Here is a 142,817-nt window from a genome sequence, read left to right as displayed (position 1 = left end):
CTGTAAAATCTATAATGTATGTTTATCACCATTAACTGAAATTCGGGGGGGGGCAGGGCGAAGTTCTTACCAGTGATGCCCTGCTTCAAAAAGGCTCTCTTTTCAGGAACATTTCTCATAAAAGCATTTCCACTTGGGCATGAAAGGCAGTATATTCTCCACAGGTACTTTCAGGTGGTTCCAAAAGGTGCTTTCACATCCTTCACACTTTAGCTTGCCTGTTTCCACTGAAAAAGTTGCTAAATAAAGCTGTGAAGTAAAGACAAAAAGGAAAAGAGGACAGTGTTGGTGTAAGTCACTATAGCATTTTCTATATATTCCTTTCTTTCCAGGGATACACAAGACAAAATAGTGATACTTTTCCCTTCTGTGAAGCTTGCAGCCTAAATTTCCTTCAAAATATTAGCACCAAATGGAAGTGCTTTCTTCTCCCTGTCTGAGCCTTTCTGAACTAGAAAAATACAATTCTTTAACTAATCACCGCTGTTCTGTCTACAGAAATGTTCATTCCTTGGCAGTTCTGGGAGGGTTCAGTACAACACTAAAACAGTGCAGAACTTGTTACTGCATTAGAAGTCACCCTCATCCACTTCTCACTCTAAACAGTCCCTAAAATAGCAACAGGAAGGTGCTTTCAGTTACTTCTAGATTTATTTATTTTCTAAGACGATGTCTTTGGTCTCTACAAACATTTTCAATAATCCTACACCAGAAAAATCCTACAACACTGATATCAGGAAAAAGAAATGGCTTCTGCTCTTTGTATATGTTTACTTATGTGTGGTTAGTTATGTGGCAAAAATATTTTCCAGAGTATTTGACTCCACTAAAGCTGTATGAGGCAATGGCAGAGAGTGAACTGGATTTCTTTTGTGTCTTGCACCTGTTCATGTATAGCTGTTCTAGCTATTTCTGTGCAAATCCAGTCTGGTAATTACTCATTAGCCATCAAAGAGAGACCCATCTTGACTCCTAGGACTTAACGTGACTTTTCACTGTGCACTTTGCACAATGATGAAAAAATTCTTATCTAACAGGCCTGAATCTACCGAAGAAAGTTCCAGTTGTATCAGACCTGTAGTACTGCCCAAGGGCAGAGTGAATTGGCAATCCTTTCCCTTGTTTATTTTTCAGAGGGGACATTGAGGACACCATTTTTCAAATGACAAAAAGCCTTCCTTTTGCTGATTTCCTTTACCAATATAGACATTGCAGGGAGACAAGGATGAATCCTGAGGTCTTGGTAAAACTGACCCAGGAAATATTTTGGTCGTATTGGGAACTATTACTGATCTTTCTCCAAAAACAATCTCATTTAAGATTCTTGGAAAAGCCTCTTGTATTTATATGCCCCAGCACAAACCACTTCTAGCATTCTTTTCCTGCGTGACAAAATGAGTCTATGTTGATCACGAATGCCTTGTTTGACAGCACTGACTGCAGTGAAACATATTCGAAAACACAGTAGGTATAATTCTGAGTGTATTACTTTCATAGGGACCATGAACTGGCAGTAATCTCCATTTTATTCTGCATTGTACAAACAAATATACTAAGCACCTAGGGAGAGCTTTTGATTCAATTTTTATGGAATAATAAGAAAAAAACACATGTAGGGATAAAGGCAACAACAGAGACAGGTGCACAGAACAGTAATCATAGTGGTGCTATCTTGGATAAATTAAAGGCAGTAAAAATTAAGAAGCCATTAATGATATAATACAGAGCACAGTCCAAATAAAACCTAGCTTATTTTCCTAAGAAAGAGTATGAATGTATTGCACTTTTATTCTACTTGTTTGGCGTAGTCCTTAATGCATATAAAACAATACAATGCAATGGAATAATCCCTTCCTTTTGCTGCTCAGCCCCATGTTTATTGTACCACAGCTAAGTCTGTGTCAGCCAGCTCCACCACTGGACTCCAATGAGAGCTGAAGTTTCCATTTGCTGTCACAGATGGGCCTGTGGGGCTTTGTTTCTGCTGCAGGCATCCAGCTGCCTCTCAGTGGGTTGGTACTTGAGTTTTATATAGACATATTTTCTGAAGAGACTCTTCTATCACTCCAGCATCAGTCAGAATGTTTTGGGGGAGATTTTTGTTTAGTGTTAGCATTAGCCTGTTCATCACAAGCCTAAATGGACCAAGGTTGAAACTGTGTGTGACTGGCTCTGCTCCACTAGCTCCAGTGGGGCTAAAAAGGGGCAGCAAGGACAAATTTCTCACAAAAAAGCATTTGTAACGGGTTACGAAACAGCAGCTTTGTTAGTTCATTTGCATTGTGTTGCTTAGCCTATAAATAGGCAGTTTGATAATGATCAAGAGTGAAAGAATATATCAGTTCTGTAATGTAATCTTCACACTCTGCTCTACCTGGGTTCTAAGGAACAGCCTGTGAGGTCTCTGTTTCTGCTAGGTGTGTGGTGGGTCTGTGCTGGATCTCCATCATAAACCAACCTAGGTGGTGCCACCAGCACTCCTCTGATCTCAGTGGCAGAAGGGCTGGAGCTGCCACTGATGGAGCACTCCTGCACACAGAACAGAGCCAGTTACACCCAAGTGAAATGGAGAGCAGTCTTACAGCTGCAGTTGTGATTTCTTCTGCAAACAAAGTCAGCAAAACATCAAACACCAGACTACAAAAGCAGTTGTGTGGGCTACAAATGAAAATTTTCAGCAACCTCTTTGTTGCAGAATTATCCTCACATGCAGCCACCTTTCCTTTATTGCAAGTGAAAAAAATTGCTTTCCTGCTTAAATGTAACTTGGGGATGGTTGCTCACCTTGTTGGAGTACACAAGGTAAGTCTTGTCCTATAGCTGTGCCTTACAATGACAGTATAAGTTTCCATATTATATGTCATTGCGCATCCTATGGAACAGGTTCAGGCTATGAAACTGTTCTGGATGGCCCAGCAGGCTGGAGATAAAAACAAAACAGGTAAACAAATAAACTCCAATTGCTCTCTGTTAAAAAGAGTCAGGAACATCAGAAATGGCACTAATGGAAATATTACTGGGCTATTACCTTGTGCTACCTCCCTGTCTAATCAGAAATACAAAACAACCTTATCTGACTATTATTTAATAAAAAATGAGCTATGAGAACCAGCCTGTGACTTTTAGCTCGTGTAATTATCACCTCTGTTTTGCTCATTCCTCTCATACAAACTCTAAGATCTTTTAGGGGCAAAGTTTATTATTTTTCATTTTAGCCACTTTGGCTACTGTGTATTGTTGAGTAGATAAGATATTCCTTGGAAACTCCGAAGAAGGAAAGAAACATCAACAAAGGCAGTCTTTGTTTCCATTCCTGTACCCATTTCTACCAGGCGCAGTGAGTGCTGCCTCACGGGATTTTTATGAGGTGCTTGTGCTGCCCCTTGGTTCCACCCACACAAGGAGAGGTTCCAGCAACAAAAGAGGTGACCAAACCTAGAGCTGCCCTGCTGCTATGAACAAGTCAGGTAAGCAGTTTGGGGCTGTTTTGGGGACAGCTTTTCAAGCATGTAATGCTTACAGAGAGCCTCCACATGTTCCGTATCAAGCTGTTTGCATCCCGACACCTGTACCTAAAATGTCCAGAGAGGTCAGCATCCAGCGTCTTAAACACTGTAAGAATTTCTTTTCTGATGTTGAAATTGGAACTGAGCCCCCTCAAAACTGACTGTGTACCAGCTACTGGTAAGCTCTTCAGAGCAGACTCTGCAAAGTACATGTGCTTCTGAGCCATAGTGGGCTCTGAAGTCAGTCAGGTGTTTTGTTTGTTTGTTTGTTTGTTTGTTTTAAAATTGTGTACCTTCCTCTCTAGTATTCATCTGCTTACATTATCTTAACAGTTGTTTCAAATTATCTGTTCAGTGGAATCCTATGGCAAATGCTAACAGCTTAAAAAAAAAAAAAAAAGGTGAAATCTCCAGATTGCTGGATCCTAACCACTAGGACCCCAAAAGTATGTTTTTTTGAGGCTGTTCCCAAACTTTTACTAAAGATCTGAAAAATCTACCCCTCATGCTGTTTGTGTTGTGACAATGAAGAAATACATAAGGCATTGGTGACATACTGACATGTGTCGTGACATATGCTGTGAAAGCATACATGCCACAGTACTCCCGTAAGGAGTGAGAAGGTGAAGGGGCATGCAGGACCCGCACCTCTCTGGGCATGAAGGATGCCACCTCTTACTTGACAGAGTTTGAGGCAGATGTTTGTGGCAGATGCTCACTTGATTCCGAGCCACCTTTTTGAGCTTTTCCAACCTCTTTTCCGCCCTTCCCCTCTCTTCTGATTCTCTTGTGAAGCAGCTTGCCAAGCCGCCGCCTTTGGCACAGGTTGGTGAACAAAGGCTGGCCTGTGAACTGCAGACTGCCAAAGCCCAAACAGGGCTTTCAGTACCGTGTTCTCCAGGTGTACACAAAACGATCTGCCATTTCTCACCAACACAGAGGTAAAAGATGAAAATGTTTAAGAAAACCTGGAAGGTGGAGCTAAAATATGAAACACAAAACAGCTGAAGTTTAAAAACTTAAAAGTGCTGCCTGCAGAATTTCCATGCCAGTACTATTTTCTGAAACAGGAACATGCTTTGTTCTTTTCTGTTTTGGCTAAGACTTTTTAATGCTGCAATTGTGATTTTTCCTGTTCTGTGTTTGGACTCCCTAGTGCTAAGAAATATACATATGTCACACATTTGACATTCAAGAGGTTGATTAATGACTCATTTTGTCTGGGGTAGAGTTAATTTTCTTCATTGCAACCTCTATAGTGTTGTGTTCTGGATTTGTGATAAAAACAGTGGCAGTAACACACCCATGTTTTTAGCTGCTGCAGAGCAGTGCTTGCACTGCAGCATGGTCTTTTCTGCTCCTTGTGCTGTCCTGCCAGTGAGGAGCCTGGGGGTGCACAAGATGTTGGGAGGGGACACACCAGCACAGCTGACCCAAACAGACCATAGGGAATGCTTGTACCATATGGCGTCATGCTCAGCAATAAAAGCTGGCAGAAAAAAAAAAAAGAGAAGGGAGGACATCTGGAGTTACAGTATTTCTCTTCTCAAGCAACAGTTATGCATTACGAGTAGTGCTTTCCTGGAAATGGCTGAGCATCTGCCTGCCAATGGAAAGTAGTGAATGAATTCCTTATTTTTGCTTTGCTCATTCCCACAGATTTTGCTTTACCTATTAAACTGTCTTAATCTTGGCCCATGAGTTTTCTCACTTTTACCCTTCTGAGTCTCTCCCCCATCCCAGTGCAGGGGACTGAGCAAGTGTCTGTGCGGTGCTAGCTGCCTTCTGGGGTCAAACTACAAAAGTCTTTTACGACACTCAGTGTGAGGCACAAGGGGTTCAAGATAATGATAACTTGACTGGAGTGTGCTAGACCAAATTTTATATCTGTTACAGCTCTGTAGCTACTAATTGGCAAGGTTCCTATGTCTGCCATTGGTCTTGCTTGCCTTGCTTTATATTAGAGTCTAGTTCTGGTTAGCAGCTGCTTTTTGCTTTTGCTGTTTGCTGATCTGCTTATCATCTTATTTTGCTGTGCCTAGGAACATTTTGATAGCAGTGCTGGCCACGCACTTGGGCTGGTAGACAGACAAGGCATTGCTGCTGTTCCTGTGCTCCTGTACTGGACAGGCTGGGTCTCCATAGTGAACACAAGTCAGAGATGTGGATGAGTCCACATGGGAGCATGGATACCCCAAAATGTCTGTGGCCATGAATAAGCCCACTCCAAAGCAGGTACACCCTTGAAGGGACAGTGTTCATGGATAATTACAGGCAGAAGCAGGTATACCTCTACGCATCTGTGGATTTGGACAGGCCCACAAGGCAGCAGGTATACCTCTGAAGGAACTGTGGCATGGGGATGGGCCATAGCAGAGCAGGTGCAACCCAAAGGGACTGTGAACAAGCAGGAGGGGCAAGAGGAGGAGTTCCTTGAAATGTTAAACCCTATAGCCTGGTCCAGATGGACCAGGGGTGGAGACTGTAATGGATATGCCTTTAAACTGTCTGAATTGTACGTTATAGGAAGTACTGTAGCAGGAACCACGTAATCCAATAAAGGATGAGCCTTACAAGAAGCAGTGCAAATGCAGCAATGACCTGACCTAAGCTGACTTTGTCACCCAGTAACTCCATGCAACACACTGGCTCTCCTGTCCTGAGGGACCACTGTAACAGACAGAAACCAGACATGGACTAAAAGAGCACAGTGGGCATTTTATTGTTATTTTATAGGCATTTAACAAGGGTGGCCACCATTGAGGGAATGATAGCTGTGTACATATCAAAGGATGAGAAGGGGCCGGGGTAGTTAATAAGGATATATTAGATAGCGTGGGACCTGAGCATGACAAAATTGCTGTGGCATAACTGGGGGAGATTGTACTAGTTTGGGCTGATAGAGAGCTAATTTTCTTCATTAAAAAAAAAAAAAAAAGAAAAAAGAAAAAAAAAGCTATGGTTTTATGTTTGGGATTTGTGATGAAAACAGTGTTGATAATACCCTGATGTTTTTGCTGTCGCAGAGCAGTGCTTGCACAGAGTCAAGCTCTCCTCTGTTTTTCACGCTGTTCCACCAGCGAGGAGGCTGGGGGTGCACACAAGTCTGGAAGGGGACACAGCCAGGGCAGCTGATCCAAATGGACCAACGGCACATCCCATACCATGTGATGCCATGCTCAGCAATAAAAGCTGAGAGGAAGAAGGAGGGTGGTGGTGGGCATTCAAGGTTACATTTTTTTTCCCAAGTAACAGCTATGTATGACGAGCAGTGCTTTCCTGCAAATAGCTAAACATCTACCTTCCAATGGGAGGTAGTGAATTAATTCCTTATTTCACTTTAATTTGTGTGCAAACTTTTGCTTTACATTGTCTTTTTCTTAACACATGAGTTTTATCACTTTTTACCTCTCCAGTTCTCTCTGCCATCCCATTTGGGACAGGGAGCAAGTGGCTCTGTGGGTCTCTGATGCCTCCTAGAGTTAAACCACAACAGTGACAACTGGCAATTTCAATTTATTGAAATAAAATTATGGCAACAGGAACAAAAGTTTGCATTTTAAAAATTAGCATTCAGACAATTTTTAATGGCATATACATCCAGAAAATGTGTAATAGTTCACATCAATGTTGAAAATTTGTTCCATCTCTCATTGTGAATCTATCGTGCTTGTATATATTTAATTTTGTTGTCTGATGTTTTCCCCAGTTCTAGTGTTCCGTAGTTTCCAAAAATATTACTACATGAAATACAGAGAGAGAAACTACTGGGAATGTTCTTCAGAGGTAGAATTAATCTTTCCTCTTTTAACACTACTACTTCACAGAATTTTCTTTTGGTCTACCACAGCAACGCACAGCTAGGCTTTATGTGCTGTTATGAGGAATGCTCCAGAAATGCTTGAGACTGGTTTGTATCTGTATGCCAGCATCAATGTCAGAGTGATCTCACTTTGTGCTTCCTGGTATTTCATTGTTAGTTTTCCAAGCTCAGACTTTCCAGTCATCAGAGAATTGAAAAATGCAACATCTGAGAGAAAATGATAGAATATTAAGTGCACTCATTTTTCATCAAGTAGGTTTCCCGCAGTAATCATTCGTGAACCCAGAGAGCTATTATTGAAAACACTCATCGCTAGAAAACCCTCAGCTTCAACAACAGCTAAATAGTCTTTCCAACTTGTCTAGACTCATAGAGGCTTGCTTGGCCTGTTGCTACCCTGGCTGATTTAATACTCATTTCCATACTCATCACTCTCTGAAAAGAAGGCAAAACTCATTTCCTTGAGAAACTCCTGCCACTTTCTGAAACTTCCTTCTTTTTTTTACCCATCTCCACCTGTTCCCCTTCCACAGTGAACTTCAAGCTGTTGTTCCACTTGTGTCCTCCTGACTCAGCTATGTACAGTTTGAATCCCTACTTTTTCTGAGCCCTGATTAACTGCCTTCTATTTTCTAGTCCCTTCTCACAAGTCCAGCGCACAGTTCAGCCTTTCAGACAACTAAGTACTCATTAGCCCTTCCTCGGCTAACATCCTTAACAGCCAGGTAGCCACACTTGTCTCTTGGTAGTGGTCCTTCCTCAGCTCACTAATGAATTTCCTCCTCCTCCTGTTTTCCTAGTGCCAACTTCTGAGTGCTGTTAAGTACGGAGTACTTGTTTACTTGTTTAGCTCCCCTGTAAAGATATGATTAAAAATCTATGCAACTAATACCTATCAACAATGGGGTGGCTGGGGGAGACGGGGAGCAGAGGGGGAAGGGGGGTGTCACCATGATGAACATTAGCAAGTTTTCCAGTCCACTGCCCCATCAAAGGGTCACAGAAATTTAGGGTTTGTTTCAAATGCAAGCAGAGTATGAAGGTGAAGTCCCACCAGTTCTTGTGATGTTTTGGATTAGACTCATAGTACCTGAGGTGCAATGCATCATTGTAAGATAATGAAGTAATAGATTTGTATACTTAGAATATTGATCAATTTATCTGTCGTTTATAATTTGTAATAACTTACATTTTTATTCTTTCTCCCTGGAGAATCTCAAAGAATTATATCAAGCTCTGAAAAACTAAGCTTTTCCTTTTTAATCTCCATTAGTTTTATTAAATTGCAACTTTTCAGCAGCTGATTGTGTTTTATTAAAAGAGAAAAATCTTTTCTGGGAGCTATAGCAATGCAAAAGCATATTGAGGATTTGATGATGTGGTAAGCAGAAGGGTGACTCTCAAGTGCCTTGCCACACCGAAATCTTGAGAGGCTGTCGGCATATAGCTAGCCTCACTGGTAGTGCAGTTCATGGGTTGGTGGCTTTTGTCATGTTTTAAGAAGACATGCTTGTCCCTCTTCCCTCTGGTGTGAGCTGTACATATGTTCTCTACAGGCCAGTTCAGTCTTGCTACTATAGTTTGTTTTTGCTCTTTCTGCTTTTACTTTCAATTCTGTTTGACAAGGAAGCTAAGGGACCTTTTTATGCAAAGATCATAAAAATGCAATATGAGATATGCATGGGGGTTTCGACTGTAGAAAAAGGATATTAACTGAATGTTAAACACTTGGTAAAAAGAAATATAAGAATATTGATACAAATAATTTTCTTCAAGCATCAGAGCTGACAAATTCATGAGACATAGTTTCTATTTCATGCTATCTGCTGGTGGTACAGGTTGATCTTGCTGCATTTGGCCAAATTCCGTAGGTATTTGTAAGGCTTTCTTCATAATCACCTAGATCATACTTTTTCAGTGTTCGTATAAGATGCATATTCTTAGGCACAAATATTCTGCAACCACTGAGTTAAGTTGCCACCTACCAGGCAGTCTCAAATATTTAGAAAGGTACAAGTATTATTAAAAAGAAAAACAGCTATAGGTAATATTAAAAGAAAAAAGTGTATTAAAGGTGTGTGAAACGTGGGTATTTGTCACTTGTAATTTTGCTTCTCTTGTAATACACTGATAACTAGAGGGGGAAAAAAGTAAAAAGAAAATGGAAACAAATGGATAACTACCATGAAGATTTATACCTCACCAAGGGAGAATAACATGGGAGTGTGTGACGAGAAGAGAAAACTGTGAGCTGAAGCACAAAGAAGTAAAGTTAGAGCCAGAGGACAGGAAAAGAAATAAAAGCAGAAGAGAGAAGTTAGGGGTCAAGAAAGAGATAATAGTGAGAGAGAGGAATGGAAGGGGATAAAAGAATTAGGGAAAAGACAATGAGCAGGAAGAAGAAACAGAAAAGAAAACAATCAAAGTGGTCAGAGCGACAGGAGGGTTGAAGAAAGAGTATGAGAATGAAATTGATAGAACTCATCTGATGGTGAAGTGAAAATGAAAATCATATAAGAAACTATCAGGATATTAAATAATTCAAAACCCAAGGAAAATAAAGTACAAGCTCCAATTACGCAAATGGATTTTTTTTTCCCCTCTGCATTAATCTCTTGTTGTGTTTATACTTCCCTGTGAGAGAAAAAAAAAAAAAAGGCAGACAGAGGTCCAGATTAAAAAAATCTTGGGATAATCTTGGTCTGCACAAAGTGCAAAGAAAATCTTCAGTCGCTTGCTATGGACCATCCATAGATCTCATTCTCAGTCCAAGGCCAGAAGGAGCTGATTGTCTCAGGGTATAAGGAACATCTTTGCAAACAGGTAACAGAGAAATATAGTGAAAGGATTTGGTCTGAGAGTCCTTCCCTCCAGTTGAAGAAAGAAATGTTTCACATCAGTTAGAGCATTTCTCTGATATGCTTGAACAATCTATGAAAACTGCTGCTATATCTATCTTGCATTTTGCACCCTAGTGAAAAAGACTTGCATTTTGCATTTTGGACAGCCTATATTGATGATTTTGAAACTTTTCCAAACATTTTTCAAGCACATGAATTTGTTGAAAGAAATGCTTTCCTAGCAGAGAGAGAGAGAGAGAGAAAGAGAGAAAGAGAGAGAAAGAAATAGCTTTTTAGGAGGGAAAAAGTGAGCTTTGACTAATTCCTGTCTCCCTGGTATTTAGAATCAATGTTTCCTTCAAAATACTAATGTGATTTGTTGCTCTAGATGTAGAGGCCTATTATCACTGCTTAAAAGCTAAGGAAACTAAATCCTTTTTATACTTCATGAGTAATGAACCTTCTGTTACTTTCTCTCATTAATATGATAAAGCCATAAATAAGTTATTAATAATCAAATAATCTCTGTTAACAAGATTATGATCATGATTTTCTGTAGCAGGAAATATAGGCTTAAGTCCTTTGGAAATGCCTTTGCAAAAAGATGAAAGGCTGTTGGATAAGTGCAGACTCAACAAGAATTCTGCCAAATGTCTTGGCTCTTCACCATGCTCAAAGTCCATGCTGAATGTTGCAAACAAAATGGATCCCCAAGTTCCTTTAAAGGCTTTATAGAATTTATTTGGGAAACCATCCAAGCCAGCTGTTTTTCCATTATTTAGAGAATTAATGGCCTCCTCAGTGAATGCTTTTTCTAAGACAACCCTTTGTGTATCTGGGCAAGTGGGCATTTGGAGGTTGTTAAGGCATCCATTAATGTTTTTATGTGCATCAGGGTAGTCATTTTCCAAGCATATACCTTCACAGAGCTGCCTACAGGCTTTATCTTTTTGTTTGTTTAAAGTTACTTTCCATTATCTTGAATTTAAATTGAAGTTATTTTATTATTTCTAAATGTACATTCCAGATATTTTTCCTTGCCTGTTCTCCATTTTCCAGTGTCGTTCCCTTAAATGGTAATGTACAACGTACTCTGTACTGTGGATCTTTTTATCTGTAAAAGCAGTGAAATAGAAGATTCATCACTTTACCAAAATAATGTGTCCTGAAGTTTGATTTTTCACAAATCACAATTTGAGATGGATCAATAATAGTTGCCATTTATATAACAACCTACATCTCAGGAAATAAAAGTACTTATAAACATTACCGGAGCTGGAGAATGTCCTGTAAAGTTTTACTAATTCTATAGTGTGTTATTTCTCCCACTTGTTGGGCTACATAAACACAATACTTTAAAAGAACAACAACAACAAAATAAACAAACAAACAAATAAATAAAATTGTGAGCTTCTCACACTTGGGCTGCAGTACTAGGAGGGAAGCAGAACATGCCGATGTTACTGTCAATTGTCCAACCAGAGCAGCTAAGAAGGGGGCTAGAGAGGTTCCCTAGTGGGCTTATCGGGATGAGGACATGTCAGGATCAGATGCAAGAGCTGAGGATTTTTAACAGGGATATTAACCAACAGCAGCAGAGTAAGGAAAAACAGTTGTAGACACACATAGCTAAGTCATTTGTTAGAACAATATTACTTTAGCAAAATCCTTCCATTAAGCCTTCCTCATTATTTTGTAGTATATCTGTGCCATATCTATGTTCTATTTTGAGGCCCAGCCCTTTTTGCGTATTTGCTTTAAATAAAACTTTAAGTTGTTGTACACTTTTACTCAGGGTCTTGAGCTCCAAAGTTTATTTTGACTTGCCATGGAACATCAAAAAGTTTCAGTAGGAGCTTCCAAACAAGAGCTGATCCACACCTCAGATAAAAAATGTTTTGGTTGAAAAAATATAGGGGTAGGGGGGAAAAAATAAATTGTTTATTTAGTTTAACTCCTTAATTTGAAAACATCTGCTGAAGGTACAAGAATCTGGATCCACAGAGTCCCCCCTTTCCTATCTCCCCCCCTCCCCCCCCCCCCAAAAAAAAAAAAAAAAAAAAAAAGGTGTGTTTTGTGAGGGGTTGAGATGCTTGGGAGATTCAGCTTATTTCTTTTTTTCATGGTCATATTTCTCTAGCCTGAATAAATTCACAGATCTGGAATAGAAAGTGTTGGTTGTGTAATGTAGCTCCTATGTTTGGCAAATGAAAAGAAAGACATGGCCTTAAGAATGGGAGTGATTACACCTTAAACTAGGTCTGTTGGTGACAAGTTAGTTCATTTGCATTGCTTTTAAATTATCATGTTTGTTGAGCTGAGCTTGGTGATGAGGTTCAGGAAATCCACACTTTTGCACCTGAACATTCTTGCTTCATCCTAACACAAACTTTCCATTAGCTTTATAGCTGCGGTTTCTTGAGCAATGATTTAAGTAGCCCTTATGCTGAACTCATTTTTTCCTGGTGAATTTACTTTCTTTTAGTACCCACGTGCTCCTGCAGAAAGACTGGAGGATGACCCTGCACAGATCAAAGAGCAAACCTCCGATTGTTTCCTGAGGGTCCAGTGTTTATAGATTTCCTCATTTCTGCTACTCCTGACACCACTGTAAACAGCCTCCAGTACCAATACTGACATTGCTCACACTGCGTTATGAAAACTGTAAGACGGATAGCTTGTCCTTTGTGTGTATGTTCTTTCGTCAAACAGCAGGAGCACTCTGGCTGAAGTTTAAACATTTTGAAGCAATCGTAGTGCAGGGGCAGCTCTTTTTAGTAAACTAATGAACTGAGGTGGGATTGGGAGACACAGAGATTATTCAACAAACAGCATTCACCCCAGACAAGGGCACCTCTTTAAAATACTCCACTGCCCAGGAAAATTCCTGCTTTTGATCACTCTTTGTGCAGTGAAATCCATTAAACGACAAGCTGGGCAAGCCTCTTTTTTGCATGTTGTGGCTGCCTGTTCCAAATGGCCGACTGCCAGCAGTTTTACTGAGTGGGAGCCATCCGATATTTCAGTGCAGAGAAAGAGAGAGAGAGCATCAGCAGGATGCAGGGGATCAGAGAACTGAATGGCACTCAGAGCACAGCCTGTATTTTCTGTATGGTTTGAGAGACAGCACAAGTTGTACAAAAACATGATTTGGCTGATAACCAGCTTATGTCCAACAGGCTCCTTTTAAGCTCTAAGCGTGTAATGGATGTGCTTATTGTTTACAGCTTGTTAAATAAGGGCTTGAACAGCTCCAGTTTAAGTCAAACTGTCCTCCAAGACAGGAGTGAAGGAGAAGAACCATACAGATCTTTCTCATGAGGAATGACAAAAAGCAGGAGCACTTTGTGTGATAGCCCCATGTTAGTACTTTTCCTAGTACTAGACTTTAACAAAACATGCTCACAATGCTTCACATTTACTGACTCAGATATACTTTCTGATTTCATATCTCTTCAGCTGACCTGGAAGAAAACTTCCCACATAATTGTATTCCTGCAATTACCTTTACCATAGAGTTAAACAGGGCATTTACTACACTGCTGACCTAAGTCCTCCCCTTCTTCCTGTTCCAGCTAAAACCTTCTCAGGCAGCTTCACTGTAGCTCTCAAGCTGTGGTATCTTGCTATCTAGGCAAGATTTTAAACCTTGAGAGGTTTTTGGCTGTTTTGTAAGTCATCTGCTTTGCAGTGAGGTTGCAGCCTGTGTCACTCAGCTGCAGGTAGGCCTCTGGTGCCTCCTGCTTCATGCCCAAAGAAGAAATGTGCTCTTGTATGAGTCAGCATGGAGGAATCACAGAACTCCTAAGTTTATGAAGGCTCCAGGATGTGTCAGTCTCTACTTCTCAGTAACACACACCAGCTACCACGATGCCACTGCTCACACCTGGGCTGGGCTGACTTGCATGCTCAAATTCAAGTAGAAACAATCTGACTTGACTGTGGTGATGACACACCACTTGACATTATCATCTAGAGCTTCCAAGTCTGGTCTCAGCTTAGGAACCTCCACACAGCTCTACATAGCAGACATGAGTTCTCAATCCTTTCTGTTGCCAGAGAAAACCTTTACAGAAGGAGTCATGTTCCTTGACTGTCCTGCAGTCATTACTTGAAAATTATCGCAGTCAACATCATTAAAATCTTTGAAAACAACACGCCACTCTTGTACACTCATATTGTAAGTATTTATGAGCAAGACTTGATGATTTCTATGTAATTAACATGAAAAAAAAGGCAGGATTTAAATAGAATCACTCAAGGTGAGTAATATCAGAGAGTTTAAAGTCTATATATTTCTCATAACTCATGGTGTTATTAGTGTACTCAGCTCAGCAATAACAGAATTTTCAGCTTTTTAATATCATATATTACTGAGTTTAACTGAATTATTATTATGTATGTTAACCCTAGTAGGCAGCTAAGCACCACACAGCCACTCACTCCACCTCCCCTACTGGGATGAGGGAATAGGAAAGAGTAAAAGCAAAAGAATATTGGGCTGAGACAAAAATCATTTAATACACAATGAAAAAGTGAAAGAAAAGAGTAAAACAAGAGATGCAAAGGCATTCATTCACCACTTGCCCTAGGAAGCCAAATGCTGAGCCAGCAAAAGATGGCTAACCCACCGAAACCTCATCCTCTCTGTTTCCTTGCTGAGCATGCTGTTTAATGGCATAGAATAATTCTTTGGTTTCTGCAAGTCATCTGTCTGGTTGTGCTCCCTCCCATACTCTTGCGCACCCCCTGATCTACCAACTGAGTCAACAGAGTGAGAAACAGGAAGCCTTGATGCTGCCCAAACACTGTTCAGCAGCAGATATAAGCACTGGTGTACTTTCAGCATTGTTTTGGTCACAAATCTAAAACACAGCACTGTACAGGCCGCTGCTAAGAAAATTAACTCCATCCTAGCCAGACACAGTACTAATGGTTTTGTCTTCTGTCTCTGGTGTGAATTTCCTTGACTTGGTTTCCATAGCCATGATCTCTATTTGAAAGGCAAGAACCATCACCCTCTCGATGACTAAGGGGAATGGACAGAAGCATAAAGCTGCTTTGGTCCCTCCAGAAGTCATGGTACAAGTTCTAGCGCAGTAGCCACATGACCAAGCTCCAACATTGTAAAATCCATACCATGCTCACATGGGACTGCCAGGGTAAGGGGTAGGCATGCATTGCATGAACCCAGCACAAACACCCTCAGATATTCTTGGTTCACCTCAAAAGAATTAAACTGAAACATGCTTGGACAAGGTGCATCTGCTGCTGATAGTTCCTCCAAATTTAGAAAGGTCTGAATGATCTTCCACTATGCCATTTCTTGGAGGAAAGAGAGTCTGACTTAAGGCAGGCGTTGCTGAATATTCTCCAAATAAGCTCTGGCTATAAATATATCTACTTTGTATTTAACAGTGTCTTTTTTGAGATGACCCCAAGCTGCCAATGTCAGCACATTTCATCAGTGTCATTGCTGTGGCTGTTTTAAAAACAAACAAACAAACAAAACAAACAAAAAAAAACCAGTCATGGGTGGAAGTGTATGCTGAAACCTGATAATAATTCCCTACTGGGACCAGTGGATAAGTAGGGCAGCAAGGAAGGACTATGGTGGCCTGGTGACCTGACTTTCTCAGATGTTGTGGAAGGGCATTCAAGGATGGAAATTTTTTTGTCAGGGTACTAGCGTGTATCTGCTCTGACCTTCTCATTATTTAGACTGATGATCCATAGCTTATACTCAGATGTGTCTACACCAGTTTCAGTTCATTTCTTTTTTGAGATTGGATTGACCAATGCTAAGCAATGAGTTTTCCTAAATTAATTTTCTTTTATTATGTTTTTATAGTTGACTTTATTATTTTCGGGAGGGGAAGGCACTCTTTTTTTTTCGTTTTTTTTTTTTTCAATGAAGTCAGAAATTACAGATAAAGAGTTAGCAATAATAATAAAACTGTGCCATCACTGGAGCAATGCAATACAGGAGAATGAAAGCTCTAGCAGGGGTTGCTGGGGTAACAAATAATAATAGTAGTAATAATTACAGTTCAAGAACTTTTAACTATATACATGTTAAGCCATAGTTTGATTTATCTGCCTGTGTGAGTTAACAGGAAACAAATCTGTAATAGCACGGCATAATTTTCTATTCAAATTATTCTATTTGTGTACTTACGTTGTGTTGAAAAAGACAGAGGTCAACAAAGGGACAAAAATATGCTTCAGCTTAAAGACCACTTTCAGAAACACTCAAATAATGCCTGGCCTTCCACTGTTTTATCTGACTGCCAGGCAGGTTCTTGTAGGTGCTTTTGGATTAGGTTTCTCCTCCTCCTTAATAAACAAAGAAGTTAAAGTAAGAAGAAGAAGACAATTTCAATGTTTCTGTTCATTGATAAAGCTAATAGTGAACAACAGGGGAAAAAAGGGAGTCTGATTTCTTGAGAACAACTAAACAAATACAAATCATTTAAGATAAGGCCTTCAGATGTCATATAAAGTGCCTGTATACTTTACACTTATGGCTTTTATGACCATCATTGGTAATTAGAATGATACGTGGCACATTTTCTAAAATCAAGTATTAGGGTAATAAGGGTGTTCTATTTTGCAAAACAAATTGACAACATTAACCGTGCCAAATGTACAAGTGGTTTCAGGTGTTGGAAATTACAAAGGGATTTGGGGCTTCAGAATGGCAAAGGGATTTAGCCACATAACTTCCATTGATTTCAATGTTAGATTAATGACTGGATGCCCTTGTTAAGTCTGTAAAACTTTTTGTCTTTTTAAATCAAAGCCCAATACTAAATAGTATTTTATCTCAGCTTAGTTTTTCCTGCAGATGTTTCATATCAACAAGCAAAAACATTAGTGTCTAGCCTTCTGTTCAATTACTTTACTTCTCCCCAGTTGCTTTTTCCTATTTATGCTAATACCAAAATACTAATAATAGCTTTTTAAACATTATTATGTTCTTAAGAACCACAGCAAGTCCTATTTGAGTTTACTTAGCAAGGCCCTTTTTATTTGGGAACACATGTACATGCTGCTTAATTGTGAAACACAGCTACAGAAAGAAAGATTCGGCAACCAAGCAAGTAAGGGGCTGAAATGGTCTGTAAACTCTGCTTAGTCCAAATTAGCAATGTGGGCAACAATATTGTGTTGTGTTTTCATCTTCAATTGCATATATTAACAGCTACACATGCAAAACAAATTCTCCTTTGTGGAGAATGAATTATGTAAATATAATTTGTAGCATTAATTTGGACTTGTATATTTAATCCACTCAAACATAAAAAGGTTTTCATGCACTGAATATTTCTGAGGTAGTTTAATATGCTTAAAATAAATGTGGAGCAGCTGACAGGAAAACATGCCCTCCATATCACAAAAGCTGTTTAAAAACAATAATTTAAGTGCCTAATTAATATTTACTACCCAGGGATTAAACTCCTAAGTAAATTTTCTCTCTAAAATATTCATTGTGCAATCTATACAGGTGGCAGGTATTGATGGGAATAGATCACAAATGGACAAGCCAAAGGCACATTATAAATGCTACTATATTGAAAAATCCTTCCATGAAATAAGAGTATCTGTTAAAAAAGACAGCTCGAGTTTCAGGTCTTCGTTTTATGAAGTGCATTTTCCACAAGCTCCCAATTTTTCTGAAAGTAAAGGTAGTATAATCTCCCCACAAAACTTTTGTTTAAAAGGCTATATGTTAGCAGTGCACCATCAACTGCTTGTTCACCAAAAGAGAAATGCAGTGAGCCCCAAACACAACAGCGAGGGTGTTGCATTGCACCAGCGAGCTAGGCTGAACTTGTGCCTTACTTCAACCATTAACTGCTTCAGCTTTTGAACTATTCTGGGCTAATCTCTCAACTTGTTAAAATCTCCCAGATGAAACTAGCTTGACTTTTCCTGCTGGTTCTAAAATTCAAAAATGAACTTTTACTGTGGGAAGTAAGGTAAATCTCCCAAAGTAAAATGGTACCAATTTTTTCCTTTGCTTGTCAAACTGAAAAGAAGGAAAAATATTTCTGTAACTGTGAGTTCTCTATGATTTCTCTCTGAAGTGCATCTTCAAGTATCTATCCTAGGGGATATAACATCTTTTACAAGCAATTTTATTTCCTTGCTACAGCCAAATCCTCCTTATCTTCACTAATGGATTAATTTATACTTAGAGTATAAACAAAAGCCTTAGGTTAGCTTTCTGAGCACTATCTTTATTAAAGATTGTGTTTTGCAACTTCACCATAATGTAAAGCTAGTAACTGAAAAACATTAAGCCCTGCTGCCTGTCCAGCCGACTGGTAGTAAGTCTGAGGAAATCAAACCACTCAATAGAAAAAATGAGATCTGGGCTGGCTGCAATTAAACACAGCTGGTTGTTGGAGGACCTTTGTAATCTGATACAGGAGTTTCTAAGGTTGAAGATAGTGGGAGTCTGCTCATAAAGAAAATTAATTTATATGAAATCATAGTTCTTTCATAACCAGCAAAGAAGGAAACACCTAAAGAGACAGGCTATAGTAGAAATATAAGGTCTGTAAGGTGTTTGATCACTGGCCATTAGCGCATATCCATGGCAGGGCTTGAAGTGGGTGAAGTGATACTTTGCAAACCGCTTTTGTTCTGAAGGAGTGGAGCCTAGGAACCCTGGTGTAGCAGTATCAGTTTATCTGCATTTCACAGAATCAAAGAATCACAGAATGGTTTAGGTTGTAAGGTAGCTCTGGAAGCCATCTGGTCCCACCCCTGCTCAAGCAGGGACACCTAGAGCAGATTGCCCAGGTGCATGTCAGACAGCTTTTTACTATCTCCAGGGAGGGAGATCCCACAACCTCCATGGGCAGCCTGTTGCCAGTGCTCGGTCACACTCACAGTAAAGAAATAGATAGAATAGTTCCTTTGGAAGGTACCTTCAAAGATCTTCTAATCCAACTTCCCAGAAGTGCTTCCTGATGTTCAGGAGGAGCCTCCCATGTTTCAGTTTGTGCCTGTTGTCTCTTGTCCTGTCAGTGGGCTCCGCTGGAAAGAGCCTGGCTCCATCCTCTGTGCGACCACCCTTCAGGTATTGATATTGATACATAGATGATACCCTCCCTGAGCCTCTTCTTCTCCGATGTGAGCAGTCCCAGCCCTTTCAGCCTCTCCTCACAAGAGAAGTACTTCTGTCCTTTAGTCGTCTTTGTGACCCTTCATTGGACTTTCTCCAGTAGCTCCATCTGTCCCCTGTACTGGGGAGCCCAGAACTGGATACAGTACTCCAGTGATATCCTCACCAGTGCTTAGCAGAGGGGAAGGCTCACCTCTCTTGACCTGCTGGCAGTACTTTGCCTAATGCAGCTAAGGATACCATTAGCCTCCTTTGCAGCAGGGACACACTGCTGAATCATGTTCAACTTGCTGTCCACCAGGATCCCCAGGGCCTTTCCTGCCAGGCCACTTGCCATCCAGGTTGCCCCCAGCATGAAGGGGGTCACCCAGATGGAAAGCATTATTGAACTGCATTAGGTTTCTGTCAGCCCACTTCTCCAGCCTGTCCAGGTCCTTCTGGATGGCAGCGTGACCCTCTGGTGTACCAACCACTGAACCCAGTTTTGTGTCACCTGCAAATTTGATGTGGGCCTCATCATCCAGATTATTAATGAAGGTGTTAAACAGGACTGGGCCTAGTATTAACTCCTTGGGGTACACTGCAAGTTACTGGCCTCCAACTAGACTTTGATCAGCACACTCTGGGCCTGGCTGTTCAGCCAGTTTTCAATTCATCACACTGTTTACCCATCCAATCCATATATCAAGAGCTTGTCTATGAGCATCTTATGGGGAACAGTGTCAAAGGCCTTACTGAAGTGCAGGAAGACTATACCCACTGCTCTCCCCTCATCCATCAGGCTGGTCATTTCATTGTAGAAGGTTGGTCAAGCGATGGCTTCCCCTTGGTGAATCTGTGCTGACTAGTCCTGATGATTTTCTTCTTCATGTGCCTGCAAAGAGTTTCAGGATTAGCTGTTCTATCACCTTCCCAGGGATCAAGGTGAGGCTGACCAGCCTGTAGTTCCCTGGGTCCTCCTTCTTGTCCTTCTTGAAGATAGGAGTGACAATTCCTTGTCTTCAGGCACTCTTCCCAGTTGCCCTAATCAGTCAAAGATTATTGAGAGTGGCCTTGCAATAACATCTGCCAGCTCCCTCAGCACACGTGGGTGCATCCCATCAGGGACCACAGACTTATGCATGTCCAATTTGCTTAAGTATTCCCTAGTCTTCCTTTTGTCATTTAGGTGTGTACATACACCTTTCTTGTTGCCCTGGACATCCCAGGCCAGATTCATTTGCATTTGGGCTTTAGCTTTCATAACTTCATCCCTGGATGCTCAGACAATGACTCTGTATTCCTTCCAGGTAACCTGTCCTTTCTTTCACTCTCTGTATGCTTCATTTTTGTGTTTGAGTTTTGTTTATCTGTTTGACTTTTCAAGCCAAGCTGTTGGAAAGGGGTGAGGCCTACACTGCCAAAAGAAAACAGGGGCCCCACACTCTCAGGGTCTTGATTAGCAGCCTGCCAGTCAATCATAAGCATAAAGTGGAGAAATAGGATGAAAGCAATCACTGATTTTTATATAAGTATGTAAATAGCTATATATACACAATATATTCACCCAAATATGAATTAATTTAAATTTTATATTGCACATTCAAATAAAGGCAGGTGCAGGTGATGAGTTCATCTGAAGGTGCAATCATTCATAGGCTCTTCATTTCTCTTCTGTAAAAAGAAAGACAAAAATTACCTGCAGATGATTATAGTACATTGGAGGCAGATTTGTATTTTTTTTTACATATACTGATGTCAGGATGTCAAAGTTGCTGTTTCACCAAGTATAATGAAGGTGAGACATCTTTTACTTCTTCAGATGCACTGAAGTTGAAAAAATAAACATTAATGACAAACACAGCCCTATGGATCTTTAATTTTCAATTTATGCAAATCCAAACCCAGGTGTTCTCTAATCTGTTAAAGAAAAAGAAAGGAAAGAAGAAAAAGATTCATTTTAACCCTCATGGTCCACTGAAATATCTCTACTTAAGGATCACTAAATTACTCTTCTTCTGAAATTAAAGCAGAACTTTTCCCAAATCATGTTAAGAGTTTGGACAAGAACTATAACTTGTCTTTAAGTGTTCCAGCAGCTAACTAATTCTGAAATAATTTTAGAATAGAGATCTATATTATGTTCCTGAATTGTCTTCTGAATCACTGTTAACCATTGTGTAAGTGGGATTCATATAGTTTTGTTTTACAGCTCATTTAGTATTTAGGAAAGCTTTGACAACTCTAGGGAAAAAAATAAATCCAAAGAATTCATAGAGTTTTAAAGTTTGATATCTAAAAACCTTTTTTTTTTTTTTCAATTACTGTTGTTATGATAGTTGTACTTTTCCTCAGTATAATCTGAAGCAGGACTGCATGGGAAAAATGAGAGAAATTAATTTTAGTAAAGTAGTTCTTTTTAGGATTATACAGTATGTTATTGCACTGATCCAAAAAGAACAATGGCAACAAAGCATATTCAAGCACAACACAACAAAATTTGACAGCTGGCTCTTGCAAGAGTTTCTAGAATATACATTTTCCCATATCTTTCCCATATCTTTCGCTGCTGTGACTTCTAAGCCAAGTTTTTACAAACAAGATTCTATCATGTAGCTCAGCCCCTTTCCTGTCTAAAGAACATATATAGGCTTTTGCCTGAGAATTAAGACTTTGATGTCCTCTGAGGCCCTTTCAGTAATTTGGGAGATAACAGGGGGTGATCTTAAGGATGGCTGGGATCTTCTAGATCCTTTTGAGAAAATTAATAGATGTGAAGAATGACCTTCCATGTGATTATACTCTGAAAATGATCCAGAGTTACTTATCTGGCACCACAGAGATCATCACAAGACAGAAAGCTGGAGCATCAGTTCTCTTGCATACCTGACATCTGAACCTGCTAGACTGTTTCTTTTGGTGCGGGACACAGGAGGACGAAGATCACCTAAGTCAATGGCAGCAGGGAAAAACCAGCAGCAGGAGTCACTGGAGGCAGAAGAACAGGATGCAGGGGCGGAAGCCAAAGAGCAGGAGCTCATGTCCCAGCTGTAACCTGTCATGGGAGAAGAGATGGCTGGACGTAGGACTAAGTGTGAATAATAGCTCAGGCGCAGAGACTAACTGGGGATCAGGAGACTTGTTGAGGCCGAGGTCCTGCACTATGGTCCAGAGAGAGTGGCATGTTCACAGCAGGAATGTATGAAGGGAGAAAGGAGGAGTTCTGATATTTCATCCAGTTTTTATAAAACTCAACATTTTATTTGTGTAAGAGAAGAGAGAGAGAGAGAGAGAGACAGAGAGAGAGAGAGAGAGAGATTCTTCACAGAATGTGAAGAATTAAAGAGGTGTAACCTAAGAATTAAAAGGTGTAATCAAGCAAATATTTGATGCATCAGTTCTGCCACAGACCTCATATTTCCTGCCAAAAGCCTGGCAAGAAATCCAGCATTATCCCAGTGAACCATCCTAATCCACTTTTCTATGGTAGGAATGACCTAGTAAATTTGTTATGCCCAGCAGTGAGTGGCATAATGCCACTTCAATGCACCTGCCAAGAAGAGCCTTTTCCTGTGAAGTTGCTGAGAAAAGACAGCATGCAATATCTTGCTTGACTATCTCTGTGTAACTCGTGCTTTTCTTCTCTTTTCTATTCTCCACAATGATTCTTGAGACTCTTTGGGTACAGAGAGCAGAAGGCTTTCTCCATCCCTAGCTTCACCCACCGGGCATGCCTAACCCTATGCAAACCACACTATGCAGCAGGGACACAGCTCAACCTCTAAAGAAAGGGAAAAAAAAAAAAAAGCTCCAGAAGCCCAAAGCTGCAACGGCGTTCTGTAGCAGGGACAATTTTGACATTGACTGTTTCCAGTTACTTTTTTGTATAATAGACTGCTTTGAAAAGTGAATGTTACAATCATTTCTTTCTTTAATTAAGGTCTTTAAACACAGGATTTGTAATTTAATTAGAACACCCTTACTTTATTACCATTCATGTGTCTGCCAGAATTAAACTATCTGCCTTGTCTTTTACCTAATATGTAAATTGTTCCTGGAATGTAATAAAAATTCCATCTTACTCTTAAAAATTCAAGCACAAGATAACCATTTTGTTTGTTTGCTTGTTTTGGTTTGGTTTTGTGTTCCAGGAGCTCCTCATTCATCCATGCAGGCCTCATGGCATTTTTGCCTGGCTTCTTCTTTGGGATGCATCCCTCGTGAGCTTCAAGAAGGTGATCCTTGAATATTAATTAATCAGCTTTCTTGAGCCCCTCTTCCCTCCACAAGTTTGTTCCATGGTACTCTACAAGCAGATCCCTGAATAGGCCAAAGTCTGCTCTCTCAAAATCCGGAGTAATGAGCTTGCTGTGCTCCCTCCTCACTGCCCTCTGGATCCCAAACTGCACCATTTCACGGTCACTGCAGCCAAGGCTGCCCTTCGAGCTTCATGTTTCCCACCAGCCCCTCCTTGTTGGTGAGAACTAGGTCCAGCACAGCACCTCCGCTCGTTGGCTCCTCTATCTCTTGTATAAGGACTTTATCATCAAAGCATTCCAGGAGTCCAGCAGTCCTCCTGGATTGCTGATGCCCTGCTGTCCCTCCGGCAGACATAGGGGTGGGTGGTTCAAGTCACCCATGAGGGCCAGGGCCTCTGAACACGAGGCTGTTCCTATCTGCCTGCAGAGAGCCTCATCTGTTCGGTCTTTCTGATGTGTATGTCCAGTTAGTTTAAGTGCTCCCTAACCTGATCTTCGTGCAACATGGGTGTATCTTCTTTGCTCCAGACTTCCCCATGGCCCAGGGGCTTGAGATTCCCAAAGACTAGTCCTACCAGCAGAAAACAAGGCAAAGTGGCAGCAGGCCCACATTTTTCCTAATTTTTATTTTTGCTGCTGATATACCCACAGAAATTCTTCACAGAATGACACAGAATCACAGAGTGGTTGATGCTGGAAGGGACATCTAGAGGTCATCTGGTCCGACCCAAGCAGGGCCACCTAGAGCAGGCTGCCCAGAGCCATGCCCAAGCGGCTCCATGAAGATCTCCATGGAGAGAGACTGCAAAAAAGAAGTGCTTCCTGATTAACAAGAGCTTCTTGTTGCCTTTCATGTCCCACTCTTGATTCAACTATAGGTGGGCTTTGGATTTCCTTACTCCACTCCTGCATGTTTGGATAGTGCCTTTCTGTTCAACCTGAATTACCTGATGCTGGTTTCATCTCTTGAATGCTTCTTTTATGCGCCTGAGTTTTGTTATGAGCTCTTTGTTCATTTGTGCAGGGCTCCTGCCACCTTTGCTTTAACTTCTGCATGTTGGGGTGGACTGTTCTTGAGCTTGGAGGAGGTAATCCTTGGAAATCAACCATCTTTTTTTAGTGGTACCTTGCAGACTGTTAGTCTTCAGTATAGAACTTAAGGTATTTTTTTTTAGTAAAGGAAACAAGAGGAAATGGTCATGTTATTTGAACACCAGCACAATTACTACCCATATCTTTGTAAAAAAAATAACAGCTTCAGATTACAGTTGGAAAATGTATTACAAATCCTTCATTTTCAGAGAAGGAGAAGAATGACTAAGGTATTTTGTACACAGAATTAATGACACAGTATGAGAAAAAAGATGGATGTCACCCTAAGACAGTGGAGACATGTGACTTGTCTGGGGGATGAAAGATAGAGATATTTAAGAATCAAACAAGATTTTCAGAAGTGCTGAAGACACTTGAAATCTGTAAATGTAGCTCCCTCTTTTTTCAAATCTTTAGGTCAAGAAATTGTAGTCCCTACGTTTGTGTTGACAACGAATCCTTTTTGGTACATGAGAAAAAGTGTTTATTAGCAAATAGATATCTAAGCATCTAATAGTGCAGTGGCCTACTGTTCTTTTTGGTAATCTATTCTGTTTGTATTTAATTACTTTTAAAAATTTAAAGATTAAATAAACTTTAAAGTTTGTGCAACATTTAGATCTTTGTATACTCACCATTTAACAGTAAAACAGGCCCATAAATAATCACAGAAGGGTTTGGGTTGGAGTGGACCTTAAAGACCATCCAGTTTCAACCCTCCTGCCATGGGCAGGGACACCTCCCACCAGACCAGGCTGGCCAAGGCTGCATCCAGCCTGGCCTTGAACACCTCCAGGGATGGGGCATCCACAGCTTCTCTTGGCAACCTGTTCCAGTGCCTCACCACCCTCTGAGAGAAGAATTTCCTCCTAACATCTAATCTTAATCTCCCCTCTTTTTGTTTAAAATCATTCCCCCTATTGCTATCACTATCTGCCCATGTAAAAAGTCTCTCTCCAATCATATAATCTTTCTTCATAACACAGTATTAAATAAAAACACATGAAATAGAAAGGTAGGGCAAGTGTCATGTTACTCTTAAGAGAATTTATTTTAAATGCTAGCCACGTCACAGTAACATTAAAAATTAGAATCAGGGGAATACAGTATGCATGTATCTCTGTTTAAACCAATATTTACTGATGTAACTTTGTTTTTGCATATGGTTTTAACTTTCAATTTACATTTTATTATGCAAGCATTACGTACAAGCTGTCACATTAAATTGATGTTATTGCCATTGGAAATGTTATTCTCTGATTATCTGAAAAACAACAATCCTTTTAAAAGGAACCTACATTTCACAGAAACAAAAATCATTATTTAACAGTTAGTTATCCATGAGCACAGATATACGTAAAGGCAACAACTGTAAAATCTGCTGTTGCATAAGTTTATATTACTCATTCTCACCTTCTGCTTTCAAGATCCTTTGCCAAATGTCTCTGCAGTCAGCCTTCATCCCTGAGACGAGCAGGAGTTACGAAGCATTGCTTCTGTAAGGGGTTTTCCTTCCAAAGATGGGGAAAGCAGTGTCAGCCCCCTCACATCTTGGTCTTCTTTATTTAATAGTGCTTTGCAGTTGCAGCTCTCTTTGAGTTCACTGATATTTTTGTGTAACTGGGACTTCTTAAATCCAGACTAGCTTTATTTAGTTTCTTTTTAGTGTTTTGTTTTGTTATTGTTTTTCCGGGACTGAAAAAACACCAGTTTAGAAACTTGCAGCACATTGTTAAAATGATCTAAAACTTTTTCAAGTCATAATAGCAGTAGCTAGCACAAATTACTTATTTTCAGCATTTAATCTATTGCCAGACAAGAATGTATCTGTATTTCCTCACACAGGTAGCCATAGCTCTGAAAAACAGTTTTGTTTCTCTTTGGGGGGAAAAAAAATCACATTTACTCATTTGTGGCTAACCCCTATATATATGAGAGCAAGACAAATCTACTTTCAGTGTTTGCACATTGCCTTTAATAAACTGCTATTTACGGGGCTCCCACTCCCACCACGAGGATGGACAGATTGTGTTAGGGCTACAGTGTGCTATTCTGCCCAGCAAAATACACTTTAGTGCTACCAGTTCCTGTTTTCACTGAAGTCAATATTATTTTGTCATGAACAGCAGCAATGGCAGTATTTTGCCCCTAGCAAATAAAATTCTTGCAAATCAAGGACGAAATATGATCCTGGAAGAGAGCCAAGAGGCAAAGTATCATGATCTAATCTTCAATTACTTAATCAGCTATGTAATATAACCATATAGGGCTTTTCCTGCCCTTTCCAGTAAATTATATTAATAAATAGGCTCCCTTAAATAAATACAGCTAAGATGCACTCCAAGACTAACCGGATCTAGTTAATGAAAGAGTATGTCATATAACATATGCATGAGGAGGTACTCTCTGCATCTTAGCACTGTTTTGAAATTGTCTGGTTCACCTGGATGTGTGTGTTTTTTGAATGTCATTGGCAAAAGAAAATTGATTAAATGTAGTGCTATAGAAAACAAGAGGCTGCTGTGAATGGGTTTGTAGTATAACAGCAGATGGCACAGCTTAAATCTATTTATTAGCAGCCATTTGTCAGGGAGATTGAAAAAAAAAAAAAAGAGAGAGAAAACAGACGACAGGTGTAACATGATACTTAGTATAACAGTTCCCCAGCTTAAAACCAAAATATGCTTCATCTTCCTGTTTCTCTCACTTAAACTTACCTCGTCCTTCTACCAGAAGTGTTTAAAACACACTGTTTCCCATTAGATTTAAAAAAAATAAATAAATCTGCACAACATGTGCTCAACAACATTGCTGGACAGCTGTTTTTCCACTGCTCGAAAACATGAATGCTATTATTCCTTCAGCAGAAAATCAAGGATCAGAAGTAATACAAACTCATCAAACGGTGATGGAGAGAGCTAGTTTGACATGGGAAATACATTCACCTGAAACAAGCAAGTAGGATGGGTAGCTTAACTGCCTGCCAAGTGTTTTCAGATTAAACTCCCTCCCCTCTTTGTTTAGTGCTCTGGTGTATTGTACCTCTTTAAGAAAGAGAATGCTGATTTTCATGGACATTATTCTTGTTTTCTCTGTGAAGTTTCTGAAGGGATTAAAAAAATACATATTTTTAGTCTCTTAACTTTGTTTTCAGCATTAAAAACTAATGGGCATTACAGTGGCCTGTGTGTTCAAAAGATAATTATCCTATTATTGCTCCTTAGATCTCATTAAAATGGCAATGCATTTTTTTTTTTTAAGGAGACAAGGCTGCTAACTCTGGTGATAATAATATGATAATCCCATTTGTTTTTCTTCTTTTTCTTCTTTCAGGGGTTTGGCATTCATAGCAAGAAAGGTAGCTTTGGTCACCATTAAGTCAATCTCACCTTACGTCCTTTCATAAGTGTGAAGTTAATTCTGAGTGATACTGATTATAGCAACTGTATCCTGGCCTTGGGCAAACCTAATTACTATTTCATGTGGTGTGGCACTCCATTATTGTTTTCAGGTAATGTGGCCTCTTTTTTGCTAGCAGCCTTTGCATGCAGCTCTCTGTTAATGAATAGGCAGAGCTGAAAAAACCTACACAGATTCTCAAATGACCTCTTTTGCATTGTAAAAAGATACGTGGATTGATAAATACACTAGGATGTGTTATTATCTATTATTCAGGTTTACAATTAATGAACACCTGGCATGGGGAAAGTGAGATGACTGTTTGCTTCCCATCAGTATTAATGCTGATTTCCAGCAGGCACCAAAGAGAACACAAATTTCACCCTTTCAGAGGAGACAAAAATGTGAAATAAAAAAAAAAATAAAATCCTAATGTTAAGAGATATAGACTTAAATGTTAACTTTAAAAATTATGGATTACAAGCCTTTTCTTAAAGCATCACTTATATGAGTCTTCTTTATGGAGTTGAAATAAGACTAAAAAGGATTGTGAAAAGTCAATCTATTTCAAGTCTACAAAATAACAGGGAGATAGGTCAAGAAGGTATAACAATGAAGTTGGGCGTAACCAGACAAAGAACATTTTGTTTTGTCTAGCTGATATTACCCAGTAGAGCTGAATCAACCTGATTTTCAAATAGCATTTTTAAAAAAGTCTTCAGTAAATTGCAGATATGAAAACTTGGTAATGTTTGATTGACCACTATTAGGTGTTGATTGGTCTGACGTCTCTAGTCTCCAAATGTATCATTTTCTATTTAAATGTGTAGGATAGAAACTTCGAACAAACACATGGATAGATCAGACTTGCCAATCAACAATATCTTCTCTAAAAGAAACATTGAACAAAGTTAAGAGGAATCATATATTTGCTTAAAGTCACCATTTGAACCTCCAGAAATTCACAGCTAAGACTTCAAGTACAACAAAGAAAACAGGTAAAAATATTAATTTTAACTTTGACTGTTCTTCATGGAATTAAGAAAGATTTGTGCACAAAAGTATGGATTATTTTTCTTTAATGTGTGCATGGGTCTTTTTTTTTTTTTTTGAGCACTGAATTAACTTTTCGATGGTTTATACTAAAAGCAACATGACCCTCAGATAACAAGTATAAGGAGACAAAAAATTAGTATACTTATTAAGAAACATTGATTTTTTGACCAGTATGTATCTCAGAGTAACCAAGGCTGCTTTTCCAGAGGGATCAGGCAGAGAAGGAAGGACGAAAAAATAAAGGCTTATTAAAGACTTACAATGAAGAAGAAAGAAAGAAGTGTTAATGGTGTACATCTTAGTTACAAAAACAGACTCACTCATTCACAGAGCCAGTCCAGATAAAGCCCAAATTGTCCAATGTGTTACTAATTTAGGAACAGTAAACCACTAAACACTAAGCCACAAAATCTTTTGCTTAATAAGCATCTTTTCAAATGACATTGTGAAAACATAGGCTGGAGTCTTCCAGTGCAACCTACAGACTTTTTCATACATGAGGATATTTCGGCTGACATCCATGGGCTGCTGTTCTATTGTCAGACTGAGATTGATTGTACTGAGTTTGTGGTTAAAGGACACTGGAGGCTAAAGGTGGGATAACAGAGACATCAGTGCTCACAAAATGTGCCAGCCCAAAAACACAGCACTGCATTTACACACCATCTCATAGGAGAGGGCATGCTTTCATTCACCTTTCCTGCTCTTGCCACCCACTCTACCCCATCTATAGGATCCATACGTTTTGAAAAACTTGATAATACTTTTTAAAGAGACTGTAGCAATAGGTGCTGTCATCAGATATACAGTTGTCTGGCCTGTATGGTTGGCTTGTCTGTTGTTTTAATGCTAAGATATAATAACTAATACAAACAAGCAAAGTTTTATTAGCCATGAAAGTCATAGCTCCCACTGACATCTCTAATGCATATGCATTGTCATCTTTATGGCTTTGGTATCAATGCAAGTTCATGAGATAATAACTTTTTAATAAACTCATTTTATTAACATCTGTTCCACAGATCAGCTGGAGCTAACATATGTTTAGCAGTGCCTCAGTATTTAAGTGGTGCTGAAGGTCTTGTAGACTGATATCCCCTGGCTGCGATTAGTTTTGGGGCACATACTGTCCCAGCAGCTTTTGCGGATGCTTACATGCTTTGCCGCATCTTAAAGCAGCATTAAAACTGGGAAACACAAAAAATAACACACTGAGAGGCTATTCCTGTGGAGCCAAGACAAGACTGGCAAGGATTAGTTCTGCAAAATACCTCTTCAGGATACAGCCATTAAAAATAAATGTAGTTTCCAGATACTTGGCAACTTACAGTAAGAAATTTGCTGTAGACTGAGATGCAAATTTGCAGGCACTGTCCTCCTAACCTTAAAGATGCTTGCTGGGTGCTAATAGCCTCAGATTCATCTAAGGACAGAGAGATGAAGACGGTTGTTTTGGATTATATCAATTAATAAGAATAAAGCCTTCGATAAGGCTTAGTGAACCAAATTCTGCCCGTGGTAAAATGTTTATGATTCTTCAGAAAGTCCCCCCAAGGAGCGACAAGTCAATGGACAACCATTTAGTGCAAGTTCTGACGATCCTACAAGCTGCAGGAAACAAACAGAAACACTTCTTTTCCAGCCTCTATAAATAACGCTGTCATATAATTGCTCTTTAAAGCTGTCAGATCCACTTGCAGTCATCTCTCTATACAACATCAGTTTCTGGGCATCTAGGTCAAATCTGGGTGTGTGCCTGCGAGGACCATACAAATGCAAAATGAAAAGCTGCAGGCTGAAAATTAGTGAATCTATTAGTTGAAGTACAGTCCACTAAAAAAAAATAAAAAAAAATAAAAATGACATTTGAATGATCAAATTTGCTAAATTTGTGCCTTTCCAGCATTGACTAGAAATAACAACATACTAATGAGACTGAACCTTTCCAAAATATGAATGCAGGACTTTCCAGAATTCTTGAAAATATCTCTGCAGAGTTGAGGTAAAGGTGTACAGTAACAGAGTACATTAGAATTTGTTCTAAAATATGTTTTCTGGTTTTGGGCAACAGGAAAACTAATACTGCATTTTTTAAAGCAGTTAAAAAAAACTTTTTAACCTTACCCTGACTACTACTTCATTAACAATTATAAGCATTCCTTGCTTGCTAAACAACATGCCAATGTTTTGCAAAGGCTTTTTAACCTCCTAGAGTCATCTAATTGGACAGAAGTTCTGTGTTAAGATGACATCACATGCTATAACTTAAAAAATATGTACGCATTAAGGCTTTAGATGATCTCCAGTTAATTATATTTAGTATTAATTCAAGAGCAGTAGTCCCCTTCTCTATGAGCAGTGAATATACGTAACAGCAAGAGATACGGACTGAGAGAAAAATGTACTAGCTTCTCTTATGTTTGGCTTAGCAAAAAGCCATCAGGCCAGTAGGCTAAATATCAGCATTTAAATCAGTGTAGATGCATGTAGAGTTTACTAGCTTATACAAATTGTCAAAGCAGAGAAGAAAAGGACTGCAACAGGGCTGAATCTGGCAGCAGAATGCTAGCCAGCAGTCATTTAATAAAAGCCAGGGAAAAGGGTATAAGCCAGACTTGCTACCAGCAGGTAACCAGAAATCATATAAGACTGCTGCAAAACAAACTTCTCAAAATTGATCAGGTGCTTTTATGTGAGAGATTCAAGCCAGGCAAATAAGAATTTCATTCTTACTGGTTCTACTGATTGCACTCAGAGCAATGGAGAGTCTAAGGGTTCCTAGACAAGGATGGCTCTCAGCAATAATGCTTAGATTGCGTGGCTGCTCTTCTGAGGGGAGGGAGCGCAGGGAGGGAGCGCCAACAGAGTAACTGAGCAAATTGTCTTGTCTGTCTGTCATTCAGGGTTGCAGATTCTGTGGAGGGGGAAAGGAAACCCAAAGTTGTTTTGCCATTTGTACAGCAGGCATACTGACATACCTGAATGTAGCCTTCCCAGTGCCATGGTAGGTGGGATAGGTGGAAAGGGCAGTTAGTGAGCAGAGGTTCAGATCATTCCAGTATGGAGAACATATTAAAGTCAGGCAGGGAAAAACTGGGATAGTATCCTTCCCCACTTACATACACAAATGCTTTTACTTACTGTCAGCAACGCAGTTTCTTGTTTCACGAAATGGCACTGCTGCCCAGGTCAGCTGCTGCTGGTTAACAGGAGAGGGGAAGAGAGTGCCCCAGTGGATAGATAGCAACTGTGCGCTTTTAAGTCATGTGAAAGTGCTGCACACACATGAGAGCACTGTTTGGTAAGGTGTGCTGCGACTGGCTGCTGTTCAAGGCCCTGATGCAAGCAGCTGCTCCGGCAGCTCCCCCTGTTTGTGCAGGAAGGCATGGTGCCCCCAGTGCAATGAACGTGGGAGCAGGGCTTTGTGGGGAGCAGGGTGCTCACTGGGCTGAGTCAGGACCTGCTTCTGCCCAGGCCTGCACTAAGACCTGTGCCTTGGGCTCCTGGTGCTGGCTGCCCTGTTGGGGCTGAGGCTTCTCCATGCTCTGTGGCCACTTTGGTAGAAAGGCAGGGCCACAAGGCCAAGTTCTCCGTAAGCAGCTGGAATGACCAGGTCACCAAGTAGGGTGTTCACAGTGTTGTGAGAATTGCAAAGCCAAGGCACTTATCAGGAAAGTATGTTTTGAAGGTGCTGCTGGTGTAACATTGGTGTTACTGCACAAAACCGAAATACACCCAGCAGGAGGAAGAAAAAAAAAAAAAGTGGTTTTTTTTTTTCACTGACAAAAGTGGAGACCAGCCTTTTCTTGTCAATCTTCTGATCATCAATGGATGACTCTTCCACCTTATTACACATGTATTTTTTAAGTGTCTTCTCAAAGCAAGTGTTTCCATTTAGAGCATTTACTACCCCTGAGAGATCTCTGCTTTTTCACCATCTATTAGCATTGCTTGCATTGTTTGCTAGTCTCTTTCATTCTTATTTTCTTTTGGTGCTTATATTATACAGTGAGATTTGTTTTCTTCTGAGTCACAATGCTTTTTACTTTTTTCAGCTGGGATCAAGAACTTCTTTATGATTTGTCACCAACCTTGTCACGTTTTTTTTTTTTTCATCTCAGGTGTATCCTTCAGGGTGTATCCAGTTCTAAGACAAATCTTATACTCCCAACATTTTATACTAATGTGCTTCTCATTCCATTTTTTTTCCCCCCAAATTCTCCTTTCAATGAGGCTTGAAAGATTGTCATTCTACTTACTAACAGGCTTGCTATGTCGTAAGCATTACCTACTTCTGTTGAAGCAAGTTGAGGATACTCCATTCATTTAAGGAGATATTCAGAAGCCTAAATTTTCTGTCCTCCGTAACACTGTATTGATCTGCTCTCTAGCAGGCAGACTACATAAAACAAGTACAACTACATGTTAGCACATCTGTTTGTCTGAGTCCAGGACATTTAAAACAAAACTCAAATTCAGCTGTATAACTGTTACAGTGCCACAAGTAAGACATGTTTGATTTCCAACAATTTATTTTTAATCTGATGCTAACATGGACAGAAGAATAGGATTTTATAACTGTTAGAGAAAAGGCTCAAAGCTTAACTGAAGGCATCTTCTCTACCTTAGATACATTACATGTAGCACTTCCAGTCCCAGAGTCTCAATATCCTTGTATTAATGACATGAACAGATACTCAGATCTTCATTTAATGAAGGAGGAAGCTGAAATGCAGAATATCATCAGATTAATGACAGAACTGTGATCAGAACTGAGGACTTTCAGTTTCAAGTCCCAAACCTTATCCACCTTCTCTGGCAATAAGACTGTGAAATAAAAAGTGTTTGCTGGTTACAATAGCATCCCCATCTCACCTACATCAGTTGGCAAAAACAAACAAACAAACAAAGTAAAACAAAAACAAAACAAAATCCAACAGAAATAAATGGATCTTATCCACCTCTACTTTGAGCAGCAAAAAAAATTGTCAAGTGTTACTTACAACTTGCAGATGAAGTTCTGTTATTCACTACTAAGATAGTGACATGGTGTGTTTTGGTATGTGACATATTTAGCTTTAGAAAAAAAAAAAAAATATATATATATATGTTTAGAAAGGCCGTAAGATTTACAGAGCATTGTTATGATTATCACTGGTACTTATTTGTGTTTAAGAAATATTTTAGTCAGAATAAAAAATTTTAGTCACTGATAAGGGAACAGATTAGACAATATATATAAACCAGTTGCACTGGAAGATAATTCAGAATCTTCATTCTAGTAAATGGTGTGTGGATGTGTGTGTGTGTGTGTGTAAATTGGGATGTAGTAGTTCGATACTATTGTCCTTAAAATACATTTTGCTGAAACGCTGTATAGGAAGCATCACTCCTCCTTCTACTTAATTTCCTTGCCTATCATACAGTATAAAGCAATTAAGAAAAGACTCATTAAAATGTTTGCTATAATTTAAAGCTAGCTCAATTTGGAAAACATTTGACTCTTTGTCTTGCATATAGCGTTGTGATTCATCTGTTCGCAATTCCTTCTTGTTTGTTTCAGTGTTGCCATAGCAATCCTTGCCTTTCAAGTACCAAGTAAATTGTTGAAAAGTACATCTTTTCTTGATTATGTAAACAGCATGCTCCTATAGAAGGAAATACTTTACTATTGTGTGCACTAACATTTCATCTATTGTAGCTACACTCCCCCTTTTCAATAGAAGTATATCCATTAAGGTCCTAGTTTTTAAAATTCTTTTCTTATCGTGACTTCAAAAGATTTTCTCCTCACAATGACATTCAAAAGATTTGCTCCTCAAAAAGGGCATGGTAATCAAATTATAAATGTTAATATATTTCCTTTTTCATAACAGTTCTGTAATATCCTTGTGCAAGCAAAGCACTTAACAACAAAAAGTCTGCTACACATACGCTAGAATTCCAGTCCAGTATCTCTCTGTAAATGGAATTACTTTCAGGCATCTGAGCAACCCCCATAACAAAAAGAGATGCATTAGAAGATACAAAGCTCACAAATGGTTTGGCTTTTTCCTGCTTATTAAAGCAATGTCTTGTCAGAACTGCAAGTAAATGTAAAGGGAAAAGGAGAACAGATATTGAACAGAGTGGTGTTGGTCCATTGGGGAGGAGCGGAGTGATGCAGTTTTATGTTTTTAAGAGCATAGGATAATCTATGTTGGAAGGGACAAAGTCCAACCTCCTGCTCAAAGCAGGGCTGGGTTTGGCATCGTATAAGATTGCTGAGGCCTTTATCCAGTCAGGGAATTTCACGCTGGGAAAAGCAGTGAATGCTTGTTTTGCTTCACTGGTTCATATAGATTTGCTTTATCTAGTAAACCATCTTTATCTTGACCCACAAGTTTTTACCTTTTACCTTTCTCATTCTCCTCTGGACCATGTTCCTTACCTGGACCAGGCAGTCTGTAACTCGCTGCCACTCTGCTGTCAGCTTTACTGGGCTCTCTCCTGAACCTGGCCCACAAACTCTACCCTGCCTGTCATCTGTCCCACGACTCCTCCTTCACGTAGATGGCATCTCCCCTCTTCTCTTCCCTGCCTGTGCCTCATGAAGGGCTTTGTCTGTCCATCACAGCACTCCAGATATGTGAGCTTTGCCACCTCCTCTGAGCAATTTCAGTAATGCCATAGTTCTGTGACTGCACATGAAGGTCGAGTCCCTCCTACTTGTCTCTAAGGCTGCATGCATATGTGTTTACATACTTGAGATGCATGGCCCTTCACCTTGTTTTACCCTTTCCGAACTTGCCACCCTGCCTTTATTGCTTTCTGCCACATCCAACATCTCCTCCTTTTACCGTGCACCAACGCTTCCTGTCCCCATCATTACCAGTTTAAATCTCTCCTCGTAAGATTGACCAGCCTGTTGAAAAAGATGCTTTTGCCCCATTTTCTGGCTGTATCACATCTCTTCCCAGCTGTCCTCAATTCACAAAGTGGGTTCTGTGGGGACAAATATCAAGTTCTTCTCCATGACACCAGCTGTGCAATGAGGCATTGACCTGCAAAATCAATCAACTCCCCTCCGATCCTTTGCCCTTCACCAGTAGTGTAGATGAAACTCAGCCTCGTGTCTCATGCCCTCAGCTACCACCTCCAGAGACAGGCAATCATTTATATGGTCAAGGTAAGCCTTGGCCATATTACTGGTGCCCATTGGGACAAGCAGCAGGGAGGAACATTTCAAGCACTGAGCAAGCCTCAGCAGTCTCCCCACAGCATCCCAGATCCAAGCCCACAACAAGCAGTAAAACTCCCTAGGCAGCAAGTCGGATCAGCATATGAGGACTTCTGGAGTCACTCTCTGTCACCTGCTGATACCTCCTGTTGCTTCTGCAGGACTGGGGATCACCCAGTTCTGATGCTTCTCCAGACAGGGTTTTTTGCCCCTCTCCTGCTAGCATAGTTTGCTATGCAACTGCAGATCTGCAGGTGGAGCAGCAGATGTCTTCTTGCCAAAAGACACAAACTTCCAGCCTGTCCCCATCACAGGGGTCTCTGTTCATCCCCGTGTCAGCCAGTCTCTAGCTGCCTCTCCTTTGGGGCAGTTAGGGGTTCAGTCTTTGTTCTCTGCAGAGTCTCTGTGAAGATATCACCAATTTTATCTGTATGCATGTATGTTTGTTTCTTTCTTTCTTTTCTGATGCTGAGCAGTCTGCTCTCTCAGCTCCTTCTGTTGGCAGCTCAGCTCCTTGGCCAGCACTCCCTTCCTGCAGGCAAACACACCACCTGCCGCAGTCCTGGAATGGCCTCCAAACCCCCAGCCTGGGGAGCTGCCTCCTCCCTCTGGAGAAATGCCTGAGTCAAGGTCTCTGGTGTATTTGACCCTCTATAGCTCAAGTAAGCTGTCAAAACTTCAAAGCAGGGGACATTCAGTTCCAAAACATAAAATATTTTACAAAAAATGAGCTGCTTCTCAGCTGGTCAGATGCATTGAAGATAAAAGCCATTCTGCATCTGGTCATCCTGCTCATGGTAATATGGAATTTATCTGTTGATGAAGTATATCCAGTATTTCCAGTACTATCTGCTAACAGATGGCGTGGGAAGAATAGTCTTTTCCTGTAAGGCATCATGCTGCCAGTTACTAAGGGATCTTCTCACAGCATCCAGGTGTTACCTGTGGTAAATGTTTTGCACCTACAGTCTACATACCTAACCCCATGCTGAGAATGACACCATACTGGAAGATTCTGATGCCATATGGATATCCCACATGATATCTTTGTCTCTAAATTGGAGAAACATGGATTTGACAGATGGACCACTCAGTGGGTAAGGAATTGGCTGGATGGTTACACTCAAAAAGATGTAGTCAGCGGCTCAATGTCCAAGTGGAGATCAGTAACAAGTGTTGTTCCTCGGGGATCAGTATTGGGAGAGGTACTGTTTAACATCTATATTGGTGACATGGACAGTGGGATTGAATGTGCCCTCAGCAAGTTTGCAAGTGACACCAAGCTGTGTGGTGTGATCAACATGCTGGAGGGAAAGGATGCCATCCAGAGGGACCTGGACAGGCTTGAGAAGTGGGTACATGAGTACAGGCTGGATGAAATTGTACTGTGAGCAGCTCTGAGGAGAAGGACTTGGGGTGTTGGTTGATGAGAAGCTTGACATGAGCTGGCAATGTGTGCTTGCAGCCTAGAAAGCCAACAATAATCTGGGCTGCATCAAAAGAAGCATGACCAGCAGGCTGAGGGAGGTGAATCTCCTCCTCTAGTCCACTCTTGTGAGTTCTCATCTGGAGTACTGCATTCAGCTCTGGGGTTCCCAGCAAAATAAGGACATAAACATATTAGAATGAGGCCAGAAGAGGGCTATGAAGATGATCAAAGCGCTGGAGCACCTCTCCTATGAAGACAGGCTGAAGGAGCTGGGGCTGTTCAGCCTGGAGAAGAGAAGGCTTCAAGGAGCCAGTGGTCTTCCAGTACCTAAAAGGGATACCTACAAATACCTACAAGAAAGCAGGAGAGTGACTCCTCATCAGGGAGTATAGTGATAAAGCAAGGAGTAATGGTTTCAAATGAAAAACAGGTAGACTTGGATTAAGTATTCAAAATAAATTCTGAGATTGGTGAGGCACTGGAACAGGTTGCCCAGAAGAGTTGTGGATGCCCTATCCTTGGAAATCACAGAATCACACAGAATCACAGAATCATCTAGGTTGGAAGAGACCTCCAAGATCACCCAGTCCAACCTCTGACCTAACAGTAACAAATCCTCCACTAAACCATGTCACTAAGCTCTACATCTAAACTTCTTGTAAAGACCTCCAGGGATGGTGACTCAACCACCTCCCTGGGCAGCCTATTCCAATGCCTAACAACCCTTTCCATAAAGAAGTTCTTCCTAACATCCAACCTAAACCTCCCCTGGTGCAACTTTAGTCCATTCCCCCCTGTCCTGTCACCAGGCACATGGTAGAATACACCAACCCCCACCTCACTACAGCCTCCATTAAGGTACCTGTAGAAATGTTCAAGGCCAGGTTGGATGGGGCTTTGAGCAACCTGGCCTAGTGGGAGGTATCCCTGCCCATGGCTGGGGGGTTGGAATTAGACAGTGTTTAAGGTTCCTTCCAACCCAAACCCTTCTATAATTCTGTGATTCATATTAGGCCTTATTTGTTGTAATGATTTGCCTGGAGACTCACACAATCATCTTCTGACTACTTCAGCTTTCCTCCCTGCCAGCTAACCTCTAGTACTTACCACCACTCCCAACACCCAGTCTGAAGCCCAACACCCAATGCCATGGTTGCTTGTGTTTGCTGAGGGCTGGCTGATTTCTGTGCCAGCAAATTCTGAAAACTGATAAACATTGAACCTAAAATTCAAAAACCTACCCTATGAAAAGCCTAAAAAAAAATTCCCTGGGTATCTCTGGTATCTCCAGTTCTCTGTTTCATGGCACTGTACATTATAGTATGTCTCTTAAAAGCACAGGAACAGGCAATTCAAAAATACACAGAAGGTCAACCTGTGTGAGCACGGATCTTGCAGAACGTAGGTGGAAAAAGGAAGTGTATAGCCACTGGAAGCGAGGTTGGGCTACATGGAAGACTACAGAGATGCTGTTAGCCTTAGCAGGGAGAAAATTTGTGTAGCCAAAGCTCAATTAGAGTTGAAGCTGTCCAGTACTGTGGGGGAAAATGAAAAGTTTTTTGGTGGTGGTGGTGGTGTTTTTTTTTTTTTTTTTTTTTTTTTTTAATATATATTAACAGCAAAAGGAGGACCAGAGAAAACATTGATGAGGATGGTCATCTCACAAACAGGGACACAGACAAAGCAGAGACATTTGATGTCTTCTTCGCCTCCGTCTTCAACACTGATGAAGGGCTCTGGGACCCCAGGTGCCCTGAGTTAAAGCACTGTTATTGCTGTAATGATAAACTCCCAGCCAACCCCGAACTTGCACAGGACTTGCTGCTCCAGCTGAATGCATATAAGTCTATGGGTCTTGATGGGATCCATCCCAGGGTACTCAGAGAGCTGGCTGATGTCATCACAAGACCTCTCTCAATTATTTTTCAATGGTCTTGGGAACCTGGAGCTGGAAAATGTTCCAGTTTTCAAGAAGGGAAAGAAAGAAGACCATGGTAATTACAAGGCCAGTCTCACTTAAGTGCCTGGTAAAATTATGGAGAAAATTATTCTGGGAGTTACTAAAACACACCTGAAGGACAATGACTTCATTGGTCATAGCCAACACGAGTACATAAGGGGAAGGTCCTTCTTAACGAACTTTACTTCCTTTTATGACAAGGTCACCCATCTTGTTGACCAAAAGAAGCCAGTTGATGTAATCTTTTTGCGTTTCACTAAAACTTTCAACACTGTTTCTCACAGTGTATCACAAAATGTACAGCATATAGCTAGATAAATGCATAATATAATGGATGAAAATTGCCTGATGGATCAGGCTCAAAGGGTTATCATAAATGGGGTCACATAAGGCCGGTGGCCAGTCACTAGTTAGCTCCCCAGGACTCAGTATTAGGGCCAGTTCTCTTCAATCTTTTCATAAATTACTTGGAGGTAGGACTTGAAGGTGTTCTGAGTAAGTTTGCAGATGACACAAAATTGGGAGGAGCTGTTGACTTCATTGAGGGTAGAGAGGCCTTGCAGAGAGATCTGGACAAATTAGAGAGCTGGGCAATTGCCAAAAATACAAAGTTTAGCAAGAGCTAGTGCTGGATTCTGCACATGGGAAAGAGCAACCCTGGGTATTTGTACAGACTGGGGGGACAAGGGGCTGGAGAGCTGCCCTACAGAAAGGAATCTGGGGTTCTGGTCAGTGACCAGTTGAACATGAGCCAGAAGCGTGCCCTGGCAGCCAAAAGGGCCAACTGTACCCTGGGGTGCATCAGGCACAGCACTGCCAGCTGGTCGAGGGAAGGGATTGTCCTGCTCTGCTCTGGTGCGGCTTCACCTTTTGTACTGTGTGCAGATTTGGGTAACGCAATATGAGAAGGACATAAAACTATTACAGAGTGTCCAAAGGAGGGCTACAAAGATGGTGAAGGGTCTAGAGGGGAAGACATATGAGGTGCAGCTGAGGTCCCTTGGTTTGTTCAGCCCAGAGCAGAGCAGGCTGAGGGGAGGCCTCATGGCGGCCTGCAGCTCCCTCACGAGGGGAGCGGAGGGGCAGGCGCTGAGCTCTGCTCTCTGGGGACAGCGACAGGACCCGAGGGGACGGCATGGGGCTGGGACAGGGGAGGGTCAGGCTGGGTGCTAGGGAAAGGTTCTGCACCCAGAGGGGGGTCGGGCACTGGGACAGGCTCCCCAGGGCAGTGGTCACAGCACCGAGCCTGCCAGAGTTCAAGAAGTGTTTGGACTGTGCTCTCAGACACAGGGTCTGGTTTTTGAGTGGTCCTGTGTGGAGACAGTAGATGGACTCAGTGATCCTTGTGGGTCTCTTCCAAGTCGGAATATTTCATGATTCTGTGATTCTACAGTAGTTACTCAAGGTTCATACTTCCCCCTAAGGGCAATGAAGCATTTTCACAGCTCTAGAAACTAAGTGATCTAATCACTGAATTAAGAATTCCTAATAAGACAACAATAGCTTTAAATGCATATTCTGAATTCTTCAACATTTGTTGCCTACATTTATCAAAATTTCACCACACAAACTAGATGAGATTTTGTGAATTTTTAAATGGAAATATCATACTGTTCCTCTTCTCTATTTTGAAATTGAATGACAAATCTCAGTAAAAGAACAGATTATGAACAACAGAGGGTAAAAATGGATTTAAAAAAATACTTTAAATATTCCAGGCAGCATCCCTCCCACAAGGCAACAGCAGCTGTGATTAGTCATTGGATTTCTACTGGGTGCATATTGGTAAAGAAAAGCACAACAACACCTTGAAGGACTAATAAATTTAATCAGTATCTGAATTCTTTGTCAAAGACCTATCAGAAACTTCTGTTGCTTGGCCACCAGCAGCATTATTTATCTTCACTTGAGTACAGGAATAGCTCACAAAAAAAAAAATCCATAGAACTTTTATCAGAAAAATAATTCTCCTTAATTATTTGGAAAATTAATTTCCAAAGGACAGATTCATGAACATGCTCATTACCTTATCCTCTGCATATGAGAGAGCATGCAAAACACAGTCCTTTCTGAGTCCTGCTTTTTCAGGGCCTCCTAGGGGGATGTAGATCTGACAGGCTGTCCTACACTTCTGCATGTGAGACCAGTGGGGGGGACTGGAAGAACATGGCTGCTGTTCACTTGCCAGCCCATGTAAGCTTGAGTCTCCAGCTAATCCTTAATTCATTTTCAGGTTTGGGTGCCAGATGAAGAATATGCAGACGTGGTACACAGGCACAGAACCATGTCTGTAGTCACTTCTGAGTGGAAATTCTTTGGTACACTGAACAATAGATGATCATAGCAAGTGCTTGATTTTCCTGAACTCTGAGGGAACACAATATCACACAGCTCTGCTATAGAAAATATTTCCCATTAGTTTCAAGCATATTATATTGAAATTAATGAAAAAACTGAATTAATGAAAAACTGAAAAAGGGAAGGGAAGGGAAGGGAAGGGAAGGGAAGGGAAGGGAAGGGAAGGGAAGGGAAGGGAAGGGAAGGGAAGGGAAGGGAAGGGAAGGGAAGGGAAGGGAAGGGAAGGGAAGGGAAGGGAAGGGAAGGGAAGGGAAGGGAAGGGAAGGGAAGGGAAGGGAAGGGAAGGGAAGGGAAGGGAAGGGAAGGGAAGGGAAGGGAAGGGAAGGGAAGGGAAGGGAAGGGAAGGGAAGGGAAAATCCAATCTACACTGCAACTGAAATGAGAACTTTGGTTGCCCGTGTTGATTTATGAGTCAGAGTGGAACCTGTTCACTTGCTCACTGTTTGGTTCTCCAGTGCCAGGAAAAATAACATACTGCAGGCGTTAAAGTCCACACAAGTAAGTTTCACATATGCGGTAAAAAGTGATTGTAAGGTACAATAAACTAATTTAACAGTTACAAAAGACATACCTATCCTAATAGACTTTCAACTTTTGAATTCATTATTGCATAGAATAGGAACATTATGACATCCTCAGTATGATTTATTGTTGGTGCAGCTGCTTTCAGCAAAAATTAAAAATGGATATGGAAGCCATAATGAGATCACCTTATATAAAAGCTTCTTTAAGTGTGCAGGTACATCAAAAGTAGAATAGTCTTTCCTTTAACCATTGATCAGTAACACATTTTCATTAAAATAACTGTTTGTCCAAGCTGAAACATATAAAAAAAAAACTACCTTAGTTTTACTGAGTTTTGAGGGTGGAAGGTTTTATAGTATCCCAGGTCAGAGGGTTATTTCAGGTCAAAGAGAATGAAATTGAAAACCTGGATATTTTATCCAGAAATGGGTATTTCAATGCAGTTTTACTTGTGAAAAAAATGTTTTCAAAGTTTTGGTTTTACTCTAGTGTGGAACAGAAACAAACTTCAAAAGCTTGAGTGTTATAATGAAATTGAATTGTCATCTTTCACCAACTCCAATTATCGATAATAATATTTTGCTATAACATTTTGCTTTCCAGAGGATTGCAAGACTGCAGTCAAAATATTCATTCAGGTAATAGTACTTTTTAGAGCCTCCTTCATCAGAGGATCTCAAGCATAATTAATTAAGCCTTGCAATACTCCAGTCATGAACACCATGCCTACATATTACAGAGAATACAGAACAGTGGTTGAATAATTTCCCACTGTAGCCTGCTGTGGAAATTTTATCTCCTCACACCCAGTCCAATTATCTGAACACAATGATTCTGTTAACTTGCAGGAACTATTGACAATCATTAAGCCACAATCAAAAATACTATCATCCACAAAAGCAGAAGTCACACTGTAGGTCTCAGAGGAGACAAGAGCTAAAGGGAAGGAGTCAAGCTATATTTAATAAGCAACTTACTACCTGTCAAAAAGGAAAGTTCAAAATAATTCATTTTCTTTTTCAAAAAATGAGGCATTTCAGTATTATGGTCATCAAGCAATGCATCATTCATTTATTAAATAAGAGAGCACTATTACATCTGAAATGTGGACTAATTATTCTAAAAGCATTAATCAATTTGTTAAGAACTCTTCAGTAATAATGTAGTCTCTTTGTTGCTACCACGGTAGGATTTACCTCACATAGCCATAATCGGCTTACTGATGCAAATACCATCTCCTTTTAGTTAATTTCAGGAAAACATTTTAGAAGTGCTCTAGGCTGAAAGGGATGATAAATAATTTTTAGACTGAAAGTTGAAGTGGATTGATTAGGAGCAATTTTTTATGTTTTACACAATAAAAAGATGAACTACATGGTTCATGGAGCCAATTTGCAGAGCAACCTCTTTTCTCTAATTGCTGCTAGACTAATGTAGAAGCACACTCCTAGGAAGTAGAGAAATCCATTTACCCAACCATGTCATTTAAGTAGCAAACAAGTAGTGGATTTTTCCATTACTTTTCATATTAGCCTTGCTACATTCCACCTGTGACCCTGATTTTAAGAGGGCATTGCTATAATAAAGGTCCACTTCAAAATTTTTCGAAGTAGACTAAGGACATTTTAAAAAAACATAATTAGGGACATAACCAATCTCACTAATTCCTGGTAATGTATTGTAAAACCAAATTATTTGCTAAAAGGTCTAATAAATCCCCATCTTCAGGAGAAAGAAAAGAACATTTCCTCTATTTCCTCCAGCACAAGAATCTAGTGACTGTTCTCTTCTAACTACTCACCCTGTGGTTGCCCCAGCTACTAAGAAATTTATTTTAAGAATCATTTTTTTATAATAGGAAATTGACAGACTCAAATGGACAGATCCTATTTAAATCAAGATAAGATTTTTTTTAGTACTCTTCACTTGAAAATAGACAACATATTGTAGTTGGAGAGAAAAAAGAGAGGCGTATCCTTATCACCCCTTATTATAGCAAGTCAGAGTACATGGAATAATTAGCTTTATGTTCCAGATGTCTTCTTTAAGGACTGTTTCAATTGTGGCTGGAACTCCGTTAAAAAGAATGCTATAAGTAAAAACTACTCTGGGAGCAGAAATTAGTTCTATTCAATGCTTCTGAGTTTTTTAATAACATTTTTAAAAGTTATTTTCATAAATATCTAGAAAGAAATTGTAAACATGTTTGAAGAGAGTATTCATTATTCCAGAATAAAAGCAAAGAACATCGTTGATATTGTCAGGTTGTACAGAGTTTCCTAATAAACTGAAATACGTCTACACAGTCTTTCCTGACCTTTTAATGAAATTCATTAAATAAGTGCCAAGTGTTGTGATACTGTTAAACCAAAATATTTTATGTGCTCTGGCAAAGCTAAATTAAAGGCATGATTCCCACATAACTGCTCTAATTCTGCATTGCATACACAGAAGCACCCATAATCTGAAAAACTGTTAGAGCTTTTGTTGCAGCACAGAAAGGATCTGTACAAAGTGAACGGGAGAACTGGAAATGCCAGCACATTTTTTTTTTGACATCAGCAGTACCTGTCACTCTTCAATACAGCTAACAACATTCTCATTGCTAACGCTCTGCTTTAATACGTAATTAATGAAACCTGACTCTTCCTGAAATAATCAATATCAACTGCAGTAATTCAAGACAAAAGTTAAATATCTGTTACTTGGCTAACTACTGATTTGAATGTGTTATTTAGATACTATAACAGCAAGGCTAGCATGGATACATTTGCATTGCAATATTTGCTGGTTTTCAGCAATACCTGGGGTTTTGAAACAGACTTTAGAGCAACTTGGTCCAGACAGCTGGGAAGAAGAAAGGTGTTAGTTAATATGTTGTTTACAAAGGCACATTTTAAAGAACATATTGTTCATACTAATAAAGATGGGACATAATGCCTTTAAAAAAAAATAGCATCTTGAAAATGAGGCAGTAATCATGGTCTGCATGCTGCATATGCTGGTGATACCACTACAGACTTAAGACTTAATGAAGGTTTAGATAAAATGAGCCAAAAAACTCAGTCTTAAGAAGAATGACTTTTCTGAACCTAGACCAGCCAACTATGCAGAACTCATGGGTTGTTCCAGTGAAGCCAGGGAACATATGATGAAATGTTTGTGAAGTCCTGTTTGAGCAGCAGGAAGATAACAAGCGCAGGCTGTTATAGCCAACTTCTGTAAGTTAACTGAAAGCACAGCTGCGGGTCCACAATCTAATTGAGAAGCAGGACCTGGACAGAAAAAAAAAGGTGTAATTTTCTGCCTGAGAGTTCCTTCTACGGGTCCTTCTCTTTGGCTCATTTGTGACACCTTCCCAGCAAATGTTTGATATTGAGTAGAGACAGCTGTGTCCTAAAATAGAGATTTACTAGTTTTCTTTTCAATCTCTGTTTTATCAGCATAATATCACTGTCTTTGTTAGATTAAAATCTGATTTATATAAGCAAAACTGGGAAGAGAATCAGAGAGGTATATTTATGAAGTATTTTGTAAAAACCTTAAGCAAGAACGGACTACTTTTAAGGTGCAAAAGGAACTCCAAAAAGCTAGGTTTGAGATTTGACTTTGTGCAAAGTGTGGTTCACATAAACATTTTGCCTACTGATTTTTTTAAACAGTTCACCGAACTTTTGCAAAAATTTGGTTTGTTTGTTTGTTTGGCTGGTTGGTTGTTTTTAATCAGAATGTAGTAATCAGAGTTTTCCACTACTGGGGGTTATCATCAGTTAGCTTCTTTGTATATTCAGGACAGGATATCACAAAAATTTCCTGCTCGGGTACAGTGACTATTTCTTCTTTACTATTTCTGGCTAATTGCTCTTGCAGTACAGGCTGCAATCCTGTGGTTAACATTACCCAAAGAAGCTAGTCTTACATCAGACATGCCTGCTATGAGTGAAGAGGTAAAACTGCTGCGTGACAAGGGTTGTGCCGGCAAAAGTCCCAAGCATAAATAGGACTCCACTGGCAAAACTGCACTGACTATTGGAAATGGTATATGCAGAAAGGACAGCATCGCAGTGTGTAGGTGGAGGTGACACATTAGCAGACCACAATCGCATTTACTGAGGTGAAAACAAGCTGTTTGGATAAGCCCATTATTTCTAGCTGTAGCTCCATCCGCCCCTGGGTCAGCTTTAGAAAAATTTCAAGTATTGGCATTCAACAGAGAAGCACTGTGAATTTTAATCCTAAAAATCTTCCCAGCTGCTTAAAACTTCACTGTCAGGAAAACATATGTGAAGGGACTCCAGGTTATGTAGTTCTGTTCACCAGCTCCAAAACACCTAACTCTATTCAAAGCATTCCTGACCAGCCTGGTCTAACCCGTTCTTAAAGGCCTCCTGGACATGGGTCCCTGACACCTCCCCAGGCTTATAATGCACTTATTGGAGGTCCCTGCACATAGTACCTTCAATAATATTTTCCTCATTTCTAACCTGAGTCTTTTCTGCATTAGTTTAAGCCTGCTATTTCTTTTCCTATTGCAGATAAGGGGAACAGATTAATTACCTTCTGTCTGTAATAACCTTATGCTCTTTTGAAGAATATCATGTTTTTCCATTGCTCCTTCCAGCCTTCTTTCAGGTAAACGACCTGATTTCTTTCAACCTTTGCTCTCCAAATACATTTTCTCTAGCAATGATCTTTCCTGCTGTTTGTCTGGATTTTTACTGTTTGGTTCACATCTTGTGTAGTCCCTAAATCCAGTCTGAGTAAACCTTCACAAATTCAGCAGTGCTGACCAGTGGGGAATTATTTCGTGTGCTGTATTGTTCATGGTTGGGATGGAGTTAATTTTCTTCACAGCAATATCTGTGGTGCTGTGTTTTGGATTTGTGATGAAAACAGTTGTGATAACATGCTGGTGTTTTAGTTGTTGCTGAGCAGCACTTACGCAGCACCAAGGTCTTCTCTGCTCCTCGTGCTGCCCTGCCAGCTGGTGTTGGGAGGGGACACAGCCAGCACAGCTGACTACAACACCCAGGGGACATCCCATAGCATATGGTGCCATGCTCAGCAATAACAGCTGGGGTAAGGAAGGAGGAAGGGGGGGACATTGGGAATGATGGCATTTGTCTTCCCAAGAAACTGTTCCACATGCTGAGCCCTGCTTTCCTGGAAGTGGCTGAACTCCTGCCTGCTGTGGGAAGCGGCAAATGGATTCCTTGTCTGGCTCTGCTTTTGCACATGGGTTTTGCTTTGCCTAGCGAAGTGTCTTCCTCTCAACCCATGAGATCTCACACTTTCACCTTGGCGATTCTCTCCCCTGTCCCACCTGGGGAGTGTGAGTGAGTGGCTGGGTGGTGCTGGGCTGCCTGCCGGGACTAAACTACCCCACAGAATCACAGAATCATTAAGGTTGGAAGAGACCTTCAAGATCACCTGGTTCAACCATTACCCAACCACCAATGTCACCCGCTAAACCATGTCCCTAAGCACCACATCCAGCCTTTCCTTAAACACCCCCAGGGACGGTGATGCCACGGCTAACCTGGGCAACCCGTTCCAATGCCTGACTGCTCTTTCTGAGAAGAAATGTCTCCTCATTTCCAACCTGAACCTCCGCTGGCAGAACTTGAGGCCATTCCCTCTGGTCTTATTGCTAGTTACCAGTGAGAAGAGGCTGACCCCCAGCTCCCCACACTTTTCTTTCAGGTAGCTGTAAAGAGCCATAAGGTCTCCCCTGAGCCTCTAGACTAAACAACCCCAGTTCCCCCAGACACTCCTCACAGGACTTGTGTCCCAGGCCCCTCACCAGCTTTGTAGCCCTTCTCTGGACACGCTCCAAGGTCTTGATGTCCTTCTTGTACTGAGGGGCCCGAAAATGAACACAGTCATAGGTTTCGGGTTATAATATTTTTCATATTTCCCTTACATCTTTGTTTTTCACATGTTTTTGACAGCCACATGAGGCAGAGGCTCACTCATTCTGTGATCCACTACAACCCATAAATGCTTTTCTGAAGAACTACTTTCTAAGCAGCTACAGCCCATACTTAATTTGTGCAGTTGATTGCTCCTCCTCAAGTGTACTATCTTGTACTTGTTCTTTCTGATTTTCATTCTGTTGTGGTTTTTGTTGTTGTTGTTGTTTTTCTTTTTTTAACTGTATATCCCATTTGCCCAGCTCATTTTGAATCACACTTCAACCATTCAAGTATCACTCCTGCTCCAGGATAAACTGAGAGAAATTTTAGCAAGAATGGTTCAGCCATTTATGAGAAGATGGAAAAAAACATCCTATTTTGCCAATGACTTGAATAATATTTTAGAAATGTTAATATGACCCCAGCTGCCATACCTCTGTGCTCACAGGCACTACATCCTCAGCCCAGCTGCCTGTCCCTTTCTGCTGTACCATCAAGCTTTTTTATTTCCAGCTTTGCATGTTAGCAGCATCCCAACTTTCAGCTTCTGCCTACCTACAGTCACCCTACAGTTCATGTTCAGACCCTTGCCAACATCTACTAAAGCTTCTCAATTCACCTGTCCTGTCCTTTTTACTCTGCATACCTCCACACCTGCCCCAAATTTCCACTTTTTCTCTGTCTACCTGTCTCACCCTACATGTTTTTGCTTCCTGTTCTTCTGTCCAGGTACTCAGAAATTCAGGACTGTTCACTGCCCTTGGACTACTCTTTATAAAGACATGTTTTGCTGCATCCTTGATACTTTTGCTTCCTCTAAGCTCTGCCTTCTCCATACTTTCAGGCCTCGCTGCTGCAGATGCTTTTCTTTCCACTGGGGTCAGTGACTCAGTGGGCAGGAAAAATCCATACAACAAATACAACTCTCTGTGCAGATGTTGTGCTACGTGCCAGAGTGCCAGCAACAGCCAATAACAGCAGCTATGGGAAAGGCCTACTCAATCATCTCAGTTGTGAGAGGCAGCACACATGATGCACAGTACAGTTAAGGCAGAAGGCCTGTTAAAGGGAAGGGTGATGTGTGTGTGAAGTTAACACTGGAGACCCTACTTGCATTTAATTTGTCTGTGTTTTTGCAAGATATCTAAAAGTGTCTACAAGTATAGCGAATTTACTGGAGTGAGAAGGCAGTACTGCCTCCATTCCCACTGTTGTGCGACTACATGAAATAATTTAACAAGCAGAACAGGACAACCCCTGGTTATGGAGGAAAGTGACTGTGGAGGGAAGTCTGAGAGTATGTATCCTCAGGCAAGAGTATCAGGAAGTGAACAAAAAAGTCTCAATATTTTTGAGATGTAAAAAAAAGGTATAGTTACACAGTTATATAGTTATATATAAAGGTATAGCCAGTCATGTGCTTCTTGGAGCAGAAATCCCTACTGTATTCCCACTAACTTCCCATTGCCTTCTCATTCATCACTGAAAAGCATGGGGCATGGAGGGAACATTATGGAAAAGTATTGGACTCTGATAATCCCCATCTGGTGAAATTAACAGTCCCAGTTGTCTTCAGGATAATAAACCAAATGGCAGAACAAGAGCTTTGTCTGACCAAAGAGTTTATTCCACTTGGTTTCTTGTGGAAACAGCAAAGTTTGGAGGGGACTATAGGTAAAACATTGGTTTATGTTTTGTACTATGATGTCCCAAACAAGAGCAGGACCAACAACTTCAGACACTTGGGTTAAAGAACACATAACTAAAGGAGAGAGTACAAATCCTGATGAATTTACATTTCAAGTAAACATAGTAAAGAAAAAAGAATAGGAGAAAAGAAGTATTAACTGTATACTCAACAGGAAAACGAGAAACTGAAAGAGAGAACTCAATTCTTGGTAACGCTGTGTGACTGACACACTTATATATAAGTATTATATATATAACTATATATAACTATTAATATAACTATTTCGCTGTATTTATATATTTATTTTTACTATAATGAAGATTTTCCTTAAAATGGCTCTATTTACCATCATTGAAGTTAACAGTTCTCAAAAAGACCTTTCAGAATACTGTAATTACCATTTCACGTAGCATTGCTATGATTTCCAGATAAGTATTAAGTTCATATTATCATCATTAATTTAAGACTCCTTATAAATGTTCAGTTAGCATTTTAAGTTAGTTGGATTTTGTGCTTAGATATATTAACTAATTTATGGAGGTTTGTTTCTTGTTTTTTTGTCAGATTTAAAACAAACTATTGATATGGGAACATGAGTGGATTAGGGCATTAGCTGTACTTCTACTAGTGATTGTGTGCATATCACATCTTAAAAAACAGACCATGTAGTAACAGAAAGAGATAGCAATGCCAGCAAACTAGGAACACATTTAATATGGACAAAATATTTCTTCATCGAATATAAATTTTACAGCCTCTGAATGGAGGATGGTGTACAACAACTATATTTTTAGACAATGTTTTAGATTCACAAAACCTTGTAGTGTGGGTTGTTATTGCAGTTAAACCAGTTATTGCGTTTTCTAAATTTCTATCAGTGAGCAGTAAGCGCAAAGGCTTAGGGTGTCCATGAGTCAGAGACTGCTGAAAAAAAAAAAAAAAAAGAAGGAAAAAGCTCCTTATGTCTATAATGCTACTCTAGAAATCCACTACTAGAGTTTTCACTGATATGATACTGAATTACATAGGCCGTTGGTGTCAGCCTATACAGACTTCCTGTATTTTTTTGTTTATAAAAATAAGATTATTAAAATATTCATGTAGTTGCCCTAGTATTTCAAAATAAGTTAATATTTGTAATTTTGTATATTAATTTATTTTGTTTACATATGGTTTTCCCCACAGTGGAGGTGTGGAAAATCACATTTTGTGTTTACCATATCATTTATACATTTATAGTAATGTATTCTGAGAACTCATTAGGATACATGGTTGGAAAATTCTCATTCTAAGTAGAATTGTTGTTAAGCAACTTTAAAATTTAATTAGAACTCTTTGCTGCATTTCATTATGAGGTTATTTCATAATCACTCAGCAGGTCCTAAGTATTTACTAATGCAGAAGTGACAGTACATGATAGTGCTGAATTATAACTGCACAGCTGGAGAAGATACTTAGAAAAATGAAGAACAGATAAACGCATAGTTTAGAAAAGCATCAGGGGAAAACTCAGCATTGAGTATCCTGCCCTCCCACCCCCCAGCTACCATTCGCAGTTGTAAATAATGCCACAAAATTCAGCATAGTCCTCTAATGACTTAAGGAGCCTACCAAATAGAACCAGCTGGTTATTTACAAATGCAGCTTACAGAAATTAGGATGCTCGTAACTAGAAGGAAGGTATGTCCCTAACTAATGGAGAAACGGACAAACTGCTACCTACCACTAGGGCTGCCCAAGCTGGCATGCAGGAGTGGAATGGGGTTCAAAATTTGCTGAGAAATGCTTTTTATTCTTCTTTTGTAGGAAAAAAATATCAGAAACAAACAAAAAACCTACACAAAACCTAAACCTACAATTCCTTCCACTTAAGTAATACTCGTATGATGTACCCTCTCAAATTCTGCCATAAAAAATGGGAGTTATGACCATCAATCAAGTCTGTTTAAAGAACATGGTAACACGCTGCTAATTCTCAGAGACCGATAGACATTATTATCACGCAGACATTATTTGTGCCCGTATCCACAGAAGTGCAGTCTATACTTTAATGCTTTCAGACGCACAAAATTAAAGTTCAATGGAATACTTATATGAAAACAATGTGTCTTCCTTTCTCTTTTGACTAGGAAAATCCCAACAGGAAACACAATTTAGGTACTAAATACCCTTAAATTAAGCAATTTCTCGCAATTATTTTTGGATATTCTCATTGGTATGTTTAATCAGTATAAATATACATGATTTAGTTCTTTAGCTTCCCCTACAGCTGAGTTGGGCACTCTGCAATCGCTTACTCTTTTTCAGTGCCCCAGGGAGCTTAGAATTTCCCTTTTCTTTCCTCTCCCCTTTTGTTTATTATTTACGACTCCAAACAAAGCCATTGTTTGATTCATGGACGAAAACAGAGGACACAGTAGCCTCTTTCTCACTGTTATATCCAGAGCTGAACTTCTCAGCTTCCTTCTCTTGTGTTCTTCATTTGGCCACTTCCTATATTTTCATCCTCTTTTCCTCCAGCTGGTCCCAAGGATGCCTGTTGCTATCCATCAGCAGAATTGTGTCTGCGGATGGGGTCTTGCACGCCTTAAACCAGTCTATGCGGCTCTCCCTCCCCCTCCCCCTGCTTCTTTCCACCCCTGCACCATTTCCTCCCTTGTTCCCTAGGGAACTGATCCAGGCTAAAATCAGGCTAAAACAGCTACCAAAGGTAGTTTTGCAACCCTGCTGCGTTATGGTGATTCATTTTTCTTTTTTTTTTAGCCCGGCACAAAGAGGATGGTGTGCAAGCATGAAAACGGGGGCAGGAAATGTCTAATAGCTTCTTTCAATGGTCATACTGGCTAATAGAAATCTGCAAATGTGGAAGTGTCGTACAAAATGACCAGGTCCTTTTTATTTTATTTATTTTATTTTTTCAGTCAGGCAAACTCCACCTAAATCTTAAGGGTAATCTATTAACTAGGGTTCAGCATACTGGCAAAAAAAATTACCAGTCTAAGCATCTGTATGCCAATAACATAATTTATACTGATTTTGTCAGTCTGTGTCAATTTCACAAATAGGGCAGTTGCACTGAAACTGTCTCCCATAAAAAACAAATAGATTCAGTTTCTGAGACTCAATGGCATCAGGTTACCTCAGACATATGAACATTTTACGAGCTTCTCCCATAGAATGAACACACAAGTTTTTGTTGCAAATATGCTGGATGAGACATATGGTCAAAAAAAAACCACACCACCCACAGCATCCTTAAGTTTTGACTGGCAATGTTTGCAAAGTTTGTTTACCATGTAAGTGTTAAGGAGTACTTGTAGATGTGTTCTGCTGTGAGCAGGCCCAGTAAAAATTGTGCTACTGATTGCGCTGTGGACACCACTAGTACAACGTTTAATACATCAAACCTGTAAAGAACATTGCTTCCTTGCCCAAAACAGCAACCTTAGTTTAAATACATTTTCCTGTAGACACCAAACTAAACTAAAAGAAGCAAATAAAGCTTAAGAGAATAATCTTTTAATGTTGCTTTATTTAATCTTTTGCTTTTTTTTTTTCCTATGTAGCTAAAGAAATGTCCTGCTAAAATACACTTCCTTTAAGATAACTGACATTCTCACCAACCACACTTCCTTTTTCCATTAATAAATCCTCCTTGTCTTACAAATTCTTACACTCCCCAAATTAATTCAGGAATACAGTCATACAACTTCCGAGCATCATACCAACACAAAATCTTAGCTGGCAAAACACTAGAACACAAAATATCATCACCTCCATCACCATAAAAATTTGGTTTCCTTACTTCCATTACAGAACATGTTTCTTGAACTTTGAAATCTCTGGTAGATTGAACACAATGTGAACAAACTTACTGTATTTCTCAGGAAGATCTAAAGTGGTAAATTACACTGACGACATAATATTGGATTTATAGATTAAAAACTGTTCATTGCACAAAATAGTCATCATGAATAATGTTCACCTGTGTATTTAAATCACTTCAAGATTATACAAAACACTAATATTTTTTCATATCACACAACTTCATGTATTTTCAGCTGAAAAAAATAAATTAAAGATGGCTTCCTTCTACAAAGAAATGGCAGCAAAGGCAGTAATAATAATAAATTCATACCTACAAGGCAGTGGTTTTGTAAGAGCTCCATTAATTCATACTGTACTGTTGAAGCATGTCTGTCTGTTGTGCAAGAATAAACTATTATTAAATATATATATATATAACAATAGATAAATACATAGCCATACTTCATTTTGTGCATTTGCTACTGTCTGTGCAGACTGATTAACTGTAATTACATACAGGTAAATAATACTTACCTATGAATATTCACAATTATTTCACTTCTTAATTTTTACAGATGTTCCCAGAGCCTAATATACTGGTTAATAACTTCATAAAGACCACTATGGAGATATAATAGATCAAACAAATTCCCATTTCTGCTTTTTGAAGGGCAGAGGTAGAATGATCATTGAATAAAGAGTTTTAAATGGAATTGGGAAAGCAATAGTCACCTCACAAGTATCACAAGACTCTTCTCCCTCATCATTAGACTTCTACTGTACCAATACTACAGACAATACTGGAGATAGGGGAAAGTTACACTGTTTTCTCTTATTTTACATTAAATAAGATTTTAGCCTGTGCTCTAAAAAAAATGTATTAGAAAAAAATGTTATAAATAACAGATAATGCAGTTATTAAAAGCATCATGTAACATCAAACTCATTTCCCTTCATGAACAGCAACAAACCCTATAGCTAAAACATCTGCTTTTCTCCTTAATTGACTTTGCCTGCGTTATCAAATGTGATCGCATTCCAGTATTTCACAGTTCATGCCTGTCACCTTTGTATCTGACTACGTGCTTTCCTAGTGACTGGTGAAATAAAAAGTAAAACCTCCTTCAGTGTTCTTTCGTAGTTTGACATATATTTTTGAGAACTGTAACATTTATTTCATATAGGTCCTTGCTGTCCATATGCTCCGCAGCATAGTCATGGCATTTCAAGGGTTTTTTTCATCATTTTTTGTTCTCAATATGTAAATAAGAGGACCTGGGCAATAACATGTGTTTTCATAAAATGTATCTACTAAATGTTTTTTTGAATGCTTTAAATTACAAGTAGGTCCTTATTTACACTTGCTATTTAATGACATTTTCTAGTTTGGAGAAACTGCATGAGGGCAACAACACTAATAGCCATTACTGGGGGTAAATTACCTAGGCTTGTGTTTAGATAGCCAGCATGACTGAGGTTTCCAAGTCTGTTTTTCTCTTCAATAAATGCCAGAGTTGTGGTTTAATAGCAATAATGCTTGCCTGTATTTTATATATAGTACGCATTTGTTAAATGATGATTGCATTGTAATTGTAAATATTAAATGAAATTGCCTGACATGCAGAAAAGTCAGTTGTGAACATTTAGCCTGTAATTACAGTTATTTCCTCAGTGCTGTTAGCATAGAACATTTCTTTATAATGACCATACATCACAATCTTTCTCATCACAGATTCTTTGTACTTACACATATTTTCACCTCAAAGTTTGTTTTTTTTTTTAATCCAGAAGAATGTTTTATGAAGTCTATGATTCTGACAGTAGTTCAAGATCAGACTGTTATCTGCAGCAGTTAATGCTACCATTGCCTCATACTTGTCCTGTAATTATCAACATCACTAAAGAAAGCCCTTGACCCGTTATGCAGAAATAATAATCTGCTTCTTTTTTCCCTGTTGCGAAGGCTGTTCTCATCCAAGGACAGAATTCGAAGTAAGACACAAACAAAGAATTTGCGTAACATGTCAGGGTGGTCCATGCCAGCTAGGTTAACCGCACAGGCTCCCCACTCAGCCTGCACAAGGAGTTAGGTGCCTCTGTAAAGGCCAGATAGCTCAGCAGGGAGATACTTATTTAGCCACCATTAAATACTGAATGTCTCCAAGCTCCCACGACCATCTAGAGATGAGGTGCTTAATGGGGCTGAAAATTAAATGCTAGTTGAGGCAGATTTTTTTTTCTTTGGCACAATGTTCTTACGAGAACTTCCCCAGGAAATCAGGTATTACCCTCGCCCTAAGAAAGACCTCAGGTCCATCACTCCGCCCATGAACATCTCTTTCAGATGCTCAAACAGCTAGGCTGTATTTTTGATGCAAATGATATTTGTCTACATCTTGCCCCTTTTAATATTCCCAGAACTTTGTTGAAATCATTGAGTTTTGTCCTTGAAAGTAGTGTAAAAGTGAGGTTGTTTTTTATTCATATACCATAAAACAATAGGCTGTATGTTGCCATTGTTTTTAATATTGTCCAGCCAAAAAACTTACTTTCTTCTATCACTCACACTGCAATACAGCAAAAATTATTAAACTGTTTTAAACCTAACATTAATGAGAAGTTGTATTATGATATAAAAACCTTCCCCTAAATAACTTGCAGCTTACACCAGCCATACAGATACCGGAGGAGGCAGGTGATCCATGAGGGGGTGACAGGAGGCGCTCGGCAGGGCCTGCTACTCGTAAACAAGACAGACCTAAACATGGCAGAGCTGAGGGCCGTCCTGGCCGAGCGATCCTGAGACCACATGGTTTAACATGCTTTGAGAAGTGAGCACAGCAACAGAATCACAACTCTGAACTTCAGGAGCTCGGATGGTAACTCATTTAGGATCTACTTGGGTCCAGTGGGTGCCCAGGCAGGCAAAAAGGCCTGGGTCAGTGGGCTGCTTTTTGAGGGCAACCTCTCTGAAGCAGCCCCTGGAAAGCGCCAAACACCAAGCCAACGCAGCAGGCCAGCATGGGTGAGCAGGTGAACCCTGCCCAAGCTCAGACATGAAGAAGGAAGCACATGGAGAGAACTTAGGAAGACCAGAGGGACATGAGCAAAGCATATGGGGATGAGTAGGCGCAACAAAAAGGGCTTTTGGAAGCACATTCAGAGATGGTGAAAAAGAGGGGCTCAAAGTTCAGTGAGAGAGAAGACCTAGTGACAAATGACGGGGGGAATAATGAGGTACTCAATGCTTTTTTCTTTTTTGCCTTTTCACTGGTTGAGATCCGCTTCCTGGCCTCCCATTTCCCCAACCCTACTATTAGGATCTGTGGAAAGGCAGCACTACCCACTGCAGGTTACAAGCGTAGTGATCCTGACCAGAAGACCACTGCTCACTGAGGAGTCTGTGATCCACAGCAGTTCACCTAAGCAGTCCTGTGCTGTGCTACAGGGACAGAGCTGCCTTCAGGCTGTGCTGTGCTGCACTGCACAGGCCCTGTGGGCTCGGGACAAACTCCACCAGTTCACCGACCCAGAGGAGCCAGCTCCCACTTGGTACCAGGTACTATGTCACCTGTGCGGTTCTGCTTTTATATAACAGTATCATCTCCAGTAGCACTTTAAGCGATACTTTACAAGCTTTAAGCACCTTTCTTACTGAGATCAGATTTACCAGCTCCACCTGGTGAAAAAAGGTGTACTTACCCCTACAGACATGTACATCTCCATGGGACCCGTCAGGGTGCTGCTGAGGGTGCTGAAGTGAGCAGGCTGATGCTTTTGCAAGGCCACTCTCTGGTGTTGGAAAGGTTGTGATGGTCAGGGGATGTTTCTGATGACTGGATGAAGGCTTCACACCCATCCTCAAGGAGAAGGATCCAGGCAGCTACAGACAGGGCAGCCTGACCAATATCCCAGAGAAGGATGGAGCTAACCCTCCTTGAAGCCATATCCAGGCGCATGAAGGAGAAAGTGAGTGGGGACAGACAACATGGGTCTACCGGTAGCAAGTCATGCCTGCCTAACTAGATTCCCTCTAAGGAAGAGAATACTGATCACATAGATAATGGGCAAGCAGGGGAGACGTAACCACAGACTGCGAGGTAAAGGGGAAAGACAAGGAAAGCAAGGGGTCAGTATCTGAGAGAACTGGTACCATAACAGGCTCAGCACAGGCTGAGAGAAACCTTCTTAAGCTTAATAAGGGTAAATGCAAAGTATTTCATCTTAACAGAAATACTCCCATGCAACAGTATGGGCTGGGGGCCAACATTGCCAAGTCCCGCCTGCCCTGGTGGACACACTGAATATGAGTCAGAGCTGTGTCTGCAGTGAAGGTGGTTAACTGTACAACAGGCTCCATTAGAGATCAGGAAGCAGGTCCAAAAAAAGCCATCCCTTCTTCTGTTTCAGTGCTTGTGAGGCTGCAAGGAGTGCTGCATCCTTTTTGAGTTCCCTAGCACAAGAAAGCCACTGACACAATGGAGCACATCCAGCAGTCAGGCTGCCAAGGTGGTCAGGGGGCTAGAGCACGTATCAGTCCCTAGAGAGGATGGGAAGTGGGTTTGCTTAGCCTAAGAAACAAAAGCAGGACAGATTCTAACAGGAACGCGCTACAGTTTTGCCCTGTTAGAAAATCCATATGGAAAAAAATCCTTAAGGAAAAAGGATTAAGCAGGAATATACAGAATTTTGTGTGTGAAATACGCACAGAATTTTGCTACATGTACCTTTATACCAGAAGTTTATTTGTAGGAAACTTCTGCCTCTTCTTTAAAAAGTTCCAGTGTCAGGCTGCCCTTAGCCTCCCATTTGCTGTCATTGCTGCTGGCATTCTGTTCCTTTTAGGACTATAATACAGAGAATTGAATCTGAAATCAGAAGTACTATTTATAAGTCCTTTTCACCCTTTTCTCACAGGTAAATAAATTTTAAGTTTTCCTACCACCAGATAACTCAAATACTGTGCTGTACTTCACTCTTCTCTCCCTAAAGACTTAAAGTTATTACATTTTTATTCTGAACAGAAATGCTTGACATTATCAGAGCAAGATATTAAGAAATAAGGTTTTGTATCGAGTACCAAATGTTATATTTACTGTTCTAATTGCATTCTGTATTCAGCTTTCATGAAAACTTCTCCTGCTGATATGACCTGAAATTCCATTCTTTCAGTGCAAAGTCACAGTAATGTTCTAACGGAGGACCAGTAACCCACATCCTTTTGGAAATCCTTTAACATTTCTAGCTGGTACTTGAAGATGACATTATCACAACCAGCTGTTGCTTCTATCCTTAGGACACTGCCTTCATTCAACAAGAAGGACATTGCTGGGCTATAATGACATTCATCACTGTGGACAAACTGGTATCCAACAGGATTAGGCTGGTCCCTGAGCCGTTCTTGAAGCCTGGCTTATTTGGAAACCAGCCACATTCTTTGGTCTAGCCGCTGCCTTATTCTACAATTTGAGGGTGAATACCTTTAAAGAAAGTAGTACACAGTTAATTTTCTGAGAACTCTTTTCTTCTACTATCCTGCCTTAGTGATAGAGAGTTTAAAACGAGATATTCTGATGCAGATATCTGGCACTGCCATAACCAATTTACTGTTTTCAGTTTCTCTAATAACTGCAAGGAAGAAACAGCAAACTGTCATCATTTATATCAATAACATTCACGACATTGAGTGACAACGTTGTAGGTTTCATACTGAATTATCTGGAAGTAATGAAAAATTGCACTTTATTTTTCCCATGAATATGAATACATTCCTGAAGAACACGGCATCTGAAACTCTGCAGTGTCAAATACACTGTGGATGTAGAAACCTATTTGGCAGCTGAAAAAAATGTTAGCAAGAAAAAGTGAATTTGTAAAATAGCAAGAAAAGAGGAGAGGAACTACTTTCTGATAGAACACTACATGTAACTCGAGTTAATACTGACACTTGCCTTCATCGGCTTGCACAGGCATTCTGTCACATTTCCAAGTGAAGTGCATTCATACCTCTCCTCCTGATCACTACCGCAGTCAGCTGAGATTGCAGCCTGTTTCCTGAATTTGGCCTGTAAGAACTCTTTTTATCTGAAAGACTGAAACATGCACTACTGCTTGGCATGCAGAGGCAATACACACACACCATATGTACTCACAGCACAAAAGCATTGCAACTGGTGATAAAGAACGTGGTTCTGAGAACCAATACAGTGGATTAAGCATGAAATAATAACTGGTACACAACCACTTATGTCATTCTCCACCTTACAACTAAGTATGCATTCCTTAAGTTGCTTTCTTTCCTTCCTTTTCTTTTCTGAAAAACAAAACAAAACAAAACAAAAAAACCACGTGTAATGCTTCTCATTAATTCTGAAAGCTTAAACACAGATCTGGAATCATCACATGCCAGAAAATTGTCCTGAAATATCTGCAGAGCAGTCAAGTGCTGAACAGCTAGCAGTACTTAGATTTATGTTGTTGCTTACACTTGAGAACATGCACAGAAGCCTTCCGGGAAGAACATTCTGAAAAAGACTAGTCCACTGCGGGAGGGAGAGAAGGAAAAGTCAGAAAAGTAACACAGTGCCTGTAAGGCAGGGGGAGGGAGGGAAGAGGATGGAAAGCACGTGAACTTCTTTTAGCAGAGATGATTAAATGTTAACATAAATACAGAAAAAGAGGTGCGTGTGACTTCAGGTGGTCAGCTGAGACAAAGATAATACTAAATACAATCCTGTGTAAGTGCTTTGAATGGCTTTGCTCTTGCTTTGAACAAGTAAAATAAAGTCCACAGACTATTTGTTTCGCTCAAACTTTAAGGACTCCTCTTCTTTCTCATGGCAAAATCAATACATGAAATGAAATGAAGCAGTTTCTACAACACAAAGAAATGTAAAAGGTTTCCATAAAACTGCACTAGAAGATTACAGTCAGCTGTTTTACCTTTCAAGGGGTTAACATGAGATGAAGGTTGGTCAGTTCCCTGTTAAGAAGCAAGTATTTCTGAAACAATCAAAGCCCCAGCAACATAGGTTCCACACAGCCAAGTTTTTGCTGTTATGGTTCTAAGTGACGCACAATTCCCAGCAGACTCAGGAAATAAAACCAAGCAACTCTCAGCATTGTGGTTTGCCCAGGTTCTCTTCAGAGGGGAGCGGGAAAGGGGAGGAGAGGAAGGAAAGGAACACAGGAATTCATAAATTTCTAAGTTGTTGGAAACAAAACCCAAGAAGGCTCATGCCTTACAAAGCTTTCCCTTCCTCCACCCCCCTCCGTTTTTACTTTACTTAGCAAATTATCACTACTTTTTCTTAGGTCACACAGAGTCCCAAAGGAAGCCTCTCCACTGGGGACAAAGCAGGGAGGCAATACCGACAATCTCACAGCAATTCCCAGTGGTCTAGCAGACATTGTTTAGATAAAGAAAATGCCACAAAAAAAATGGAAAAAGAATAATGACAATCCAAATGAAAACTTCCTCTCCCGACTACTGCTTTTACATTCTTTACAAACACATTCAATCAAGACTGCACAGACTTCTGCTGTCATTGGTCTCCAACTCCTGAAAGAATTTAGAATTGTACTAATTTCAAAGAAAATCTTCAAATTGAAGAGCAAGGAAAAGGATGAGAAGAAAAGGAAATAACAACAACAAAACAAACAAAAAAACATTTCTGAGACTCTATACACTGAACAAGACATTTTTCTTTGAAAATGACTTTAATATGTTTACTTTTATACATGCTAAAAGCAAGAAAAAAAAAAAAAAATTAAGGCCAACATTAAGTACACAACAGATTTGTAGCACAAATATTTTAACTACTCTGTGGAGAGACTAGCTTAGCAATAACTTTAAGAGCTAACAAATAAGGCTCAAAATTAGTATCATTAATTAACATTAACAAGCCAAAAATCTATTATAATAAAATTTCTCCATTTATTAACAGAAAAGAACGATTGTAACAAAAGATTTAAACATATTTGGTGAAGTTTTTAGCTTTGTTTTGCCCTTTTTTTGTTTTTAAAGTACACAGCTTTTAATCCCATTTGTGTTTGCTTTTTAATACATGAGTATTGGGAAGAAATACTTTTCGCTTTTCTACACTTCAAGTTCCTGCACACTCTGTATCAAGTTGGCATAGTCAGACGTACTCACATCTAAACAATAATTCTTTGTTTAAATTTACTCAACTGCTTTCCTCCTACAGCTACCTTTAAAAAAAAATCAGGTAAGTAACCTTTTTCAAAAACTGCAAGAAAAGAGCTGGTTTGTTATTCATTATTCACTTCCTGACAGTCTGCTCTTCCAGATCACCACTTACGGACGTGTAAAATTTTGCTGAATGAAAATGATGCATGAACATTTTAAATCAGGCTGGAACTATTTGAAAATTAATTTCAATACTACCATCATAAGAAACAAGCTGCTAAATTCCTCCCCTCAAGTCGTCTCCTCCTCTAATAGTGGAAATAGTTTTTCTACTATTTTCCCTGAAAAAAGACATACTACTTAGCCTTAAAATTTAACTTTCAACAGTCCCTTGGGGAAAATAGTTACATCTAATATGTGCAAACTTGCAGACTATTATTTATTTAAACGTTTTTTCAATTGTTCTAGGTGCCTTGTATCAACATCCTGTAGAATTATGACAGTGGCTTTAGACTGAAATGGATTAAACTCTATAGTCATCAAACAACAGAGATCTATCAGTTGTTTTTGACATTTCTCTAAACCATCCTTAATTTTCCCATGTAAAGCTGGATATTTTCTCAACATATTCATTTCAAGCACTGAAAATCCTATCAAACTTGTTAGAATATCATCAGCAAAATTTACTTCAAGATACGCTGAACCATCAGAAATTTTTCCCTTTATACCCCAGGACCCATTACTGCACCTGAGGTTTCCAGTGAGAGTTACAATAAAACACTTAACTTTCACAGTTGTGACAGCTTCTGGTTTCTTTGCAAGGAGAACGGAAAGGTATGTGAAAGGTGGAGAATCTAAATCAAGGTCACAAGCTTCTACTGCTCTGCAAGGAACAGTCTGCATATCATGCTTTGGCTGATCTGCTTCTGGATCAGTTTTTGAGAAAGATACAGGATCACTGTGTAACTGCCTGCTGTCAGAAGCGTGATGTGATTTACATCTGCTCTCATCTAAGTCGTTATCACTCTGCCTTTCTTCATGAGGATTTTCCGAAGAAAAAAACGCAGAGCTGCAGGCCTGATGTACACTGTTATGCCGTGAAAAGCCTTTCATACTATTGCCATCTCCAGCAGGTACTGTTCTTCCAAAAATCTTTTGCTTGCTGGTAGCTTCTACAGGCTTCTCTCTTTCACGCCCTTCATCTCTTCCAGAAGTGCCATTTAAAGATGAATCACTGGAGTTTCTACGTCTATGTGGAATCCTCTCTTTCGTTAAATCGATGCTTCTGTTTGTGACCACTCCTGGCACTTCTTCCAGCTCTCTTTGGATCTCTTCTTCCAGAAGAATGTCATCTTCCAAAGGAAAATCATTTAACTCCACAGGAGTTTGTTCACGTGACTGAGAGCCTACTGACACCTGTTGCAATGTATTCTCGTTGCGTGCAGGGAGTGAACCTGAGGCTGTATTAAAAATGTTGCTTCTACTCCAGTATCCACTTTCTGAAGACGTTTCGTTGTTTAAAATAACTCCATTATTTTCATCAAGACTGGCTAAGAGCTCTTCATCTGAAGGGCCTAGAGTCTGTTCTAACTCATCCAAAGGACTGAGAACAATTTGTTCATGACCAGGTTGTCCAACAGAATTAGGGTTCTCAGCTTCTCCAATTAGTCTAGCAAGGACTCTTTCCTGGGAATACTCCTCCAGAAGAGTATCCACTTCACCCCCTAACAGTTTCACATTTTCTGGTTTAAGCAAAAGGACTCCAAGACGATACGCAACACTACCATGTAAAGTGATTTTTGTTCCTGGAGGAAGATCACTATGGAGGACCGGCACCGGTTGGTACTCCATGCCCTGAATTTGATGTATCCCATCAGTTAGCTGCAGCATCAGCATTCGAGTAGGCTTTGCTTCCCAGGGCTTCGGGAATGCCTGAGTATTGGCTGTTACTTCTTCGTTCACAGTACTTTTCCCTCTTATCTTCTGCAACTGGGAATACGCTGGCTGGCTAACATCAACCAGTGAATCGATCTGTATGGAGTAAAAGCCAGACAGCTCTCCTTTGGGAGCATCCAAGATGCAATCAGGCAAAATCGGATATTCTAAATCTCTTAGATCTGTAAGAAGCCATTGCTCAAATACCTGCTTGTTAATCTGAGCTTGACTTAAGTTACTACCACTGTTTTCTTCCTGGATCCAATTAATGCACGCTTCCAACCATGTCAAAGGAACCTTAACGTGCCACGTGGATGAAAGCCAAGTTTCCACTCTTGCTGCAGTGTTAAATGTAGACATTTTCTTTTAAGCTAGAAGAGTGAAGTCCCTAGAAAAAAAAATAAACAGAAACACATGTTTACTCTCTGCAAGTAGCTGAATTTATGATAGGGCTCTCACTTGTACAATACAGCAATTTGCCCTTGATTCAAAGTTCAAATATTCTAAGAGTGGTAACACAGAAGAGATTTAAAATAGATACTCTTCTGTGGATACTAAATATAAGCACGTATTTCCAATACTTGAAGAAGTAAGCTTCAATTGGCATAAACAGTCTATGAGAGTATGAGGTAAGCGTCACAGAGTATCAGGAAAGCATCAAGATCTCTACAGCCAACCCCGCTCGGCGATTTCTGCTTTCTTGTTGATTTAATTACAAGCACACCACTGAGGCCCTCCTGGCGCAGACAGGAAGGCCAGACCGAATGAATATGAAAGACGACTCCTGGTCATTTAACAACCAGAAGCGAGGACAAAAACGGCTTTTTCCCTGTTTGCTTGTTTTATTCTGGGCGCTGCCGCTAACACCCAACTGACCTGAGCAGTTCCCAGCAGAAACCGCCCCCGCCCCCCCCCCACTCACCGCGGCCCCGGGCCCGACGCCGGTTGCTGACGGGAGGGGTTGGGGGGGGGGTTGCAGCCCCGAAATGCCCGCGCACGCCGCCAGCCAATGGCGGCCTCGCGAGGTTTCAGGTCTCGCGAGAGCATCGCCCCCCCCCCTTCCTCCTCCTCCTCCTCCTGCCTCCCCCCCCCCCCCCCCAACCGGCGCTGGGCAGCGGGCACCGGGCGGGGTTTTCGCAGACGCCATTTTCTCTCCCCGCGGCCGCGGCCCGCTCGCGCTTCCCTTCGCCGCCTCCCGCCGCCGCCCGCGTCGCGGCCGCCGCCCGGCAGGTGAGGGGAGCGGCGGGGCGGCGCGGGGCCGTGCGGAGCGCGGCGGGGCGGCGAGCGCAGCCCTGCTGTCGGCGCCGGGGCCTGCCTCGCCGCGGGCCCGCACGGAGGGCGGGGCGGCGCGGGGCCGTCCCTCCCCTCGGCGCTGACGGGCGGCCGCCTCAGCCAATCGGGCGGCGGCGGGGGGGCGCGGCGGGGCCAATGGGGCGGCGGCGCTGTCGGCGGTGCGCGTTGGCGGCGGCGGGGGCTGCTCCCCTTTCTCTCCCGTGCGCGGCGGGGCCGGCGGCGGCCGCAGGTAACGGGGGAGGGGGGAGGAGGCGGAGGAAGGGGGCTGAGGCGGTTGGGCCGAGGGCGCAGCGCCGCGAGGGCCTCGCCGGAGGAGAGCGGGGTCACCCCGCCGCCCCCCCCCACCCCCCCCTCCGATAACTCCGTGACGGGGCCTGCGGCTGAGGGGAGGCCGTTGAGGGACGGTTGGGTGCGGCCCGTGCCCGTGCTGCCGGCGGCGGGGCCCCCACCTCGCCCCGGTGCGGGTCTGCGCCTCCGGGCGCCTTCTTTTGTGCGGCCCTGGGCGGGGGGGGAGGCGGAGGTGGGGGTGAGTCTCCTTGTGACCGCGTGGTGCTGGCGGCTTTTCCGCTCCCGGCTCCGCCTAGCAGCGGGCAGGCGCCATTGCAGCCGCCGCCGCCGCCATTTCTGCTGGTCCCCGCCGCCGGGGAGGGGAAGGGAAGGGGAAGGAGGAGAAGGGGAGGGGAGGCCGGGGCTGCGGGGTTATGTAACGCCGCCTCCGCCCCGCCCGCCGCACCGACCGGCGGGGAGAGGGAGAGCGAGGGGAGCGGACGGGCTGGGGCTCGGTGCCGCCGTGCCTCGGCGCTCTGTCCTCTCGGTGTTTAAATATATTAAAAAATAAAAATAACATCGCGTTCGGCGGGCTAATCCCGCAAAGTCGATTTGCAGAGCACAGTGAGTGGGAGCACCTTCAATACACGTGACTGGGGGACACACGGTTAGGAGGGGATAAGCACGCAGGAGCTGAAAAGATTAAGCCCTGTGCCGGTGTGTTACGTCTCGTTCCATTCCGCACAGCCCTCAAATCGCTGGGATGGTCAGAAGTAAAACAACCAGGGTCCGAAAGGGCTATGTGAACCTTGTAAAAATCCCTCTTCACTCGTATTAGTGTTTTGGCAACGCGTGGTTGAGGCTCCGTTAGCTCACATTAAGCATGCACGGAAAGGCCAGCGCGTTCTGTGAAGGCAGTTGCTCAGCAGCGGCTGGCTGTGGTAGGCTGAATGCCTCTCAGCAGTGCCTGTTGTTAGCCTGCACAAACGGGGTAACTATAACAAATGAACAACTAGCTGAGAGTGCGTTTAAAAAGTTCAGTCTGTCTCACTTTTCTCCTTCGTGGAACCAGAGTGAGCGTCGACTGTTTCTTGAGGAAATTGAAATTACACAATAAAATACTGTTTGAGATACAGGTTTGTTCCGCAGTGCTGTTGTAGAGATGTGTTTTTGGAGAGAATAAACTGTAAAATAATCTGTTCTGTCTGGGCTTTTAATGTAACTTAGAAGTGTTCCCAGACGGACTGAACAAAAGAAAGTATGCTGAAAAGCCAATTAGTACATTGATACAGGATTGATCAAATAAAAGAAGTTCTCTGATAACTGTCAGCATTATTTTTTTTAACCTTTTTTAATTGGAAATTGTTTAGAACTGACATCAGGAACATATTTTTGCACAGCATCCTTTTAAAAAGTGAATTCTAGATATGTCATATAACATGTTGAAAATAGGGGAACCGTGTTATTCTAAGTATCCGAAAATCTTTGTTAGTAAACAAAATTACTTAAAACTAGCAAATGACTGAAAGCTGCCTTAATTCAGACTGTAATTGATTATCTGTAAATTTACACTTACAATATTTCCTCTTAGAGGAGTGTTTGGCCTTGGTACGTTTTCTCATTTATTAAGAAAAGCTCTGCAATGAAACTCAGGTCAAACATCTGTTTTTCTGTCTGTAGCGAGAATCGTAGCTGTAAGTGAGCGGAGACATAACTGACCTATGCTGTTTTCATAGGCTCGTGAAGCAATAGGCTGTTGGATTTTGATCCCGCCCAGAATACTCGAGTTTTTCCTCCGCAAGGATATATAACAGCGGTAAGTTCCAGAGGCAGGCATTTCTTTTCGCTTTTTCTCTTTAGTAAAATGGGCAATTTGCCTTTTCACAAAATAGGTATGCTAGCTCTAATATTCTTCCAACAGGTTTTGTCTGCCCACCTAGGAAAAAGAGGTAATGGAGACTGAACAACAGGAGGAGACCTTTACCAACACAGAGACAAATGGTAAATTTTTTAAAGGACTATTTCTTTCTAAAAAGAACCCTTCAAAATATTCTTTAAAAGATTTTTTAATGCTTTAATTGTATGAAATATGCTTTTCTTGGCATTAGTTTTGCATTCTGCATTAAATGTATTCATATTTGATTAGCACGTGTTGCATGCTTTTGAAGCATGAAAACATAATTTTTCTGTGGACGTGTTTTAGAGAGAGCATAAGTAGCTGTGGGTATGTAGAAATACTATTAGGCATATTTTTAAACTGTGTTTATTGCAGGAAGTTAGGGTGTTAGTGTTGAGTTGGTTCGTGACAGTTTTTCCAAACAGTTTTTGAAACACTGCTTTCCTGTTATTTCACTGTTACTTTGGTGTTGGACAAACTACCTTTGAACTTTCCAGTTGAAAGATTTTTTTCCAATTGTGTTTAAAAAAAAAAAAAAAAAGTCGATGGTGCTGCACTGTTTTAAACAGCGCGTTATGAATATGTCAATAACTAATGTAGGTATGGTATGTAGGTTCATAAAGTAAAAACCTGTCTCCCTGATGTGGATACTTAAAGTAGACATCAGAAATTAATGCTGAGCTAATTGGAAGGAATGTGCTAGGAATACAGAGCATAAACATGACATCCGTTCCATTTTATCGTGACTTAGAAAGTTAAATAAATGTTTGTGTTTCCCCCCTATGGACCTCTCTACAGGCAAACGTCCTGCAGAAGATATGGAGGAAGAACAGGCCTTCAAAAGATCTCGGAATACAGATGAGATGGTTGAATTGCGCATCCTGCTTCAGAGCAAAGTATGCTTTTTATTATCACTCTGTTGTTGCTTATTGTGTAGCTAAAGTCAGTGGTGACAAAATGTATGTTGGAATATATTTTCAGAAAGAACATTGATACTAAATATAAATAGGAAAATTTTTAATTGTGCACGAGTAGTAGTAGAATAGTATTGTGATAGAATTTTCTTCAGTGATCTTCTAAAGGTAAGTCATTGAGGATCTGCAGATTTATTTTTAAGGGCTCTGCTTTCTGAAAAAATAAAACAGCAGAAATGAACATCTGTTTTTCTTACATTTAAGTGGGAGGTTGTTATTTCAAGGGGGGTGGTTGTGTGTTAGTCTTCAGAAAGGAAGCGGTTTAGAGGAACGATCAGCTAGTGATTATTAAGTACAGTAGGTAAGAAGAGAACTCGTCTGGGATCTTAGTAATTTTTCCCTGACCAATTTCCTAAATCTATTCAAATGTACAGACAGGAAGAAATGTGGGAGTAATGCTGCAGGGATAGCAATAGTTTCATTAGCTAGTGTGAACGGTTATGGTAAAGTTGCCGAGTATGAATTTCGTCTACTGTTTACATTTATTAAACATAATTTATGTTGTTTGAAGTATCTCACTGTTTTGTGTTGGCATGGGGGAGTATTATCTTAACTCTGTGTGGCATTTCTGACCAATAGTCAAGTTGCGTGGAAACATTTGCGTGCTGTTAGCCTCAGGTATGAACCATTTAATAAAAGCCATACTTTCTGCATGTAGTCCTTGAAATAACCTGGTAAAAATGCGGTTTTGCAATTACTCTTCCTTAATACCTGCTAGTTTATTCCCGATGCTTTTTTAGAAACCTACATTGAGACAAAGGAGATGTTAACAGTCACCTTTCCAAATGTACTAATCTGAAAAGTTAGTTGTCTTACATAGGTATAAACAAAAGTAGCCCCTGAAATTGTCAAGAAACACTTGCAGTGCAAAATTGACCGAATATAACACTTCAAAAGAAAATAATAAATTAGGGAAATCACTGATGTTCATAACGTTCATGGAATTCCTTTCTTTTTTTTTGTCAATGGTCTCAACTATGAGACTGTTCTAACATGGGTGGAATTGTCTAGAAACTTGAATTTGGAATTGAAATAATACTAGTTGCAAAACTGAATATTCTTCTAGCTAAGTGCAGTGGTAAGAGCCGTTGGTCTTTTTTTTTCTTATGGACCGGCTTTATCAATTTGTTCCTATTTGATTTGAAGCTTTCAAAAGAAGAACAAGTACCTGCCTGCTCTTTCCCTTCCCTTCCCCTCCCCTCCCCAGCCGACAGGGTAGGGTAGAGTAGTACGAAAATAGATGTATCATTCTTATTCTGGATACAGTCTGTGTTGGCCAAGTGTAACTTCTGAAAATTCTTTTCCAGAACGCTGGAGCAGTGATTGGAAAAGGTGGCAAAAATATTAAGGCACTTCGTACAGACGTGAGTATATATGAGTTTGAACTAATCTAACACCAATTCTTTCAGAGCACTACATCGAAAGCTTGGTTGCGTGCAGTTTTAGAAATGGGACAATTCAACTCTAGACATCAATATTCTAGTTACAAGCCATTTGTAATACTTGTTAGAGTAGGTAAGTTAGTTCTTCAGTTTGTACTGTAATTACAGCCCAGCTTGACTCATGTGGGAGGAGAAGTTTACATTAAACCTCTTCTCTTTTGAATAGGATTCCACTAAATTACACACTTCAAATGACTTAACATCCTAATGAGAAATATTGACAAAGCTTAATACCCTTAATTGTACCATTTCCCATATGTGTGAATCAATTATAGTGCTACTGAAACCATTGCAGGTGGCTGGCTTAACCCAGTGATAGAGGAATTCTTCAACTTCCTTTAAAAAAAAAAAAAAGAACAACCTCCCCCCCTCACCCCCCCCGGCCCCACCCCCAAAATGGCCCATCTGTTCCTTAACAGCTTGCACATCAAACACAAAAACATTAATGTTAAATTTGCTTGATTAGAGTATAGGTATAGAACAGCAAAGAAACATTTCATTCTGTTACTTGGAAGTATTTTTAAACAGTCATGACTTATATGCCTATTCGCATTTTATAGTGGGTTGACTCTTGTGATTAGACACATGTTCTACGTTAATGTTACGTATTTATAAAACTTGGCAACGCTTCTTAAATTCTGTTTGTTTACACTCTTGCACTTAACATCAGCTACAATTTCAACAGTTTTTTTCAAGCAGTACTCTGTTCAACACAATATTTGGTAATATGTCATTGCAAATCAGTTCCAACTGAGGTCATAAACTACAGCAACTTCCTAGAACTGAGGTTGAAGCTGAAATGGTCAGGAATCATACATACGCTCTCTTTGGCAGCTAATGGTTTTTTCTTTTTTGTTGTTTTTTTCCTTCTTTTTTTTTTTAAAGTAAATCAATACATCCACCTAAGTCCAGATAATTTAGTTTGGTCTGGAAAACTAACTTTCCCAATTTGCCCGAGGATTCAGTAGTATCAATCTCGACAGGTTTTGTGTCTACCCTCATGAGCCAGCCTGCTTACTGAAACGTCATACGATAACAGTAAAAAGTAGTTCAGTCAGATCAAGTGACTCATTTTTAAGGTCCATACTGTTAAGCCACAATCGATGTAGCAATCCGTTATTGCGTTAGTCTTCAGAACAACTTAAGCTTGTTTCATTAATTGAGAGTAATGAGTATAGTTTGTATTAAATTAAAATTTATTGCTTTTCCCCCTTTTCCCTCTCCTTGTTTTTTTGGCCATATATCTCCGTTGCCCATGTACTGGATCGACTTGCCCCTGCGTTGCCCACCATGACGTTGGCCCATCCGCCCCTGAACGCCCATGTGAAAACCCTGGTTGGCTATGCCCAAAAATGTGCTCGTTGCCAAACGGGTACCATACTTGACAACTTCCGATTGAATACCCATGCCCAATGCCAACATCCACGAACGCCAATGACCAATGCAGTACAATGCCAGTGTTTCAGTCCCAGACAGCAGTGGCCCCGAGCGGTATGTCCCAACAGTTTATGCCTCACTGCCTGATTAGAAAGAGAGAAATGTATTTTATTACCTGCCTTTTATATAATTAAATAGTATCCCCTTATAGACGGTGTATTGTTTTTTTCAAGTTTTCTGTCTTATTTTCCCCATTAAGTCTTTTTGTCACTGAACTTTTACGTGAGTTGCCCACCCAAACAATCCACTAATTTTATTTCAATGGAAGGAGCACAGCTTCAAGTGTTGCATATTCGCTGCATTGTAAATCAGATTGTTTCAAAGTAGTCTCTCGCTCTGTCTTTGTGGCCCACCTTGCTCCCTCAACATTGCCTGTTCATAATTATTTCTGATGAAATGCTAACTCTGGTTCACTTTCCTTCACTTCTCATTTGTGTTGTCTTTTTTTTTGTCTTGCATTTGTATTTGTTTTCTTGCAGAGCCCATTAGTAATCTAATTTCTAACTGGTCTCATAACCTTACTCCAGATACAGTGTTCACCACTTGCATATCCCCACTTTTACTACGAGAAGGTGTGCCAGTTTTACCAATGTAATAGCGAGGGTATCCTAAATTAGTGGTGGCGGGGAACATGAATATTCACTTCTACTTTCAGTTCTGCGTCAATTTCTTGCCCACTTAATCTAAGCCCTTCCAAAAGTCCTTTCTTTCTCTCTTTCTTTCTCTCTTTCTCTCTCTTTCTCTGCAAGACCTACCAAGTCTTTAATGTATCAACCATACATATTGGGCATAAACAAAGAAAGATGCATGTGTTCTAAATTCAGTAAACAGGTTTACTTTAAATGGGGAGTATTAACTGTAAGTTCTTCTGTGTAGCAAATCTTGTTAGAATATTGTGTACGAGTATGAATACAAAATTTACTTTTACTTTTTCTTTTCCACCATCTCTGTATTGTCTGGCGCTGTGGCTTCTGACAGCATCTTGAGTATAAGTGCAGATATAGAGACAATTGGAGAAATCTTGAAGAAGATTATCCCTACTTTAGAAGAGGTATGTATCTTAACATGCTTCTTCCTTAGAGGTATGAGGCTTGCTTTTAAAACGATCATTCTAGATGATTTGCTGCTTACTTTAATACATGAAATTAGAAAATAAACAACACAACCCTTTTAAACAAGGGGTGTGACGGTATAATCCTCTAACTACATGATGGTGTCTTTTTTGGTAGAGGACAGAGAGGGTCTTTAATTACTAAATGAATATTTAGAACAGCCTTCCCCTCCCCGTGGCTTTTTGAGCACTTGCCTCCTAATAGGTTTAGTTTGAAGTTAGCTCTATGGTAATCTGTATCCTGCCTTGGTTTTGAAAGCATTAGAGTGTCTGGTATCTTCCTAAATGTGTATAGAAGGTGTGCAGTGTAATAAAAGTAAGGAAAACTGATTTGACGTCAGTTCATGTTCAGGCGAGGTGCTAGTCTGTCAAGGGAAATACAGGTATATAATCAATAAATTAAGTTATACCACCATGTGTGGTGGGGAAAAAAAAATCCTGAACAAAACCCGAAATTATTATTTTAATGTATCGAGGCTAACATTTTTATTCTTTTTCTTTATGCGTCTTTCATGCAGTATCAACACTACAAAGGCAGCGACTTCGACTGCGAATTAAGACTTCTTATTCACCAAAGTCTGGCAGGAGGAATTATTGGCGTCAAGGGTGCTAAAATCAAAGAACTCAGAGAGGTACTGTTTTCTGTTGTTGTTGATTCAAATTCTGTTCTATAAATAGCTTAGTGGTTTGTGTTCATAAAGAGCAAGTGTAAGTATTTTCTGTGCAGTAATTCCTTTTGAACGTACTGCATATGTGATTTCTGTGTTCTGAGATGAATCTGAGTTGAAACTTCAATGCAAACCTTCAGAAATAAAGAGGTGGTTAGTAATAGAGCTTAAACTTTCTTTTCAAGCTTTTAAGCAGTGTTAGTGGTGGAGTAGTGTTTATAAAGGATCATTTTTTGATGAAAATGGTGCTCATCACTCCTAGAAGGAGCTGCTGCCTAGACCAGATTCCTTGGAGTAGCTGGATATGAGAAACGATTTAGTTTTTTTTTTCTCCCCACAAACTTTCATGATGGTAGTTCAGTATATGTCTGCGTATCATTCTGAAACTTGAAGATCATTGTTTTCTTTAAGTGAAGGAATGAGGTTTTCTCCTAAAGAACTAATGGTCTCTGTGAATTTAAAGACCTGTGTTCTCTGTCCTTCGGTGGCATTGTGCTAGAGGCCATTTCAGGTCAGTTCAGGTATAAGCTGATAAACCTTTGTGTGGGCTGAGGAAGGCAAGATGGCTACACATAATTCCAGCAACATTGCTGTCTTGCATCAAAAAAATGTTTTTCATGTCACATGAAGGTTAATAAAACATGAGCTTCCAGTGCATATGCGATCCTTTTCCTAGTATTTAATTGAAATATGGCGAACATAAGACATAATGGAAAGAAGAGAAAAATTGAGCTTTTTCCTTCTTCAGACAAAAAGATGTGATCACAAAGCTTTTAAAATGTGTATTCCTAAAAGCAAATTTGTTGTGGGAACTTTAAAACAAGCAAGCACTTGAAGTGATTGGGAATTCAGTTGTCTTTTGGATTGATTTTATTTTTCTAATTAATACGCATCTTAACCCATTTTTATTTTTGACAAGTTTATAAAGTTGTTTAATTATATTTTTTAAATCTTGGCTACTTTTTCTTTTCAACAGAACACTCAGACTACCATTAAGCTCTTCCAGGAGTGTTGTCCTCATTCAACTGACAGAGTGGTGCTTATTGGTGGAAAACCTGATAGAGTTGTTGAATGTATCAAGATTATTTTGGATCTGATCTCTGAGGTAATGTTCATTAAATTTAATTTTATTCTTTCTTTGGTATGCGTGAATGCTAAGGATTGTGTGATTGGAACATTGCATCTTTCAGTTTCCATTTTGAGTTCAGTACCTCCCACTTTTCCAGCAACAAAGTGTTGGACTGTTACCACTTTTTGAATTTACTGCTGTTTCCTAGAATTGTGGCGCAACTTAAGGGAGAGGGAAGCAATTTTTTGTACTAGTGGTCCATTAGTCACGCCTTGCCTGTCATTAAGATTCAAAAATTGAAGAGGGAGACAAATACCACTGATAAGCAACAGCAGTTTTTCTGTTGTAGCTAAGTTCCCAGGAAAACACATTATCTCCTCTTTTCTTACCAGCATTGTGAAATCAAAAATAAGTTCTAAATGCATAAGTTCACTTCTATACATGTAATATATTTAACTAAATATGCTAATTACAGTGGTGCTAACTTGCTAACTGGGGGGTGGTGTTTTTTATTTGTTTTAGTCTCCGATCAAAGGACGGGCCCAGCCTTACGATCCCAATTTCTATGATGAAACATATGACTACGGTGGCTTCACGATGATGTTTGATGATAGACGGGGACGTCCGGTAGGCTTTCCAATGCGTGGGAGAGGAGGTTTTGATCGAATGCCTCCTGGTCGTGGTGGCCGACCTATGCCTCCGTCAAGAAGAGATTATGATGATATGAGCCCTCGCAGAGGACCTCCACCACCTCCGCCAGGTCGTGGTGGCAGAGGTGGCAGCAGAGCTCGTAACCTTCCTCTTCCTCCTCCTCCACCTCCTCGTGGCGGGTGAGTTGTTGCATAAAGGCATTGTACAAAACTCAAGTTTTGTACCGTCTACTGAATCGTATTCATGTTCCTAGTGTTTGTTTCACACTTCAATGTTGGTGGTGATTATGCAAGATTGTGCGCAGATTGCTGTGGAGTATTTGGAAAAGTATAGGAATTTATTTGCTACTCTGTAGCAAACTGCCAGGACTGTGATCAGTAGTTGTGTAATGCCCTTCGTTGTTCATGACTTGGCTAAATTAGTTAGAAATAAAGGCGTGTGAGACTCAGGAATGTGAAAATCTGAATTGGAATATATAAAACTAGTTTATAGTGTGATTTATTTGCTGCTGCTTTTTTCATTTTAGAGATCTGATGTCTTATGACCGAAGGGGCAGACCAGGAGACCGTTATGATGGAATGGTAGGAGCTTAAAATTTGGTTTGTTGCATTTCATTAATGCACTGAATGCCTGAATATACTGTTGCTGAACACAACCACTTAAATTGGGGACATGCATAGTTCTGAAATTTTGATGTGATCAAAATGACTTCTCTATAAAAATGATCACTCCTGTGTAGGAGTGTTGGAAGGATAAAGAGTATCTGAGATGTGATCCGTTTTCTTTCTTTTCCCCCCCCCGCCATCAGTGACACAAAGTTTGACTTTCCTCTACTCTGTAACTTTTCTTCGCTGGCTATTTTTTTTTTAAGAGAATGGCAGAAGTAGGAGTTGGTAGGTTTCTCAGATGAAGAAAACATGTCAGAACAGTTCTCTTAAATTGTTTGGTTCATAGAAGCATTCTTAATGCATATCTTGGAAAACATGGAATAACACAGAATGTAGAGTAGTACCAGTGAAGAGCTCTAGGTGATCTTGGAAGATGATTGCTCTTTTAATCAATTTTTGTCTATCTGATGGTTTCTGTGGTTGCAAAAGCTGTCGTAATTCCGTATGTTACGAAGCCAGGGTCACTAATAAGTTGAATGCTAAATGAAATTAGGTACATTTAATCATGTTAATGCTAACATCTGCTTGACGGGAGAACAAGTCTCATAACTTCTGGAAAAGGGTACCCTTCTGTGCCGTACTCTGAGTACAGCTTCCCCAGCAGTCATGTTCAGTTGTACTAGATTCCTGGAAAGAGAATTATAGGTGTTCGTGCTAACCTTTTTTCTAACTTTGTTGGCCACTGTTCTTAAGATGGCAGATGAGATCTTAAATTTTTGTATTATTAAATGAATGAACAAAAAAGAGGAGGCATCAAATTGGGCTATCTAAATGGGCTTTACACACTTCCTCCTGGAAATAAGACTGGAAGTACATGTTACAAGAACATTGGATATTCACTAGAAATGTGAAAAGGAAAGAGTTGCACTTCCTGCTACTCAATGTCCTAAAAAATTGGAAGAATCGAGAAATATGCCTCAAGTTCTTTATCAGTATTTATATGTTTGCGAGATCAGTTTTGGTGTTTTCACACTTGCAGCTAGTAAGGTTCATGCCAGTGCATATAAACCAAGTAAACCGCCCTTGCCTGGGTATCTGGCTGAGCACAGTCCTGACCAGCTGTATTCTCAGACAGTAATGTGTTCTAGTTTTATTCCATTCCAGGTAGAATAGAAAATCCATTTCGTCTGACTATTAGCAGGTTGACTGTTATTTTCTTGATATGAATGTTGACAAGTAAGTGGAATCATGTCTGCTCAATTCTTGTGTTCTAAAAAACAATTTTATTCACAGCAAAGCTCCTCATAGTTTTGGCTGCTTAATGCCCAGGTATGATAGTCTGCTTCAAGTGGGGACTGCTCCTCAACACAAATTGTGTTTAATTTCTAGTTTTCGTTAACCATAAGCATGGTATCCTACATGGCAGACAAGAAGTTTTCATGTGGGTTGTGAGGCTGGAGTTGGAAGTGTCGTGGTGGACACATAAGGTCTTCCTATGCCACCATTGGTTTCATACAAAAAATATTCTGTAGCAAAACACTGAAAGTGAACATCATTGTGAATTGTTAAGTAATGCATGGGAAAGGCTGCTTTCAGACACCATAAATACTATTTAGAACAGCTTCTATTTTACATAGATATTGGAGATATTGAATTTACAGAAATCCTCATATTTTGCTGGTTCTCCCAGTAAAGGAGAAAACTTGCAGTAGTGAATTAAGTCTGAATGTTGAACCATTAATTTTATGGGATTCCTGAGATAAGACAAAATTGACAGCCTTGTAGATTCTGAGGTGCAAATAACTCATTTTTATTTTAAAATATAAATGCTAATTTCCCTTGCTGATGGAAGCCTGGATTACAGTTGTAAACTGTTGGAAAAAGTTGACTGGATTTACTACCTTTGTTCTGAAGGTTTTTCCTGAACAACAGCTCTGTGTTGTTCCTGCAACAGAAACAATATGTTTCAGTCTGTAGCTACTCCAAATCAAATGCATGTAGACTGCAAAAAGTATTCTGAAAACGGGGGAAAAAATTTCTTTTTAATGTCCCCATTCACCATTGGTCTTTCAGATGCGTAACTGAACACAAACATATAGGTATGGGTGGAAAGTAAGGATGTTGTGCATTAACCCCAGTAGGCAGTGAATCACCACACAGCAGCCCCTCACTCCCCCTTCTGTGGGATGGGGAGAGAACTGAAAAGATAAAAATGTGAACTTGTGGGTTAAGATAAAGACAGTTCAAGAAGTAAAGCAGAAGCTGCACGTCAGGAAAGCAAAATAAGGAGTCTGTTGGCTACTTCCAAATGGCAGGCAGATGTTTAGCCATTTCCAGGAAAGCAGGGCTCCATCATGGCTAATGGTTTATTGGGAAGAGAAATGTTGCAATTCCCAAAGTCCCTCCCTTTCTGTCTGCCCAGCTTTTGTTACTCAGCACAGTGTCATGTGGTATGGAATATACCATCCCTTTGGTCAGTTTGGATCAGTTGTGTCCTGGCTGTGTCCCCACTCAACTTCTCACACACCCCCAGCTTACTCTTCAGTGGGGCAGTGTGAAAATCAGAAAAGAGTGTGACTCTGTAAGCGCTGTTCGTCAATAACCAAAACGCTTGAATGTTACCAGCACTATTATCATCATAAATCCAAAGCATAGTACTATACAAGCTGCTGTGAATAAAATCAACTCCATCCCAGCCAAAACTAGTACAGAGGTGGCATTTAAACAAGCGTTCAAAGCCATTTTGTTCTCTTTTTCCGTTGCCTCTCTTTAGCTCATTTGCTAAGGTACTACAGCTTTTTAAATAGTAAACATTTTAAAAATTGGAATTAATAAAAAAATTTAGTTGGAATATGTCTCTTAAATGTACTATATCTTCACAAACTTACATGGAGTGCGTCTCCTTTTTTTAACGTGCTTTTGCTCCTTCAGATACTTCCTAGTTCTTGATTTTTCTTAGCATATGTATGTATGTGTACACACATCTCTGTATAAACACTGCAGAAAAGTTTCATGCACTTAAAAATGCAAAATAATCTTCATGTTTAAGAGATGTGACATGAAGCATGGAAAATTGGTAGAGTATTTCACATCTACTTATCCAGCTAAATGCTGGAAATATTGTAAGAAAATTTCATTCTTCTATGTAACTCAATTTTGAGAGAGTGTTATGGTAGCAGGTTTTGACATGAATGAGGACTGCTGCATCTTCTCATTAGGTGTAAAAGTTAATAAATTACTATTTATACTAAAGTCTTTGCCTTACCCCAGTGGTGTTTCCAGTAGTTGTTCCATAGTACCAGCAGTCGTTAGCACAAATTAGTTTGTAGATTCTGTTGTGTCTTAAGATATCCTGCACTTAGTGTTTTAGAGACTGTTTTTAGGTTGCACAGATGAACTTTGTATTTCAGTGTGCTACTTAAGTTCTGTTTTACATAATTTTTAACCCTGCAAAGGAATCTACAAACTATTTTTGAATCATTTGCTGATTTTTCAATATTTTTTGTAGAATTTTGAAAGAACAGAAAGCCATAATCTTGTGTTTTAAAAACATAAATTTCTGATGTAGTTAGGCAGCAGTATATTGCTAGCATATTTGCTACATGAGATACATAGAAATGAATTAATAGAACATGAAAAGCAATGTCTTTACTACTTGACCTGCTGTTGGCATCAAGGTAATCACTGATAGAGTTAACCAGTTTACTCTTATTACTTAGAAGTCATATCTAATTTAGCTTTAATAAAAGCTTTTTTTTAAAAAAAAAAAAAAGCACATAGAAGAAACGCAACTTTGGTATCAGAGTAACGCTTTTTGATACATAGCTTTAGCACTCTAAGATGTTCTTAAGAAAAAATCTAAAAACAAGCAAAAAAAAAAAGCCTGTTCAAACTTTGCTGTTAGCTGTCTGGTCACAAGAGGAAAGTGTTACACCACAGAAAGAGGGAAGAAGTTACTGTGACCAGTTACAGTTCCCTTTAATTGAAAATAAAAGGGAACAAGTCTTGTAATTGTCTTAAGCTTTTGAATCCTTGGTGTAGTATAGGTGTAGTTCAGGAAGATGTTTCCCCGTACCTGTTTGTAGGGTGTTTGCTTGCCAAATTACCTACAAGTCTCCATGATATGGATGGAATTTAGATTTGTTTCCTCTTTTCTTCCTATTTTGTTTTGTCTGGAAGATGATGCAGTGTCATGTGGATGCCTGTGATGACATGCAGCCACCAGAGCTGGTGAGTGTCTTCAATTTCTTTTTATTTTTTTTTTCAAAATTGTTGTATTGAACTGGTTAGTTGGTAAAGGAATTTCTTGAGCTTGAATACAGTCAGTAGCAGCTTGCGTCTGCTGAAAATCCCAACACTGCTCTTCTTACTCAGAATTTATTGGCAGTTTGTCCTAACGGTGAGTCCTGTACAGGCATGTAATATTAAGAGATGCGGAAGTATGTGGCAGCACAGCCAAAAGAGAGGAACTTTTCTGTTGCATCGCTTCTTTTGTACGTCATTTTGGCATTCTAAACAGTAATGCTTTCTCCATAACTGATGCACTGTGACAGCACACATTTAGGTTATATATTTTGGTTCAACTTCATTATGTTGTGTTTTTTCATATATCAAACAGGGAATATTTAAAGTAGCCTTTTACTTAAACTTGTGAATAAACTGCCAGGCTTTATTATCTTTGTATGTGAGAATATTCCATTTGATTGGAAGGGACAGGTTTGAAGAACGAAAGTTCCAGCAGGGTTCAAGTGTTCTTGCTGTCAAGTTGTCAAAAGTACTGCTGCATGCTAAACATCAGTTCTTAGCTCACATAAACACTGCAGCTGTAATTACTTATCTGCTGTCAAATTCATGTGCTGTCCTGTAGTTTCAGGAGGAGAAGCAGAAATGGTAAAGGAAAGGAGTATAGTTCAGCTGAAAAAAGTGATTCTGTCATAAATATCAGCAGTATGCTGTTCTGGTTAGCTTCTCAAGTCTTAAGTAGTGTCCCTTATTCTCTTGTATTTTGCACTTTACTACAAACTCTGTTTTGCTCAGTTATAATCTGTAATTCTAAGCGATATGATTATACAAAATGGGTTAGTTGAGAGACAGGCAAGGAAAGGCTGAGAGAGCTGGGGCTGTTAAGCCTGGAGAAGAGAAGGCTCGGGAGATCTCGTCAATGTATGATGTCAGTGTACCTGAAGAGAGGTTTGACAGAGGATGGAGCCAGGCTCTTTCCAGTGGTGCCCAGCACCAGGACAAGAGGCAGTGGGCAAAAACTGGAACACAGGAGGTGCCCTCCTGATCATGAGGAAGCACTTTCATGCAGTGCAAGTGATGGAGCACTGGCACAAGTTACCCTAGAGAGGTTGTGGAGTCTCCCTCCTTGGAGATACTCAGAAGCCATCTGGGCATGGTCCTGAGCAACCTGCTGTGGGTGCCCCTGCTTGAGCAGGGGGTTGGACCAGGTGGCCTTCAAGGGTCCCTTCCAACCTCAACCATTCTGTGATAAGCTTAACATTTTGGTCCAAATAACTTCCATTTTGATGATCCAAAAAGGTAGCAGGTAAAAATAGTTTTTTTTTTTGGAAACATTATTGCATTACAACTTCTGTAAACTGGTAGTTGGAATGGGTTGACCCTAGCTGACTGCCAGACTCGCCAAGCCGTGCTCTCACTCTCCCTCCTTAAAAAGACAGGGGGAGAAAATAAGGTGAAAAAGCTCACAAGAAGAGATAAAGACAGGGAGATGGCTTACCAGTTACTGTCATCCGATTTGGGGAAGATTAATTTATTGCCACTTCAAAACTGCGTAGCATGGTGAGAAACAGACAAATACTAAAAACACTTTCCTCCCCCCAGGTCCTCTTCTTTCCAGTCTCAGCTTCAGTCCCTCAATCCTGGGTCTTCTACCTCCTTCCCAACCCAAGCAGTGCAGGAAGGATGGGCCATGCTGCTCATAACAGCTCCTCTCTGCCACCCCTTCCTCCTCACACTTCTCCCTGATCCATAGTGGGGGCCCCTCCCTCAGGATACTGTCCTTCCCCAGCTACACCAGTGCAGGTCGTTCCTACAGGCTGTGGCTCTTCACAAACTGCTCCAGAGTGTGCCCTCTGCATGGGGTACAGTCCTTCAGGAACAGACTGCTCCACTGTGGGTCCCTCATTTGACACAGTTCATGTCAGAAAAAACTGTCGGAGCTGTTCTGTATGGTCCACAGTTCCTGCCAGGATCCTGCTCCTGTGTGGGTTCTCCATGGCCTGCAGCTTCCTTCAGGGCACATCCAGTTCTTGTGACATGGGGTCTTCCGTGGGCTGCGCTGTGAATATCTTCTCTGACATGGTCATCCATGGGCAGTGTGGGGGCAACATCGTGCTCTTCTCCACAGGCTGCTGGGGAATCTGCTCCGATGCCTGGAGCACCTCCTGCCCACGCTGCCCCCCTGCCATCCTTCTTCACTGGCCTTGGTGTCTGCAATATTGTTTCTCTCACATTTCTTTTCTGTACTCCTGTCTGTCACAGCTGATGGACAACATCTTTTACCCTTTTTTAAATATGGTGTCGCAGAAGTGCCACAAGCTCTGCTTCTGGGTTGGTTCAGCTCTGGCCGGCAGTGGGTCTGTTTTGGAGCCAGCTGGAACTGGCTGTATCGGGCACAGGGACAACCAAGGTTTCTTCTCACAGAGGCCACCCACACAGTCCCTCTGCAGTTGAATTCTAAAGAACTATGCTTATCTATTCTGTGCTTTTATAGGAAAACAACTAAATGAGTTTTTGTTTGTTTAGAAGGTACTAGGTGGAATTAAATACTTGATGTCAAGTACCAGTCTGCAAATGCTAAAAATAAGCCGAGTGCTCGTTGAAGTGATTTGGATTTGGTACTTGGCTGTTTTAGCAGAACAGAAATAACTTGTGTCATGATTGTCTGTTTTAAGACAGAAAGGACTGTAGTTTAGTTTGAATTGAGAGACAAGTTACAGAGCTACATTTATAGCTGAGTTGTGTTTTCCTGAAGATGTAGGATGAGTGATGTAGGAGGACTGACAGTCACTGGTAAACTTCTGGTCCTCAAACTGAGGCTTTCGTCTCTCCTGAGCTACATTGGTAGTGTGAATAAAGCTGTACTCAAATCTCCTGATTGGAAAGTTAGTTCAGTCATGGGTAGGTAAGCATCAAGAGCTGTCTACCAACAGCTGAATTTGTAAGATTGCTTGGTAAACTGGTATAGCTAGATTGTTAACGTCATTTTCTGTTGAACTAGAGGTTTTGACAGGCAGGTAGACTTGGCAGTGCTAGGTTAATGGCTGGACTTGATGATTATAGAGGTCTTTTCCAACCTAAATGATTCTGTGAGACTTCTACCCCTTTTTGTTTCTGGTCTGCCCTCTTTTCCCCGGTATGCCTTTGGCAGTCAGGTGGTGGGTTAGGATTTCTGTGTAAAATAGACTCAGCAGTTAGTAGTGTGTTACTGAAAATGAAAAGATGTTAATGAAGCATGGCTATTCACTAAAGTGTTTTTTTCTTTCTGTTACAGTTTGAGGGTGGCTCTGGATATGGTAAGTTTTTATACAGAACCTTAATAAGTAATTCGTTAAGAAGTTACTGAAGAGCTTGATGCATACGTTTAAATCAGACTATTCTTATGCAGGGGGCCGTGGTTCATACGGAGATCTTGGTGGACCCATCATCACAACACAAGTAACGATTCCCAAAGATGTAAGTAAAGTTAACTTACTTTCAATCTGTTTCTTTAAAAAAAAAAAAAAGTCGCAGAGATGCACAGAACAATTTTATTAATAATCAATGTTGAGTAATAAAAATGGTATATGTAACTTTTTTCCTTTTTTTTTTTTTTCTTCATATGAGCAACCACTTGTTCTAATTTTATCTCACCTGCATTTCTATACTTAATATTGCAGGAAATGTTTTGAGGCTTTAAAAGAGTAAACTGCCATTGCAGCTCTTGAAGTCATGGAAGCTACTGAAATAGTGCTGGGACTTTTGTTTCTGTTTTCATAGCGAAATATCAGGAAGTGACTGCTTTTGTTTTCTCTTCTAGTTGGCAGGATCTATTATTGGAAAGGGAGGCCAGAGAATCAAACAAATACGTCATGAGTCAGGAGCTTCGATCAAAATTGATGAACCATTAGAAGGCTCAGAAGATCGGATTATAACTATTACAGGAACACAGGACCAGATACAAAATGCACAGTATTTACTGCAGAACAGGCAAGTTGAAAGCTTGATGTTGGCCTTTTTGTCGATTTTACATTGACTTTCTTCCTGGTACATTCTGAAGTTCTCTGTGATATGGTTTTTAGAAGGCAGGTTTTAAGTAACTATTTGAACCTAACCTCTCCAGTAGTAGTTCTGCCATGATTCTCTTCTGTTCTCCATTCTAACTAAAACGAAGACACCCTCAAAACTAATCTTGCTGGAAGACACCTTAACCAAGCAGTCCTCTCATTTCTCTGGTGAAAACTGCTGCAAAAAAACCTACTTGTAATAAATTACATAGAGCCTGTAGAAAATGTAGAAGATTTCAGTGGATGTTGGTCTAGTTCTGTGTGGAAGACTAGTGATTTTGTTGTTTTTAGATAACTAAATTGACAACAAATCACAGTCTGCCATATGGCACAGATCATGCCTCTACAGGACAAGTTGAAATCGATTTGGTGCTGTTATGCAGCATTTCACACCTTGCTGGCATTACTTTGTCTTTTCTGCCAAATACTAACAGCTTCAGATATAACTTGCATAGTTTTTCTTTATTAACATGTTAGGTATCATAGCAGATTTTACTGTTTAACTTGAATGTTGGCTTTAGATTACTAATATGTAAATGTGCCTAAAATATTCATATACGTATAACTTTTAGCCATTAATCTTCTATGATTATTTTAAAATTTATTACAAACTTGTAATTTAATCTTTTCTAAGAATGTCATTATGAATGTTGATGCAAGATGTATGGTCAATCATTCTAATACATGCTTTTTTCTTTTTTCTTTTATAGTGTGAAGCAGTATGCAGATGTTGAAGGATTCTAATGCAAGATTATTTTTTCTTTTTTATAGTGTGAAGCAGTATTCTGGAAAGTTTTTCTAAGACTAGTGAAGAACTGAAGGAGTCCTGCAACCTTTTTTTTTTTATCTGCTTCTGTTTAAAAAGCCAACATTCCTCTGCTTCATAGGTGTTCTGCATTTGAGGTGTAGTGGAATCTTTGCTGTCCACCAGATGTAATGTTTTAGTTCTTTACAAATATTTGGGGGGAGGGAAAGGGTGCGCGAGACTAACGTGAAATTTTGAAACAGCAGCAGAGAGAGTGAATTTTATTTTTGTTCATTGTTGGTGGTAAATTGTAATGTTTCTCTGTAACTATTGTGAACACCCTGCTTTTATGTACACTGTACTTTTTTGAAGGGGGCAGAATGCTGGTAGTCCACGTGTCCCTGGCATCCTTTGAGAGCAGTGTGCAGAATGTAATGCTCTTTTGTAAGAAACGTTTTATGATTTTTAAATAAATTTAGTGAACCTACTCTTGGTGGTCATCTTTCTTTAGATATAAATAAGGTGATATCTAAAATCGATACACTCTTCTTTTCTCCCCACCAGAAAATGCATACATGACAGTTGCTGTTAAGCTTGCTCTTACGCTTCTTTGATATAGATGGAGTTCTGTGTTCTTGACAAATTAAAGAAACCACGTGAAAACAATGGCTCAGCTTTGCTGTTTGGGAAAAAAATGCAAAAATACTCATGCAAACTGTGTGTAAAATTTGACTTTTTTGCAAGTGTTTGGCCCTCTTTGCAGTACATATATATATTGGTGACAGTATATAAATAAAATATTTAAAAACTTTGTGATGTCACTGATTAAACAGTGGTAAAGTACACCTGGTTTTATGAAGCTTGCTTAATGCAAATAACACTTAGAAATGGCAGTTGGTGTACCATTACGGAATGAATTCTAGTTGTTTTCAGAGCTTTCATTTGTATAAGGTAAATTGGCAAATGGACAGTATATAACTCTGTAACTTGTTTTTCATTGTATTCAAAACTTAACCTTGTTTGATTTCCCTGTTGTATGTTGAATTCCGTAGGAAATATGTCAGAAATTAAAAAAGGTAAAGCCTCTGGATATCTCATGTAATACCTTCGCATTTGTATTTATAGTTTACAAGTTCTAATTTCACTTCCTTGATAATAATAATAAAACAGTTTACAAACTGCAAAGGAATGTTGCATATGTGGATGTGATGGGTGTGAGAATAAGAGTGGATTCTTTTTCTCCTTCCGGCCTGTTTTACTCTTTTTTTATTTTTTTTTTAACGGGGTGGGTAATTCCTGACATAACAGGATGCTAGCTAGTAAAACACGGGGGAAAGGGCAGGGAGGGAGAGTTCGTATGTACGGCAGAGCTCGTGGGTAGACGTATCCTCAGCTCTGTAAAAAAAAAAAAAAAAAAAAAAAAAAAAAAAGCAAAAAGCACACCAGAAGCTCGTTTTTCGGCTATGGGACTGACGGGCACGGCAAAGCCTGGCGCAGACCGGAGAAAGGGGCGGTCTAGACAAAATCGCGAAGGGAGGAAGGAAAAGGCGGGCGCTGCCGTGTGCCTCCCGCGGGGTGCGCGCACGGGGCTGCTGCTGCAGGAGGGGAAGGCGCCAGGCGTGCCAGCCTCCTTTGTTTGTTTCTAAAACCACCCGGATCTCCGCCAAACCGAGCGGATCTCCGAAGATCTCCGCCTCCCCGCGGACGGCCCCCGCCGCTCCCCCCGCAGCGGGGAGGCTGCCGCCGGCCGGCCCCGAGGCCTGCGCACTGCCGGGGCTGGGCCGCAACGGGCCGGGCCGTGCCGTGCTGGTGCTGCTGCCGCCGGCCGCGGGGGGACAGGGGTGCGGGCGAGGCCCTCCCGCCGTGCCGGTGCCGGTGCCGGTAGCGGAGGCCGCTGATGGAGGCGCCGCCGTCCCCGCTGGAGTCGGCCCGGTTCATCGCGGGCCGCAGCCGGGACGTGTCGGTGTCCGAGGAGGGGGCGCGGAGGGTGGCGGAGGCCCTGTTCGACAGGGTGCCCTCGGCCGCCTTTAGCCTGGCGGGCTGGAAGGAGCTGCACGAGCTGAACCCCCGCGCCGCCAGCGAGGAGGCGGTGAGCTGGGTGTTCCTGGTGGACACCCTCAACTTCTCCTTCTGGCCGGAGCGGGACGACCAGAAGTGCCTGGTGAAGTACAAGGGCACGGCCTACAGCGGGTACTGGGCGCTCTGCGCCGCCGTCAACAGGGCGCTGGACGAGGGTTAGTGCGGGGTGTCGAGCGGCGACATGGCCGCCTGCTGACAAAGGGTGCCGGGGCACCTGGCCTTGCTGCTGCCGGCCTTGAAATGCACACAGACGGGTGTGTGGGTGCTGGTGGGAGGCCTAAGGACGGTTCTGTCTGTCTGTAGATGGAGGGGAAAGTGTGCGATGAGGCCCTTTTTGTACATACACGGTGATTAGAAGTGGGGGTATAAAAGACGGCTGCTAATGATTGTGTTTGGTTGGTGCACGCTGGTGTAGTAAACACGGTACTGAACAACAAAGATCAGTCGGGAAAAGCTGCGTATAAAAAGTAAGAAGATGCAGCTACGTGTCAGAAATTCTTATCTGAGGAGGGAGCGCTGAGAACAAACAAACCTGGTTATAAAACACCTGTTTGTGTGGTTGTCATGGAACAACGTCAATTTCAAGAGCTGATAGGCCTTTTATATCTTACTAATGGTGTAAACGCTCTCATTTGTAATCACTACGTACGTGGTACGATACCCTAAACATTTTCTTTTTACTGTTCTGAAGGAATACCTATTACCAGCGCCTCGTATTATGCCACCATGACGCTTGACCAAGTCAGACAAGTACTGCGCTCTGACACAGAAGTGCCCATGCCTTTGATCGAAGAGAGGCACCGGGTGCTGAATGAAAGCGGAACAGTTCTTCTGGAGAAGTTTGGAGGCTCTTTTCTCACCTGTGTTAAAATGAGTGAGAACAGCGCCCAGAAACTACTACGCCTAGTAGTGGAAAACTTTCCTTCTTACAGAGATGAGGCCGTATTTGAGGTAAGTTAGCTGTAATGTTGAATCTCCTTTGGTAAGAACTTATTCCCTTACTCCTTTCTGACTGTGGCCTTAAAAAATAGCGTTTAGGCTGTCGATGGAGTTTTTTTTTCTGAAAGGATAGTCATTTCAGAATTGATGTAAAATTTGTGAATTGCTGGCATTTTTTAGTGCAGAAAATGGAAAGTGAACAGAAACACTTCGGTGGAATTCATGAGTAAAATTCAAGGGAAATAGGAAAGAAAATTGTTATTTTAATATTTTGCCTCGAATCTGTAAAGGGATTGGTCTATATAAAAGGAGAATCAGACTTTGAAATGGTTGATCTTTATTATGTAAATTATTGTAGGTAATATGTGCGGGGAAGGCAGCTTTTGAAATAATGCTTTTGGACTGCAGTACACTGTTTTGTTAAGATAGGGTAAAATTATTGATATTTCATTTCTCTGTCAATTTAAACTCCTGAAGACAAAATCGCACTATTTATTAACAGTAAAGGAATCCTCATTATCTTAGTACTGACATAGTCAGAAGCATATTTCTAATAATGAGTTTGTTTTTTTTTTTTCACCAGAGGAGAGCCAGTTTTTTATACGCTTTCTCTGTTGTATCTTCACTCTGTTGTAATTTTGATATACAGCAAGTTCCCAATTAGATCATGACTACATTGTATGCCTTATAATATGTGTAATATATGAGGTAATTTCTGCCTGAAAAGTGAGAATCTTTTTTTTTTTCCCTCTTAAATTGCTACCCCTCACCCCCTATCCCATCTCTTTTTCTTCATTTACCTTAAGGATCTTTGCATGTAATGAAAGAAGTGAGTCTGTGGTAGTATAGTGGAAATGTGCAACTAACTGGGAATCACATGAATTGTTGTTGATTAAACAGAGCTTGCACAAATGACTACAGGCATGAGTTAACCCCAAATGTCATGCTTTTGTCAGAGATGACAGTGTACTGAAGCTTTATGCAGCAGTCTCCCTGACAGAAACTGGTGAGAAATAAATAAGAGTATGTTTGGTATTTTCTGTGTCTTGTTTTCCCTACACAGGCATGCTTTTTATTTAGCCTTAGCGACATGTAGCTATTCCTGCACTCTGTTCGTCAGCGGTACTGTTCAGCTGTCAGATCACTAAAATACTTTATTCTAGTGACAGTACAGCCTATACTAATAGTTTGTACAGTTGTCTGAAGATAACTCCCTAGAACACCGTTCACTGGAGTTTTGAGCCAATAGCATTTTTCACTTAAATTTGCTGTTGAATAGGTGGCATCATTTTATTTTCCTCTGTCTCCTGCTATGAAGTAAGATATCATATTAACGTGAAAAATCAGGGCTTCTCTGTAGGTAATCACTGAAGCTATTAGTTTAATTTATAGGGATTTTTTACATATGAAGTAATTTAATGACATTTTTGTGATGTAAAAGGAAGTATTTTCCAGCTAAAGCGATAAATAGAATATTTTCTTATCTTTATAGTGACTGTATTCATTGATGTAATACCTTTCATGAGATGATGCCGAATGCTTTATAAAGCAAGGCTCCCTAAAAGCAGCAGCAGACTTCAGAATGAAAAGCCATTCCAAAAATGATCCCAGACCGTAAGCAGTGACATAGTAGTAAAGCCTGTTGCATGAATACAGGAGCTATTTTTCTACTTTCACTAAGCAAGCTGTGTATTTTGAAGGTGGGTGGAATAATGCAGACCAGGTTTACACCCTGCTTGTTTTGAAAAATATTAAAAAAAAAACCCACACATATAAAATCAGTGTTGTCACCTAATCTGAGGTGGTGACGTGGATCATGTTATCATAACTATTTCTATGGCAGCAGGCTGAGATCTTTAACAAAAACAAAGTTGTACTTGTGAGGATTAGGAGGGAACTGGAAATAGGATGAAGTATCCAACAGCAAGCCAGTGTTTTTCACAGACTCTCCGTAATAAAAATATATATATGATAGTAAAATGTGTACTGTAATAAAGCATAAAAATATATATATGATAGTAAAATAAATTGTGTACTGTAATAAAGCATACTATCACAGACTATTATAGCTCTCCTGTAATCTGACGTCCTAGAAGAACTTTTAAAATTAAGACCGTTCTTTGGCTGTATGTTTTATCGAATATGTACACAAAACGTTTTTCATAATTACACACTACTGAACGTAGTTATATAAATTGTCAATGTTCTTTTGCTTCTGAAAAGTGAATTGCAAACCAAAATCCCTGAAGCCTTTTTGACCTTACATGGATATTTCATATTTAGATGCTGTGCTGAATTTGAATCCTGGCAGAAGTTTAAATATTAGACCACGCTATGCTTGCCTGTCAGGTTTTTCATGTTCTGACATACAGTGGAGTCCTTCCGGGCTTCCAGTAATCCATGTTTTATGTATGTGCTTTTAATTTCCCATCACCTGTGATGGAGGTGGTAAAATTCTCATGATCTTCCTGTTCTCTGCTTTTCTTCCTAGCCACGCTATGGCGTTTTGATATCTGCCAGCACAATACCCCTTCTTTCTTTTAATGTCAGTAGGCCAGAATTAGTTATGCCTCTTGATACTGGCTCGTTGTAGTGGAGAGAAGACACAAGTGTCCCCATATTAGGTAGCTTTTCCTGGAATGTGAGGATGTTGCAGAAAAGAAGTGTAGTTCGTCAGGTATAGTGTTCCATTTTTGGACAAATTACACTTATCTTTGAGACAGTGTCATCCACCTCCATGCTTGCTATCTGTTGAAAAGAATACTGGGAAAATTTACTGGAAACGCTTTATAGTCTGTTTCATATAGAAAATTTGCACAAACTCCAGAAGATCTGTGCAGCATTAAAATTAACAATAATTGAAACAATGAAATCATAAATTCATATTCTCTATGAAGAGTCCCAGTCGGTATTTTTCTTCCAAATTAAATTGCAGCATGAGATGAGAAGTTCTGCCTGAAGTCTGTCTTCCGTACTGCTGTTGTAAAATGGTGTGTTGCTGGGGGTTATCTGTACCTTACTATATTGGAAAAAACGCTATTAGAAGAGCAATGTCCTTGGTCTTCATTAGCTTCAGAGCAGTAGGAGCTACAATGGAATTTGGTCTGTTAATCATTTATTTATTTCCTGTTGTAAGTCTCAAGTGGTATTTTATTATTTAGCATACAAAATGCAGTATTCTCTAGAAGTAAGTTTGTACATCTACATCAAGTAGGGAATGAAGTGGAAAGTTTCAGAATGTTTACAGAAGTTGTTCTGTGAAATGCAGCTGGACATCTTGTTCTCAACGTTTTTGTAGAATAGCACTCAATGACAAACAATCAACTTTGTTTTCAGCCTGTAGCATCTTGGCAGTCAAGTAAAATTAAATGAACTTTTAAAATGCCATTTTAAATTGTGGCTATATGAAGAGTGGTGAAACAGAACTGGAAATAAGTAGAATCCCCATCTACCTGTATTTTTGCTTAACCATTTCGGTTGCGTGATGTTGTTAAGGACATGTTTTCGAAAGCTGAAAATCTGTTCTAGCTATAAAGCAAAGAAAAGGACATAATCCAATCATAGATTTTTCTGAAAGGTGCAGGTTTACATTTGCGCATTTTGTTTGTAAATAGAGTACAAGCCTCAGCTCTGTACAGATCGTAGCATAGCATTAGTTTTTCCCCTTGTGAGTAGTCATAAAGCATGTAATGTTTTTCAGGGTTAGCACCAGCAAAAAAAAAAAAATTAATAAACACTGTCCATGGGTCTGTTTTTAAGAAAATCTAATATTTGTGAATACACCAGTTACTGAAATTAATTATCATCTCTCCTCCTTAACTAGCAAGGTACGCTAGACACCACTGGGAATCGTTCATTATAGTTTTCACCAAAATTTTATTAACATTTGGGATAAGTTAACGTAATATGTTAACTGTCTGATCTAATACCTCCTACTTAGGCTTGGATGTTGGATGATTTCTAGGGTTTCAAAAAGAATCAATGTGTGCTGGATTACAGCCACTGTTTGTGAAGCGGAAATAAACAAGCATTGTTTTCTGATATCCAAGCATTTTTTTTTAATACAAGTATTTTTTTATTCCATGACAACAGTATCTACATTTCTTTTTTATTTTTTTATGAGGATTCCACTTGATATCTGCTTGTGATTCAATATTTTTTAAGTATTAATGTATTCATAGTATTGCACTTTTATTCTCTTTTAGTTAAGTAACCTTTGCTTAACTGAGTAATATTTTGGGTTGTGATTTCTAGAACAACATTAATTTACCTGTCTCTCTCGAGATGCCATTTTCTGCGTTTCTTGATGTATCTCTGGCACTTAGGCAATTTGTGTTTTTTTTTTTTCATCAGGAAAAAAAGGTTTCTTTCTACAAACGGGCACAAATACTTGTGGCTGATACATGGAGTGTACTGGAAGGCAAGGGAGATGGCTTTTTTGGTGACATTTCTAGTCTGACTATATTTGCTGACTACAGAATTCCTCAAGTTCTTGTTCACTTAAAAGCAATGAAGTATTCTGAAGAACTAATGAAGAAACTACGTGACGGTTTGTTCCTTCCTTTCTAATGTCAAGTAATCATGTTTCAATAGAGTAAGATAAAAGCTAATTTTAAGATGCAGCATTTGCTCTCTGTGAGGGTCATATATATATTATATATATTTATATATATATTTTTTTTCTCCAAGAAACTGGTACTTCTGTAGTGATGAGGTAATAGAAAGGAATTCATTCTCTAATAGTGATTTCAAATGAGACGTTAAGGTTACTTTTTATGAAGATGTAACTTCCTTGGATTAAGCACAGAATTAAAGAGACTCCAAGCAGTTGATCTGAGTTTTAAAACAACCACTCTTGCCAGAATCACTTTCCAACATGAGTATCGTTGTGATTTTGAGGTTTAGATAATAATAGAAGCAGCGATTTCTTTATGAAGTTCAAAGAACATATAACAGCATGGGGATTCTTGTTTGTCTGTATGAAACAACAGCTGCTGTTTATATGAGGAACAAGCAAGATAATACCATAAACATCCACTTAAAAAAAATACATGCCATTGCTTTTAAAGAGTATAATTGCACAGCACAGGTTACATCTTCCAGTACTTTGTAACTAGAAATTTGAACAAATGAAAACAGAAACCAACCCTTTGTCCACTGCAAAATGAGTGTATTTATAGGTAGGACTGCCATTATGCCATTTTAAAGTTACACAGCAAGATAAACAAATTAATGCAATAGTCCATGAATCTTAATAAACTGGCCACATACATATATGTGTGCATATGTATGCGTATTAATGTGTGTGTTTATATATCTTGTGTGTGTGTGTAGAGAGAGATACAGGATCTGTTTGTTTGAACAGCTAAGATGGAAATGTCCTTATTAGGATGCATGGAAAAGATAAATTGTCTATGTGGTCTGTGTAATTTTTGATCCTTGTAAAGAGTAGAATTATCCTTGCAGAAAGTACACGCGTTTGGAATTATGTTAGTGTATCCTCTACAAACAAAATTGTCATATAATGTGCAGTGTAACCCAGACACTTGTTCTGTTTTTAAACTCAGTCTCTTAGAATACAGGATGGCTTTTCAATTGAATGGAAGGCAAACTTAAAAATATGGTAATATTAAAGTAAGCAATAGAAAATGTACAGTAACATAATAGTTACAGTGTAAGTCATGAAAACTGCAGTCCCAGAATAGAATAAATGTGAAATAAAAAGAGAAAATTCAGGACATCCTGTGACTTCTGTCTCCCAAACGTAATTGGATTGCTGTCTCTTGTGTCCTGCAGGAACCATTTTCCAGTCTGGAGATAAAGAGGAGGTGGAGATCCGTGGTTGTTCGATTTGGTGTTGTGCACTGATTTGTAAGCACCTGCTGGAGCTCTATGAGAAGAAGGGTCAAGACATGCGCGATCAGATCAACGCGGTTTTACTTGATTACTATCTTTGGGACTATGCCAGGGATCACAGGGAAGAGATGAAAGATACTCCATTTCATCGCGTACGGTGTATATATTATTGAGTCCCATCTGGTATCTGTTACAGCTACTTTTTTAATACAGTGGTTTCTCATGTACTAACTTGGAGCTTGCTAAATCAGCCAACGCTCACTTTCTGATGTTACATTACCTACTTATGTATTTTCTTCTGGATCTTTCTCTAGCTGTGCCTGGAGTTAATAATGTAAAATCATGCTGGAAAATCTGTATTAATACAGGTTTTACTGCTTCGGCTTTGGGCTCTGTTTGTATGTGTATACAGATGTGTATATATGCGTGCACATACATGTAGGTGTGTCTGAACACTCCAGACGGCTGCTTGGCCGGCAGTTGTGAGCTGTTGCGAGCATGGCACACCTAGGCAGAGACCGCTTGTGTTCAGGGAAAACTCAGCTTTTACCGCTGAGCTTCACTGGAGCCGTAAGGAGACGATCCCCTACATGACGAGCGCGGCGGTGTGCGCCGCATTTAGCACCCCTGCTTTAATTAAGGCGCGCAGACCACAAGCAGACGTCCCCCTTCACCCTTCCCGGGACTTGAGGGCGGGGTGTGCGCGTCCCTCGGGGCCGGGGGCTGCTCCCCGGAGCCCCCCTCGCACCCCTCACACCCTCCGGCCGCCGCTCCGCCCGCTCCGCCCGCGCCCTCCTGCCGCGGGGGGCCGCTGTGCGCGGCGGGGCGGCGCCGCCGGCCGTTTGCCGCCGACCGTTGCGGCCGTTGCCGGCGGCCGTTGCCTAGCGAGGCGCTGTCAACAGCCATGCGAGCGGCCCGCCGGCCCCGCAGGCGGCTGCCCCGAGGCCCGGAGCAGGTTTGGAGCGGGGAGCGACGGGGACGGGGCTGGGGGGAGCTCCCCCACCCCGCCTCTCGCCGCTTATCCGGCATTTTGCTTTGCGTTTGTTTTTTAGGAAATAGTAAGTAGGAGCTCTCCCCTCCTCCGCCCCTCCCCGCGACCTGTTCTGTCGTTTATTTCTTTGTTTAGGTATAATTTTGGGAGGCGGGCGTTGCCAGCCTTTTGGAGCAGGCCTTGCTGCTGCATACAAAGAAGGCACCTGGGTAAATAAAGACAGAAGCCCACCAAAATGCGGTTGGGATCTGTAGCTAGTAAGTTTAATTGGTCGCTCCCGATTGCCGTGCCCTTTATGAAATGAGCAGGATTTCAGGCTCTTGCTTATCTTCCCTGGCTTCCGTCTGCTTGGCTCTGCAAAACAGGGCTTTTTATCAGCTTCCAAAGTTTCTCAGCTCTGAATGGACAAGCCCTCAAAGCAAATGGGTGTAAATGAAATGCAGAAACTCTTCCCTTTGCAACCACAGAAGGCTGTGACTGTTTAAATCTGGCTGTGTTTTCATGAAGGCTGAATTTGGTGTGCTTAGCTGATGAGTTCTGCCAGTTGGGTAACAGAGCATAAAGGCTGTGTGGGAGTTCAGCAAGAAGGAAGTTCAGCAAACTTTCCTTTGCACTGCAAAACCTCCTTGAATGAGAATCAGCAAAAATAAAAGATGTGTTTGGGATCCAGCAGCATTTGATACCCATAGAGGTTTTTGAGTGTTTCTGATAGACATTTTTAAAGAAATACTATTTGATGCTTCTGTATTGTGCTTCAGAATGTATATGTGGGGGGCAGTATGACGAACCATGGTTGCTGAAATATGTAACTAATAAAAATTAATTACATATGGGCATGAACAGATGGATTAAAATCAGAGGAATGCTTTGTGTGTAGTCATCACAAATATTTAAAATCATACCTGCCATGTAAGCAACACGACAGCTTTCTCTGTGCCTCTGAAATTATAAATACTTGGCCCTTGTAAGCAGAAGATGGCTTTAAAGCACATGTGTGTGTATAGGTATAACTTCAAGAGAAAGAGGTTTTGTTTGAATAATTTCTGTTGCCTGCGCAGCAGTAATGTAGCAATGAGAAAATAAGATTCATTGTAAGTATATGCTTTATCAACAGTTTATTAACAAGGTCTTAACAATATTGTTGCTTCGTATGGCAGTATAATGTCCAAACAGAAAGTCTGGCAACTTTCAAACTAAAGGTTAAGTCTGCTAGCTTAGAAGCTAATAGAAGCAAAATTAGTTTATGCACTGGTTTAACAGTTATTAATATATCTGCTTTTTTATCATAGTTACTTTCCAGAGTGTAATGGTGCTTAGGTATTCTTTGGGAAAGTCTTCAACATTCTACTTCAGCAGGGAGTTAATTCTTTATTATTTAACTCAGAAAACATTTTTTCTTAGGTGCAGAAAATTGCAAATGAGGTGAACACAGGAATTGTAACAGAACTTGTAATGACTTCATGAATACTGAGTGGGGAGCACAGAGATGGAGGCCGGCATGGAGGAGATCCCGGTTAAAGTTGCAATAAGGGTCAGACCTCTGCTTTCCAAGGAAGTACTTCATAACCACCAAGTGTGCGTGAGATTAGTCCCAAATACACAACAAATTATCATTGGGAAAGACCGTGTCTTCACTTTTGATTTTGTATTTGGCAAAAACTCAACCCAAGAAGAAGTTTATACAGTTTGCATTAAACCTCTTCTAGTGTCTTTGACTGAGGGATATAATGCTACAGTATTTGCATACGGACAGACAGGTTCTGGGAAGACTTACACCATTGGAGGTGGTCACATTGGTATGTTGTAAAAAGTTTTTTTGTGTGTGTGAACAATGTAGTTCTGCAAGTTAAGTATTTAGTTTATAGCAGATGATGCTTGAGAACTTTTAAGGGATAATGAAAAAATGTATAGCAAAAAAAAATAAAATTCCAAAGTTTATGTGATAGTTGAAATGTTCTAAACACAAATTCTGTGTGCATTAGGCTATAACTAAAGTATGAGAGAAAAAAAAACAATTTGTAAAGTGCTCTTTCCCATTCTCCATTCTAACAGGCAACTTAAACTAGAACTACTTTCTGAAACACAGTGCTTTAGAAATTCTTGCTACATTTATCCTACTTTGAAAGTATTTGCTTTAGGTAATTGTATTAAGCAAACTCACTCTTGGACTTTTTTCAGAGACTGGCAAAGAGATTTCACATATAAATTTCGTGGAATAGAGTCATAGAATGGTTTGGGTTGGAAGGGACCTTAAAGATCACCCAGTTGCAACCCCCTGCCATGGGCAAAGGCGTCATCCACTAGACCAAGTTGCCCAGGGCCCCATCCCACCTGGCCTTGAACACCTCCAGGGATGGGGCATCCACAGCTTCTCTGGGCAACCTGTTCCAGTGCCTCACCACCCTCTGAGTGAAGAATTTCTTCTGAATATCTAATCCAAATCAACCCTCTTTTAGTTGGAAAGCCATTACTCCTTGTCCTATCACTACACCGCCTGACAGAGTCCCTCCAGAGTCCCTCCCCAGCTTTCCTGTAGGCCCTCTTTAGGTACTGGAAGGTTGCTATAAGGTCTCCCCAGAGCCTTCTCTTCTCCAGGCTGAACAACCCCAACTCCCTCAGCCTGTCTTCACAGGAGAGATGCTCCAGCTCTCTCAGCATCCTTGTGGCCCTCCTCTGGACTCGTTCTAATACTTTCACGTTCTTCTTGTGCTGGGGGCCCCAGAACTGAACACAGTGCTCTAAGTGGGGTCTCACGAGAGCAGAGCGGAGGGGGGCAGTTGCCTCCCTCACCCTGCTGGCCACACTGCTTTTGATGCAGCCCAGGATGTGGTTGGCTTTCTGGGCTGCAAGCACACATTGCTGGCTCATGTTGAGCTTCTCGTCAACCAACACCCCCAGGTCCTTCTCCTCAGGGCTGCTCTCAATCCATTTTCTATCCAGACTGTACTTGTGCTTGGAACTGTCCCAACACAGGTGCAGAACCTTGCATATTAGCCTTGTTGAACTTTATGTTGAACTTCAAATTTTGCTTTTTTAAAGGCAGATATCTGAAACTCTACTATTCAACTTACTTGGTATTTCCAAGTCAGTGTTTCTCAAACACCTGAGACTGGAAACTACTTTTTTTTTCTGTACTAGTTTGCAGAAAAATTCTGCAGCTTCTGCATGTATACGTTTTTGCTTTCCAACTTTCCCTGGAATCCCTGTATCACCAGCTCTGGTTATCGTCCCTTCCATATCAAGAAGTGTAACAATTTGTTTGTCTGTTCTGTTTAATAAGAGAGAAGAAGGGGAGTAGCAGGAATTGGAAGACTACCTGGATTTTTCTTGGTCCTTTTCTTATACTCCCTAGGCTAGTCTGTGTAATCATCTCCACTCTTCCCCTAACCAATTCACCCACTTTGATATTTTTGAAAGTCTGAATGTGAAACCCTGAAAATTATGTATTCGTTCTTTCTGCATAAAGGATTTGAAGTTTTATCATTAATTCATTAGCAAATTTAAAGTATTTTTTTCTTGTAGCATGATTTTTTACTGATTTAATTTTCTCTTAGTCTCATGCCCGCAGAAAATAGTAAAGTTCTGTATAATTTCCATGCATTTCTGATCAACAGAAAAGCAAATATTTACATGAAAACTTGGGAAAACTGAGCTCTTCCTATTCCTTAGTATATTGCGTGGTAAACCTCACAGACTTCTCTTTAGTTTCAGTCTTTGTAATTTGTGTGGCAGAATGACTGCAAGTGTCTGTGACATCTGTGTTTATATTTTAGCATCAGTTTCAGAGGATGAAAAGGGCATAATCCCACGGGCTATTCAGGAATTATTTCAGCATATTTCTGAAAACCATAACATTGATTTCCGTGTAAAAGTATCTTATATAGAGGTTTACAAGGAAGAACTTCGAGATTTATTGGAGTTGGAGACCTCTGTGAAAGATTTACATATCCGAGAAGATGAAAAGGGAAATACAGGTAGGATTTCAGCTCTACTTGGTGCATTTGGTTTCTGTTGTGTGCCCTAATTATTCTTTCCATCTCTTGAAAAGAGAGCTTATTGACGACTAATACTAGAAGAAGTCACATTTTCAAAATATAAATTCAGTTTAGCTGATCCGAAGCAGTCTTGATTTTAGATTCCTATGAACAATATCGATGTTCCTCCAGAAGCAGCGTCAGGTGATAAGGTAGTACTGTTACTGTTTCTGCAAATTCTGCATAGAAACACAATTGTGCATGATTATTCAGTTGAATGAATGTTTTAAGATTAAGCCTGTACTTCTCACTTCAAAGTTATATTTGTTAAGCTACTTATACTGTAAATATATGCTTCCATTCCACTAAGAACTATGTTCTTAACATAGGCTGGGAGTCACTTTTACTACAAACTTTTAAAATTTCTGTCTGTTTTTTTTTTTTTTTTTTAACTGACAAAGTAAGCTTTGGGCTAGGTTTGCTCATACTTCTTTCTAGATAGCACTAGATTGCAAATTGCATAAGATGATGTGTAAACACCTAACACTGTGTATTCTGTTTAAGATATAGTTTCAAATACTGTGACAAAATACGCCCATATATTACGTCTCCGCAGGTTTCAGATGTGCTGTACTTCATGCTTTCCACATACTGTTTTATTTTATTTAGCTGTGTGCTACGACCTTATAATAATGCAGGCTTGTATGCTTCTGTGATCTGTGTTTATGGATTGACTATTCATAATTGCTGTAAACTTTTACTGAAAAGTTCAGAATTAATTTAATTATTCTGATTTTCTTTGTTTTGGTGTTTGAAGTGATTGTCGGTGCTAAGGAATTCCAAGTAGAATGTGCAGATGAAGTGATGAGCCTGTTGGAAAGTGGCAATGCAGCGCGTCACACAGGCACAACACAAATGAATGAACACTCTAGTCGATCGCATGCCATTTTTACTATCAGTATTTGTCAGAAACAATCTGCAGAGTCTCAAAAAAATAGTGATGTTCCACAGGATTCATCTTGGAAATCAGTCCAGATGATTGCTTCAAAGTTCCATTTTGTGGATTTGGCAGGATCAGAGAGGGTGACAAAGACTGGAAATACTGGTGAACGATTCAAAGAATCAATTCAGATCAATAGTGGTTTGTTGGCCTTGGGAAATGTCATCAGTGCTCTTGGAGACCCAAAAAGGAAAAGCGTACATATTCCATACAGGGATGCTAAAATCACTCGCATTCTGAAAGATTCCCTAGGAGGAAACGCCAAGACTGTCATGATAACATGTATAAGTCCATCTTCATCAGACTTTGATGAATCTTTAAATTCGCTCAAATATGCAAACAGAGCCAAAAACATTAGAAATAAACCAGTTGTAAACTACAACCCTGATCAAGACCGGATTGATGAAATGGAACTTGAAATCAGATTGCTCCGAGAAGCTTTGCAGAACCAACAAGTCAGTAATCAGTGTTCACACGACGTAAATCAGGAAAGAACCCGAATCAGTTTCTTAGAAGAACAGCTCACCCGGCTCCAAGTTCAGTGCTTCAGCTACAGAAACTGTTTAGATGAAGCCTTCCCATTCCTGGTTGATTTGAATGATGATGTTAGCTTAAAAAGAAGTCATCGGGACAGGTTGCAAAGTTGGATCAACATGGTACAGGATGTAATGAAGGAAGCTCTCACCTTGCAGCAAATTGACACTGGAACCGGGACCATGCAAGAGCCCCATCATATCACAATTCTTCAGCTGAAGAGAGAACTAAAGAAATGCCAGGTATTTCATTATAAGTTGATTGTTTAGGTACCTATGAACAGATCAGAAAAGCTAATCTGTGTCTGTCTTGTAGGAGGAGGAGATAGAGTTCCAACAAGTTAGAATTTTATAAAATCAACCCATTTTCAGTTTTCACACTGAATTCTGGTAAGCCTGTAGATTGTTACCTGGCAATTGCATACACAAATTCTGGCTTTTCTTGGTTCTAATCATTCTAAATTACAGCTATTTTATTTATTCTTCTTTTTTTTTTTTTTCTGGCTTATTGTAAACCTCTGCTTCCCGGGTTCAAAACAGTGTAAGAGCTGGGCTTAAACTGAAAGATACCCAGGTAAGCATTACATCCACATCTAGGAGGAGATGGTTAGGAAGATACTAAAATAAACAGGACAATAAAGGCTCTTGAGCAGCTCTTAAGAGTTGTCTTTTCTTGAAAGATATAGGTAAGCTAGTTGTACAGAAGTATCTGTCTTTAGAATGGTAAGACATAGTGTGTCTATACTTTTCATTTGGCTCCTAAAAGTTTCCTGGAAGGCCAACTACATTTGGAAGTAACCTTCAATCACTATTGGATCACTTACCCAGAAAAACACCTGAAAAAAACATTATTATAATTTCTTTAATCTTTAGGCTCTTATTTGAGATGAAAAATGAGGAAGGCCATCCTTAGTTTTTCGTTTGAGAAGTGTATTAATGTTATGATTGATGCTGAGATTTTGTAGCCACATGTCACAGCACACTGAAGAAAGTAATTGGATTTAAATCTTTACTTTGTAAAGTAGTGTTGGTTACGGGTACATTATTTCCTTTGGGAGAAAGAAACTTGTCAGAACAAAATCAATAGATGAGAAACAGGAGTAAAGGAACAACTGGTAGAAACCGCACATAACCACTTCTGAGGGGAGCGGCTGATTCCCCAGAGGGCCATGCTGCCATAACCACAGGGACCTTGACAGCTTAGAAAGGTGGGCTGACAAGAACCTCATGAAGTTCAGTAAGGGAAAGTACAGAGTGCTGCACCTGAAGAGGAACAACTCCAGGCACCAGTGCATGCCGGGGGCCACCTCGCAGGAAAGCAGCCCTGCAGAAAAGGACCTGGGAGTCCTGGTGGACACCAAGTTGAACATGAGTCAGCCATGTGCCCTTGCTACTAAGAAGGCTAGTGGTTTTGTTGGCTACTAGGCAAAGTTGATACTAGGCGAAGTATCACTAACAGGTCAAGAGATGTGATCCTTCCACTCAGTGAGGCCACACCTGGAGTAGTGTGTCCAGTTGCAGTTGCAAACTGTATTTTGTGGTGCGTTAAACACAGCATAGCCAGCCAGTCAAAAGAGGTGATTCTCCCACCATATTTAGCATTGATGTGGCCTCACCTTGAGTATTGTGTGCTCAGGGGCTCCACAATGTAAAAAGGATGTTAAGATAATTGAAAGTGTGCAGAGGAAGGCAACAAAGCCGGTAAGAGGGCCGGAAGGCAGGTCCTGTGAGGAGAGTCTGAGGACACTTGGGTTGTCCGGTCTGAAGAATAGGAGGCCAAGAGGCGACCTCATGGCTCTCAGCAACTTCCTGAGGAGGGAGGGTGCTGGTCTCTGCTGCTGGTAACTGAGGGAAGAATGCATGGGCATGGCACAAAGCTGTGGGAGGGAAGTCCACACTGGACATCAGGAAAAATTTCTGTACCATGAGGATGGTCAGACACTGGAACCGGCTTCCTAGTGAGCTGTTTGGTGCCCCGTGCCTGTTAGTGTTCAGGAGGCATTTGGGCACTGCCCTCAGTAACATGCTGTAACTTTAGGTTAGTCCTGAAGTGGTCAGCCAGTTGGACTTGGTGATCTTTGTAGGTCCTTTCCAACTCCATTCTACTTTATTCTGTTCAGGTCTGGGCTCCCCCATGCAATAGATTCGCGGACGTACTGGAAAAAGTCCGGCAGAGGGCCTCAAAGATGCTTAATGGACTGGAGCACCTCTCCTTCGAGGAAAGACTGAGAGGGATGGGAGTGTTCAGTCTGGAGAAGAGGAGGCTCAGTGGGGGATCTTATCAATGTCTTACAAATACCTGAAGGGAAGGTACAATGAACGTGCAGCCAGGACAAAAGGCAGTGGGCATATACTGGAACACAAGAGCTTCTATCCAAACATATGGAAACACTTCTGTACTGTGTAGGTGGCTGTGCACTGGATCAAGTTGCCCAAAGAGGTTGGTTGTGGAGTCATCCTCAGAGATCTGCAAAAGCCACCTGGACGTGGTCCTGGGCAACCTGCTCAAGGTGGCCTTGCTTGAGCCGGGGCTTAAACCAGGTGACCTCCAGAGGTCCTTTCCAGCCTCAACCGTTCTGTGATTCCGTGATGGGAGAATTTGCCATATATACATCACAACTTTGCAGTTCCAATAACATCTTTTAACAACAAATGAATATATGTATTTTAAATTTTCCAGCTTCAAGAATAACAATGTCTGCTTTTCCGCTGGCTGAATTTTCCTTTTATTTTCTAGCAGGCTCTAGCTATGGATGAAGAAGTATTCAGCCAGAAGGATCATGAATTGAAGATATTGCAGAATCAGATAAAGACACTAATACAGGAAAATGAAGAGCAACTGGAATCTTTAAAGAAGGCTCAAGAAACACATAGATTACAGGTATTTTTCCTCTGGTGCATCTTACATATATCCATATCAAATAATCCTTCCACTATAGGAGTGCACTCATTATTTCAAGACAGATCCTTCAGATTTTTTTTGGATGTAAATACCTACCAGTCTTACAAGCACCTTGTTTGAATTAGAGCTGTATCCCTTAATGAGCTGAGATCATCTAGTGGATGAATCACAATACTGTGATTCCTGAAGTTTGTATATCAGCCTAACTGTGCCACAGCCTTCCTGTACGATATCAAGTGATTCATTCACCCTGTCTTTGCTTCCTGCCTTCCTCCAGATCTGTATTGTTGCCAAGTTGTTTCAGGACAATTCATGATTTAGGACTTGAAAGGCTTTTAAAGATTATTTAGAATCTCAAAAAGACCATAAAGTTCCTACAGAATGCTGTAATTGAAAGGCTGTATAGAAACATGTTTTGTTATATCTTTATTCAGTGTGAGAGTAAAGTATTGTTGCCTTTTGACTTTGAAAGACAGAATTTCATCCTAGTTTTCTGAGAGTTTACTATTACAAGAAACAGAGTGACATAGTGGAAACACTGCTTGCCTCCTTCCCTCTATAGATCTTGTGTGTGCTAATGAAATTGTAATGGGTAGTAAGTGAATAGCATTTCAAGATCCAGGAGACCATATATAGGATAGTTGATAGATCTGACTTTTTTAAAGGGAACAGTATAAACATGGCTAGCTAGTACTCTTCTCCTTATTCTACTTTTTCTCCTTTTTCTTCTTTTTCCTCTTCTTTGCTGATGGCTTGGGGAGAGTCAGTGAATGAAAGGTAAGTATACTAGTCACCATCTTTTCCTTCCTCTGTAACTTTTTTTCTGTTCTGTCATCTCTGGATAGGCTTTTTTGTGTGTTTTCCTTTTTTAACCCATACTGCATATTGTCAACTTATTAGACTGAAACAATCTATGCTTATAATATGCATAGATGCTTATATACGATTATGCTTATAATCGTATTCTGTGGAGGATATGAGGCCGATGTTATGAACAGAAACAGTCGTACTGTAGGCAAAAGATCACAGCTGCCACTTTTACTTAGAAACAGAAAAATCAGTATAATAATTAAATCAAATGCTTGTGTCAAAAGGTTTAAAGTTGTATGCACTGGAATGTGTCATTTCAGTGATATATGATAGAATAAGAACTGTAAAAGTAGCATGTAAATGTTTGTACACACGTAGTGATTTAACAGGTTATGCACTATGGGGTTGTATGTACAAGGGCATAACGGACAGAGTCTTATAGGGATTAAAAAAAAAAAGTTGCAAGGTGGAGTTGCCTATTACTGCTTCCAAAATCATAAAATGTATGGTATTCATATATATATTCTTTTTCCTGTGACACGAGAATATTATGTATTGTATTCCAACAAAATGTCAATTTGTGGGGCGTTGTCTATGTATGGGGAAAGGACTTGCAGTCTAAGAAGACAAGAAAAAAAGAATAAATACAAAATTCAAAGTAGGAGAATGCATACTTTAGTTAACTACCTTTAGCAGTTCTTCAAATTTCCTGTTGTTGGTAGGCAAGATTTTAGATGTATTCTGAAAGGAACAGAGACGATTGAAAATCATATAGTCTTTGCCTTATGGATGAATCAGTTCAGTGAAGATATGTAATTTCGAACAATGCACAGAGATTGCTGTAGGAAAGGCAAGTAAGTTCTTCAAACTAGCATTACCAACAAATTTCAGGCTGGGTAGAAAAGAAAGTAATAGTTGATACAAGGGATCCTGGGATCGTGTACATGTTTATGTTTATTAATAAAAATAATCTTTCAAGTTGGACTGCTCAAAGAGGAAGAGGAAGCCTGTGTACATTTCATTATTTAAACTTCGACCATGTTCTTCATTTAAACATTTTTCTTGAATTACCATTTTATTTCTCCATGAACACACAAATAAGGCAAGCAGGGGCTGATAAATATGTCATCTACTTCTCTACTTCTCACTAGGTGCCTAAATCTAGCTGACATAACTTATCTAGGACAGGTCCTTTAGAGACAAAAATGTCTCAAAAAAAATTATTGGAGTCTGGGGAGAGATAAGATTCTACTTGTCATGCCAGAGAATTTTCAGTTTGTTGCAGAATTTGCCTGTGCACTGCAGAAGAATTTAGAGTTAGTGAGTGATTTACAAGAAGCCTGACCTTTATAATGAATTTAGAAAGGTATGATGCAGACCTGGTGATCAGCAACAGCTTTGCTTTTTTTTTTTTTTCTATGAGAATGAAAAAATGGTGGAACAGCAAATCCTTATTGATCAGCTAAAAGAAAAATTAGAGAAGTTTATGGTTGTGAAAACTTTGGACTTCTCAAGTGCTTGTGGAGATGGGCCTGCTGTTACAGCATCTGCAAGAAGGCCATATAGTGTCCCACTCACAAAGAGTCTGCTACACTCCCTTCACCCATCTTCAGGGACAGAGACCCGAAAGGTAAGGTCTGCCTAAACATTACATTTTTTTAACAGTTATTGTTCAATAATTAGATTTGACGTGACAAATTATGGTGACTTTGTCAGCTGCTGTTTAGCTTCCACATTGAAGACTCTGAAAAAGTACTTTCTAATGTCTTGCAACACATGCTATGCCACAGTTGTCCAAAATGTATGGGCTTTCATTTTAAATCACAGAATGGCTGGAGTTTGAAGGGACCTTTAAAAATCATCTAGTCCAACTCCCCTGCTATGGACAGAGACATCTTTCACTAGATCAGATTGCTCAAAGCCCCATCCAAATTGACTTAAAACACAGAATTTATCACAGTGATAAAGCTGTAGTCTTTTGTGATCTTTTCGTGGAATGTTTAACAGTTCAGATAGGAAGCATTACCAAAATGAATGATTATTCTGTATTGATACACTGAACATTTTGGGTAACAAGTTGGTAACAGTACCTTCTTTTGCACTTGGGACAAGTGTTCTAAGCAGAAACTTCTCTTGCAAAACCTTCTGGTACACAGGTACTCAGAAATATTATTTAAAACACCTGCAATTTTGCATACAAGGTCAGGTAGTGAAAGACTTTTAAACTGAAATTCTATTGGAATATCAGTAAAGAATTACTAAACTATTACAAGTGTTTTTTGGGTGCTTTTTGGCAGGTGTATACCAGCCCCCCTGCTTTTTCCCTGGCTCGGATGATGGCGGGATTCCGTGCTCGTAGCCAGATGATACTGAGCTACTTAGAAGATCAAGATGAAGTCCTTCACTGCCACTTCTCTGATCAGAGTGATGAAGAGAAAGAAAATACAGACAGTAAAAAGTAATTTAAGTATTTTTTTTCTCACTTAAGTAATTTTTTCTTTAATTTTTGTTACAGATAAATATATAGCAAATATAATTTTACTGCCTAATCCTACCGTAATGTGAGGCCATTTGTGATACTACTTAAAATAAATTTGCAGGACCAACTGGGCATATTATGAAATTAGTTTAAGAAACACATTTTTTTGATGTGATAAAGATTGCATGATCCTTGTTTCGGGGACAGAATCCAACAAGAAGATCGAGCAGGGGAAGAAGATGGTGCAAATGCTTATGTAAGCTTTCTCAGTTTGGCACTCTTTTTAAGATCATGTACTTTGTATAAAGCTGAAAGAAGAAAAAATCCCTTTGTGTTTGGAGTGCATCGTGTTTTCCATTCTTCCTTAGGCATTCAATAAACCAAACGTGGACACGAAAACGGGCTTCTCTGTGCTTTCCCTTTGAGCTAAGTGACATGAAATGTCAAGTAGACAAGTCCAATTTATGTAACAAATCTGTGCTACAGACTGATACAGCCACAGGTAAAATGGAAGTCATGAGAGTAAATTGTGTTAGATATAATATCAGAATATGCAATAATGTCTTTATCATATGTAATTATTTTTCCCATCAAAATGTCTTTCTTTGCTACAAATACTTTTTTCATTATAGCTCAACATAAATTTATTTTTAAATTATTTTCCTTTTCCCTTTTCTGGAACTGACATCAGTGACCTTAATGTTTAAGTACTACTTACTAGCGAGAAAGCACTTCACATACAAATCTCCAGTACTAGTTCAAGAAAAGGAAACATGCTATTATTTCATCAGAGATGCACTGAAAATGCTTAAATAATATTTTTTGTCTCTCTCAGGTTAGCTGTTTCTCTTGAAATGCTAATGCATGCTATCGTTTCCCTATTTAGACAGACGTCAGGGAAAGACTCTTTGCACTACTCTCTCCTTTTGGCTCTTTCACTTCATTTGTAAGAATTCTACACATACTATATTTCAGTTTACTGTCTTTTGGATAAAGAGTGTATTCGTTTTTTTTTTGTCTCCACATTCCTTTGTTTTCTTTCAAGGTGAAGAAATTGACTGCCTCCAGAAAAGTCATGTTTTTAACATGCAGAAGTTAAAGAATTCAGAATTGAGACTCACTGAGGCCAAGCAAAAAATGAGAGAACTTGCACTTAACATCAAAATGAAAGAAGAACTTATTAAGGAGTTAGTAAGAACAGGTAAGTGGCTGAAAAATTGAAATTAAGACATTCAGAAATAAGCAAGAGAAAAGACACAAAACTTCTGAAGTCCTGCATGTCTTAGTTTTTATGTAATTTTCTTATGCGGGAATACTTCTGGTAACTTAAAGATTCATAACTTCTATGAATTACTTGCCATGACTGCACTGAAGGCTGCAAATTTTTATTGCTCCTACTCTGCTGTGATATGCAGATTTGTTTGTTAAATATTTTTTGTGTTTTGTAGCTTGTTGTGTTTATCCACCTATAGTGTAATTTTTCATGTATGCTTAGTGCAACTGATCTCTTCATGGACATGTGTTTGTCACACAGTGGCTGGGATAGGAGAGAAGATACAACACTGTGCTGGGAATGCTTGCATTCCCATCATAGCAGTAGAGAAGCAGGAGTCAGATGTGGATGAGGGAAAAGGTCAGTGTCCCTGTTAGCCTATATCATTACACACCTGTCCTGATATATATATGCTTGCCAGAAACTTATCATTATGATGACCCTAAAGATCTCTCCTTATCTGTTTCAATCACACTCTTCTACTGTGTACATATTCTCTTGAGGCAGTCTTTTGGCATTGAGAAAGATTCTGTGCCCCCAGTAATAGTACTTTGGGAATCCCAAACAGAGCAAATCAGATTGCCCAAACAGGGCAAATCAGTAGAAACACAATCCAAAGTTTTTTTGCTGATTACCAAGTTGAAAGCTGAGAAATATGCAGCATATTCTTCTGGGAAAAAAAAAAAAAGAAAAAGTAATACAGGCGAGCTATTTTGTCAAGGACTGCAGTAGGCAGAACATTTTCACTTGATGTGGCACTCAGGTGTTGCTTTCTTTGGTGACATCAGATGATTTATGAAGAGTTCAGATTTAAGACTCCTTCCTTTATCTATATTTCAGTGTTATAAGGGAGCTGTTTGTTTAGGTTTGGAAAATATCTCAGAAATTTTTGGTTTAATCAGGATGAAGTAAGTAACGATTCAATTACAGGTTTAAGTAATACATTTCAAATTATTATCTTGCTGTTTTAAAACTATTTGTATATGATGTCTTTAAGGTAAGGATGCACAGTCTGTAAGCAGGCAATATTCTTTGAGGATAACTAAACTGGAGCAAGAATCTGAGCAGGCCAAAATGGAACTGGCTGAAACACAAAAGCAGCTTCAGGAGCTGGAGAATAAGGAGCTAAGAGACATTCCTGAGAAAGCCAAGTTACAAAAAGAGTTCCGGAAGAAGATGGATGCAGCTAAGCTGAAAGTGCAGGTATTTCTGATATGGCCATTAGGATTTGCAAATTCCTGTCTCATTGTCACCTTTGAAATCTGAACACTGCTTGTGAAACTCTCACCAGCTTCACACAATTGAAGCTGGTTGGATTGAAGTAGCCAATGAGAACCTTCATATAATTATACCTAATGCTACTTAACAAATATGTAGTTAGATAGTTCTGTCTTTGATGATTTTATAAAGGCTCAGACCTCAGAAATAATGTGTGATTGTTGTGGCAAAATTTAGTAGGTCTTACTCACTGTCCGAACTCACTGAAATAGAGAATTAACCTGAGTCATGTTTTAGTTTTAAGTTTTCCTGCTGTTAAGCTGAAATTTTCCATGAACATTCAGGCCTTACAGAAGAAGAAGCAAGACACTAAGAATCTGGCTTCTCTATCTAACCAAAGTGAAAAACGAGCAATAGAACTTGAGCAGAATGTGGCTCAGATGAAGCATCAGCAGACCCTGCTAGAGAAAAGACTGCGTGAGGAGAGTGAAAAAAAGAAGCAACTAGAAGCAGAGATTCAGCGCGACCAGCTACAAATTAAAGTAGGATTCTTTCTGTTTCCTTATGACAAAGAATGAGATCAACCAGTTTTACCTTTGTTTTCCCAAAGGCAATGCACTATACTACTCGATTTTGTCATTTTAAGTAGTTGCTTTCTTGACACTGAAGAAATTGTGTATAAATATTTTCACAGAAATCTTCAGTCTTCCTTTCTCTTCAGCTATTTTTTTAAATGTTATTATGTGATGTCTAGCCCTGAGTTGCAATTTTGCATGTAAATTAGGTCAATACTTCGTATTTTATAATTGTGTAGATTCTGGCATTAAATGTGTTTGAAAAACAGACTGATGGAGGCAGAAAGAAAGTTTTGTTTGTTTTTGTTTATAGGAACTGCAGCTTAAGATGGAACAACAACAGAAGATTCTTAAACTGAAAGACAGAGAGATTGCTGCATTTAAAAAGAAGAAAAATAACTCGGTGGGAACTTTACAGAAATCAGAGGTAGCTAATCTATTCCAAATCTGTGTGGACACTGAAAAGAAAAAGATGTCTTTATTCACCCCTTGTCATCTTTGTAAAGTGTTTGGAAGAAGAGTATTCCATCCTTTTTTTTTTTAATTTTTATTTTTTTGCTGTAGCAAAAACTGAGACTAGAGTCAAGGAGCTCTTGTACTGTTTTTGAATGAAGGAAAGGAGAGGGCTGTAATATCTTTGTTTTTGCTATGACTTGTCAAAGGTAGTGATTCAGATAGCTGGAAATTCAACAGGTTTGGTTGTCTGGTAGGTTTGAAGGTGATTCTGATGAGCTCTGTTATAAATGTTGCATGGTTTGTTTATTTCTTTTCCCATCTGATAAATATGACAGAGGGCTATGGTTTTGGTTGTTCATAACAGTGTTAGAATAGCAGGTTTCCTGTGCAACAGTGCTACTTGCATGATTTCAGAATTGAACATTGGAACATGAGAGTTTCATGAGTTAACCAAAGTCTTTAGAGGTGAAAATAAATTTAAAAAGTGAAATAAAAGCAACTTTTTAGCCATACCAGCAATATGCCCACTGATAAACTGTTGCTTCAGAAAAGACATATAATAGACTCTGCTAGCAGGTTCAGAACTCCCATTTTTTCTTTCTTTCAGCATCACAGTTTCTCATCACTATATGTTTTTCCACAAATCTTGGTCTTGGGCAAGAATAATGCAATGAGGATAGGCTAGCTGAATTCTTGTGGTACCTTCCAAACTTAGTTGTTGTCATTCTATATATGACATCTATTTATATAACTGTTTTTAGGAAAAGAATACATTTCCTTAAAGGCATCTGATAAAATTGTTTACATAAGATGTAGTAATATAACATTGCTGAGCCTGTCCTTAAGTCAATCCCATTTCTGTATTATCCTGAACCAAGATTCTGTTGAATAATTAATGTTAAGAATAGAAATGTTGATTTCTCACGTTTTATCAGTTACTCTAAAAGAGGAAAAACATAATCTTAAAATTCTGACCCAAATAGTTCTTGTTAATGCTCTCCGGATTTCTGTTTAAATTGTAGAAATTAGAAGAGCAAAAGAAATGGCTGGATGAAGAAATGGAAAGAATTCTTCAACAGCACCAACAGTTAGCGGAACTAGAAGAAGATTTAAAGAAAAGAGAAGCCATTGTAGCTAAAAAAGAAGCATTATTGCAAGAGAAAAACCACCTAGAAATCAAGAAACTGAGATCTAGCCAGGTGATTTAAGAAAAAAAAAAAAAGAAAGAAAGAAACTCAACACAATCGTAGTGCTGACTGAAGAGACTATGGGGGGAGGGCAGCCAGATAACAGAAGAGGTTTAAGCCGTGCAGTTTGTGTCTCTAGCACTGCCATTACATTATTGTGTGGCTTGATCAAATCAACATTTAAAACATGAATAATACAATGTAATAACGTTTATTTACATGTTATCCCCTAAATTCTAACAACAAAACAAAATCTGACTTCCAAAGTTCTGTTATTGCAGCGCGTTAAATAATGATATCTAAAAAATTGCTCAATGCTTGCAAACTAGAGAACATGGCAGAGAAACATTCTGTATTATTTACTTTGGCTACTGAGAAATAGAAATTGAAATGTCATTGTCACTGTAATGACTAACTCATGTAATATATGTAGAAAACTGCACATTGATTTTTTTTGTTTTCTTTCGTCTTTTGAGTAAATAGTAAATTTTATGGTAGCTGTCTACTCAGCCTAAATGGCATCCCTTTACAAGAAGTAGACAGGTCTTCCACTTTAGGATGCGACAGTCTCGTGTATATGTTTCTTGGGGAAGGAGTTTTATACCTACGGTCTCTTTCTTTCTTTCATTCTTCCTTTTATTTCTTTCTCTTTTTTTTTTTTTGAAAGGCTTTAAACAAAGATAGTATGAAATTGTCTACTCGCTTAAGTATGCTGAACCAGGAATTGTGTGATAAAGGAATGCAGCTTCAGGACAGCACTACTGAAGATAAGACAGACATTCTGGAAAAAATTCAGGTTCTTCAGAAGGAAAGGGATCAGCTACTCAGAAGAAGAAATAGTGTGGATGAGAAACTGAAAGAGGGTAAAGTGTTGTCAGCTGAAGTAAGTAACCATCTTTGAGATACATAAAAATTTTAGGCAATGTTGTATAATAAAGCATTCCAATCATGACCTAAAATGTCTGCCAGTATTAAATAGTCTAGAATCAAGGAACTGAGGTTGGGTGTTTTTGTTAACAGCCAACATTAAAATACTGCTATAATAGCGCTACTTACATACCAGTGAACAACATTTACATTCAGAGGGACTTACTTTAGCTAGAGTCTGGACAAATGTCACTGGCCTAACAATTATATAATTAGAAATAATGAAACAGGATGTACATCAGTTTATCTTAGGCAGATATTTTCATGTCAGGACGTAGAACAAGGTAGAGTACTCTAATAGTGATGTCCCTTGATTTTTTTTCATAGGGTTTTGTGAAAGACCAAACCTCACCTGAAGGCCTCCGTATAGTTACAATGAAAATAATCCATATTGTGGATGTTACACACTGGAGTTGATCAGTATAATTAAGTTGGAGATAGAATAATTTCATATAAAATATACAGATTTGTTTTAGGTCTTGAGAAGCAGCAGTATGGGCCTATCACTGAGCTGATAGCATGCCAGAAAGAATCTTATTTGCTTCACGTAATAGAATCTTCTGCAATACTTCAGGGCATTAATTTCTGCCACTTCCCTGCACAGATAATGGTCACCAAACTCCTTACAGATCTGATTCGTTCATTAATCGCTAGTTAGAAAACTAGTTCAACTGAAAAAGTAATAGTAGAAGTCAAACTGTGGGGAGGGGAAAATGAAGGAAGAAGAATAGAACTTCTGCTTTTGTGGCGATGAACCATTTTTTTGAACTCTGAACTGTGGAAGGGATATCAAGACATTTCCTGCTTGCTCCAAACAGGTTCTATATTTCTACTCTTCCTCTTATTTTTCCCTTTCCATTCTCTATACTACTACTAGTTAGTCTTGCTCTTAAATTTAGATTCACCTTTGAGAATGAAGTTAATGTCTTATGTACACAAAGATTTGTTTTGTACTTTTTTTACAATCTCACTCCTGTGTTTCTGTGTAGGAAGAACATGTCCTTTTCCAGCTGGAAGAAGGAATTGAAGCCCTGGAGGCTGCTATTGATTACAAGAATGAAAGTATTCAGAGTCGCCAGTTCTTGCTTAGATCCTCTTCACAGATCCTTTCACAGAGTGAGGATAATGTAATAGGAAAACTAGTTTCCTTGTCTGCTGAAGAGCTCAGAGCTATCCTCTTCAAATACTTTAACAAGGTTTGCTTTGGCTAATGATTAATATTTTATCCTATTACCTGTTACTGTTCTAGATAATGAAATGAAATAGTGTCAAGAAGTAAAATCAATTTAATTCACTTTCATTGAAAGCCTGCTTAGGTTACTCACATCTGTTGTTAATATGGATATTTTGGATCTTTACATCAACATAAAAAAGGATACTTTTGTGTTAATTGTTTGTATCTTGTTTTGGTGTCATTAGTTTAAAAGGTGTTGCAAATCTGGAAATTTCCTTGCTCCTTTTACACTGCTTTGTGCTGCTAACTTCTCAAGTAGCAACATATTTAAATATTGGTGTCATATTGAAATTCTTCCCACCTGCAGTCTTTATTAATCTCAGGATAGTATTTCTTTTTTCCAAATCCAGTATAAAATCTTTCTGCAAGTAAGTGCTTACCGCCATATACTGAAGAATCATACTGACATCTGGAAACATAAAAATGAAATCCATTAGGACTTGGTGTCTCTCTTTGCCCTTGGGTGAACCTTGGGTGATTTTGTGAACAAGTTGTCTGTGGTATGCAAATTCCAGAAACAGGAAAAAACTCTTGTATCAGTTTAAATTCTGCACAGGGCATTAAAAAATCCACTAGTCCATGTGATCAAAATGTACAGAGCTCAATTCTAAAGTGTGAACTCGTGTCAGCAGGCAAATCTGTATCTTTTGTATGCATTCATCTATTAAGCAGAACTGTAAAAGCATTTGTTGAAATGGTTTGATAGAAAAAGTGTATTTCTTTCTTAGATTGTTGGCCTGCGAGAGTCTGAACGTAAATTACAACTGCAGACTGAAGAACAGGAAATGAAGGTCATAGACCAGGAAAACATAATACGTGAATTGGAATCGGCACTTGAGCACATCAAGTTGCAGTGTGACAGGCAGCTGACGCTACAACACAGAGAACATGAGAAAAAACTGCAGTTGATACTGCATCATTTCAAAGGTGCTTGTTTGTTTTCAAAGGGGGATTGTACAGCAGATATTATCTTTAGTCACTATTGAGAAATACTGTATTTCATATGAAAGAAAAAATAATATATGAGGTACAAAGATAACATTTTGGCTGTTACTAATTCTGCTGTTGTGTAGGATGCTGATGAACAGACACAAGGTGCTTGTATAAAAGAAAAAAGCTGACCATTTTTAAAAAACTGTCAGAATTGTCATATTTTTATATTGGATTTGCTGATATTGGAAAGCTGAAAGATACCGATCGCATTGATCTTTATCCTCTAAATGCTCCTATTAAAATTGAGAAGTGGGGTTGGCATGGGCTTTTTGATCCTCTGTCATACTAGTTTAAATGTACGCACTGAAAGCAGAGTGTCAGCAAAATACAGGACATACTCTCTCTAGCTGAGCATCTTGATTTTTGGCACAGAGAAGTGAAGTGAAGATTTGGTTCTCATACTAGTTTTACTTGTCCTAGAACAAGATGGTGAAGGTATTGCAGAAACCTTGAAAGAGTATGAAGTAAAAGTCCAGCAACTGGAAAAAGACTTATTTTTCTATAAGAAAACCAGCAGGGACCTGAAGAAGAAATTGAAGGGCTTTTTTGGAGAGTCATCCCATCAACTAATGGCACCTACTAAATGTAAGTACATTATCTTAAAATGCTTTTGTGTTTGTCAGTAGATCATTTGAGGGGTAGCAAACAGACAAAAGTATATCAGATAGATATAAAAATCATATTTTTACTGAACTAGCTCTTATCCAGGAATGTACTACATCTCCCCGCACTTGCAAAGGAGAGACAACATCAGTTGGTAATTGAGGCAGTGGTATAACACTGTTCTAAATTCATGTCTGGTTTTCTCTGGATTTGAGCATAATTTCAGAATTTACAGTGTCAAACTGTTGTGGTTAAGAAAACGGTATTTTATTATCTGAAAGACTCTGAATGGCATTATAATTAACAACTGTCTAATATGCCACACTTTTAGATGCCCGTATTTTAAACAATTAACTTGATTTTGCTGCCAGCACTTGATTTCATAGAAGTTACTTATTGAAAGATTGTCAGTGAAGAGATCCACACTTCCAGTTAACTAAAATCATTCTTTATTATATATTATTATTATATATATTATATATTATTATAATATATATAATATATATAATAATATATAATATATATAATAATATATATATTATATATTATTATTATTATATATTATAAAAGACATAGACATTTGTAGTAAGAAGATAAGTTTCATAATGTGATTTATGCCTTGACCAAAAAAAAAGGACCAACAAACAACTATTAAAGTTTTTAATTGTTCCATGTCCTACTAACCACAACTCAAAACTTACAGTTTAAACAGTTCTAGTGTAGGAGCAAAAAAGGTTTAATCATTGTCATTATCTTGGTTGTCTTACACCTCACACTGCCACCGCCACCACTTCACATGCACAGTGCAGCTTTCTTGGCCCCGTGTTTCATCTTAAGGCTCAGCATGACTCATTCTTCCTCTTAACTGATGGTTCTGTTTCGTCACACTTGAGGTAGTGCCATGTCTTTGTAACATGTAGATGCTGGTTAGATATGCATCTGTTGCTACCAGAGTGAACTAAGGTTTAGCTCTCCAGGCAGGATAATAAACCTAGAGGTTCATTACTCTAAAGTATGCTGTGAAGGTGTGAACATGAATATTCCAGAGGTTGGACTGTAAATGAGCATGGGGAAGATTATTCTGTGTCTAATACACGAAGAAGCATGTAGTTCAGGACACGTTTCGCTGTGAGGAAACACACACCCTAGCCAACCTATAGCAAAGTGTAGAAGGGTGAATGTCCCTGTGAATTTCTAACTTTTTCAAATATATGTTTGTAACGTTTGTAAAAAGCGCTCTGTATTTTTGTATAATTACCTTTAGTTATCTTTCCTTTGAATATATTTTGGGGCATAATACAATGTAATAAAAAATTGTTGAGCTTTAAAAATAACAAAAATCCTTGTGTACATTAAATTCATTCAAAGAATATGTTTTGAATATGTTTGAATGTGTAAACACATTCAAAGAATATGTTTTGTGTGTTCTGCTAATGAAATTGCAGACCGCTTTTGAAAATATGAATAATCTCATATTTTACTGTCATGGTTCAGTTGTTTTAAGATTGCCTAAATTGCAAGTTAGAATGGTGAAGCTTGTATTAGAAGCACAGAGCCAGAGGAAAGTAACAGAATCAGAGGAAAGCAAATCCCTCTGATGTTTTTGTAGATGACAAACTTTTTAACAGAAATAAGTGAGATTACTGTTATTTTTTACCACTTTCATACTACAGGTTACTCATGCTGTAAAACCATACCAACTTACTAATGTTTCCTGATAAAACTTCTAGCTGTGTATCTCCTGATAAAAATTTCATTTTAGGTAACAGTGCTGGTGACAGGGCATCCAGTCAAGATGAATCGCAAGCTGCTTCTGAGGAATTCAAGCTAACCCATAACCCCGAAACCAACAGTCAAGCAGGAAAAATAAAAGAAGCAGACAGAACAAATATTCTGAGAGCACGGCAGAATTCATACAAGCTTGGAGAAGATGTATCAGAATTTGGATGCAACAAAGAGTGTTTGTCAAGCACTAGTGATGACAGAATAGGAAGAGATGAAGCTCAGCCTTCAAAATCTCATCCTCAGCTACCTTCTGTCACCCACAGAAGAGAGACCATAACACAATTTCAAGGAGTAACCTCTGTAAAACTATCTCGCCGAGAGCTACGTCATATCCCTCCCTCTGAATTATCTCTGAGGCGCTCAAGCCTTGGTGCAGGTGTCAGTTTTATTGCTCCAGACTCCATCGAAATGGACAAAAAGTCTAGTATCACTAAGACATAGTTACTCTTCATTGAATTTTAATAGCTGTTGGTACTGAAGGTACTGTGTTAGATTTCTTTGTTGATGGTCTTGTTAAGTAGCAGCCATGGATGAGCGACTTAATCCCCTTTAGTTCTTTTGGTCACTATCAAGTCATTAGGTGCTTGTGATGTTCACACAGTTTGAGTGAATCTGAGATGGATTTTAATTAATGCAGTATGTATGGACATATCATTCAAAGACCTTTTAATGTTGAAGAAGTAATTTATATTGTTTACTTGTTTTTATTTCACTAACTTAAAATATTTTTCAAAAATTGCACTGTGAAGTGCACTGTACCTGTGTAATTTAGGTTTCCTGAAAGAACATTTTGCTTCATTTTATTGGGTCAGAAACAATAACAAACTACATAATTTATTTCACTATATAGCTAGAAAATACAGTTTCCAGAATCTTACCTAGTATTGATAATGACTGACTTCTGTATGCTTTTTCTAAATACATTTTATACAAGCCATGCTTGAGATTAAATTTGGTGCCTAAAGATAAACTTATTATTGAAAAGAAACGTGAAAGTATTTTAAAAATATATATCTAATTACTTTAAATGTCCTATTGCATGACCCAGAAGTTTTTTGTTTTTCAAAAAAAAATAATCTTTAATTCAAAATAATTGTTATGGTCTGGTTGTGAAATTAAGAGAACTGCTTGTTTCACTTGACGGTTTTGTTTGTTGGGGCTTTAAAAAAATTACACTTTGGGAATCTCAAAGCATGTTGTTTGTTTCTGTACCATTACAGTAGAAAAAAGAGGATCAAATTCAGCATTTTCTAGGTAAGCTAGACGGACAAATACAGTATTTTCTTTGTACTAGTTACTCGTCTTTTTTTTATAAGATAGACAAATAATTCTTTTGGATACCCTGTCTGCTTCAGAGCAAGGGCTACATGTATCCTTTGATTTACTGTTGTTGGTAATCAGTTCAGGATGAAAAGCAAACCTTTTTCGTAAGAGTACAGTACTCACTGAGAAGCATACACTTAATAGCTGCACAAACTTGAATGCAGAGAGCAGAATGTCTGCACTTAAGTGAATTTAACACTTTTATCCATAACTCTCTCCAACATATAAAAAGAGGCACTTTCGAAAGTAAGGTTAGTTTTATGTTAGCAGTGGACTACAAGTGGGCATATTTGAAAATGTTGTTGTGGATTATTAGACGTACTTAGCAAAGGGATTTTTACTCTGCTGTTTTCTGGGCAAGTAGTGTATAGCATGTGTGGCTGTAGATATGAAAGGACTGCATTTTTCCTTGCTGCAAGCACAGAATAAATTTGTCCACATCATGAAGCGGCTGGTACAACCTGATAAATGGACCTATTGTCTTGTGGCACATTTACAGTTTTTCTGAGTAGATTGCAAAATACTATATCCTAAATGGTTAGGTAAACCATACTTAATTATTCCATCTTGTTCATCTCAATTGTGAGATAAGAATCATCATCTTTTGTTGGATTATTTCTACTTTCATGGAAGTAACAAGTCTTGCTAATGTTAAGTTTAATATTAGCGTCTATATTATTCACTCCATGTTTGTTGTCAAAGAGCAATAAACCAACAAGTAAATACAGTTTAAAATGTGTACTTATTTACTACTCTTTATTAGGTGAAAGAATTGCTAAAGGAATTTCTTCTTCGGATAATACTGTGTATTATCATATACCTGACACTACTCTACAAATAAGTATGAATTCCTCTTGAAGTCTGCATAAATGAAAATTCTGTTCTTTTTGGATGAAACATAAGCAAGAGGTAATGTAGGAAACATACATCTCAATTGGTAGTAGATGTCAGCTGATGCTCTGCAGGTTTCTGCAGCTGTGACACTACAGATTTAGTCATTCAAACATTAGATCCTGTATGCCATACGTATCCATTTCCAGACATAAGTACAATGTCCTCTAGCACTACAGGAGGTAAATATATCGGATACATTTGTGATCTTTGAGAAGTGGATGAATTGTTGACCATGAATGGGAGCTAGCAATTTCAATACACAAACAGAAGAATGTGAGAGAGAGGCCAGTAAGGCAATCATATGTGGAAGAGGGAAGAAAAAAAAAGAAAATGAAAGAAAGAAAAACGGGGAAAAAAAAAAACACCCCCCCAACAAAACAAAACAAACAAAAAAACCAGGCAGATGAAATATTCCATATGCAGCTAGGAAGTCTCATGTTTGCTACCCTTGTTCTCATGGGGGACTTCAACTTCCCAGGTGTCTGCTCAAAATACAACGCAGCAAAGAGGAAATGGTCTAAGAGACTCCTGGAGTGTGTGGACACAGGTGGTGAGGGAACCAACAAGGGAAGGTGCCCCACTTGACCTGTTGTTTGCAAACAGGGAAGGACTTGTGGATGACATGATGGTTGGAGGTTGTCTTGGGCACAACCATCATGAAGTGGTAGTGTTTTTCGATCTTTGGAGAAGTAAGGAAGGCAGTTAGCAGAACCACTGCCTTGGATTTCCAGAGGCAGACACTGGCCCGTTTAGTGACCTGGCTGACAGAGTCCTTGGGGAGGCAGTTTTAAAGGCAGAGCACTCCAGGAAGGCTGAACTTTCTTCAAAAATGAAATCCTAGAGACACAGGAGCAGGCTGTCCCAGTGTACCCAGAGCTGAGCTGGCTGGGGAGAGGACCAGCCTAACCGAGCAGAGCTTCTCCAGGAACTCAGGAATTCATGAGCTTTGGATTAAGGGGCAGGAAATTCAGGACAACTATAGAGCTGTTGAACTTGGAAGTAGGTTTTAATCAGAGTGAAAGTTCTAGCTTGAACAGTTTTATTAACAGACAGCAGGGTAACTCCGCTGTTCAGGATCAGTGTGCTGACTAATCAGGTTGTTCTGTGCTGGGTTTCCAGTGAATCAAAAAACACAAGGAAATCTGTGGTGCTTCACTTCAGCAAATACACATTTCGTGCACTTCTAACACTATTTTTTACCAAGGATAACACAGCAAACATTTTTACGTTTGTTCACTGTTTCCTTTTCATGCAGCGTTCCGTAATCACACGACAAACGGCCGCGGCCCGCCTCGACCCGCGACATGGCGGCGCTCCCGCGCTGCACGTAGGGCGGCCGGGCGGGCGGCCGGGCAGGCGGGCGGGCGGCGGCTCTCCGGCGGCGGCCCGCGGTGATTTTTGATCCCGGCCGGACCCCGTACCGCCCGGCCGGGCGGAATAAACAAACCCGGCGGCGCCCCGCCTCTACCCCTCGCCATACCCCCCCCGCCTTCCACCTCAGGCGGCGCGAGCCCGGCCGCGGCCGTTCCCCGGCGCCGCGGACCGTTAGAGCCGAGCCGCCCGCCGCGGGCCGTTGGGGCTGCGCCCGAACCGCCGTCCCTGACGGCCCCGCCGCAGCGAGCGTCCCGCCGGCCGCCCACCTGCCCTGCCTTGCCCTGCCCTGCCTTGCCCTGCGCGGAGCCGCCGTGCCCCTGCCCTGGGGAGAGGTGAATGAAAAGCTCCCGGCCGTGAGCAGCGCTCGGAGTTTCCTCGGGACTTGCTGCCCCGTCACCGCGGCGCTGCTCGGCTGCCTCAGTTCGCTCACGCGTGCTGCCGCCGCCGCCGGGTGTTGGTCGGCTCCTGCCGCGGCGGTCAGGCGCAGGAGGTCGGGCGTGAGCTTGAAAACTCCGGCAGGCAACAGCTGCGAACTTAATTAATTTCCTTTAATTTTTTTTTTTTATTTTTTTTTTTCTTAGGGGTGGGAGGGCAAGAGAAGAGCTTCAAGGGGGGTTCCTGGGTCAGCCAGCGAACAAACTGAAGGCAGGCTGCCCGGTGGCTTTTACATTTTAACGCTGAACTTAAACAGCTTTTCCTCAAAAAAAAAAAAAACACATTATTTATACCAGTGAATTCACTCACAACCTGTTCACCGTTTAAACTGCCGGGATCGTTGCTTGCCACGTGCTCGCTGCTGCTGCTGCGTGCGCCAGTGCTGCGGTTTGAAGCGGGTTTCTGAGGCAGGGTGCGTGTGGCTGTGGAGCTGCGCGTGGAACTCGGAGACAAGCTGATGGCTTGGTCTCAAGTAATTTTAAGGATTTAGAGCATTTCAACGCAGCTTCATAGCTTTTGATCAGATGGCTTGAAAAAAAAATCCCAAAGGTTATTAAAAGGGAGAAAGCTGATCCCGCTGGGTGGATCAAAGCTTCTTGTAAATGCACTGATAAGGAATAGTAGATTGGGCTTGCCGTGGTAAGTGTACAAACAGCCAAAGATCAATACTGTCGCGCGCAGACAGTGCGAAGGTTGGTCGGTGCCAGCAGAGGATAGACGTGCGCCTTCAGTTATGAATGTATTGTGTATCTTGGTGTTGTTTCAGGCTTACCAGCGAGTGCTGAGATCAGTCAATACTTTAGGTGTTAGCTAAGCACGTGTATCGATTATAAACGATGGCAAATAAGCATGTTAGTAATAGAAACAGGGAGATGGTGTGTGGGAAGATGGTATTTTCAAAAGTTTTTGTAAATCTGTGGCTTTATTAGCAGTTTATTTGAAGATGGAAGTGGTTCAAGAGGAAATGGGTTGTATTTTTGGGCTCTTCGGCGTGTTTTCCTTGAAATAGTAGATCACCGTATTTAAAGCTATGTGGTTTTTCCACAGATGCTTGAAAGTCTGCTACTAACGTCAGCCTAGAGTCTCCTAAATTGTGGTGTGCTGTTCATTTCTTAGTGGAGTTTGAACACTTGCCAGTTAAATGCAAATTCATGCACGTATACAAAGCTGTACACAGGCCAGGAAGCTGCTGATGCTCAAACTAAGTTTCTGGGTGTGTATTACACTCCTCTTAATATGTGTTTTGGGGGCTTACAGCAGTGCTCCAGTAGAGCTGTTTGACCTGCAGTGTGGGTTAAGGTGAGTAACACAGAAAAGGGCTTCGATGTTACTGAAACACTGGCTATGTTACTTTAATCACAGTAATCTTTGTTACATCATGTCTAAAACTAGACTGAAGCTCTTCAGGGCATTGTCCTGTCTTATGTTTCTGAGAAGTACTTAGTACACTGTAGGGAACTGAGGCTAGAAACACACCTTTTCATTTCAGTCATTTCACAGTTTAGCTTTCTAAATGTCTCTGTTTATCAAGTATTTAAGGTGGAGTAAGCTGTGTGTGCTTACAAATTGCTGCATCAGATATGCTAAAGCAGTGTTACATGTCATTAATGGGACCAACGTGATATAATCTGTTGTTTTAATATGAAAATCTAACATAATCCATTCACGTATGCTGACATGGTTTGTAGAAAAGTATGACCTACAAATGAGTAAAGCACTAAAAAAAAAAAACCAACAAAAGAAATTGCTAGTTGCTAGAAATAACAATTGCTATAATGTTGCCTTAAAATTATATCGTACATGTGTATAATGCTCATCTTATGTTGGTGGTGCGTGAATCTGAGTAATAGGTACTTTTGGCTTCATGAGCTGCATTCACAACTCTTATTGTTTGGAGCAGACTGCATGGAGAGTTGCACTAACAGCCTGCTAGTGATATGCAGAGCAGAAAGTTTTGAAACTGGGTTGTTTATTGGAGCTGTCAATCCATGCCATTATGATGTTGCAACTTTGCTTATTGAGGGATCTTTTTGTAACATAGGAATGAAGGGTTAATTACTTCCTTGACACATTAGAGAAAGTCTTCTCTGAAGACTATGGCTATTGCTAATACATAACACAAATGGAAACAACTTCAAATATTTGCCAGCAGGCTTTGCTTCCTTTTACCTTCTTGCAGATTTTTCCTGTAGCCTGTGTAGTAGGGAGAGGAATTGTCTTGCATTTAGATAAATAGGCTTTGGGCAACAGGCTGTTACCTACTCACAATATTTTACCAGACTTAAAAGCTCTTACCTGAAAACTACTATAGAAGTTGAAATGATGTTTCAGGTCATAGTTTGATCTGTGGAATTATGAAACTCTTTGTGGTATTTGAACACTTTCTTTCTGTGATCAAAAAGTTTCCTTAAGCACAGCCTCAAGCTCAATTATGCCAGTGTGTTTTTAATTTTCTACGACTGGTTGTTTCTGTAGCAATACAGAATAACACTGCTTATAATTCCCGGGGTAGGGGGAACTACACCAGCTTCTGAAAGGGTGCTAGCAAGCACCTCTAATTGGCTGAAAGCTTTTGAGGTATCAGTCCGTTGTTTTTTTGGGGAGGGGGGAATGGGAGCCAAACTTTGAAACTGAAGTGCTAGGTACTTAATAAAATGTGTCTGTCAGAATTGTAGGTGTGGTGTTAAAATACAAAGCCTGACATGGTGGTAGGCCTCGGTGAATCACTGGATCCATCTTTAGGTGTTGCAGAAGTGGGATAATTTGATCCTACTGTGATATGAATAGTATTGAAATGTCCTACTAACTGAATTAGCAACGTTAACAACTATCTGAGACTCAACTAGAAAATAACCTTCAATCTCATGTATTTGCAGTTCACTTTATAAACTCATTACTATCCTTTTTATTATTATTACTATTATTATTATTCTGTATAAACATATAATTCAGGAATAAGGTTTTGTAAATTGATATCATGTTGTCACTATAGTGTTTTGGTGAATTGGAACAGCAGAATTCCATGGGTAGTACTTGTTAAATGTACTTGGCAGCTGGGCTCTTAATTACATGCCAACTACAGTAAGACAGCAAAAGTATACTTATTGTATTGGAGTATTTATAGATGAAGGAGAAGGGAGTTCGCAGCCACATTACACAGCTGTGTGGAGGTTCAGCTACATGTGATTGTTTTCAGATTGTATGTGCAAAAAGAAGTATTTGGCACCATTAGCCACTGTTAATAAAGACTGCGTTGTGCCGTTGAACAGTTTACATGAAATATAAAATACACCACAGTTAGTAGAGAGAGACAAGAAATTCCAAGCTTTTACTGAAGAAAGAGTCATAGTATAGTTCACTTTTTTCTTAAGCCAAGCACAGCAGAGAGTCTGCAAACTTCTAGCGTTGTCTGCTTTAGAGCAACGTCCAGTATCATAAGTTCTTGTGTGACATGACTGAGCACTTTTCTCTGGTGCTTTTTCTTGCTGTAAAGATGCACCTGTAATCTTTTCTCTGAGCTTCAAGTTTCAACTTATTGCATGCCCAGCTAGTAAGAGCACAAAGTCTCTCATCTTTAACTAATCTCCTAAGCTGGTTAGCTATATAGTTATTTAGCATTAAAATATTTGTAAATGTATGCACACGTGCATACGTACACAGACTTGTCTGCACAAAAATCCAAACTTACCTTGTTGTTCTGTCATTGAAAGAGTGACAAATATGAATTACTTATGATGTTTTAGGTGTGATTGACCTATTTTTTCTAGATATGTAGTTGTGGTCTGATCAGATATTCTGAACATCAGCATCAAGTAGATTCACAACTCGATGGCCAGTTTCTCCTAAGATGACCAGCTTCATTTTCTCTTTTTTGAAAGAAATGGAGTAGAGTAACTTTGTATGACAAGAATGCTCTTTACTGTAACCTTTTTTCTTCTGTAAACTTAGGAATAGAGCGTGGTTCTTTCAACTCTGAAAAATGGAATGACATATTCCTTTTAAATAATTAGTTTGGGTAATGGTCTCTGCCATGCTGTTGTTGCATGCTGACATGTCGGAGTATATATGGAGCACCTACAGAACTTTGGATTTGAGAAATTCTGGAGTTAAGGGGTAAAAAGAGCCTGTTGAAACTTCTGTAGAGCCTCATGTTTTTTTTATAATAGTAGTTAACAAGCAACAGATTTGTAGGCTATCTAAGCAGATAACTAAACAACTTGTTTCAAACTATAAAGATTCCTTTTGAACAGCAATTTCAAAAAGTATGTATTATCTCACTACGCCTCTGTCATAATACATCAACATATCTAGACGTCTGTTTTCTATGGAATTTATAATCAGAGATGGATATCATCACTTTCAATATTCTGCTAATTGACTAAACTCTGCACGGAAAACAGCAGTTTGACAAACATGGATATACCCAGGATCTAGCTTTTATGCTAGGTAAACGATTCGATCTTTAGAATGGTGTCACAGGGATGTATGTACGTGTTGCTTTTAGCTACAGGCGACAACAGAAGGCATAAGTGTTACTTAGTTCTGTCTCCCCCCAGCATATCCTCTGTGTTTTGCTGTAAGAACAGGTGAACTTGATGTTTGAGGACAGTACCGGCTGAAATGCTGGGCTCACCTTCCTGTGGAGAAAACTGCTTGCTGAATCTCCAGTGGCTTGTGAACAAAATTAAACTTCTTGTAAAAGAAGAGATAAGGCTGCTTACACAAAACTGGAGCTTGCATATGCATAGTATCTACTTCATTTTTAAATTGTGTTTTTCAGGCTCCGGGGATGGCATCTGAAACAGTTTTTAAGCACTAAAGTATTCTATTCTATTGTGTCTTTTTCCCCCCAGAACATGAAGACCAGCTTCTTTTGGAGCCTTCTTTTTTTTGCACTAAATCTCTCAAGAGCCAATGTATTAGCCTAAAATGTGTTTGTTAGATTGTTTTTTTAATGTAATTCTTCTTTAGATACCTAAGATAATACGGTATAGTCAGTTAAAATATAAATAAACGATACCGTGTTTTTTTTTCCTTTCTCCCTCATTCCCACAATTCCAGCTCTGTCCTATGCTTTTTGAGCCAAAACTTCTGCGGTTAAATGATATGAATTATTGCTTGTTTGATCAAACAATGTTTTCATTCTAACTTCTGTGCTACTTTCCCAGGAAACTGATAATTAAAAGAAGCCAGCTCAGTAGAATTTCAGACATGGCAATGGAATCTGCTATAATCAGTTCAGTCCCTACCACTGCATCTCGTTTTGCCTTACTACAACTGGAAAGTGATACTGATTCGGAGCCTGGAAAAGCCAGAAGTGGCCGACGTGCTGGTAAATCTCTAGCGCCAGGGAGTAGATCTACAAATGTGAAGAAAAGAGAGAAAAGGAGAAGAAAGAGAGAACAGCAGCAGAGTGAGGCCAATGAGGTAAAGGGATTGTATTTCCAGTAGTAAGGTTGTTATCTCAAATAGTTTTTGCTGTCCCTGAAAAGTCATTGTTTTTTGTTTTCCATATGAAAGAAGAACTACTTAATCACAGATTACATTTTTTTCTTTTGTTTTAAAATTACTTCTTTACGTGAAAGTAGGATATTCCCTATTTTACAAGCTACTGTGTACCTTATCTGACTAAACACAGATGTAGCCCAGGCTATAGAGTAGGTAGGGTAAAGCATATGTTAAGGAAGTCCCTGTTGATAAATTGATACTAGATTGTTTTCATGCCTTCATGTTTTCACTCAGTGAAATAATCAGTGTCAGTTAATGTTTATGTTTTAGCTGTGAATGTCTAGGAGTTGCAAAATTTGCAGGTCGTCACAACAATATTTTCTAATTATGTGAGGTATTTTAAATGTGGCAGTATTGTATCCATATGATGCAGTAATTAAGGGCAATTCTTATTGCAGGTTCGTAAATATGACCTGTTGTAAGCTATAAGGACTATCTACATTATTCTTTTTTCTGCCTGAACATCTTGTTCTTCTGTTCACCCATGCCAAAACAGTATACCACAGTTTTATTGGTATTATGTTTAATTTAGTTCAGGTGTGAGCAAGCAGTAGTGTCTGACAGAACATGAAAACTGTAGGACACCGCTACCCATTCAGATTTGTTCAAAGTATTTTCAGCAGGAAAGATATATATATATTTATATGCTAGTCTGTTAAGGTTGTTTTTGTGTACTTGTTAGCATATTGATTAATATGAAACGTAACTGTTTTTCAGCTCAGAAACCTTGCTTTTAAAAAGATTCCTCAGAAGTCTTCCCATGGAGGCAGTCTATCTCAGCAAGAACAAAAACTGCATACTACGATGCAGAAGGACTCTCAGGAAGAAAACTGGCAAGAGTGGAGACAAAGAGATGAGCAGGTACAGCTTACTGTGTTTAGCTGTCTTTTGACTTTCCTGAAATACATTTCTCGATTAAGTTAAGTCTTATGGATAAAGAGATATGGCTGGAGAGGAAGCAACAAAATACTGCCACATGGAAGGAAAAGTTTCAGTGGAAATTCACAGGTTAAAAGAGGCCTTTTTGGTTCTTGACTCTAATTTGGCATTGAAATACTCCTTTTTGGTACTGAAGAATATATAGTGATTTTCTTGTATCATGCTGCATATTAATGTTTTGAATTGTTTGCAGTACTTCTACTATTTTAGGATAAAATACCAGAGCCGAGCAAATAAATAATCTTTTTAGGTCATCTATTGGGTAGTGTTTAAAGAAATGTTCTGGTACACTTTTTTTTGAGATTCTTTCAAATTGATTGGCTGCTATGCAGGTTTGTTCTTCTTCATTTAACTCATCCCTATAGAACCTCAGACATCTGAATTCACTGTGGGTAATGCAATTTTGACTGTCTTGTTACGTCCTTCAGAGTAGTTAACTTTGCATAAACTTTTTCAAGGCTAACTGCAGATAAGTGACACTGACTGGAATTAAAAAGTATTTCATGAAACTAATGAACTCCTATGCTGGCAGCTAGTAGGATGATATTTTCATTTAGAGATTTTCAACTTATATCTCACCAAAAAAGATTGTATTGAACTGCTTCCCATTGCAGTTAGTAGAAAATATAGAAAGCTATATTGACAAAAGATTGACAGTTGGATGCTGCCCTTGGTTTTTATATGTTGCTAATGCTTTAATGTAGGTTCTTCGTTAAACAGAATATATCCAAGTTCTTACCTTTGCAGGCTTCTGGATGATTGTCCTAGCAGTGGAGTAATGACCTAATAATCCTTTTTGAAAATTTCCAGAGCTAATTAGCTTCAGAATTACTTTTAAGGTGCAGGTTTGCTTTGTCCCGTAGGTAAAATTTTTGTATTCTGCATGCTATTAAGCAATTACTTCAGGTAAAAAGGAGAATCTTGACTTATTATTGGACGGTGAAATGGTCAGATGAAGTAAACTCAATTATAAAAAACAAGTTGTTATTCATTTTGATCTTACTGACATAGGCTACGCTATTGTGAAGTTGCCTTGGGATTCTTTTGTTTTAAAAATAAATTTAGACCGATTACTATTATAGTGACATACAGTTGTTAAAGTCCTAAAGACATTTCTGTCTCACTTTTATGAGGAAAAGAAATAGCCAAATTCTGTCACAACTCTGAGACTGAAAAATAGGCTGTTCCGTAGCACAGCTATATTTCGAACAGCTTTCTCTGGTTACAATGGACCGAGTGTAAGGAATGGAGGTACACTGTGGACCATCAGTATTTTTCCAACAAATTCCTTGATAAATTTAATTTTGCTACAGTAAATGTTTAGAGAAATAGATGACATTGGCATAATCACTGTTAAATTGCAGTGTAAACACAAAATAATTGTTTCAATTTACTGATAGAACTCATAATCTACAGGTTTCTCAGACAGCCATAGAGGTTACGGTGAAGTTTTTTGGTTCATATATGATTTAAAACATCAGGTTTTAGACCTCAAAGTGCCAAAAATGTCCAGAACTACTTTGAATTTCTTACTTTACCCAGAAACTCTTAAAATGTGAATATTAAAATCTGATGGATGGGAAAAGAAATTGTCACTTGTGATTCCGGTCTTAGAACAACAATGAAAATGTTTGCCATAGTGCAAAATATATAACATCAAGTGGGTATCTTAGGATATTCTTAATAAAATAAGCATAATCAATAATTTCCTTTTAAAATTGTTACATTATTTCACTGTTTGTAGCTGCCACTGCTAAATTACAGCACTGTCAGGCATTGAATTGGCTTTGTTTTCCTTGCATGATGGGGAAAAAAAGACACAAGTGAAAATGGTGAGGACTTCAGTTTGGTTATATCATATACATCTCAAAAGCTTGCATCGAATGTTGGTTAGTGTTATTAACTTTTGATTTCTGTTTTTTTTTTTTGTTTGATTGATTTTGGCGGGGGTAAAAATTATACTGACAGTATCATCAGATTTAATAAAAACATCTCTGAATGGGAGAAACTGATTAACAGGAAGGTTCAAATGGCAACTTGCACATGTTTATCTGAGAAAAGAGATATGGACTCAAACTGTTCACATTCAGAAGGCATGAAATCCTACTCTATCACTTCCACAGTTTCCCTTGTCCAATAATACAGTATTAATGAAGAGGTAAATGTTGAATGGTGTACAGTAAGGGAGGGTGATACTCAGCACCAGATGAGAAACAGTGGCTCCCTGCTGTGGATGCTGTAGAAAGGGATGAACTTCCACAAAGAGCAGCTCCCAATACACGAAGAGTTCCTCCTGGCATATTAACCTTTCAAATTGCCATACTGCATGACAGTTTCCTTCTATAAGATTTTGACTAGAGGACATCAAAAGTTAAGTTTGTCCAAACTATCGAGCTATTTTGTAAATACGATGGATGATACTAGTCTTTCTTCAGCAAAGCTTTGAAGAGAGTCACTAAGTTTTGTATATGGATTTCTATTTATGAGGGGTATGATATGTACTCAGAGCTTAGTTATTAGAAGTGTATCATGAGTACATAAGAAAAGGAATCTGTGGTTTCTGGATTTTGGATAGGTTTAAGTAATAATGAGCCTATTCTGAAACTAAGACTATGTGCGCCAAAGCAGGACTGAATGTGCTTGGGAGTCTTTTGGGTAGATGACTGTCTTTGAGAATAGTCAGGTCTAAGCAGCAGCTCAGTGGAGTGCTTTAGAAGTAGTGACCTTTGTTCTGCTTACAGACAGCTTTGAACGTGCTCAGCCCTGTCCAGAACTGAATGGCTACTAGGTAAATTAATTATGATAGGGTTATTGTTGTATTAGAGATCACATAATGCATTTCTTTAATATTCATAGTAACATTATGGCAGCACCGTTTTGTGATAATTATTTAGCCCACAGGATTCTAAATTACTGCTTACAGACACAGTAAGTGATGAATGCTATGTTCATCTTTTTGTGAACGTACCATATTTTTGTATGTTAAATGTTCTCTTTTTGGTATTTTTTTCCCTATCCTCACTCTCTCTTTTTTTCATGTTCATATGGAGCTTTTCTGTGTAACAGAAAAGTCCTAACTTTTGGTAGATAACTATCATGGTCAGAATGGATTCAAAAGTTGCGGGCAAAAGCAGTTCACTGATTTGGGGGGGAATTTCAGACAGTTTAACTTACTGTCAGTTAACAAACTCCTAATTACTGGTTCTAGTACTGAAAGAAAACAAAGAAATAAGTTTGGAAGTTTGGAAAGCAAACAAAAATCAACAGAAGAAACCTCACTGTTGTCTCTGTAAAACCTTTCCTCCCCAATTTTCGCTCCCCATTCTCCTTGCCGCATGCTGCACTTCTTTTCTCAGAAATAGAAGAGGAAAATATCTCAAAATCATTCAGGTTGGCTTAGCTCTGCTCTCCTGTTAAGTGATTAAAAAAAAAAAAGGATGCTTACTCTTTTCTGTGCAATGAAAGAACACTGCAATGAAAGACTTTCTGATGATCTTTTGATGATGATGCTTTTAATCCCTTAGCATCCCTCTGGTTTTTGTTTAAAATGATTTTTATTTTTAGGCTGAAATAAATCTCATAAACAAGTCTTCAAGACAGGATACATGTTCCATAAAGATTTCTTATAACACTGTGTGCTTACATCTATCAAACAGTTTCCGAAAGCAAGTTACTTTATTACTCATAATACAAAAAGTTTTATCTGTTTTTAATAACGCCATGTTCACATCAGTGAAGCTTTCTGGTTACTCTACTGATACGTGCATCAGAACAGAAATTTTAATGTGGTCTCTGTCTGCTTTTTCTCTTTTTGCCTTTTTTTAATTTTTTTTAATGTTTTAACAAACCAGTCACAAGCAATGTTAATTTTGTTTCTTCAGCTGACATCTGAAATGTTTGAAGCTGATCTTGAAAAAGCATTGCTGCTGAGCAAACTGGAATATGAAGAGCACAAAAAGGTATTTGTGGGATTCATCTTAATGTAAAAACTGTAGAAGTTTTTGAGATTCGAATTTTAAAAGTAAAGTAAATCACTCTTAAGAGTACAGCTCTTTCATTTACATTGTTTGCCTCCACTCCTCAGATCCTTGAGAGGTTTAGAAAAATAGACGATTTGAGAGAAACCATATCAAAAAATATTTTGGGTGGTTTGTTTGTTTTGTTTTTAATTGGCCTGTGAAGAGTACAACAACAGATCTTGACCTTGCTCAGAACAAATCTGGCACACTTGGAGAGTCAGAAGATCAAAGCACTGACTTCTCTTAAACTGTTAGTAATGTTTAAAACTTGCATTTTCACTAACAACTTTTCTCTGTTTTAAATATTTTATTTCTGATAAGCTGTATACATTTCCCTCAGCTGGTCAGGGAATAGATTGTTTCAGACTGCTATTTTCTGAGTGGTTCTTACAAAATACCGAGGAGTTTTCTTTAAAAGTATGGTTAAATAAATTTTAATTTCTAACAGGAACTTGCTTCTTAGCAATAACTCAGGAGACAATGAAATGTTACAAAAAATGCAAGTTTAACCATAATTATGCATCATGAAGAAATAAAATGTACGCATGCACTTCTTTGCAAATATATTCATACTTCAGTTATTTGAGGAGGGAGAATACCACAATGCTTAAAACCCAGAGTTAAATTTTTAACTGGTGTACTAGAAGTTCTTTTTGAAAGTGAAGACAATCTTCAGGCATAGTAGTGTTTTTTATTTTGTGCAGACTTTTTGAGAATTACCTTTCAATAAACAGTACACATGAGTACAGGTTAAAAACATTGTTTTCATGGAAAGAAAAGTACTCAATTTCCATTTTTTTATATACCATTTCTTCCGTAAGACTATTTGGGCTAAAATCAAACAAAACATCTGGGACAGTGACACTTTGCTAAAAATGTTAATGCAGATATGGGGGGGAGGTGTTGTTTAGGTTCAAGTGGATATCATGTACCAGCCTGTCTGATTTCAAAAGGAGACAGCTGTTAGAGCATTGCTGTACACTAATTACTCTTACTCCTCCTGAATGAATAAGCATATTTTGAGAATAAAATGAAGGTACAATAGACCTGTTTATTTTTTTTAAAGGCAGTGCTAACTTTCTTGCATTTGATTACCTTATATTCTCAGTCTGAGTTTTTATATAAAACTGTGGAGGTGATTGAGGGGGTATTAGGTGGATAATTCATTTGTGATTTAGTGAAGAGCAATGCTCTACTTCAGAAAACAGAACCGATGCTTAATTGCTGATGTGTGCCTTACACTCTAAACCAATATGAAGCCTGCAAATTCCTGTTCAGGCCAAAGTCTCCTTTAATATATCATCACCATATTTTTCCTTTATAAAGCTTCAGGTAAAACAATATTTGGGTACTGAAGAAAGTTATACCAGTGGGACTTTATTCTTCTAGGAATATGAAAACAATGAATGTACTTCACCTCAGTCAAAGTCTGTGAATAAGAAAGAGAAAAGAAAGAACCAGCAAGGAAAAGACAAACCTCTCACTGTGTCCCTGAAAGATTTTCAGTCAGACAGTAATATAGGTATGCCTTATCATACCATGTGAGCTGTTCTACTTGGAATTTTGATAGTGTGTATGCTAACAGCAAAATGACCTTCTGTCTCTGTTCATTAATACTGTGTTTGAACAAACACTAAATGAGTTGAAGTTAATATGTCCTACAAAGTCTAAAATCTAAATGTTCATTATATAATAGTAGACCAGTTAAATTAGCAGGAAAAAAAAGAAGAGGTTAAAGAAAACATAATTTAATGTATCCCTGGGGTGGGAAGTAAACTCAAATACTGTGTCTATTTTAATCTGTGTTTTTTAGAGTGATGTAGTACGTCCACATTCTTCAGGCAACTGAGGTTTTTCTGTTTTGAATAATAGGAAGTCAGTTTGCCTTTCTTCAATACCATTTTTTATTAAAATAAGCAAATACAGAAAGAATTTTTATATACTAGTTATTGGTTACGTGTTTAGAACTCTTTAATTTTTGTCTATAGAGAAAAGCTTCTGAAATTTAGTGAAGAAGTAAGTTTAAGGTAGAGTCTGGAAAAGGAAGAAAGTTATTTGTTTTCTAACATCCTCTTTCTAAGGATGTTTTCTATTTAAATTTACAGTATTATTAATCACATTCTTTCCAGAGAATTTGAATATAAGAAAAAGATAAATAGCATAGCGTTAGTATCTTAAGACGAGGCAATGGAAGGCATTCAGGTATACAGTGAGAAATATGCTATAAAAGCCTGAGTTAAAAACAATACCAAACAAAAAAAAAAGTTGTAGCCGTATGTACCAAAAACATTGCCTTCCACTTTAACTGAAGCAAATGTATATGGGATGCTGCTTTTGATTTAAATAGCGTGAAAGAACTGGGAAAAAAAATCAAATATATAGAGATTAACGCAAAATGCACTTTATAATCTTTACTTCTAATGCTTTGTACTTTTTTAATGTGGCATTGAGAGGTGATTAATGTTGAAGAACTCCAATACTATTTTTTTGTCCCCGCTTTTCAAAATGGCTTGCTTTAATAGTGAGCTATATAAGATTTCAGTGACTTCTTGTCATTTCTTTTTTTCTATTCTTTTCAGATAACCTTGCTAAAAAACATGAGGTAAGTCTTAATTTTTTCTTATTCAACTAAATTTTCTTACTAAATAAGAATAATTCTTATATTTAGAAAGTAATTACTTGGGCACTCTCTGTAGTGACAAACAGCTATATATTCCCAAACTGGCTGATCTGCATTTGGAAAACTTTTACAGATGCAGATTTAATAGGGATGTATGTCTGTAGTGTAGTACTTGAGAACTTAGTGTTGGCTTTCTTAGAGATAGCTCTTACTTCTTTAGTTTTCAGATAGTCTTAAACTTTGATGAGAATTGCAAATTTGCATGTTCAAAAATAAAAATCGTAGTACAAACAAAAATAGGTTAAGAAAGTGTTGTAATGTTACTATGTTTGTGGTACAGTGCACAAATATTAAAGCTCTTAGAGGGAATAACAGTTAACAGTGAAGTGAAACAAAACAGTGAGGGCATAGTGCAAAAGTACTTAAATCTAGTTTAATTCTTTCGTGTAATCCCATGATCAGTTAAATGATGACCTTTAATTTCTAGCTCTTCAACTAGTATCGTATTCTTTAGGTAGAAATCACAATATTGTCAGGATGTACAAGACAAAATAATATCAGGATATTGTCTTCCATTACTTAAGTTATTTTTGAAGCATGTTGAAGCATGAAGCTTAATAATAACCTGTGTAAAGGGAAATCTGTTATGATGTTTACCTTTGACAGGAGCTGAGCTCTCCCCAGACTTCATTGAATGATGGAAGATTTTTCAACAGACTAGAAGATGATGTTCACAAAATAATTAAAAGAGAAAAAAGGAGAGACCAGCTTGCTGACTGCAATGAAACAGATAACTGCACATCTCATGAGCACAACCAGGCATGTAAAACGGAAATCACTCTGAAATGAAAAAGTTTCTTGAAACTACTTCAGTGATTAGAAGAGAGCACCTGAGAGAAGATAGAGATAATTACAAGCAGGATAATCTTAAAGAACCTAAACAAAGAAACGAACAAAAACAGACAAAATCCTGTAACACATTTTTTAATACATTTATTAATCTGAAGAGGTGTTTAAATCACGTGTGATCAAAATACTTCTTTCCTCACAGAACATGCCAATACTTATTACTGCATTTCTTATTTATTCTTTTGGCATTTGTGAAGATATTCTGATCCAATTTCCATTAAAAAAAATAAATCTAGTTTATAATAGAGAAATAAGTTGCCTTTCCTAAGAACTGAATTCACATGACTCAGTTATTAATAAATGATACTTGCTTGTTTACAGGAAAGTGTTATGAAAGATGGAAGAACAGAACAACTAAAGCTTGAGCTTGAAAAGAAAGATGCAGAAATTCAGCAACTTAAAAATATAATAACTCAGTGGGAGGTATGTAGCTTAAAAAGCTTTAAAGTAGTGAACAAAATTTAACTTTAGTTGTGTCTTATTATCCATTTTGAAATAAAGTATGTATTAATCTGTAGAGATGGTTTAGCTTGGACAGAGATTATTTTTGCTCTGTAAAGACAATCCACTCCTACTACATGAAGTAGTCTTTTTTGCTAAATTAAGAATCTAATAATAATTAGAAGAATCAATGCAGAATACCCAGAAATAAACTTTGTATCTGGCATATCTGTTACTAGTTGTTTTCTAGTGTTGCTATTTTGTTCATTGTCTAAAAAAAATCAAAGTAGTAATCTAAGACTAGGCAAGATCTTCAGCAACCTGATCTGTCTTGGAAGTTAGCTCTGCTTAGGGCAGGAAGTGGGATTTCCTCAGGTCTTTTCCAATTTGTAAAATGGAATTTATTTTTTTTTTAGTTCAAATAAGCTTTTCTTGCATTTAGTAACTACTTATTTGTTGTAGGTTTTTTGCTGTTGTTTTTGTTTAGAGATTCAGTCCACTATCTGAAGTGGACTCTCTTTACCTCTCTGGTATCTCTCTTTAAAGAGAACAGTATTTGGAAAGGTTTAAGAGGACTCCCTTAAAGCTGTGGTGTAGCAAGAATGAAATTCTGTATTCTGTCTTCTCCTATTAAAATACAAGTAAAACTAGAGTGAGTCAGGCTCAATATATACTGAAGCACACCAGGAAAATAGATTTGCTCTTTAATAATTACACAATATTGCTATATACCGGAATAGCTAGGAAAAATGCCTCTAGTTGTTTCCATGTGTTCAGGCAGTATTAACACTGTATGGATAGTATCTAGAGCAAAAAGGGCAAAAAGTCCACGAGGAACTGGTATTGCAACAAAAAGAGTAAAGCAGCATGGAATTAAATTATTTTATTATGATTTTTATCCATTGCTTAAGGTAGATTGAGCAGGTTGATTTGGGAGTCTTCTGATGCTTCAGAGAAGGACTATTACTGGTATTAATAAAGACATAAACTTCATTAAAAGCTGTTTTCACTGTGTACTAGAGTTGTAATCCCCAGGTTATTTTTTGGAAGTATAAATCTGTTCAGATTTACCACTGTTAGCACTTCACTGCATTTGGCAGAGTACAGACAATGCATACGGATATTGGTGAGATGATAGATGATGATACAGCTGTTTAATTTTATAAACTTGTCCAGGGAGTCCAGAGTTTTAGGTGGCCATCAAAGGTCTTGCTTAAGTGTAAGCAAGATACCACATCTGTTAAAATGCCATTTCATTTCCTTCCAGTTCTTGTAAATGTTAATGTTTATTGTTTGTGGCTGCGATACAGTGCGTTGGTATACTGGAATTGGAAGTGCTATTATTTAAAATTTGGAAAAAAAAATATTGGAAGTGCTATTATTTAAAACAAACAAACAAAAAACACAAACTGTGGTGGGGCTGCAGTTACTGGATATATGAACATGTGCATGGTTCCATGACATTAAGAAACTGGACATTCCACAAACTATACTAATAGCTTTTTTTCATGTTTTCAGTGCATTGCAGGGTAAGCAGTAGCTTCAACTTTTTAGGGGGAGTAAGATTTGTGAGGACTAGCTGATATTCTGAGTGGGAGGTGATAGCTTCTTTAAAAAAAAAAAAAAAAAGTATGTTTGAAATAGAACTTCATGTGCAGTTTTCTGTCAAGAGCCTACAGGAACCAGAGATTCATGACAGGAAAAATAAGTTTAGTTAAGATACATGGCTATAATGGACATTGGTGGCCGGTTAAGGAAAAGGCTGCCTTATGAAGAAAGTGTATCGGATTGGAAAAATACCAAAAAAGGAGTTCTTGAGTAGTAACCTCTAAAGAGTTGAAAAGGAGAGACGGTAACTACAAACTAAAAATACTGAATGAAATAGTCTGTAGAGCAGCAAGATCTTATTCTACTCACCAAGTAATGTGAAAACTATTCATATTATCCAGAAAGTGCTTATAATTGTGTGCTGTCTGAATGCTTTTCTGGCAAGAAACCATAAAGCCCTTGATGTAACAGGCCTTTATAATTCAAGCAGCTCTAAATGCATGTTCTTGTACTGACACAACTCTTATTTTAACTTCCTCTAAGGCTTGTGGTTGCCTTAATTTCTGGGCTTTCAGTTATTCACCCATTTCACCTGTCATGTATCCATTACTTTGGTTGTTACTTAACTAAGACAAATCAGATTCTCTGCAGCAGTGATGATTTTCAACCCGAAAACCTTTTATTCGTGGTTATTTAAAGAATGTTTTTATAGTGTATACAGGTAATAATTTATTTTCTTTCATACAGGCAAAGTATAAAGAAGTAAAAGGAAGAAATGCACAACTTCTGAATATGCTTCAAGAAGGTGAAAGTAAGTAAGGGTTTTATCAGGAAACTTCAAAGTTCTTTTAAAAACCTGGAAAAACTTTCCAAGTAGCGTAAAAAAAAAAAAAGTTGTCATAGTGACTATAAAGAACTAGGAAGCCATTGATTTGCAGCAATTCCAGTAAAACTGAGGGTTTGGACCACACAGTACTGCATTTCTGATAATACATAATCAAATATCAGTTGCATTTTGAGATCATTCTTTGAAATTTAAACTGCTTAGTTATGTTTTTAGGTAAAGTGATTCTTTGAGTTGGACTTTGTTTTCCTAGTGACTTGATCTGTTCTGGACTGATTTCATTAGCCTCAAGTGGCCTTGATTCTGGTAAATGTTCAGTTCTTGTATATTTGCAAACTGCTATGAACGGTTGGAAACACTCTACATCAAGCATTTTGCCATGCAATGAATAGGGACAGCTAAACCCTATTATACATGAAATGATGATAGCTCTCTTCTGTTGTAACACTGTTCATAGCTCACATAATTCAGAGTTTTTGTCAAAGATTGAAAAAATACATATACACAGATGTGCATATTTATGCACATATATACACATATGTAAATATTCTAGTATCTTTTTATGTGTTAGGCATAGTTATCCCTTAATATCCCTAATGTTGTATGAAGTAATTGGATGGGTCTGTGATACCAGGCACAGCAATTGCCTTAAAAAATTGCCTTTGCTTTTCAGTTTCTTAATTTAGTTCTTACATGTAGTTTCCTCTCTGGGTTAGGTTTTTGAGTTAAAAAAATCTTTTTTTTCTGCAAAGTGTGTTTATAAAAAAGCTAAGCTGTTTGTAGTTCGCAATGATATTATGAATGTTTCATAATGTTAACTCACTGGAACTTTATTACTTCAAGTCAGTTCTGAGCCAAGTATAAATGTTTTCATCTTGAAAGGAAAGAGAGAAAGTTCTGAACATTTTTTCTATGTATGTGGAATAGTGATGGAATATAAAAGCCAAGCAACTTTGTGGTTTTACCAGATCTGATCTTGTACAGAGTTAGAGTATTCTGTATTTTGTCTCCAAAATTTGCGTACAGGGTTAACTGTTTTATAAGTAGTGCGAGGTTGAGGTTTAACCTTCAGAGTTTTTCAAGCTGCTACTAATGGCATTGGTAGCTAATATCTATTTTTGATAGACATCTTCTGTTGTCTTAGTGAAGGCAGAGTTATTCAGAAGTACCAAAATAGTGAAGTAAAGAAACATCACAGTGCTGTTGCAGATGAAGACCTGCAGATCTAGAAAAATCCTCATGCTTTGTTGTCTCTTTTTGTCTCTGTAGTGAAAGACAAAGCAGAAATACTCCTCCAGGTTAATGAATCACAAATTATCAAAAATGAATTGACCTTACAGGTAAGCAAGGATTTCTTAATGTAATTCAAAAATGCTGTTCAAGGCAATGATAGGAGGAAGCTGAAACCACAACTTGCTTGAAGTAAAAAATGTTATGTAGCGCTGTGCTAATGAAATGTGTGTCAGATGACATGTAAACCTCTGGTATGATTAACTTAAAACTCTTTCTGGAAAGACAGCAGACTTCAGCACGCCTGAAAGGATTTTGCCTTCAATAGTGCTTTAAGGATGTCATCCTTCAGTAACCCAAGCTCAGAAGCTCTGAAAGGTGCTTCAGAAGATGCTTTTTTTTTTCTGTATGTTGTTTCAGCATTGTTTTTTGGTGGTGGTGGTCTGGAGGTTGTGTTGTTGTTGTTGTGTTTGTTTTTGTTTGATTCTAGTCTCTGGTTTGGAAAAGGCTGCTGTATAAACACGAGTGAGGTGCAGATGACTTCTAAGCATGACTTGGCAAGCCACCGCTGTGAAGAGCACATAAGATTTTTAAGCTTAGTTTCGGTTTACGGCTACTATTCTAAGCCTTTAACTCATCTAAATTATTATCAATTTAGTAAATTGTCTAAACTTATTATCAAGTAGTAATTTTTAAGGATGATGTAGTAAGCTTATCTGTACTGCATAATATTGCACCAATTAAGTGCTCTATGGAAGAAATTAATGTAGAGTTCAAAAGTCAGCAGAGTTTCTAACTTTATAGCTTTCAACAGCATTACACAGTTAAACCTGTAAATGTTGCTTGGGAAATAATGGTCATTAAAGAATGTTTTATTTGTAGTTGGTAGTTTTTCTTGAATCCAGCACATATTACTGGTTTGTCCACACGATACTAATGGAGAACTAAATTGACTTGATAAACTTGTACTTTATAAATGAATACTTTATAAATGAATATTCTGTATGTTTTTAGGTAACTACACTTCATGCTGCATTAGAGCAAGAAAGGTCCAAAGTGAAACTACTGCAGGCAGAATTAACAAAATACCAGGTATTGTTATTTTACATACCTGTAACTTTATCTGTTGTTGATGTAACTGAGACTGTCATGAGGTAACATGCTCCAAGCTGACCTGTTAGCTTGATTTTTTCTAATTTAAAAAATAATTTGCAGTTCAGGTTGTAGGGGAAAAAAAACACACAGTAGCAAAAACAACTTGTACTTTAAAGCTTGAAGTATGCTGGTAAATAAAAGCAAGAAGTTCCACCCATACTGTCTAATTGTGTAATAGCACTAACTGTAGATTTCATAGTTTTTTTTGTCACACATTCTTCCCTCAATTCTGTATCAGAGTTCTGTCTCTAGCCAAATCTCTGTAAGAGATGAACACCAAGTTGTGTTGAAATTGAGTGCTAAGATCAGCATCTTGCTGACTGTGCATATTCTGTTTAACTTGGCCACTAATACAAATCATGTTAGTAAATTTCAGTTAACTGCAGTATAAACAATATGATGCTCAACATTCTGACTTTTTTGAAGACAGCAAATATTTAATCCCATGAGACTAAGGACTTGTACTTGTGCATGGCTTGGCACAGTTTATACTTTTCTTTGGCTGTGACCTTTTGCATAAGTTACAGGGAGAGCCTATAGGATGTAGTTGAAACTGTTAAGGTAGCCCTGTAGACTTTGGCAAACAAATGTCTTCAGATAACGTAAATTCTTTGGCTGGCATTACATTGATTCTATAGGTAATTTTTTGTCTTTCTGTTTTCGTCTTCTCCCTGTCACTTTACCACAAGTGAACAAGCTGTTTCTTAAAATTGTTGTGCAGCAGTTGCCAAATATAGGTAGTTCAGCCCCTTATAGACAGAAGAAGCCTTACAGAAGCCATCCCCTTACGGAGAAGCTGAGTGCTCACACCACTAACTGAAACTAAAGTAAATCTGCTAGTGTCGCATTCATTCATATCACTGTTCTTACTACTATAGGTAGTATTTTGCTAATATTTAGTATTTTTTGTAAACAGACATTTTTTATTAAGAAAAGTTCATCATTACTTGTAATAAGCAGGATTAACAGAGTAACAGTATTGACTGAAAAACATGTTCCTTTACATGCTTTTGTAATTAACAGACGAGGTGATTTTGTGGTACTCTTTGCCACATCCCCTAGTGTATATGCTTTTATCTTTACATATCTTGCTGTGTTTCTTTCATGTTTTTTCTTTTTTTATTTGCTTATTTAAAAAAAATGGTCTCGTCTGCCATGCAGGGATCATTGTTTCTACTTTTATTATTCTCCACTGTAATATTTCCAGGAAGACCACAATAACCCTTCTTATCTCCATTTCTTGTGTTGGTTTTGATAACACCAGGTTTGATGTCTTTAGGGAATACTTCTCTGAAATATGAGGAAGCCTTTAAAAAACTTGCATCAAAAATGTGTGGGTTAAAAATAATAAAGAAAAGCAGTAAAACCAGAGTGTTTTTTTTATCACCAGATGTTAAAATCTCAATTATGTATCCTATAAATACCTCAGCTGTTTTCATTTATGTAGCCATATTCGGTGTTCAGATGGGTTTGTGTCCCATAATATTTGCATAGCTTATGCAACTCCTTTCCTTTTTCTTGCTAATTTATACTAATTTAATAAAGAAAATAACTGCAGATAGAAAATGTCATGTCTACTACATTAACTAAGCATTTGTTTATCTTCTCTTACAGAGCTGGAAAAGAGGTAAAAGGCACTTAGAATCTGACCAGTGCAGGTGATCTCCTTTGCCACTAGATTCAATGCAAAAAACATCAAATCTTTCTTCAGGGTTTTGCAGAAATTTATATATTTGTTGTACAACTGCTTAACTATGCAGTTTTTGAAGAGAAATTAACAATTACTAGTCTGATTAGTATTCTGAATAGTTGATTTGTTGCACTTAAAAGAAAAATAAGAAAACTAGTATTCTGGCAAAGCTCAAACTTTAATTGTAATGCCATTAGTTTTGTATCACTCAATAAAACTTACTCTTGCATTTCTGTGTTTGAATTCTTGCTTTCATAGATTTTCCCATTTCGAAGGCTTCACTTAGTGACTCTTAAGCTACAGATGCATTAGCATGCACATAGTTTCACCAAGCCAACAAAAAAAAAAAAGCCTACGCAAAGGCATCTCCTTGTTTGCTGAATCCAGGTGTGTAAAAATTAGCAGTCCTTGTCTCCCTTCCCTGTATAGGACAACTGTGTCCTACGTGAGTTTCTGCCATAAAATGCAGAAGGTGACCTTCAATTACTGTGTGAAGTGAGCTTTCCTACACAGCTTTGAAGAACTCCCTGTGCTGTTCTTCACAATAGACTCAATAATAAACAGTTAACCTTGGGATAAGACACAAATCTCTAACGCATTCTTTTGCCCTGCATAAACTGTCAGTGATATGACTATAAAAACACAGAATTGTTTGTGCAAAACTGAACGTAGCACTAAATCCTGGTATGTTACTCATCTTTGCACAGTTGTTGATGTGGAGCATTACAGAAGTGAAGTAAGAGTTGGTTGACTAGAAATGGATTAGAAAATCACTATTGGGATTTTGGGACCTGGGAAGTCAGCAGAGAATGCATAAGATGGAGAGAAAGAACCACAGAAGAGTGGAAGGAGGAAACAAACAAAAATAACTGTAGAGCTAAAACCAGAAGAGATCTAAACCCAGAAGATTTATTGCTGACTGCAATGAAGCACTAAAAAATTTCCAAAGCAATATAGTTAAGATAGTACTTCATGAGGAGGTAGGAGAGGAAAACAGGACAGAAGTCTTTATCAGTGAAGGTACTATGAATTGAAGGTACTATGAATCTGTGAAACTTTTATAATTAGCAGTGACTTCGGAAAATTAATACCATGTAGATGCTAACAGTGGAGTAAGAGTTTTCTAAGAAATTAGTCATTGTGGCTCATGTAGACATTATAGCCCATATTAATTCAAATTTCTTAGTAAGACTGGAAGTCTTACTGTAATTTCACTGATTTTTGTCCTTTTTTTTTCTTGCCTTTGCCAGCTCTTTGAAATTATTTTCCAAATGCTACATTCCCATGAAAGGATTGATACCTGGGCCTGATGCCACTCTTTCAAAACTGTACATTGTTACCACACATAACTGCAGCATCTTGTCCTATTCTATCAAACACTGTTACGTAGATGAAAGTAACCTGTATTTTTAATAGTTTGAAAGAAAGCCAACAACAACTGATTCTGGCAGGAGAAGGCATTTTTTATTATCTGCTGCTCCACAGGAAATATTTACCAGAACAAGACAGACTTTTTAGTGAAGACATTGGTGCCTGTAACTTTAAGT

At 39.2% G+C, this 142,817-nt stretch overlaps 5 protein-coding genes and 1 long non-coding RNA gene across 26 annotated transcripts; 4 read left to right on the top strand and 2 right to left on the bottom strand.

Annotated features, from left to right (window-relative positions):
* Positions 1–16,637: 16,637 nt before the first annotated feature.
* Positions 16,638–27,582, bottom strand: LOC308186169. The gene is made up of 3 exons (XR_013943940.1): positions 26,049–27,582; positions 22,171–22,339; positions 16,638–20,958 (listed from the first exon to the last, which is right to left on the bottom strand). It is a non-coding gene; the product is annotated as an uncharacterized lncRNA (long non-coding RNA).
* A 33,473-nt stretch (positions 27,583–61,055) lies between these two features.
* Positions 61,056–65,338, bottom strand: RMI1 (RecQ mediated genome instability 1). Of its 2 annotated transcripts, none has more exons than XM_080575178.1 (2): positions 65,200–65,338; positions 61,056–64,465 (listed from the first exon to the last, which is right to left on the bottom strand). In XM_080575178.1, the coding sequence occupies exon 2, from the start codon at positions 64,435–64,437 to the stop codon at positions 62,578–62,580; it is 1,860 nt and encodes a 619-aa protein (XP_080431304.1). In that variant the 5' UTR covers positions 64,438–64,465; positions 65,200–65,338; the 3' UTR covers positions 61,056–62,577. The 2 variants fall into 2 exon arrangements, with proteins under 2 accessions (XP_080431304.1, XP_080431303.1); XM_080575177.1 differs by lacking the exon at positions 65,200–65,338 and adding an exon at positions 65,000–65,133.
* Positions 65,171–85,015, top strand: HNRNPK (heterogeneous nuclear ribonucleoprotein K). Of its 11 annotated transcripts, none has more exons than XM_080575181.1 (16): positions 65,171–65,307; positions 67,374–67,453; positions 67,559–67,638; positions 68,333–68,430; positions 69,816–69,872; positions 71,398–71,441; positions 72,366–72,438; positions 73,017–73,130; positions 74,143–74,271; positions 74,758–75,065; positions 75,413–75,467; positions 79,674–79,724; positions 83,011–83,032; positions 83,110–83,192; positions 83,536–83,705; positions 84,554–85,015. In XM_080575181.1, exons 3-16 carry the CDS (start codon positions 67,590–67,592, stop codon positions 84,582–84,584), a joined length of 1,284 nt encoding a protein of 427 aa, XP_080431307.1. In that variant the 5' UTR covers positions 65,171–65,307; positions 67,374–67,453; positions 67,559–67,589; the 3' UTR covers positions 84,585–85,015. The 11 variants fall into 11 exon arrangements, with proteins under 11 accessions (XP_080431307.1, XP_080431315.1, XP_080431311.1 ...); XM_080575189.1 differs by having other exon boundaries at positions 84,493–85,015; XM_080575185.1 differs by having other exon boundaries at positions 72,366–72,439; positions 73,003–73,130; positions 84,493–85,015.
* A 1,033-nt stretch (positions 85,016–86,048) lies between these two features.
* On the top strand, positions 86,049–93,783 carry QNG1 (Q-nucleotide N-glycosylase 1). Its single transcript, XM_080575190.1, has 4 exons — positions 86,049–86,761; positions 87,298–87,557; positions 91,899–92,094; positions 93,342–93,783. The coding sequence occupies exons 1-4, from the start codon at positions 86,425–86,427 to the stop codon at positions 93,572–93,574; spliced, it is 1,026 nt and encodes a 341-aa protein (XP_080431316.1). The 5' UTR covers positions 86,049–86,424; the 3' UTR covers positions 93,575–93,783.
* A 149-nt stretch (positions 93,784–93,932) lies between these two features.
* Positions 93,933–118,410, top strand: KIF27 (kinesin family member 27). Of its 8 annotated transcripts, XM_080575173.1 has the most exons (20): positions 93,933–94,356; positions 94,528–94,649; positions 95,794–96,188; positions 98,166–98,366; positions 99,184–100,142; positions 102,637–102,780; positions 105,035–105,241; positions 105,909–106,069; positions 106,459–106,592; positions 107,136–107,291; positions 107,625–107,723; positions 108,361–108,566; positions 108,926–109,123; positions 109,470–109,583; positions 110,635–110,811; positions 111,467–111,682; positions 112,716–112,922; positions 113,689–113,887; positions 114,374–114,538; positions 116,319–118,410. In XM_080575173.1, exons 3-20 carry the CDS (start codon positions 95,879–95,881, stop codon positions 116,780–116,782), a joined length of 4,317 nt encoding a protein of 1,438 aa, XP_080431299.1. In that variant the 5' UTR covers positions 93,933–94,356; positions 94,528–94,649; positions 95,794–95,878; the 3' UTR covers positions 116,783–118,410. The 8 variants fall into 8 exon arrangements, with proteins under 8 accessions (XP_080431299.1, XP_080431298.1, XP_080431297.1 ...); XM_080575172.1 differs by lacking the exon at positions 94,528–94,649; XM_080575171.1 differs by having other exon boundaries at positions 94,528–96,188.
* Positions 118,411–120,017: 1,607 nt separating this feature from the next.
* GKAP1 (G kinase anchoring protein 1) lies at positions 120,018–141,499 on the top strand. Of its 3 annotated transcripts, none has more exons than XM_080573003.1 (12): positions 120,018–120,264; positions 125,536–125,794; positions 126,593–126,736; positions 130,696–130,773; positions 132,223–132,355; positions 133,413–133,435; positions 134,120–134,272; positions 134,684–134,785; positions 137,099–137,162; positions 138,465–138,535; positions 139,440–139,517; positions 141,195–141,499. In XM_080573003.1, exons 2-12 carry the CDS (start codon positions 125,579–125,581, stop codon positions 141,240–141,242), a joined length of 1,110 nt encoding a protein of 369 aa, XP_080429129.1. In that variant the 5' UTR covers positions 120,018–120,264; positions 125,536–125,578; the 3' UTR covers positions 141,243–141,499. The 3 variants fall into 3 exon arrangements, with proteins under 3 accessions (XP_080429129.1, XP_080429128.1, XP_080429127.1); XM_080573002.1 differs by lacking the exon at positions 120,018–120,264 and adding an exon at positions 120,283–120,422; XM_080573001.1 differs by lacking the exon at positions 120,018–120,264 and adding an exon at positions 120,803–121,666.
* Positions 141,500–142,817: the final 1,318 nt, after the last annotated feature.

The sequence above is a fragment of the Anser brachyrhynchus genome (assembly GCF_964034855.1).
Source record: "Anser brachyrhynchus genome assembly, chromosome: Z".
NCBI lineage: Eukaryota > Metazoa > Chordata > Aves > Anseriformes > Anatidae > Anser > Anser brachyrhynchus.
Note: the sequence above shows the minus strand (reverse complement) of the source record. Positions and strands in the feature narration are given on the sequence as shown.

What these genes read in the sequence shown, in the direction of transcription:
- KIF27 (XM_080575172.1), top strand. Translation starts at nt 95,879, where the DNA reads ATGGAGGCCGGCATGGAGGAGATCCCGGTTAAAGTTGCAATAAGGGTC. An exon ending in CAGCTAAGCTGAAAGTGCAG is followed by an intron (nt 108,567 to 108,925) that starts GTATTTCTGATA and finishes ATGAACATTCAG; the next exon opens with GCCTTACAGAAGAAGAAGCA. An exon ending in GTAAAGTGTTGTCAGCTGAA is followed by an intron (nt 111,683 to 112,715) that starts GTAAGTAACCAT and finishes GTTTCTGTGTAG; the next exon opens with GAAGAACATGTCCTTTTCCA.
- GKAP1 (XM_080573001.1), top strand. Translation starts at nt 121,509, where the DNA reads ATGCAAATTCATGCACGTATACAAAGCTGTACACAGGCCAGGAAGCTG. An exon ending in AGCAGAGTGAGGCCAATGAG is followed by an intron (nt 125,795 to 126,592) that starts GTAAAGGGATTG and finishes ACTGTTTTTCAG; the next exon opens with CTCAGAAACCTTGCTTTTAA. An exon ending in AAAATGAATTGACCTTACAG is followed by an intron (nt 138,536 to 139,439) that starts GTAAGCAAGGAT and finishes GTATGTTTTTAG; the next exon opens with GTAACTACACTTCATGCTGC.
- QNG1 (XM_080575190.1), top strand. Translation starts at nt 86,425, where the DNA reads ATGGAGGCGCCGCCGTCCCCGCTGGAGTCGGCCCGGTTCATCGCGGGC. An exon ending in CAACAGGGCGCTGGACGAGG is followed by an intron (nt 86,762 to 87,297) that starts GTTAGTGCGGGG and finishes ACTGTTCTGAAG; the next exon opens with GAATACCTATTACCAGCGCC. An exon ending in GAGATGAGGCCGTATTTGAG is followed by an intron (nt 87,558 to 91,898) that starts GTAAGTTAGCTG and finishes TTTTTTCATCAG; the next exon opens with GAAAAAAAGGTTTCTTTCTA.
- HNRNPK (XM_080575182.1), top strand. Translation starts at nt 67,590, where the DNA reads ATGGAGACTGAACAACAGGAGGAGACCTTTACCAACACAGAGACAAAT. An exon ending in CCTCCACCTCCTCGTGGCGG is followed by an intron (nt 75,066 to 75,412) that starts GTGAGTTGTTGC and finishes TTTTCATTTTAG; the next exon opens with AGATCTGATGTCTTATGACC. An exon ending in CAGTATTTACTGCAGAACAG is followed by an intron (nt 83,706 to 84,492) that starts GCAAGTTGAAAG and finishes TTTCTTTTATAG; the next exon opens with TGTGAAGCAGTATGCAGATG.
- RMI1 (XM_080575178.1), bottom strand. Translation starts at nt 64,437, where the DNA reads ATGTCTACATTTAACACTGCAGCAAGAGTGGAAACTTGGCTTTCATCC.